Here is a 144,179-nt window from a genome sequence, read left to right on the forward strand (position 1 = left end):
CAGTCTCGGTGTATTGGTAACAATCAGACCAGTTGGAGCACATTTCTCTCTCAAATACTCTGCCATGGTGAGGCCATGGACAGATGTCCGTGAATGTGTTCTTTTTAAATTGAGTAATACCACCCAATCATCTTTTGGTGTACTTGAAATCTCAGGTAATGAGTCAAGTATACTCGGGTTATTCGCCAAAATGTTGTTGAGCTCGTCGTCACCGTATGCCAAACCTGCAGGGTATATGGCGTAGGCACCCCTTAAAGTTTCTAAACCCATCCGCTATCTGCTCTTTAAAGGAGAAAAACAACTGGGTGTCGTCAGCATAAGAAATTGCCTTCACTCCCCAGTTGGCAATCAGAGAAAACAGAGGAGCTAGGTAGATGTTGAAAAGTAGAGGGCTTAATGCTGAGCCCTGGGGTACCCCGCACCAAAGTGGTTTCGCTTGAGATTCATGTGGCATAAGGGCGACTTTCTGAGTGCGTCCACTCAGGTAGGAGGTCAGCCATGTGAAAGCAGTTCCTTCCACTCCGGCTTCTTTTAGGCGAACACCCAGGATAGTGTGATCAACCGCGGCTGACAGATCCAGGAGCACCAGCAGCGCCGGAGCCCCTGAATCCAATGACCATCTAATTATCAATTATCAATTCAGCATGTAATGTAGGGCTTCCAAACTCCTAGCGCTCTTCTCTTATAGTGCCAGTTTTTACAAAGGGTAACGTGCAGGGCCCAAAATGCTATAGCCATTCTCGTTGTTGGATTCTACCTTTAAAATCATTGATAAAGTAGTTTTAGAAAGGCTGCTTCTGTGACTCATGGAAAGGAATATCCTCTTGCAAGTCCAATATGGTTTAAAAAAAGACATGGGAACAATACAACAGGGGCTAAATCTACATCTCCTAATTTACAAGTATATGTTTGCTAAATCCAGCCCCATTTATTAAGCAATCATTGAGCTTTCATGCACATTTGATTGCATAAATAGACTCATGTTGTGGGGTATTTTAAGCACTCTTGGCCTGGAGGAAGATTTGGTCCTTTGTTTGCTGTGCTTATATGTGGATTTGACTGCATATGTAAATTACAGGGATGGTGGGGAGTGCACTGCCCCTTTTTCTGTCAAACGTGGGGTATGGCAGGGTTGTGTGGTGGCACCCATGTTGTTTATTTCATAAAAATGATGTGGAAGCAGCTTTAAAAAAACCAGGGTAGAAAACAGTTGGTCCTAGACTTATTTATCACGCAAATTGTGTCGTAAGGATATTTATGATTTGAAATTCAAATTAGATATGCATATGATTGGCAAAATGTAACAAACACATACAATGTTCTCAACTGTGCACCTTCACATAAAAAACAAATGGCACCCATTGATATCTGTTTTAATTCACAGACACATTATAAAACAGGTAAACACATTACAATACTAAGTAACAGAATAGGATGGGACAGTGATGAAATCTAAACTTGTACTCCGCATCTATGGAACAATATGCTTGTGCATGCATTGGACTTAAAATGTTCTTGTGAACATAGCCGAACCATGAAAACTGCTGTTTTGTCACAGTTTTTGGTTTGTTTTGGATTTATTGGCTTGTCTCAGCTAAGTTTTGGGCCCACAGTTTAACTGAGTCAATGTATATCTTCATTTTTGATTACCTGAGGGTGAAGCTTGATGGCAGCAGTGCCTCAATGTTGGTCCTCCTGTTGTCCTGTATGCCTCTCTTAACCATATTTGACCCCATAAACTATAACATTGTATTTAGGGACCTTTATGCCATCCGGATTGGAGGTTTGTTCTTGCCTAGTTCTATGGATTTTGTGTGTTTGATTGATTTCCTTCTCTTTTAATTTTCATAGCAAAAGTGTAGTTCCCCAGGCTCCTCTTTTTTCCATTAGGACTATTCAATTTTTAAGCCACTTGCCAAGCTTGTTTAGCTTCATTGCTATCCTTTTCATATGTATGTCGATGATAATCGGACCCTCTTCAACTCATAGACACTGAAAGCTAATGACAGGTAAGTTTCATGGTCTTGAAAAAAACAGAACTCTTGGGATTACTCTTTCTGAACGTCCAATTGTGGCAATTGTTCTGTGTCTGGGTCACCAGTGCAGGGATAAGGTTTTAAGATAGGCATGTCTGTCTCTTGTCCCCTGATCAATGAAATGGACTCTTATGCTTTTGCCATCAGGATGTCTAGAGCATCATTCCTCCTTGTTTTATGTGGGAGGGCCGAAAAGCAGCTTTCAAAGTTGGAAATGGCTGATCCATAGCAACATCTCTTATTTGGATCCTAAAAATGTTTTACACAGAAACTTCAAACTCCACTGCTGTTGTCTTTCCACTGGCTTCTGATCTCTGAGTGAATACAATGTAAGGGGCTAAGTATTAATTTGTGCCTTGTAATGGTCTGCCCTTCGTTCTTGAAATATAATCTCAAGCTTTATGTGCTGACTTGCGCTCGTGATTCTCAACAACTACTGCCACTCACCATTTTGGGAAACAGGCCTGGTTTGGTGATGACCTTGTTATCTTTTTTCCCTGACGCGACCCCAGTTCTCCTCAGGTCTATTTGCTGAATCCTATCAGCTTGGCAATAACTGCCATTTCCACTCTTAGTATGGGATAATCTCCTGTTCTGAAATTGAGTAGGATCTCCCATGGATCTATGGTTGTTTCTCAAGAACACAAAACATTCTCATGAGTTTGGCAGCTAACTTGGGCTTGACCTTCGTGTATAATGCAAGCCTGTTTTCAGCCCTGTTCTTGGTTGTGGTGATGTTCACATTGAAACAGCATATCCTATTTGGCCTGATAGTCTCTTTACTTCAGAATGACCTCTTCCCTTCAGAATACTTGAAAACAAGAACATAATTAGTGTCAAGATTGACATAGCAGGGGGAGTTGTGCATATGTGGCATGTATGGAAAAAAACTATTTGCAGGTACTAGTCTGTAACACTAATATGCAACATAATAGTATCTGCCTGCCAAAACGTTCTAGTGAAGACTCTATTCCTTTCTAGAGCAATCTTGTGATTGCAATAATGCAAATCCTCTGTTCCATGGCGACTGGGGTGTGGTAGAGTGTCCTCACCATGTTTTCAAGGAGAAGCCTCCTTCACCTAGAAGAAGAGCTGTGGAGCCATTAGTGACTAGAGTAGTGGCAGATGGTCTAAGTCTTCATCTTGTAGGACACATTTCCTGTATGTGGTTCTTTGTTCAGACCCTCCTGGTGTCCAATATGGCTGTATCATCCCAGAGTTTAGAGTCTGCAATGATGCATAATTATGCATCGCAAATCAACTGTGTGTTGAGGCTGGTATTTCCTCTGCAGTTATAGTAAATTAATGCACATGTATATGATTTTTAGAACCTGGGTAACTTACGTTGTTATGTTATGTTAGACCCACTGCGCTTGTTGTATCTACTGGAGTCTCTTGAAATGGCAAGGCATCCATGTGAGAATTTGAGTGCATCCAGGACTTGCCATGCTGCTCCAGCCAGAACATGGTTGTGATACACTTATAGTTTCTCCCAGATCGAATAATTATAGTGGGCATAAGTGCTTCATGTTGGTTGACAGGATGCCGCATTTTCATGGAAGTGATAATGGATGTGAAGAAGAGTAGCAGCAAGTTGTTGCTGTCCTTGGCCAGTCGGATAGTCTTTAAACATTTGAATTTGCTGACATCCCCAGGCACTGGTCTTACCTCAAACTTGCTTTCTGGAGAGCTCCTCTCCTTCTCCTGATGTCCCTTGTGAACAGCTGTACAAGTTGCATTTTCATGTTGAGGAGGCTAAGCTGTTCTCACAGGTTCTCATCTTTGGTGTCCTCCATAATATTTTCCTAGATTGGTATTCTCTAAATGTTTGTAACCAGCACTACACCTTGTATTATAATTAGAAGACCATTACTCCCTCCAGCATAATTACTATCCCTGTTCAACCATTCACACTACTCTTGACTCATCTGTTTGTTTACCCTAGACTGTTTGTTCTGACCTTATTAAGAGCTTCTGTCTGAAACATATGCTCCCTCCGCACAGTTAGCTCCCTGTGATGCTATTGTCCTAGGTTAATATCTTCAATTTTTTTTAATTTAGCCACGGTTATAAAAAATATGTCTTGCTTCCTAGTTATATCCTCTATATTTCTGGAAAGAAACAATGGAGCACTCTAAATGTGTTGTAGTACATTGGTTTTTATGTGTGGGATAATGTATCCCTAACCATATTCAAAGGCGTGGGAATCAGAGATGACTGGCTTTATCCTTATAATATACCCAGTTGAGGGTATGTTATTCCATACACTCTGGGTCCCACCAACCGCGCCTATTGTTCTTCTGCCAAGGCGACAGGCCAGGATCGCATGGCCTCCATTTAAGCGAAACTGCAATGGGGGATTTGCCAGTGGAAATGTGCATGTCTTCTCTATTCTATAAGGCTGTGGCAAGGGAAATTCCCAGTGCCATCATGTCTGGCATCACAATGCTGCGAGGCGCTAAAGGGAGATTCTCAGCGCTGCTATGGCAAGGGTTTCCCTGGTATTCCCTGCTGATCTATTTCATCAAACAACAGTGGATAAAACAGTCAATCAATTGCTCAAGATCATAATAATGTCCCAGTGGACTCATGATCACATAGACCATATATTATATTTGTTAAAGTTCATTTGACCAAGGATTCTTCTTTTACTTTTACTAGAAAAAAAGAAAAAAGTGGAGATATCAATTAAAACCCTTTAAACTGTCAGGCAAAGTCCAAAAGAGAACAGCAATATGTAAACAAAGTACATATTTTCAAGATCAGCCAGTTGGGTAGATGGACAAATAATTCTTCTCCGTTACTGAATCCATGGAGTTCATAGGCTTCTTAATCTACAATGTAGCGTGATTCTAGCTTCTGTATATCTCCCCTTCTGACACATTCTCTCGGATATTTACAAATTCTATCAATGCCAAAATAGCTAGCTTTTATCAAATCTGATTTGTTATAGATTTCAGAATGCCCTTCTCCTGTGTAATTGAAATCATTTTTAATAATACCTCTGATACGTTACATTACTTGACAACAAAAATACCACTCCCAACATACTTCTTGCTAAAGGGAAAAGGCATAATATAAATTGTATAATCAGTCACACTGCAATATAAACTGTGTTTTCGGCTTGGCAAGTTATGGGTTTCATAATTTTACATTTCCCTCTTGTTGTATGTATTTCCTCTGCACCCATTCATGCCACTGATTGTGAACCGAACTGGTGGAAGCTTACAAGCAGATCGCTGATGGCCAAGTTTCTTTTAAATATAAGGTCTTTTTCAAAACTTTTAGAGGTTTTCAGTACAAACTAGGGTTTACTTTCCTTCTTTTTGATCAAGTGTGCTTGTTCGGAAAATGTAGTGATCATTCCAACAGTGTTGGTAATTGATTATGTGGAATCCACAACCTTCTGTACTGCTGTTTGTGATTTAAAGAGGAGATCATACTAGAAATACTTTTCACTTTTCTACTGCTGTGTTTAATATGTCTCTTCAATAACCGGTCACTTTAAATCGTTTCCTAGTTTTAAGAAAATAGGCCCCTGTGCTGAATTTCTCTTGGAATTGATCAATTCAACATAAATTATATTCTACTTATGTACTTATGTATGACAACTCTGTGCATGAAGCCTGCCGCCGGTTTTTTTTGCACAGTGAAGTATCCAAGCGATCCCGTTGAACTTCCAATGTTACATTCGGAAAATCTATGCTTTGTTAGCTATAATGTATGCAGAATGTTATGGTTAGCGAGTTATTATTCATTTAATTGGCAGAATTCCTGTAGTTCATTAGTAAAACCATTACAGATCAAAACCAGGATGTCAGTATAACTCAACCAAAGGGAAACACTGGGTACCTGCTCCTCCCACCAGCCCATAAGCAAATTTGCAAAGTTGGGGTGGAGCAGGTACCCAGGGCTGTGTTTTTATAAATCGCTTTAAAACAGAAACACACTTTCATTCAGACACATCTTAATCATATCGATTTGACATTCTGATGTGTTTGAAAAAAATCTACCAGTGTTTCTTTTAAATAATGTCCACATGCTCTCACCCCATCACATGATATCTACTGTGTGGTGCATTAACTTCTAGCCATGCCATAAAATCATCAGTTTCAAAATGTGTGTCATATATTGTGATCATAACATCTTTGCTCTCCATGCGGTATTTCGTGATGGTCACATTGAATGACAATATTCTTTGTTTTCAGATACATATGCTCCTCAAGTTCTAACAATCCTGTGTCTATCATTGCTGTTAGTTTCTCATGATAGGTATATATAAACTCTTTATGATACTGATAATCAATTCTGGTTTAATATTCAACATCATACATTTGTTTCATCGCCTCATCTATATATTTTGCTCTTAACCAAAGTACAAAAGAACAACTGATGGACAGAGTGCTGAAAAATGTTAAACATTCACCCCAGTACAGAGACCTTTGCCTAAAACCATTGTTTTTTTGCTCCCCATTCCATTCCAGTTTAACCCCAGCCATATGTAAATCAGTCTTGACCCTGCTCCCCATGGGAACATTCCGGCCCGAATTGCCAGGCTAGGTCCTACCTGGGCCGGAAGCAAGCATCCTGGGTCCGGTTTCATGATATTACCCCTCATCAGTCAGGCTAGCTTAACTCCAGTGGCATGGAGAGCACGGGACCCACATCTGGGCATGCCCATCCCACCCAAGGTGACAAATCCAAAATGAACAGTTTTTAGACAGAATGCTGAACAATGTCCAACATTCACCCCAGTAAATGAGCCAAATGCAAATCAGTCTTGACCCTGCTCCTCCTGAGAACAGTGCAGCCTGAACTACTAAGCCATGTCCTGTCGGTATATTTCACATCCATTATTGTTGCTGTAGGAGATGTACAGAAACACATGATGATTTCCTTACAGATTCCCCAACACCTCCAACCACCTGGCTGCTCGTGTGGTCATATAGTTGAACACCCGACATCTATTGATATATAGCATGCAGCCTATATCTCCTTCTTTGTATTTTATCAGATACATTAATGATGGTTACAGTATTATTCACCAGGGAATCCAGATAATGTTGGGAGCTCTTATATCCGGTCACTTTGGGGGGCTCTACTTATTGTTTTTCCTCTTCCACTAGAGTCTATTCCATGCATTCGCTCTTTTATTATTGGGTCTCTAGCTTTTCCTTGGTCCTTCCCTGTCCAATGTCTCCCTCTTTGTAGTGTTCAATCTTCATCAACAAAGTACCCCTTCAACAGGTTTATTATTCTTACCTGTTTCCACATTCTCAGGATCATAACTAATCTCAGAACCTAAATATGTTCCCACTTGTCCTATATTTGCTTATTCTTGTCTTTTTGTATCAATCTTCAATCCGATCAAATCTTATGGAAAGGCTTGAATTCTTCCAGTCTCATAATCATGTTTATCCGTTATACATGTTCACAGTTTTCTTTATTTTATTTATGTTAAAACTCGTCCAGTCTTGTTTGCTGTGGAACCTTAAACTGTGTAATGTATCCTACCCCTTAAGTTATTTCAATACCTCCTCTAAAGCTTCAATCATATGTTAAGTGTTGTAATCTTTCCATGATATTTGATAGTATTTTGAGAATCCCTTTTGTTCATTCACCTGAGTTATTGGTCCATTCCTCAAGCATCTTAAGGTTAGTGTACTGAACTGTATAAATGACTGTGAATGGATGAAGACCATGTTTAATGGAGGTTAACTGTAAATAGGAGATTAGGTGCAAGGAAGTATTGCATGTGGTATTTGATCACATTAGCCAAGACATTCGTTTAAAACTATCAAGCATTAAGTAAAGTAATGGTTAGCTTTGCAAATAAGACTTCTGCATACGTTTAAAAACAAACCTCAGAAAATCACTGAAAAAAGCACAGTTAAAGTGCAGTTATGGTTATAAACAATAATGCTCCTAAATACTGTAATTCCAAGAGCTGTATGTAGAAGCATTATCACTTTTAAATGTTCTTTCGGGTCCAGTGAGAGACATCCTCTCCTGTGCTTCTCCAGGTTTGTATAGAGATTTTTTTTGTTATTCTCACAGGACTAGCTCAATCAAGTAGTGTGAATAATCCTTAGTGGGCCCGGATGTGAAAATGCACAAAATGTCAAGTAAAGATGAGTGGCAATTATAAATGCAACCCACTGTAAAACATTTCTTTTATCTTCCATGGGTACTGCAGCTCCCTCCGACCCAGATTCTAGTAACTTGAGGGCAGAAAAGGTCCTCTAATCATAGAATGCTGTGATAAACAACAAGCTTGGCTTGCAGGGTCTGAGAAGCAGGGTTTCTTACTCCATGACCAATTTTTGCTTGATTCATCAGACAGTCCGGTCTTTGGCCTGTGGTGTTTCCACTGGCTGGCAGCACTAGCTGCACAGTTTTGAAAATACCAAGGCTTCATCCTTGGTCAGGTGACCCAAATGAGTGAATGTCAGCTTATGCAGTGGCTCCAGTAAACAGGAGAGGAGCTCACACATGCTGATAGTAGGATACGTACTCACGGAGAGTTAACCGACAGTAGAACAAAGCAAGTGTTAGAAACAATGTGAAACAGTTGTAGCTGGAATGAACATCACATGTACGCTGAGCACAGGTATAGAGGTAATATGAAGTAGTCTCTTGGATATGCTTCATGCAGTACGCATTGGTTTTCTACTGTAGAGCCAATGATAAATTTGACTTAAGAACATCTTTGATTGAGCCTGAAAGGGCTCAGATTGCTGCCATACCTAGGTGATTTTTTTAGTGCTTAACATTCTTCTAAGCTGCAGGAAAAAAGTGGCTCTGTGGACTTTAGAGTAAGAATCTATTACTTGTTATAGTAAGGTCTGTACTGTTGGTCAGTTACAAGTCCTTCTTACGTATTACCACCCACCTTCCCCTCTGCTCGAGCCTACCACATGTGGTAGCATGGTACACTAAGTGGAAGGGAAAGCAGACCTTGCATTAGAGAAGGGTGTGGCCTTAGCAGGTAGCTGCACATGCACTCCTAGTTTCTCTTGGTGCTATGGAAAAGGGGATTATGTCGAAGAATTATATTGATGCTAGATGATTATGGTCTAAGAGTATTGGAGTTACTACAGAAAAAAACTTGCTGTGTTTGTTGTCTAATTTTTGCTGGAAATAAACAAGGATATTTTATGTCAACTTTCAAGGACTTAAAAGACGTAATTGTTTAAAATTGGGTCTGTGCATGTAGCGGCAAGGTTTATAGAAGAGCTAACCATTTGCCACGTGGCTTTCTTTGAGTAAGTGAATAAGCAAACTGTGGAAGGTAATACAACGTTTTAGTGGGAAAAAGAATATGAAAGCACTCTCTAAAACAAGACAAATTTGCTTCACGGATTTATTTGAACATGAATAATTATAATAATTTGAATATGTATTAAACACAACAATCACATGCGTTTGGACTACTAAAACATATAACTGATCACAGTCATTCATACTTATAGAAAACAAATTTAACACATTCAAACGTTTATTGCACAAGGTACTTTGAATGGAATGCTGCTTACAAAGTAGCAGCTCTTCTTTTTTTATAAATCCCTAAAATGATATGTATAAAATTACTTCATTCATAAGTGTTAAGGTAGGATAGAAAAGACAAGTGAATATAACAAATATCTGTTGCACTATTTTTCATCACAGTGCTATAGCTTGTAGATTACTTGACAGCTCCAAATGTTTTTATTGTAAGTCACTGAATACTTGAGCATTATTTTATTGTAAATTAGTTCCTAACATACCACTCAGCAGAAACTACAAATCACAGGTCAAAACATTTTCTATTTTGAGCACATTTTAGGGAAACTTTCAGTGTCTACATTCAATCTATTGCTTTCCCAAGTATAGTTGACATATGCAGTGTAGGTAGCCTTTGCTTTATCTTACTTTAGAACTTTGAGAGTCCCTTTCACTGATTTCTTGCACAAGTTCAAAGACAAATTTGTTTATTACAATATAATTTGATAATCAAAAGTTTGATAATGAAATATTTCTTTTTGCTGTTTTTCAAAGCACTACTTGCCTAGGACTACTTGATAATACACCTGAAAATCAGGCTGTAGTTTTACTTTCAATCGTCAACTCTTTTCATTAGGTTTCCTGACCTTAAAAGTGCTTAAAAGGTTTCTATATGTCCCATTTCTAAAATGGCAAAACTGGGTTCAGGAATGCCACACCCCTTTTTCCAAAACAATCTGTAATAGCAGCTGAGTTATCAAAATGAAAAGTGCATTTTTAGAAACATTTCCTAAAGGTTCCCTTCTTCAGACCTAGTTTAAACCATTACAATAAAAATTGTTGACACAACCAAGTCTGGAATAATACAAGGAGATTATGTAATTAACCAACGTTTATGAATATTCATTTTGTTTCAGTTGGAGGTACTCTTATCTCTGTTTGAACGCCGAATGTAGAATAGCTGTAGCGTAAATTGGCACAATTATGAGGTAAGGACCATTTTTGCATAATAAACACTAAGGTACAGAAGTGAGTCCTGCAGAGTTCTCCTTTTGGTATGATCATTAAGAGAGAAATACTCTACTTAGAACAATAATATTCTCTCTTTTAGTGATGTAGACTAAAAAGATGGTATCTGTTGGGACACCTCCCTTTGTTGCAGCTGGAAAGTTTCTTCCTGTAGCTGATGTCTACCACAATCATTGGCTGTTGCATGGAATGACGAAAGAGATCTTCGGGCCAAAGAAAATGTCCCTATAAAAGAAACGAATAGAGGAATTAATGGTAAGTGAAGATGGAAAAAAAGGGCCAGGAGCAGATTTTAACGGCAGGCATTTCTACTGTCCAAACAGATTCTTCAAATAAAACAAATACTTTTTGCGTGTTGTTCTTGTGAAAGCATTACTAAGCCAGTTCACGAGTAGTGAATGTATTGTATTGTTTTGCATTGATACAGGTATTTATACGGTAAGGCTGGAAGCGCTTCTCAAGTGTTAAGTGAATATCTACTCCATCTGATGCATAGGAGCTAAACATCTCAGATACATTTTCCATATACGTTTGGAAACCTCTTTTTAGCATTAGCACTCTTTCCTAACAATATGTATATTTGTAAAACTGTTAGTTTACCCCTGGGTATCCTGGTGCTAAATAACCAATGTTTATTGTTACCCAATTCAATGGTATACATTTTATGAACTTGGGTGTTGAAAGACTGCGTGGGTCAATAGGGATTTAAGACTGTGATCAAAAGTGGATGCTTTAGTCCCTTGAGCCATCACCCCTGGCATCTTGTTGACTTTTAACTCATACAAGGTTACATCTAGTGACCTATGATATGCAATCAAAAATAATCAACAGTTATGTTTCTGAGATGTAACATACAGGTAGAATATTTTTGAATATATTTTAATTAAGAAAGCATCAAATGAGACGCATGCGGCTCTGAGGCCGAATTCCACACTCTTTATGTAGACAGAGATCCCAGTTACAAAGGTTTCAAGCGCTTTTCATAGAAACTGATAGTGTACCTTAACGTTGTGACAAGAAGTAATTTCTCTGAGATCAGTAAAGGGAAACGTTAAGCCATTATGAGCCCGAGAGCTCCATAAAAATATAAAGTAATATTCAGATTCTTCCACAATGAACATTCGTGAAATACAACCATTCTCCTTCTCAAGACCACATTTACTGCACACCAGACAAAAACACATTGACCCATCGAAGTACAATTCATTAGTGAGGGGTAAAATAGCCCAATTTATTAGCATTTAATTAAATTTAACAGCATCTAGCTAGGCACATCAGACCCACATATAGAAAGCCTCCTCATCAAATGATTAATCTATAAAGGATTTTTAATACAGTTCTATATCAAGTGGGCAGCACTGTCCTTTATTTGCACCTGAAACCACTGGAGATCTTATGTACCACATAAAGTTACATTTTTCATAGCTTCTTTGTTGTGCAAGAAGTTACGCAAGGTAATTTAAGGTGCACATTTAATGTACATATGTTTTTTCCAAATGGTCCAATCCTTCTCCAGACTATCAAGTACAATCTTCCTATAAGTTAACTAGGACTTCAGAGGTAAACCACCTCCCCTGCCTTTCTTTTAATGTTGATGCCCATATAATGTATGGAGTTACCTGCACACTTTACACCTCAGTCAGCTACATGACTTCTTAAGATAGAGTGGAAGTTTGAAAATCCTATAGTCTTGTTAAGCTGTTAACATGCCAAATGCCCATTATTGCCCACTAAATTATTACATAACCCAGAGCCTCTACTAGATCTATACATTTAAATAATCAGAAAATAGCATCATCAGCATAATAAAGAATCTTATTGTCTTAATCCCTGTGCCTTATTCGCGTGTAAATAGCATTGCTGGTGATGTAAACTGCCAAAGGATCAAAAGACTATTTTAAATTGCAGAAAGGACAGTGGAAAAATATTGATGAGTACCACTTGCAGTTAGAGGTCTCCAGTAATAAAACCTTTAGTTAGTACTCTCACATATGCATTAGTATATGTTACTGAAATGCAAGATATAGGAAATCCAAATCTAATCAATGTCCTATCAACAAAAAGACAGTGAACCCTAGTGGAAGCTTTCTCTCATCTAAATAAAGGGTCATCAACAAGTGGAATGAATGAGCGTTTACTGGTCCCATCCTTCTTTGAGCCAACAGACTCTTCTATCCAAACAATGATTATAAATCATGAGACGCTGTTGTCACAGATATGTACCCTTCATTTCTTGTACTGGGGTGTATGTTTAGGGAAGGGGCACAATGTAAATCATTTCTTTCTTCCTACGTGTTTATTTCTGGCCAAATGTTTCAAATATTTACACTTTGTGTCTCTTTATTCCTACTTTGTTGCATGGAGCGTAGATATACAAATAGTGGTTTGCTTCACACTAGCGCAAGCGAATGTGGAATCTCAACTAAGTTGGAATAGGATTATTGAGCCAATGCATAAGGCCAGTAGGATATGCTGGAGAACACATCATGCGTGAAGGAGAGATGCATGGGAAGGCAAAGAGAGATGAAGTAATAAGGAAGAAGGGCTGTGTCGATCATTAATGTGCCAATGCAAACTTTTAAATCAGATTTAAGGATATAATTGCATGAACATAATGATATGCTATGGGCACTGCTTCCTTGAAAGGAATATTGCCTTTCAAAAGCTCAACAATTACAAGATTCTTTAACTATAGCTTTGGAGCTTGAAGCTGCTTTAGATTAACATGCTGTGCATTAACCTGCCATCTGGTGGTTGGATCCGGAATCAGTATGTACATTTTTTAAGATGTGCCTTAACCAGAGGTGAAGCTAAAAGGGACCTCCCTATGACGTGAGTGAAAGCCCACAATGCCCCATCCTTCAATTCTTGTTTTTTTCTTACTTCTATAATGTCTTCTTTTGGCAACAACTCTCTCTCATCCTTCACCTAAGAGGTTAGAGGATCACAAATGAATCTATGGGAGGTTCAATCAGCAAATCTATTGTTACTGGTAAGAAATCCACTTCTTTTGAAGTGTAAAACTGCTCTAGACTAACATGCTGTGAATTGATCTTGAAGTGGTATCACCCCATGAAGAAGGATCACTGTGAAATGTGGGCAGATGCAAATAGTTGTTGAAATACATTTTATCTCTGCTGGCATCAATTTTGATGGCGTATCTATAAAATAGTGCTTACAAAATGTGTGTAATGGTCCCTATACACATATCCTGTTAGGAAAATATACCTATGTACACTGTTGAACCCCTTTTTCCCTATGGAATATTCTTTGGGTTTCCCTTGAAAGCTTTTCTATGTTAATGGTTAAGGTGACTGGATATTTTAAAATACTCCCCTTGCTTTTGTTCCTTCTAATACATGGTATTATTGCTTTTATAACATATGCCACAAAGAATTGGTGACTGCTTATTATTGTTTTAGTTTCTTATAGGTAATACATAACTAACAATATGTGCAGAGCTTTTCTGTTGCTTGAATAATGCAGGTAAATTCATAGACTCATGAAGTGAAGCAGTGATACTACTTTGGGTATGCAGTTAAGATTAGTACTCATTATAACACTGTCTTTATGGCTCTACAGCTACGGTTCCTGAATGGTTAAAACGTCAATCTCAGTGGGTGTGGCTTGACACAAGCGAAGATGGCTGCCTGACGTTCAGCTCTGCATTAGACAATGACAGTAGTGAATCTATTTTCTACATACTAAAACTAGCAGATAACAAGGTGTGTGTCATCCGGTTCTTTAATTAAGAAACTGAAACTGGTTTTCAGTGCTGCTGCTATGTGAAAGACTTTTTGCATGAAGCAACCAGGTGTCTCTTCAGGTCACAACTCACATTTTGTGTTAATTATATCACATGCCTAGCTTGCCCAATATATGCCTGACTTTATTCTTTGAAGCATTTCTCTTTTTCACCTACTTTGTGTGCTTTAGCCATCCACATTTAAAACTGCTTATATTAATGTTCTGTCTAATTAAAAGGCAAATACAGCCAGAGACAAACAATGTAATTGTCATAAGCTGTGGACTGAAGGCAATGGGCAGGCCATAAATCTCCTCCAGAAGTGGAAGCCACATTTCTAGCTTCAAATGAAATACAAATTGCAATGATTTGATACTGAAAACCCAACTAGGAAAGAAATGTAATAGTCAGCTCCTGGAGTGTCAAGTTGCCTTTTGAAAGGGGTTGCAATTCACATATTTGTTACAGTTGTTCACATTTTGGCTGGCAAGTGGCAATCTATGATGCTTTTTGGCAGCAGCATGGCATTTTATTTGTGTGTATGCAGGTAAAATGTTCCAACATGAAACATATTTTTTTAAGTATTGAGTTTTTCCTCTTATTTGCCTCTTGTTGCAGCAAGTTTAGAGAATTACAAATGTTCTCTTCTTCTTCTGTTGCCACTTCAGTCATCCTTTGTATGAAGGATTATAGTCTTTCATTTTTGCCTATTGACTAATACCTTTTTTCTTGTGGATGGCGCAGGCCTGTGAGAGTTGTTAATACCAAGTTTCTAGCCATTCATTTCAGATTACTTTAGTTCCAGCTGAGATATCTTTTGCCATTAGCAGCCAGTAGTTCATCAAATTCTGAGATTTTTACAAACATTTTGTCAGCCAGTTTTCTGCATTGGGAAAACGAGAAATGTAAAATTTACAAATCTACTTGTTATTCTTAAAATACTTTGAACTTAGAAGCATCTTCTCCTGAAACTAAGGAAGAACCTCATAATGTCAAGCAAAATGCAAATGGCACTTCATTGTTACCAAAATTGGCACTAGCAGCAAACGCTTCCAGCTCCCTTATACCTAAAGTTCCACTAAACCATAGTGACTCTATATATAAGCGGCCTAAAAAGGATCCTCTTTCACCAGTCCAAACACCTTCCCCAGTATCAATGGAATTACTTCTAGAAGAGATCAAAGCTTTATGACCATATATTGAAGAAACTAATAAGAGATTACAAACACTGGATGACAAATGGACTCACTTGGAAAAACAATTGTGCAAATTGGAGGACTCCAATGCAAAGATCAACAAAATGCACTCACAAATATCTGTTCTTCAAAAACAAGTTGTGGGTTTGGAAAATCGCAACAAGAGAACTTATCTTAGAATTTATGACCTGCCAGAAGGATCAGAAGTGAGTGATCCTTTTCAATATTTTCAAACCGTTATATCTAAGGTGTTAGACCTGCCACCAACAGTTTCTTTAAATATTCATAGAGCACATAGATTGGGGCATAAACTGAATTTTGCTTCTCCATCTAACAGACCAAGAGGTGTTATTATCCTTTTTCTTGAAAGTACTGACATATTCAAGGCCATTATGACTGCAAATGCAAAGAAACAAGGTTCATGGGCTGGTCATTTCTTTTATATCTCTCCAGATAATGTTAAAGCCACTGTCAACAGACAAAAGCAATTCTTAGAAATGTGACCAGAACTCAGAGCTCTTAATGTCAGATTTGGTCTTTTTATCCATACCTTTTCAAAGTTAAATATAAAAACAAGACAACAACATATGAGAATCCTACCAAACTGAGGTCATTTTTTGGATGACAGTGAAGGAGATGATGTGGATACATATAAAGTTTCTCACTGACTGAAATCTATTTACTAATAGTTGTATGAATTCTGTTAACACAAATGTTGATGCAAATGTTTATTTTCACCTTATTCTTGCAGGTTATTTCAGTCTCAGTCTCAAACTTTGTCCCTGTGCCTTTATGTTCTGTCATACATGGTCATATTCTGATACCTCTTGGAGTGCAGGCGTGTCATCTTCATCATGTGGCCTCACCACCCCAACCTTTTGATTGGTTTGTAGATGTGTGCCTTTTCTTCTTGCATTTACTGCTTCGCTTTATCTTTCATTTTCTTTTCTATTCCTCTTTCTCATCTGTTATCTCAACCTCGCCTTTTCACCTGTAATCTAATTCTACTTTGCTTTCTTCATCAATGTCACAAATTCATGATGGATATGTTTTTATGTATATGTTTGCTCTTTATCAAGTCTTTGAAGTGTAGCTTTCTAGGATTTAACTTCTTGTTTCAGTATGGTCAAGGATTAGACTATCTGATTAAAATACAATGAGTTTTAGCTCATCTTGCCAATCTTAAAGCAAACATTGCATTACTGCAGTAGAGCTATCTTGTTAAAAAAAAAGGTTGAAGCTTAAAAAGTGTTTGGTGGGCAATGTTTTCTCCTCTGGTAAAACAATGGAGTGATCATTGTATGTGATAAACATCTTGACATCCAACTTATATCTCAAGAGATTGATCATGTGGGAAGATAAGTTGCTTATTAAGAATGTTGTTTTAAATATGTTCAATGTATATGGACCATCTCAAATTGACAATTCCTTTTGGTTTAACATTTCTCAAAAGCTAATGTAATATTCTGGGTACAATGTAATACTTGGTGGAGACTGTAACCCGATATCTAATCCTTTTCTTGACAGGATTTCTGAATTTACTTTTATCCCAAGTAAAATGCATAAACAATTTGACATTACAATAACTCAGAGGTTACTTATTGATGCATGACAGTTAATGTGGGTGTTGGAGTCTGTAGCTCATATGCCCTTCCATGACATGTGGCATGGGCCTTATCCAATAATTGAGAAAAAGGTGAGGTTACCTACTTAGTTTGACCTTAACACCCCCCAGACACCCTCATACGGTCCCACATGTAAATAGATTGAAACCCCACCATGACAGGGCAGATATAACCATGTTACTGTTCACAGATGAGGGAGTGGAGAAGGAGACTGAGCTAGTGCCCAACATCCTCTCCAACAACGTGCAAGATGGGTCAGTGAAGGGGGTTGCAATCTCTCCCAAATTGGCAAACTAGCAGCACAGGGATTACTAGCAGGTGCCGGAGCAGGTTTCTGGTCTGTTCTCTTTGACCCCAGGTATCACTGAGTGCCTGTCAAAAATAAACTGTACCAGGGGGCGTGGCCAGAAGCCAGCCAAGATGGCCACAACCTGATCACACTCCAGTGGATCCGCTGCCTCAATCCCCATACATCCACACACAGATCTAATTACTGTGCGACCTGTCGGTGTAGGAGAGGCCCGAGAGTGATAAATCGCTCCGACGATTGAGGCGTTCCTTCCTTGAGGGTTAAGAAGGCGCTACATGAAAAAGAATTAAAATAGGCAATGTTATTTCCGGCCAAACTCATGGTGGAAGCGGAGGGGAAAAAATGGTTCTTTGGCTCGCCCGATGACACTTGGGACTGGCTAGATGGAGGGGCGACAGAATTAAAACCGACAATCAAAGACATACAGTCAGAAGAATACTAAACCGAGACAACGACAGGCTATACAACAAACGTCAAACGGCAGGAAATGCTGAGCAAATGTCTTCCGATGTGGTTCCACTGTAGACGCATAATGTCCAGGCCTGGTGAAACACGAAGGACCTTAAAACCTCACACACATTGAGATTAAATGAGCTGAACCTTGTATAGAAACAATGGTCTTGTCCCCAAGAGCGTCTAGTTGGGCCCATGTACTAGATCTACTGCGGGACTCAAAGACCTGATAGAAGACTCACTCTTGTTACTAGACCAGAATTGTAGCGTGGGTCCACTCTTGTCAAGAGGCCCTAGGACCCTGTGGAGACCTGTTTAAGATAGCCGCAACATGGTAACAATTTAACATATTTTCTAATGGGGATGAGGGAGCGAACAATTTGAATTTGTTGGGACACGTCCTACTGTGGTTAGTCATGAGGGATGCGTTACACAGGCACTCTGCAATGTTTGGGAGCGGGCAGTTTTAAGTCAACATTGCAGGGAGGTGGGGGGAGGTGAGAGCTGTATTGCGATGTTCTGTCAGCTAAGTATGTTGATGACAGCGCCAATACTAAGCACAAGTGTGTTGACTGTCTGATTATATGGGCTGGAATGTCTCCCTGGCGAACCTACGATATTACTCGGGCTCCCCGTTGTTCTCCACAACTCCAAATTAAATTGGGTTACTTACCTGGAACAACTACCCCCTGATTGAGATGCTGTGACTGTGCCTAAGCAAGATAAGTTAAGACCCATCCAGGTCTCCTGGGGTATTAAAATACTTTCTTGGAATGTAAACGGGTTGGGGAATAAAATTAAGAGGGGTGGTGCTACAACATCTGAAACACCACTAGCCTGATATAACCTTATTGCAAGAAACCCATCTACAGGGAACCACTTATTGTGAGCTTAATAGATGGGGTTATAAGCTAGTAGCACATGCTGGCTACACTAGGTGCCCAGGGGGGTGGGCATCCTCCTACATAAGTTCTTCCCGTTTACTATATGTGATATTAAGCACAACTCTCACGGACGCTTTGTGGTACTATCAGGACACTGGGAGGGCAGACTGTTCCACATACTCTCTCTATATGTTCATCCAAGGCTTCATGCAGCAACTTTCTAAGACTTGGGCTCACTCATTTTTTCTTTGCCACTGAGATAGCTACTCATAGGGGGTGACTGCAGTGCGGCTTTCTGTTGAGAGCTAAACTGTCTGCCGGTACATCAGGGAGAATATTACGGTAGGATGTTAGAGGAATTTCTGTCAACAATGGGACTTGTAGATGTATGGAGGGTTCGCAATCCTCTGACTCATCAATATACTTTTCATTCTGGTGCAAGCTGCAGTTTGTCACGTATTGACTACATGTTTGGACTGGCGGCACAACTCCTGACATCCAGTGAGATGTACCACCTTCTGAGGGGAATTGTGGATCATTTACTACTGTGTGCAGGTTATGGCAGAAGATCTAGGTCCAAGGGACATACAATGCTACTTAACCCATGGTATCTTAAGGTGCAGATGATCCGAGTTGGTCTGCAAGCGGCCACTGCCCACTATTTTGAAGAGAATGAAGGATAGGTGGAGTCAGCCCAAGTCCTATGGGAAGCCTTTAAGTCAGTAATAAGAGGTCAAGGGGTGTCACTTATTGAGGGTCGTAAAAAAGAGAAAGTGAAGCAATAGACAGTCCTAGAAGGCAAATTCAGGGTATTGGAGTCTGAGCTGCTTTTGTCAGAAAATGATGATATACAGCATGGATTGCAGATTGAACAAAAATAATATAGAGAGGTTGCATAAGAAGAGGCCAAGGCAAGATATCAGGTGACACAACACAGTCTATCCGAAGTTGGAGATAGAGCACGTAAACTTCTGGCATGGTTAGATAAAAGAGAAGCAGCAGCCAAATGGGTATTTGAAGTCACTGAAGTGGATGGAACACCAGTTAGAGTCAGGCAGGGGGTGGCTAAAGCCTTTGTAAAATACTAACACTGGAGGGCCCTGCCCCTGTCATCGTTGGGAAAGGCTTCCTTATATAAAATGATGGTGTTACCCCGCTTTTTCGAAATTTTACAAAATACGCTATACTTAGTTCCACCTACATATTTTCGAGCAGTAGAAGTGCTAGTGAGAACGCTCATATGGGATGGGGGAACAGCACGGATAGCTCTATCAAATTGACACAAAGCTGGTATGATGGGGATATTGATCTCCCAGCGCTCAAACAATGTTACTGGGTGGCACAACTCATAGCGGTAAACCACTGAAGAAGAGCCAGCTTACAGGATGGACAGACACAATATGCGAACCAGGGGTTACCCCAGAGCCCTCTATGGGGGGAAGTACCAAACGCCCATACTCACACTGACCTCAGTGACTGTGAGAATATGACAAATAGCAACGGCTGCACTGGGATGGTGAAATAAAATAACAAGAGCTACTCGAGACTCGAAACAGCTAGCTCTACTAACGAATCAACCAGGCTTTGATAAATGGGACATTATAGGCATTTGGAAGTTGGGCGACTTGAGGATAGATTATTAGATGACTATCTACAGAAAACTCCATATCCCTGACTTACTGTAAGATACTAAATACCTCCTCTGATGTGCTGGAGAAACGATGTAATAAATGGACGGAAGTCCCGGGGCAACACGACGAGTGGCAGGAGGCGCTGGCATCTCCTAGGGAGGTAGCTATAAGGTCCCGTTTTAGTCTAGTCCAGCTGAAGCTGCTACATAGAACATACTATACAAGTGTGGTATTGGTTAAGATGGGCAGACTAGACTCAACACAGTGCCCCAGGAGTTGTGGCCATAAAGGTACCTTTTTACATATATGGTGGGAATGCCCAGTGATTCAAACATACTGGGGAGCAGTCATAACCTGTATGATGTTGCTTTGTGGGAAAGACATTAGAGCCTCCCCTCAGTGGTGCCTACTGAACATTTGGGAAACAACTGACCTAACATCTGGGAAGCAATTATGGGTACTGTTGAAAGTTATGGTGGCTAAGCGAAACGTAGCAAAAAGATGGAGGGCACCTTTGAGACCCCCACTGAGTGAATGGAAAATCAACATGGCCTGGTGTATGCAGGCGGAGAGGGTGGTGAATGAAAGTTGGGGCTGTCCAAATAAGTGGACCAACATTTGGGGGTGCTGGAATGATAGAGGTTTGCTCTGTCTGGAAGTTAATGAGACCCCCCCCCCCCCCGGATGATAGAAGACTAAGGATGTAGGGATCTATGCATGTCATTTTGCCCCAAAGACAGCAAGATACAGTTGTGGAATCAAAATGTAAACTGAATGTCCTGGCACTTGTAATGTCATGTACTTCACAAAGTGTTTTTGATTATGCTGAATACCACTGTCTTGTGTTTTTTATTACAATAAAAAGATTTATTTGAAAAACAAAAAACAATTGTACAGGTTGTCTGAACATGTCTGAGCCAGCATCAAGGCTGAGGTAGATAAGATGCTGGAGTTGAGGGTAATTGAGCCTTCTGGCAGTCCATGGGCTAGCCCAGTGGTGCTGGTGCCCAAACCAAATCCCCAGGGGGAAAAGAAGGAGTTACGGTTCTGTGTCGATTTCAGAGGACTTAAGGTAGTAACTAAGACTGATGCTCACCCTCTACCTAGAGCTGATAAGCTCATCGAATGGTTAGAGGCTACTTAGTATCTGAGTACATTTGATTTGACTTCAGGCTACTGGCCGATTGCCCTCAAAGAAGGAGCAGAGGAGAGGCCAGCATTCTTCAAACCAGAGAGACATTACCAGTTCAAAGTAATGCCCTTTGGCTTAAAGAATGCCCCTGCCACATTCCAAAGGTTGGTGAACAGGGTCCTGCCTGGGTTGGAGTAGTTCAGTCCATCTTACATGGATGATATACCTGTGTACTGTTCCACATGGGAGGATCACTTAAACCACTTGAGGGAAGTGCTTCAGGCCATGTAACAGACAGGCCTGACTATTAAGATCAGTAAGTGTCAACTAGGGCAGATCTCGGTGGTGTATCTCGGCCACCTGGTAGGTGGAGGCCATGTACATCCTCTGCAGGCCACAATTCATCTATTTTGGATTGGACAACTCCTCTTATCCAGACTCAGCTTAGGGCATTCCTTGGACTAACTGGGTACTTTAGAAGGTTTGTCCAGAATTATTGGACCATTGTGGCTCCCCTGACAGAACTAAATTCTAAGAAAAGGCAAGGAAAGTGGGTAAGGCTGCCGAGTCTCAGAAGGCTTTTGACACTCTGAAAACTGCTATCTGTTCAGCACCTGTGTTACTGGCCCCTGATTTCTGGAAGGAATTTGTGGTTCAGACAGATGCTTCAGAACAGGGGATTGGGGCAGTGTTGGCACAGGTAAATGAGGATGGACTTCATCAGGCAGTTGCCTTTATAAGCTGTCGACTTCTCCTCAGAGAGCAGAAATGGAGTGCCATTAGGAGGGATGCCTTGGCTGTGGTTTGGTCCCGGAAAGAGCTGAGCCCACTGAGAGCTTGAGTACACACATTTGTGTGCAAACTGACCTCAGACCTCTCAGGTGAGAGGGGAGATCCCAAGCTGTTAAGGTGGTCCATTTCCCCTACAGGAAATGCACTTTACAATGGAACACAGCCCTGGGAATGCCCAGGCCAATGCTGATGGACTTTTCAGATTTTTCCACTTTGCTATTGAGGACTACCAGGGTGCAGGTTAGTGACCCATGGCCTTTCATTTGAAGGGGGGCTATGTTGCAAAGTCATCTTATGTGCCATGTGCACCCTCATTGTTTGCTGAAGGATACTGGTGGTAACTGTCTTGAGTGTACCCTGGGCTCTGTTGACAGGCCAGGCCAGTGCTATGTTGAAAACACAACTGAACATACACACAGGATTTAGAGTACACTATGTGTTAGGGTACACCTAGAATTGGCATGACCTACCCTATACGTCTCTAGTAAATTAGAGAGTGGGGGATTGAAACTACCTATAAGGCCCTAGCACATAAAAGGGCATAGAAGTGTAGAGGTCAGCAGCCTTTGTAGCACTTGCACGTGTGCACTGCTGGAAGCCTGAGGTCATTTTAAAAGCAGTCCTGTGTTTGAAATTGTGTATCAATGGGGCCTTCTTTTATTATGGGTGAACGTGTCACCATCCACTTAATCTAAATGCGCTTCAAATGATTATTTACACTGTGCCCACTCCAATTGCGGTTTTCCAGGCATTGCCAAAAATGGTAATGGAGGAAAAAAGCCTTCCATGCTACCTAACGATCTTATAGACATAACTTTAAATAGAGTAAATCCGCACTTTTTAGGAATTTAATTTCACAACACCTGAGTGCACAGTGGTAGCCTTATAACTAATATGCGTATTTCAAATGTGTTATTTGATCCCATAATAACATTAAGAGTGTATATTATTTCACTATTCCTCCATTTTCTCACTCCAATATGGTAGAATTATTTTGGTTCTACTGGTGTCCCGACTCCGCCTGACTTCAAAATGCAGCTTAGTTCAAATTCCACTAGTGTCACAATTTCCACATGACTTCAAAATTGTGGCAGGGACACTTTCTGTTGTATATGCACTGCTTTTCTACTAGAAAATGTTTACTGACCTTCATCCTGATCACCGATGATGCGCTGAGACAATCTATTCTTGTGCTCCTGTGGCTCTATATGAGTCTCGAAATGTGCCTGTAAGGCTGAGCGCACATCAAGCAAGCCAGCGGCCCATTGTTTGCTGGTTCACCTGATTCGAGCCATCTTGCATATTGCAGGTATCGCACCGCAGATTGGTGAGCAGAAGTATTTATTTAAGGATACTGCCATCATGAGTATCGGGTGATTGACTGCCAGCCCCTCCACTCATCTCTCGCTCCGTCAACCGCCTTCCATGGAATCTTGATTTCAAAGATTCCATGGAAACTGCTGACACAACAAGGAGTTACCTAATTTTAAAGCAAAACCTCTCAGTCCAGTTTATCATGTGGGCTTTCAGTTGACCCCTAAGGATGTGCAGATGGTTTTGGATTTTCATACTTGGTTTTTATTTATCCTTTCGCTCAAGGTACTTAATCTCTGTTTTCAAGAAGTGTAGCCGTCCTGACCAGGTCCATTTCAATAGATGTGATTGTACCCGTATTGCCTTTTGGACCCTTCCCAGATTGTGTGCAATCACAAATCTGGGAGGGAGTTCAGAGTAAAATATTCCTTGATGCTGTCTTGATGGAGGAACGTTATCCGGGTCTTTTAGGATGTCGAGTTTCATGAGCCACATGTAGCCTCCCATAGGGCGTTGCCGGCTTACCCCCAGGTGAGGTCCATGTGAGCATGGTCTGAAACAGGTTTGTCCACTATAAGTGTGGAGTCTAGATCGAGCAATAGGGAGTGAATGATAAATAAGTAGTCTGTGTGAGTATGTAGAGTAGACATGAGAGAAGAAGGACTAGTGTGGATTTACATAATGCCATGCATCTATAAGTGTCATGCCTGCTTGCAGCACTCCGCGTTTGGATGCGTGGTTGGCAACAGAGAACAGACCGTGGTTGGCAAGGGAAAAGTTCCTGATGATGCGCGCGCATACGCGCATGCGCATTCAGGACAGTAAACATACTTAGGCCCGCCTAGCACTCCAGGAAGTGCTTCGCGTTTAGCCAGATTCCGTGTTCCGTTCCGGGTCACTGGGGTTTTCGTCCGAGCAGTTAGAGGTGGCGTTTGGGTCTCGGCGTTTTCGACGGTGCCGTGAGTACAGGCTCTTGTGAGTCTATCGGTATCCTGTTTATTTGTCCGTGTGACATTGCTGTGTTTTCGTTGTTTCCCTTTTACTTTGGTGCTTTGGTTCCGGTACAGCGGTTGTCTGTAGGATTGCCCTGATATCCCGAGGCGTAGTTCTTTTCCGGTTTGCTGGGTGTAGGGAACTCAGCGCTTTGTAGCACCTTGTTTTGGCCTCTGTTCCATTTCGTATTTCATACAGGGCAAGGTTCTGTCCTGATATTTGTGTTTTAATAGAGCGTTCCTTGTGATCTTAACCGGGAGCGCATGATACATGGAGATTATTCATTTTGGGCATTAGTTTATGGATATAAGGTGTGTTCTATACTCAGACTGATTTATATCTACAATAGGGAAGATTATAAGTACTGATCATCTATTCCTATGTTGAAGAGTGGTTCATATACCACGTTTCCAGTGCATCTTTACATACAAACATAGGGGGAACAGCTAGATACCCAGCACATTCTAGGTACATATCTGTTTTATATCTTGCCCCTTTACATATCCCCGTAGGCCTAGGGAGGGAACTTATTAATGTGTTGCTTTGTATTCTAGTCACCGTTCTGCTGTACAAGAACCTGACAAGAGTGAAGATTGCTGGAGACTGTGTCTTCCCTACCTTTCCTTGTTTTGTTTCCCCCTTTTCCCCCTGGTTATCACTTGTATGCCAGTGTTATTCCTGGCATCGAGGGGTGATAGGGGTGAAGAGGGGTACTATACGGCAGGCTCCGTGGCATTCCTGAGACAACAGAGCATCGGCACGACAATAAGCCAGAGTTCCGTAATTTTCTTTTGAGGTGTGCCGACATTGCTCCCATGCCAGTATATGCATGCTTGCTTCTACCCCTTTCAGGATTCCAAACAAGACTTAAATCAACTCCTACAATAATATACCCTCTGGTGTTGCTTAGCTGTTTGTTAAGCAACTTGTGCAGGAAGGGGTCTTGTGCAGTATTCAGGGCATAGATGTTAACCACTTGGATGCTAATGACAAGGGTAACTCGTCATGAGGTTTCCATTGATTTCAATGGAAATTACATGGGAGAATATCAGGTACCTTAGCATCCAAGTGGTTGGAGTGTTGTAGTGCAGTATCTGAAGTTTATTATAACTCCCTTATTTGTCTCTATTGGTCTTAGTAGTGCCCTTGCCTATGTGGGCTCTGCACAAAATGTATGTCTTCTGAATATGGGGGTTTCTTGTAAAAATACCATTTTGGGTCCCTACTTTAAGAAATAGTTCTATATCTCTTGTCTTTTGTTTGGTTAGTTCGTGCCCCTTACGTTTAGGGAGTTAGTTTAAGAGCATGTACCCTCACCACCCTTAGGAATTGTTGGTGTGTGGATAGGCTCTCGACTCACTTGGACAGCAATTTTGAGAGTTGTTCCTTTGTCTGATCTGTCCTCTGATGAAGAGAAACAGGGCCAAACAAGGTCTCTTATATGGTGTGATTGAGTTTAGGATGCTTCCAACCTCTTTCAAAGACAGTTCCTCAGGGAAAGTGCACATTGTATGGGGGTAGGTAGATGGGAAGTGTCAGCATAAAACAAACACTTATGTCATAGCGTCATGGTTAGCACCATTCTGTTCCACTCCTCACCTTCTCCTGACTGTTCACCCTTTCACGGTGTTAGAACAAAGTGTTATAGTTCGGGCGTTAGTACCTATCCCCCCCCAGTACCCCATTTGTGATTGGAGATAATGTACACTTTTTCCTCTTCATCATTAACCCGCCATCAGGGTCTGGGGTTGTACCATTCAGGCTGAAGCTCATGTCACCCTAATATGTCTTCTTGAGCTGTGTCCACATCAATGGTCTCACTCAGGGTCGGACTGGCTACCGGGCAGTTTGGAATGCTGCTGAGCTGGGGGCTGATTTTGTTCATGGAGACCTGCGTGTGCTAAACGAAATTCGTTTTGCTTTAATTATTTCAAAGCACACGCAGGTCCCCATGAACGAAATCAGCCCCCACCACTGTGACATGAGCCCCCAACTCAGCAGCATTCGAAACTGCATGTAGTCAGTCTGGCCCTGGTCTCACTAGGGAAATCCAGAAGTGATTATGCTTCTGAGAAAGAACGTATACGTCTTTGTGTTTCTTTTTATTGAAAGATGAAGCTGAAAGAATTTATGTGGCAGAATTCTCTGTGCTTCATTAGGGTGACTACGGGGAGGTTCTGATACAGCTGGATATGTCGGTGCTTGTAAGTGAGATCACCTTTCTCTCTGGTGGCCCTCATGATGGCTTCTTTTTCGTTGAAGTAGTGGACTCTTGTAATGGCTATGCATTAACGTTTTACTAATACATATTTTCACTTAAGACCTAACTCCATTCTAAAGCACAGTCTGGCTGCCATGAATTCCATCATTCACCAGAAGCTAGTGAAAACTTGGCAACTGCTAGGCTCGGCCTGAGGATGTACACTGTGTCGCAGTCATACTCTTATTGGCATAAACAGGCAGCATGAAACAAAGATACAACAAGCAGAGTAGTCAAAGATGGTTGGAGCAGAGAATCTCTATGGGTCCTGAGTGAACTCTAATCCATCCTCGGAAGCCCAGTCTGAGTTTAAAGTAAGGGCCTGATTTAGATTTCGACAGATGGGTTACTCCATCACCAAGGTGACGGATATCCTGTTCACCGAAATATAAATCCCACAGGATATTATGGGATTTATATCTCGGCGGATGGGATATGTCTCAATGTTGTGACAGAGTAACCTGTCCGACGAAATTTAAATATTTCAATAAATCTTTACCAAAAATAAATAGATTTTGGCCTCATGTACTAAGAATGCATTTGGTAAAAGTGTTCGCAATTTGCGCAATGACTTCTACAGAATGTATTGTTTTTTTTTAACTGGCCTTCATGGTTAATGGGTTGGCTTACAAATTACTGAATCACAGTGGGTTGCAATTCGTCCTACCCCATAAATATTAATCGGGTAGGTCGCAAATTGCGGACCCCTCGGGACCCCTTCCCATTTACTAATAGGTTACCAGTACCTTTGCATAGTCACTAAAATATGATTATTTTGCAACCGGATTTCGGTCACAAAACATTAATAAATACTGTAAGCAGGGCTATTGGAATTATGCGGCAGGGGTGGACCAAAATTATGTAGGAGGGTTAACTGAATTATGCAGCAAGAAAACACAAACTATGGGGCATAATGTGCAACTTTCTTTATAGTATTATTTCATTATTTTGGAATGTATACACATGTTGGTACTGTCTGGGCACAAAATTCACCTCATTAGTACCAGTTTAACAATCAAATGCATAAGCAACTGAACGATCACCAGATAACCTCTGTGATGGGTCTTTCACTGCGTACGAACACATCACCACATTTTTTGTAACTTTTGATCCGTCTGAGCTGGAAGCAATTTTTTTAAATAAAATTTACAGATTATGTTATGTTATGTTATGTTATTAATGGGTCTTGTATAGCGCAACGGCTACTCCAAAGGAGTGTCCCGGCGCTTTGTGCTCCAGACCCAGAAAAGAGACTAAAAAAGAAACATAACAGTAAACAGAACAACAGAAGAAAGGGGGGAACAACACTCTACCCAGCGAATAACCAAGTCTTGAGACCCTTCCTAAAAGCTAACAGATTGGATGTGGATCGTAAGACCAATGGTAAAGAGTTCCATAACTGAGGGGCCAGAAATCTAAAAGATCGCCCACCCAGACGTGCCCTCTTTATACGAGGAACTACAGCAAGTGCTAAAGACTCCGATCGTAAGGATCGTGTCGGCTGATAAAAATTCAGCCTCTTCTGTAGGTATTTTGCACCCGTGGCATGCAGTGCTTTGTGGGCTAATGTCAAGGCCTTGAACATTATCCTCTTCCGTATAGGAAGCCAATGGAGGGATTGCAGCAGGTTAGAGGCACTGGCTCGACGGTGCAGACCGAAAATCGCTCGTGCTGCAGCATTCTGGGTCACCTGCATGCGCTGTAAAAGGTATTCTGGGAGACCCAGATACAGAATATTAGCATAATCCAATCTGGATCCAATGAGGGCCTGAACTGTTATTCTCCGATGCTCCTCAGACAGCAGAGGGAAAAACTTTCGGAGCATCCTGAGGATCCGGAAACAGGTCCCAGTCAAGGTTGCCACCTGGGATTTGAGCGTGAGCCCGTTGTCAATTTTAATTCCCAGGTTCTTGGCCCATTTAGAAGACTGGGCTGGAGGGAACTTGTCAGCAGGCCACCAATCATGCCAGTCCGGATCCACGGGGCATCCAAAGAAAAGTATCTCGGATTTATCCGAGTTGCACTTGAGGCTGTTCAGATGGAACCAATTGAAAACAGCCCCAAGGCACTCACGGATACTTTCCCCATCGAATTCTTCGCTCTTGCAGCAGGTGAAAAGAAGCTGGGTGTCGTCAGCGTATGAGACTATCCGGGCCCCGTAGGACTCCACCAGATCCGCCAGAGGGGTCATGAGGATGTTAAATAGGGTAGGGCTCAAAACTGAGCCCTGAGGAACTCCGACTCCCAATGGCGGCATTTCGGCAGATCCAGACGAGGCCCAGACCGTTTGACGGCGGTTGGCTAAGAAGGAACGAAACCAGTTGAGCACCGTCCCCCCTAGACCGATGTCATGTAGTCTAATGAGGAGATCCTCATGGGGGACGGTGTCGAACGCCGCCGACAAGTCTAACATGACTAACATCACCCTGCCTCCATCATCCAGCACCTCCTTCACAATCTCTGAGACTTCCAAGAGCGCCGTCTCGGTGCTTAGGTTAGATCGAAAGCCCGATTGCGACGCATGGAGCAGCTCATTCGACTCCAGGAAGTTAGAAAGCACGCTATGGACGTGCTTCTTGAGGATTTTAGTAAGTGCAGGGAGGAGCGAAATTGGTCGATAGTTGGACGGGGCTTCCGGGGCAAGATTGGGCTTTTTAAGGAGAGGGATCACCATGGCCTGTTTCCAGGATTGAGACAGGATCCCCTTACTCAAGGAAAGGTTGAGAATAGGATTAACTAGGGGATTAACAACATCAGCCATTCTAGCTAAAAATTTTGCCGGGCAGGGATCACATGGCGAACCAGATTTAAGATTCCTCATCAAAGCTAAAGATGAGGAGATCGTGAGAGGCGGAAAGTTCAACAAAACCGGACCAGGGATCGGCTGGTGGGCTATCTCATTCGGCAATATACGAGGAGCAGGTGTCGGTCTCGGAAGAAAAGAGTCCTGAATCTGTCTAATTTTAGTCGTAAAAAAATTAGCAATAGTGTCAGCCCAGGTCTCATCCGAAATCTCCTGACCTATGGTCGAACGCGGGGTCGTAAATTCTCGCACAATCGAAAAGATCTCCTTACAGGAGTTGGCTGCTTCCTCAATTTTTTTAGCAAAGTAGTCCTTCTTACTCTGCAGGATTAGACCATGATAAGATTTCATCATGGCTTTGTAGGTCCGTTTTGCCTCATCATCATATTGGGCTCTCCAGGCCCGTTCGGCGACTTTGCATTGTCTCCGGGAGAGGGCCAACTCTGCCGAGAACCAGGGGGCCGTAGAGCGTTTAGTATCAGCTCTAGGCGGCTGTATAGGGGCCAGCTCGTTCAATCTAACTGAGAGCCAGGACTGCAGGGTGTCCAGATCATGCTCCAGATCACCCGTATAAGAGGGAGGGTGATTCACCAGGGCCTGAGCTAACAGGTCAGGAGTCACCCGATGATACGCCCTATAGCTACTACCCAACTGTCTCGAGGCCCTGGCAGATGGTTTCTCAGTACTAGATATTTGGAAATGGGCAAGATGATGATCAGACCACAGTACCGGCAGGAGTGCAGTAACCGCAATTGGGGAGGTAGAGAAAACCTGATCTAATGTGTGGCCTTTGTCATGTGTCGGGCCAGAAAGGTAAGGGAGCAATCCCAAAGCAGACGTGATATCGAACAGCTTATTGGCATCCTGGTCCATCTGATCTTCCATGTGGAAGTTAAAATCTCCCACCAATATGCACTGCTCCGATCTCAGAACTAGTATCGACAGGACCTGCTGGAGATCCTCAAAAAAGGAACCCACAGGGCCCGGAGGTCTATATACTACGAGACCCTTCACCGTTTGTTGAGGTGATAAGGACAGGGTAAAGGCAAGGGATTCAGCACCCGTGATGGTTTCCGTGCACACCACTGCGCACGTGAAAGATTTTTCCACAACAAGGGCGACTCCTCCCCCCCTTCCCTTAATTCTATCTTGTCTATAGATGTTATACTCAGAGGGAATGGCTGCCACTATGTCCGGATGGGAGGACTCATTCAGCCATGTCTCGGTGAGTATAAGACAAGTGGGGTTATTCGTAGAGAGCAAATCAAAAATCTCCTGAGTATGTCTGTGCAGTGACCTGGTATTAAGGAGTAAGCAAAGATGTTTAATGCTACAGCCCTTCGTGTGGGTATTGTGAGGGAGAACGCTGGTAAAATGCCAATTACAAACTGGGCATTTGTGTTTGCCCCTGTAGCGACCAGGAAAAACTGAATGACAGGACCTATTGCCAGAGCGTAGGGAGTGGAGCTCCTTGGATGTATATGACAGCATAATACTGCAAGGGAGTAGGAAGTGTCGAACAAGAGAACCTGCCACGCCAAACGCCTCCGGGACGCTGACGGGCGCAGACGGGCAGGACTCTGGCGCGACTCCGGCGCGTCCGCAATACGCGTCCGCTGCGCGGAGAGAGAGAGGAGCTTTATATAGCGCTACTAGAGCGCGAGGGCGGAGAGTCCTACCCCCAAGATGGCGGCCGAAATCAGATCCCAGCCCTCGGCGTCAATACTCGGCCGAGGGCGGTCTGAAACCCCAAGCAAGGAGGAGGGAGCAGGCGAAGCGCTTACAAGCGCTGGGAAGTCTGAGGCAAGGCAGCAGCACGCTTACAGCACAAGCGCGATCCTAAGCTGCACACAATTTATTTTAAAAGGTGAATAACACGCAAGTCAAACACACTCGATTTTAAAATTGCCAAGAAAAGAAAAGAAAGGAGACCTCCCGGCTTCCGCCTCAGGAGGGAAAAGGTTAGGTAGCAGATGGTAATCACACGCAGGATGTCACAGTTATGCAGCAGATGATGAATTAGGTGGCAAATGCAGCAAATCCATAGTTATGTGAAAAAAGCCATGGTCGCAGAATCGCATAATTACAGTGGCCCTGATCTTAAAAAATAGGTATTTTCAAGAGATGCCCAAAACACGCCCTTTCCAAGTCAATTTTGCATGGTTTCCTAAACCCATTTAACAATTTACAAAATCCTTTCTGAATCGTTAAATGGGCTCAGTACATTTGAAAAAGTGTGTTAGCGTTTGCAAACCCTCTGATTTACTGAAACAGAAGGTTTCCGTAGGCTAAAACCCTTTGCACACAAATCTCTATAATTTTTAGTAAATATTATTCTGTAACAATTTGACACCATATTAGACCCAAGTGTAACAGGATGTTTTTGTTTTCTAAATGGAAATAAATAGGAATTTGCTTTTTAATTGTTTCAGATAATACTTATTCATATGTAGAAAGTACATATTAATTTAGAGATGCATGATAATATAATTAAAATATACATCCTACTTGGAGATTAATCCATAATACAATTCAGGATCACCCAACTGAAGTGGCTGCTGTGCCTAGAATTAAAGCCGTGGGTAGCTGTCTCCTGGAAACTAGCACATGGGACAGAACTGGTTTCCGGCTCAAGGGAGCAGGCTCAAATGAGTGTGGAGGTGCTTCTCTCTGCCTCATTCCTGCCAAAGTGCACTCTATGCCAAGTCATGTGTTTACAAATGGCGGGAAGCTGAGACACTAATTTCCAGTGCACACACTATAAACTATTACCCAAAGCTCTCTATCCACTTAGACACCAGTAGCAAATGGGACAATAGTCAACGGCCACCGTTATGGATGCCTCACCAAAGACCATTGAAAATGTAAAGGAAATCACAATGTATGCCCCATGGCCCATCCTGAAAACCCATTATAATTAATTTCCACTGAGAAGAGTTCTGTAAATCTCTCTTGGTAGCCAGACCCTAAAATGCTCATAGTAAAGGGGAATCTCTTACTTTGGACAGCAAAGCAATTCACTGAAGTTGCAGTAGCACACCATCTCGCAGCCTTTGCCCTCCCAGAAGTGGTCCTGCAGGTTCCCGCTCATGGGTCTCAGGTCGCCCAGTCCCTCTGGGATGTTGTGGCAGTTGCGATCTTTTAGAATCTTCTTGTAGCAGGAGAGGCGGCTAGCGGGGGTGGCGCTGGCCCCAAGCAGTACGCACAGCAGCAGGACAGCGAGTGGGAGTTTCATTTTCACAGGTGAGGAGCTTGCTTTGGGCCCTGTAGTGAAAAAGAGGAGGATCAGTGAGACATGTTTGCATGCAAGTCCCTTGCTGTTAAGGCTGTACATTAACTTATACTTTATAAATATATAATTAGACATAGCTATCTTTTATTTCAGGTGCCAAGATTAGATAATTCCCTATCCATTCTGTTGAAGAGATACAACAATTAGAAACATTCTGGGCAAAACTAAGAACATAATCTGAAGACCACTGAAATCATTCTCTTTATTTCAACCACAACACTCTGCATCCTTATCAATCTATGTCTTTAAACACCAATGCACCATTGGTTTGACGCGGTCGGTACAAGTACGCTCAAGATCATCAGCCAATCAGATGGAAGGCTTAGGACATGGCTTGACACTACACTGTACTCTATCCTGTATTCTGAAAAACGCTTTTCATCTGTTTCACAGAGTTGGTAAACCCAGTCATGCGTCCTGTAGGTAATGGTTTGGGCAAATGGCCTCAATTTGCCAAAGTGTCACGCATGGTGCAAGTGGCATTACATGCCACATGACTTCTTATAACATTGTTCCATAATTGTTCCATCACTCGCTTCTCGGCAGCCTTTTGCTTACTCCTGAGGGTGGTTATAAAGGTCAAGGAGTGGAAACTCCATAATATATAAACATGGATTTTTGAAACCCACATTACTCTCTGTTCCTGCTACTGCCTTCCTGATCCGGAAGACGAGGGTAGCAAGGGTAATGCCAGGGTAGTGCCAGGGCACTAAAGAACGAGCCTGTCGTAGCAGCTGCTACTCGTGACTTCACCCAACACCCTAGGGACTTCCCTGGCAGCAACCTGGGAGAAGGCAGATTTGCAAAAAATGAAGAATGAAGTTAGATTACAAACACTATTTCCCAAAAATATGTACATTTATGCATGGACCAGTTCATGTGACCAAATGTGACATCAAAAATATTAATTAAATGCATGGACTACCCAGTGTGTCGTAATGTATGAAAACAGTTAAGTTGAATTTAGAATTGCATCGAGGGTTTTAACATCTTCCGAACTTTGAATAAACTCTCTACAGCCATAATTCAAATCGGAGCAATTAGAAGCAAAATTGTTGGAAGGAATGTATCGAGTCTGGTGTATGAAACAGAAAAGCTTGCCATACGCTAAGTTAAGTCGAAACATGTTCATATGGAACTATGTTCTGAAAAACTCGAATGGAAAGTTATGCATGGTGTAATCCTGCTGGCTATGTTGTTAAAATTAAATGTACTAGACGCATTCCATTTTCTATGATCTGGTTGTTTCCAAAACTACTTTATTCTGAGAACAACCTTTTCACTTGCCAAGGCTCGCTCACTTCTATTTTATCTTATGTGTAATGGCTGAACTTTGTAGTTGTCTGTTTCTCGCCTACTTTACTTAAGTGAGAGCTTTCTTACGAGGGCCACGCAATCTCACATTTTGGGACACAGTTTCGAGAACTCAGTGTAATGTCTTCAAGTTCCGACCACAGGTGTGACTGGAGTCACGGAATTGACATAACCGTTCTGGAAGATTTTAGTCTTTCAAATAAAACATGAATTGGGAATCTCTTTACGCTGGTACAAGAGGGTAGTCTCTTCAGGGCCTCTTTCTGCCCATGTGATCCTGGCACAATCAACAGGTCTGACTGGAACAGACGCTTTCCTTTTACTCGTGATTAATGACTGACTGTGGGTGAGGCGGCTGGCGAGCTGCCTACTGCTACAATGTTCTGCCGACTGCTAGCAGGGAGGGGCACAAAGCAGGTCTGAGTAGTATGGTGTAGAGAGTCACTTGATGGGCGATATAGGAAAGTACTTTGGGGGCTATCCTTCCTGGAGGACAGGACTGATTTCTTAGTATTCACGATATATCAAGGTTGGGAGCAATGACTGATCCACACCCAGTGCTTAATTTGTGCCAGTGGTTTCCGGTGTTGGCACTGGGACTTTTGACAATCTGCCACATGGTGGTGCTGTATATCCAATTTAGAGATCAGGAGAAGAACAGTTGTTTATTCGTTCAATATAATGTAAAAAAAGAGATAATGGGTGTTGCAAGCTGCAGTTGCCTCCTGGAGAGGGCCCAGGCACTCTTTTTTTAATTTTTTTTATACAAATTAAGCACTGACACCTGTAGCAATTTGACTGTCCGTAAGCCCTGTGCATTCCTGGTGGGGGTACGCACCAAAACAATGAAACTCTGCATAATCAACACATGAATGGTTTTCTGGTAAAGTGAAAAGGGAATTATGTATTCCATCATTTGCATGTCTTTGCACAGGGTATAAGGTAGTGGAACAGTGGGTTCTTTCTCTAGGTAGACATTAAGATATCGAAAAAATATTGTTACAGTAAACAATTCAAATAGTTTCATACAAACCTTATACAAAAAACAACTGGCACAGTCAATTGTCAACAACAGAAAATGAATGTGACATAATTGCATTGTGTAGCAACTACTGACAAGGTACAGAAACAGTGAGTCTGTTATACTATGATTTATCAAGCAAAGGGTTGTTTTTTACATGACTGTGCAAACTCCTTCTCAAACACCTTAAACTCAATCTCTCCTGGATGTCCCAGTCTTGGAATTTGGACCTTCTTCCTATGCCACTCGACTAATTTACTTGCTTTAACCCAAAACGCTTGATTATGAGTTGTAAATGCGAAACCTATGATCACTTTCCACTGACCAATATTGTTGCCATTTCTGGAGGAGATACACAGTGCAAGTGGAAGCAGGTATGAAACCATTCAGTTGCTCACCAATCTAGATGGGCCTATGAACCTCGCAGCCACTGTCTTTCTGTATGTGTGAGGGAATAGTGCTGGAAGGATAGAGTCAATGTTTTTCTGCATGTGTGAGGGAATAGTGCTGGAAGGACAGTCATGTCTTCCGCATGTGTGAGGGAATAGTGCTGGAAGGATAGAGTATCTTTCTGTATGTGTGAGGGAATAGTGCTGGAAGGATAGAGTCAATGTTTTTCTGCATGTGTGAGGGAATAGTGCTGGAAGGACAGTCATGTCTTCCGCATGTGTGAGGGAATAGTGCTGGAAGGATAGAGTATCTTTCTGCATGTGTGAGGGAATAGTGCTGGAAGGATAGAGTCATTGTCTTTTTGCATGTGTGAGAGAATAGTGCTGGAAGGACAGTCATGTCTTTCTGTATGTGTGAGGTAATAGTGCTGGAAGGACAGAGTCATGTCTTTCCGTATGTGTGAGGTAATGGTGCTCGAAGGATAGAGTCATTGTCTTTCCGCATGTGTTAGGGAATACTGCTGGAAGGACAGAATCAATGTCTTTCCACATGTGTGAGGAAATAGTGCTGGTAGGACAGAGTCATGTCTTTCCGTATGTGTGAGGGAATAGTGCTCGAAGGATAGAGTCATTGTCTTTCCGCATGTGTGAGGGAATAGTGCTGGAAGGACAGTCATGTATTTCTGTATGTGTGAGGGAATAGTGCTGGAAGGACATAGTCATGTCTTTCCGTATGTGTGAGGGAATGGTGCTCGAAGGATAGAGTAATTGTCTTTCCGCATGTATTAGGGAATACTGCTGGAAGGACAGAGTCATTGTCTTTCCACATGTGTGCGGAAATAGTGCTGGTAGGACAGAGTCATGTCTTGCGCATGTGTGAGGGAATACTGCTGGAAGGATAGAGTCTGTCTTTCGCATGTGTGAGGGAATAGTGTTGGAAGGATAGAGTCATTGTTTATCCGCATGTGTGAGGGAATAGTGCTGGAAGGACAGAGTCATGTGTTTCCGTATGTGTGAGGGAATAGTGCTGGAAAGATAGTCATTGTCTTTCTGCATGTGTGAGGGAATAGTGCTGGAAGGATAGAGTCATTGTCTTTCCGCATGTGTGAGGGAATAATGCTTGAAGGACAGAGTCATGTCTTTCCGCATGTGTGAGGGAATAGTGCTGGAAGGACAGAGTCATGTCTTTCTGTATGTGTGAGGGAATAGTGCGGGAAGGACAGAATTATGTCTTTCTCCATGTATGTGGGAATAGTGCTGGAAGGACAAAGCCATGTCTTTCCGTATATGTTGCAAAGTCATCCTGTGCCCTAGGCACCACCCAGCTTTTTGCTGAATGGTACTGGTGGTAACTGTCTCTGACTGACCCTGGGCTCTGCCTAACCAGGCCCAGGGCCAGTGCAATTCTGAAAGAGACACATTTAGAAGACAGTGAAAACACCTACATACACCAGGGTACACTATGGTATTGGGTACCCCTGTGATTGGCATGACCTACCTCCTAGGGCCCTTTTGCATATTAGGGTAGGAGGATTGAAACTACCTATCAGAACCTAGTATAAATAGGGCATGGCAGTTTAGAGGACAGCAGCTCTTTTGTACTTGCATGTGTGCCTCTTGCTGCCATCGCACGCCAACACAACCTCAACATCATCTCCTACGCCGACGACACCCAGCTGATCCTCTCCCTCACCAGAGACCCCGACACCGCCAGAACCAGCCTCCACGAAGGGATGAAAGACGTCGCCGAGTGGATGAAGAACAGCCGCCTGAAACTGAACTCAGACAAGACGGAAGTCCTCATCCTGGGACCATCACCCTCCGCCTGGGACGACTCCTGGTGGCCCGCTGCCCTGGGCACCACTCCCAAGCCAACGGACCATGCACGCAACCTGGGCTTCATCCTGGACTCCTCCCTCTCGATGACCAGACAAGTCAACGCCGTCTCCTCTTCATGCTTTCACACCCTCCGCAAGATCTTCCGTTGGATCCCGACCGAAACCAGGAAGACGGTCACCCAGGCCCTCGTCACCAGCCGACTGGACTACTGAAACACCCTCTACGCCGGAACCACAGCCAAGCTGCAGAAAAGACTCCAACGCATCCAGAACGCCTCCGCCCGACTCATCCTGGACATCCCCCGACGCAGCCACATCTTCGGCCACCTGAGGGACCTACACTGGCTCCCCGTCAACAAGAGGATCACGTTCAGGCTCCTCACCCACGCACACAAGTCTCTCCACGACCTGGGCCCTAAGTACCTCAACGACCGGCTGACCTTCCACACACCCACCCGCCAGCTACGGTCTGCTAGCCTCACCCTCGCCGCCGTACCACGCATCCGAAGAGCCACCGCCGGAGGCAGATCCTTCTCCTACCTGGCGGCCAAGACATGGAACTCACTCCCCATCCACCTTCGGCTGACCCAGGACCACCTCGCCTTCAGGAGGCAACTCAAGACCTGGCTGTTCGAGCAGTAGCGAACCCCTTCCCCCTAGCGCCTTGAGACCCTCCCGGGTGAGTAGCGCGCTATACAAGTGCTGTGATTGATTGATTGATTGCACTGCTGAAGCCTGAGGTCAGTTTTAAAAGTAGTCCTGGGGGACAGGACTGCTTAAAAAAAGTAAATTGTGCTCAGACTCGACTTTGGGGTTTGGGGCACTTACAAATGGATAACCTCCAAGGCTGTGGCATATTAGGAACCCCCAGGGTCTCCCCTAGGTGTTCCAGGGGTGGGGGGTCGGGTATTTATAAGGTAGACCCTTATAAAATGAGTTTAATATGCCCTGGGTTAAGTGAAATTTCACATTTCACTCCCCCCATTGTGCTAAAGTGCTGCCCAAATTCGACTTTGATGCTAGGAGCACTGTGGCAGCAATATTTCTACAGATTCAGAACCCCTAAAGGCTCCCCTAGTTGTTCCAGTGGGTGGGGGTCTTGCAGATATAAGCAAAGTACGTACGAAATACGTTTTTGTAAGCCCTGGTGCTGGAAAAATGGCCCAAGTCATTGTTCCCATTGCAAATCCCCTGCCACATAGGTCAACATAGCAGGAAGTTATTAACTAATAACTCTTGATAGGAGAGGGCTAGAAGTACCATTCAAAGACTTCCCCGAATAGTATTAATAAACTCAAGAATATGATATGGTTGAATTTCTCCCAAAGTTTACATATAAGTAGTTATAAGACTTTCTTGTTTGCAAGTCCAGATTCAGCCTTCCAGTGGTCTCTCCTGATTGGTTAGAATTAAGTGGATTAGCCAGGCTCCCTCGAAGAGGTGATAAAGAGCCCCTGGGGTTAAGCAGCTCTGCTGAGAGGGCAGTGAGGTGCAACACAGGAATGCCAGAGCAGGGGGAAGAGTCTCAAACACTGGTCTTCAAAGAGAAGAGGAGGCCTTAGTGGCATTTACAACTCTAAACGTTTCACCTCAGCCAGAGCTAGGCTTATGGAAGGAATGCACAGATGGAAGGGGGAGAGTTTATGAAAATTAGCCATCCTAGGGGTGTGTTTAGCCAGCTCTTACCTCCCAGCTGGAAAATCAGCCATTATGAGTTTGGAGGATTTGGTGCACTCGGGGACAAAATAATTACACACTCTACAGGATGTGGTCGTATTCTTTGGGAGTTGGCCTGCTCCCATTGGTCAGCAGTGACCTCCTGCTGGACCCAGAGAACTGAGAATAAGTGTCTGAGAGGGGCAGAGCCTCTCAGATCTGCTGCTTGAAACTTAAGGAAGCAAGATGTTGCCATGTTGAGAAGTGGGGGTGCAAAGTTCTAAGGGCTGTCCTCTGAAGTCTGCACCATCTGAAACTACAGCCCTGTGGATTACCTTGCTGCTAAATAACTAAAGAGTGGATTCCCTGCAAGCTACAGGTTAACAGAGCTCACCTGGGCCATTGCCACCAAGGATTCTCAACCAGGAGAACACCAGTGGATTTGTAAGGGTTTTGTCCAAGTGGATTGTGGGAACTAAACTCCTCAACTTTCAAGGACCATCTTGGATATTCCAGACCCTTGGAGTGAGTTTGAGACACTTTGGGACCCCTTGAGGAACTTCAGGAAGAAGTTCAAGAAGTTTGGAGAACTTTGGAGCAACTTTGATAAAAAGCTCCATAGGGGGACCGTCTCAACCAGGCCTGCCAAGCCGCCTGCCTTCAACCAAGAGCCAGCAAGCCATCTAGGTTCATCCCGCTAAAAGCTCCATAGGTCCAACTTCCAGAGTTTAACCGGTAGTAGAAGAAATCCAAGCCTGGCGAACCCTCACCTAATCCGGCCTGGTGAAGAGCATCGACGGACCCCGCTAGAAAAAGCTCAGTAAAAGTGTCTCAGTCTGAACTGAGAAAAGGTGACCGGGGGCAAAAGCCAAGCCACCTGCCTTCAACCACGTGTCGGCCTGGATCCTGGGTTTGCCCTGCTGAAACACTCCAGAGGTCGGACTTCTATAAGTTTGACAGCGAGCTCATCGCAAGGCGAACCCTCTCCGAATCCGTACTGGCCAAGAGCTTCGAGGGACCCCCGGAAGAAATGTCCAGAAAAGTTTCTAAGTCCGAAGGTAAAAACTGTGACCGGGACCTACCGTGAGTGGTAGCCTCTCAGGGCTCCATTGCGGTCGGCCTAAAACTTTGATTTTGAGCCGGTCTATCGTGACCAGATATCCCAATAAGGTGCTATATGTTTCTAAGTGCTATATAATGCTAAATCTTTGAAAATTCATATCTCCGGTTCCCTACATTGGGTTTTTGTCGTTTGGGTGTAATTTTAAAGATACAAATATTTACTATTTTTATAAATTGGTGTTGGATTTTTATTATGTGTTGTGTCTTAATTATTTACTGAATTGGTGTTTTTAAATGCTTTACATACCTGTCTTTGAAGTTAAGCCTGCCTGCTCGCAGCCAAGCTACCACGGATTGAGCATAGGAATAATTTTCTAAGACTTATGCTGAGTCCTATCATGTGTTAGTGGCCTTATTGCCAGTGGCAGACCTACATTTGCTCCTACCAATAAACCACTTTTCAGCAGTATGTGTGAGGGAATAGTGCTGGAAGGACAGAGTCATGTCTTTCCGTATGTGTGAGGGAATAGTGCTGGAAGGACAGAGGCATGTCTTTCCGTATTTGTGAGGGAATAGTGCTGGAAGGACAGAGACATATCTTTCGGTGTCTGAGGGAATAGGGCTGGAAGGACAGTCTCAAGTCTTTTCCATATGTGTGAGGGAATAGTGCTGGAAGGACAGTCATGTCTTTCTGTATGTGTGAGGGAATAGTGCTGGAAGGCCAGTCAACTTTGCACTGATGACACCGGCCTGTTGTGCTTGAGGAAACAGCCGTAGTGGGAATGAGCAAATACTCTGAGGAGTGTTTAGGTATAAGCACTGATTACAAATATGCCAGAGGGTCTAGAGAAAGAACTTCAAACAAACGCACGCTCTTCACCCGAACTGTTCATTTATGCATGTGTGTTGACAAACTAAGGTCATGCCTTTAGTGGTCAACCAAGGATGCCCATCAGTCACCATACGGAACCGCCCTTCATCATTTGGGATTCCGAACAAGACCAACTACAGGAGTACCCCTGTACTATCATGATGGAGGGTCCAGATGTATATAAAGGTACCTTTAACCAATCAAGTAGATCATGTTGTGATCTTGTGTATTCAATTTAGAAAATCATAGCACACATGTAATATACGGGGACTGATGTTTGCAGTGCACAAAAATATGTGTGAAAAAAATTATATTAAGAAAATGTGATTAAAAGTGGATGAGAGGATACTAATAACTTTATTCTGGTGCTACCCCAACCTCCACTATTAAAAAGTAGTTACTGTCAGTCACTATAATACGGACTGTCTGAATAGTTTTAAATGGTCAACATGTTTCAGCAGTATACGACATAGTTGTCATTGCTTTCTTCAGGACCGTGTCTAGTAATAGCTACTGCAAATGATAGTGAAAAAAAGAAACCAAAATCTGTGCTCAAAAATCAGAACAGATACGGACATCACCTGAGTTCACTAGGGGTCCATGTTGTTTCTATTCACTCTTCCAAGTCGTATGAAGATTACTACAAGGAAAAACACATGAAACCAGAAAGAAGAGTACTTAGCCTGCAAAGTTTAGTTCGTGACTTAAAAGTATAAATTCTTGTTAACGTGAAGTGACCATGTTACGTATCACTGGCACAATCTCAGTGTATATATCCAAATATTGGCTCTGGTTCTTAAAAAATACCAATCTTGTATCAGAAAAGGCCCCCTTACCGTACTTGTAAGAGGACAACACCTCACCCCACCTGGCCACGGCTCAGGAAAAGGGGAAGCACCGCTCTGTGGCAAAGGGAAAAAACAAACCGAACTCTGTTATCCAAATCCCCTGCACCATGTCTGAATTTATCCAACTGTCTGCATAATCGATCGACAATCCACTGCACACTGTTGGCATTTATTCTCAAATGTTGGAAAACTCAGATCACTTGTTTTCAACACCAACATTACGAGAACAATACCTAACGCTGATCGTTTGCAAAGCCTGAGAGTAGCGTGTCATAAGTAAGCTGGCATCGAGCCAAGACTTAAAGGACGCATGTTTAAAGTAAGCAGATGCGCTTGAAAAAGTAAGCGTCAGGCATTCATACTAAAATGCTGCTTTAACAGGGAAAGAACCATATCCTCGCCTACCTTTCCGTCGGTACTTCACCACTCGGCATCCAAGCCGATCGGGGAGGTGCCGCGGCCGGCTGAAGCAAGGGATTATAACCCCGTGCGTGATTGGTCAGAAGGCCGATCACGTGGTCTGTTGTTTTGATGACGTGCTGAGTTAGTTAAAAAGAGGTTGCTGATAGGATCAGTACCCTTAGTTGTCAGCCAATCACCAATGAAGACGATGTTTAGAAGGCAAGCCCATTAACCCTTTGCTAAACCCTTCGTGACTTATTGAAATAAAAACTTTATTCACCAAGATTGAGTAAACAAACAAGATGTTACATGTTATGTGGGTTAAATCGCGTGTGTATGATGGCAAAAAATATAAGCCAAAGCTGTTTCACTGCATCCAACGCAAGTAAGAGCTTGAACATTGACAGTAGTCAAAGCTGATCTTTATCTATCTTTTTTTGTTCTCTTTTAGTCAGAGTGTGTCAACGAAGAGGAGAGACAATAGTAGGCGAATTTTATTGATATAGATCAACAGATGTTTATATTCTATGCTCAGTACTGCTGTCAATCTCTCATTTTTGCTTATTGGACAAAATATCCCACATATATGAATCAGTAATGTGGATATTCTAAAATATGGATATTCAGATGGGAACAGTTATATAGACCGTAGATCATAAAGTCGACCAGGGTATATCATCATTCAACCCAGTCCGGTTAGTTCCCATTTTGAACACCCATTTTTGTTCCTTGAGCAATAGATATTTAGACACATCTGAAACATGTGATGGAATGTATGGTTTTTCTATGACTGTCCACACAAAGGCTGTTGAAGAGTGACGTGCTTCAAGAAAATGATTTGTCAACTTGGTAGCCTGTCTCTGACACCTAATGGTGCTTTTATGCTCAGAGATCCTGACCTTGATTTTACGGGTCGTCATACCTATGTATCTGAGACCACAAGGGCAGGTGATCAGATACACAAGATTATCGCTATTGCAATTGGTGAATTTGGTTTGGATCCACGGCCTAGACGTTCCTATGTCTATTTCTGTTGTCTTCATTGTTTGAGGGCAAGCTTGACAAGTGCCACAGGGGTGGTGGCCACTTACGGGTGGCAAATCCCAAAGAGCACCCACCGCAAAAACTGTCATTGCGGGAAAATCTGCCTTATGGACAGTTTTTACGGGTCCAGAGGAACTGTTCGAACTCTGTGGCTGTCAAAATACATTCACTGGCCCTCAAGGAACAACTGATTTCCAGGAAATACCCTCCCAGACTAGTACACCGGTCACTGAAGCGGGCCCGGAACAATAATAGGTTGGCAATAGCGATAATCTTGTGTATCTGATCACCTGCCCTTGTGGTCTCAGATACATAGGTATGACGACCCGTAAAATCAAGGTCAGGATCTCTGAGCATAAAAGCACCATTAGGTGTCAGAGACAGGCTACCAAGTTGACAAATCATTTTCTTGAAGCACGTCACTCTTCAACAGCCTTTGTGTGGACAGTCATAGAAAAACCATACATTCCATCACATGTTTCAGATGTGTCTAAATATCTATTGCTCAAGGAACAAAAATGGGTGTTCAAAATGGGAACTAACCGGACTGGGTTGAATGATGATATACCCTGGTCGACTTTATGATCTACAGTCTATATAACTGTTCCCTTCTGAATATCCATATTTTAGAATATCCACATTACTGATTCATATATGTGGGATATTTTGTCCAATAAGCAAAAATGATAGATTGACAGCAGTACTGAGCATAGAATATAAACATCTTTTGATCTATATCAATAAAATTCGCCTACTATTGTCTCTCCACTTCGTTGACACACTCTGACTAAAAGAGAACAAAAAAAGATAGATAAAGATCAGCTTTGACTACTGTCAATGTTCACGCTCTTACTTGCGTTGGATGCAGTGAAACAGCTTTGGCTTATATTTTTTGCCATCATACACACGCGATTTAACCCACATAACATGTAACATCTTGTTTGTTTACTCAATCTTGGTGAATAAAGTTTTTATTTCAATAAGTCACGAAGGGTTTAGCAAAGGGTTAATGGGCTTGCCTTCTAAACATCGTCTTCATTGGTGATTGGCTGACAACTAAGGGTGCTGATCCTATCAGCAACCTCTTTTTAACTAACTCAGCACGTCATCAAAACAACGGACCACGTGATCGGCCTTCTGACCAATCACGCACGGGGTTATAATCCCTTGCTTCAGCCGGCCGCGGCACCTCCCCGATCGGCTTGGATGCCGAGTGGTGAAGTACCGACGGAAAGGTAGGCGAGGATACGGTTCTTTCCCTGTTAAAGCAGCATTTTAGTATGAATGCCTGACGCCTACTTTTTCAAGCGCATCTGCTTACTTTAAACATGCGTCCTTTAAGTCTTGGCTCGATGCCAGCTTACTTATGACACGCTACTCTCAGGCTTTGCAAACGATCAGCGTTAGGTATTGTTCTCGTAATGTTGGTGTCGAAAACAAGTGATCTGAGTTTTCCAACATTTGAGAATAAATGCCAACAGTGTGCAGTGGATTGTCGATCGATTATGCAGACAGTTGGATAAATTCAGACATGGTGCAGGGGATTTGGATAACAGAGTTCTGTTTGTTTTTTCCCTTTGCCACAGAGCGGTGCTTCCCCTTTTCCTGAGCCGTGGCCAGGTGGGGTGAGGTGTTGTCCTCTTACAAGTACGGTAAGGGGGCCTTTTCTGATACAAGATTGGTATTTTTTAAGAACCAGAGCCAATATTTGGATATATGCACTGAGATTGTGCCAGTGATACGTAACATGGTCACTTCACGTTAACAAGAATTTATACTTTTAAGTCACGAACTAAACTTTGCACGCTAAGTACTCTTCTTTCTGGTTTCATGTGTTTTTCCTTGTAGTAATCTTCATACGACTTGGAAGAGTGAATAGAAACAACATGGACCCCTAGTGAACTCAGGTGATGTCCGTATCTGTTCTGATTTTTGAGCACGGATTTTGGTTTCTTTTTTTCACTATCATTTGCAGTAGCTATTACTAGACACGGTCCTGAAGAAAGCAATGACAACTATGTCGTATATTGCTGAAACATGTTGACCATTTAAAACTATTCAGACAGTCCGTATTATAGTGACTGACAGTAACTACTTTTTAATAGTGGAGGTTGGGGTAGCACCAGAATAAAGTTATTAGTATCCTCTCATCCATTTTTAATCACATTTTCTTAATATAATTTTTTTCACACATATTTTTGTGCACTGCAAACATCAGTCCCCGTATATTACATGTGTGCTACGATTTTCTAAATTGAATACACAAGATCACAACATGATCTACTTGATTGGTTAAAGGTACCTTTATATACATCTGGACCCTCCATCATGATAGTACAGGGGTACTCCTGTAGTTGGTCTTGTTCGGAATCCCAAATGATGAAGGGCGGTTCCGTATGGTGACTGATGGGCATCCTTGGTTGACCACTATAGGCATGACCTTAGTTTGTCAACACACATGCATAAATGAACAGTTTGGATGAAGAGCGTGCGTTTGTTTGAAGTTCTTTCTCTAGACCCTCTGGCATATTTGTTGTTTAACATATCTGGGGAATCTGCCAGAGCCTGGTCTTTAAAATCCCCTTGGTCCTTATTAGCGGTATTTTTATTTTATTTTTTATAAGCACTGATTAACCATACCAACCTAGTAGACAGGACCCTAACTATGGTATCTCTGTCCTAGTGAACTTAATTAAGACTGGAATTTTTGTCACGTTTAATGCATGCTTTCAAGTCAACCATGCATGATAGATTGTGCAATTGCTATAATTCACTATTGCACCATATTTTAAATATGTTCAACACACACTGCCTAAACAGGGCACCATACGGGGTCTTAAGGGTGAAAGATTTATGAGCGAAAACCCACGGTTGCAAGAGGAACCTTGAGCTTGCACTCATTGCATGGGGAGCGATCGATTAACATTGATGTTGCTGTGTGCTGCATATCTTTTATCTCTTCACAGGGTATTGTACGCTGGGAACTGCAGGATTGCCCACTAAACCGCGAGTTAGTTCCAACAGCAAATTCAACCCCGAGGTCAGGATACGCCTTAGCGTGTGTATACCGCCCGAGGTCATTTTCTGGTCCTGATGAAAGCTCGGCTGAACTAGCCACTTTGAGCAGAAACATGTCGACCTCCTTTTTTTCACACTAAGGACACTATTGGTTCAATTTTGTGACCTTTTGGCGTCCGCCTCTCTTGTTTTTAATGAAGGCAAGCTGGTCTCTTAATAAAATGCCTTTTTGGGACACAGACGGCTTTCTTTTAAAACCTTCACTTCTCACTATTCACAACACAAAAACCAGCTCCGCTGTAACATCAGGCGTAGTAGCACACCGGGCAGACATTCGGTCTACCCGGTGGGAACCCCATGATGAAGCATGTCACCGACCAGGTCGGTGAGTGAGGGTTCTTCATACTAAACAAGAATAGTCCCCTCACTAACCCTTTCCTAACCCCATTTTTTCTTTTCTCTTTGGTGAGTGTAACCTTTAATTACACCTGGGTTCACACCAATGATCACTCTTTTGTTGTTTAAGTGTAGTGGGAATGAAGACAGGCCTACAAAAATGAACCTTTTGGTGTGGGGTGAGATGGGTGGTTGCTGCTGTGAGGAGTGCAGCAGTGTGCACCTGATGTCATCATTGGGGGATGAGCATTTAGCAGCCAGTGCTTACAGATAAAAGAACCTACACATGTGTATCTGAGGAGTGAATAAGGCTTCCCTCACAAATGTGGCCACATTCTTCTACCAATCTTTCTTGTACAGCCACTGCCAGTTTTCATCATGTAACTTTCAACGTTGCCCATCGATGCAAATTAATTAGAAGGCTAATACCAGTTTCAGAACTGTGAAGGACTTTTCCTGTATTAGTGATTATCAACTTGCGTGGTATTTACATTATACTACTGTATATTCTTGTTTTTTTTTAGTTTATATTTTACTGATTTGTCTTTTTGCTGTTTTATGATTTGTATCCCCATTGGTGAACCAAATGTGGATTTTAAAGTTGCTGAATTATTTTATGTCATGCACTGTTTTTCTTTGTCTTTTATGGCCAGACTGGCCGAATACATATTTCTTGAATTGAATTGAATCTAAAACGTATGTATAATTATCTTTTCTATTGCATGTGCTTCATTCTAACCACTGTCCTTCTGTAGTATATAGTTAAGTGCTGCCTACAGCTTTTGACACAGTCCTGCTTTTCGCTACCCATCTTCATTGTTGGAGTTAAGAGTAAACCGCAAATTGCATCCATTCGCTTTTTAGCTATAGTCGGAAAAAATGAATAGAGATTGCAGTCTTTGAAGAAAATGAGGCAAAAGCAGAAGTCACAATAGGCCCAATAGCAAACATTTACATTTAAGGCCCTAAAGCTTTTTTCAAAATTTGCTAATCCAACACCTTTGTGGATAGCCGAAACCCAGACCCTCCTTAAAAGTAGACTGGATTTAGGTGCAGGGATATTGGGGGCCAGAATCTGATTCTGGCTGGTATCTTCACATCTAAATCAGACCATTGTGAGGTTTTGCCCCTGGATTGTGAATTACCACATGTAACATGAATGAATGTTCTGGGTTCCCCTGATTTCAGGGCGATAACCACTGCAATGTAGCTCCTGCTCTGAGCAGGTGGTTAATGTGATTAGCAGGGCCGCAGGATTATGCAGCGTCAAGCTGTCCATGGGCAGGGCACGTCCTTCAACACCAAGGAGTAAGCTGGGTGGGGGAGGTTAGATGCTACTTCTGTAGTGTTATTGGGTGAAGATTGGGCTCTGCATATGACCACAGAATCTGCTCTGAGGACTCCTGATTTTATGGAGCATGGATCCACACCCAGTAAAACCGGATCCAATGTCCTCAGACCCTGTAATCCGAGGCATGGAAACAGCTGAAAACTTATTTTATGATGGGGATTCCTCTCTACCGTACTTGTAATGAGGCTCGACTATTTAGACCTATCGATTTTACTCGTGTAAACGACCTGTTCTTTGACGCAACAGGTTTCATTAAAATCAAATATGTGAAACATATGGCCCCTCTAGCCACCATATTCCAGCTATATGATGAAAGCTGGAAGTGGCTGTGGAAGAAGAGGTAGAAGAATGTTGGAATAAGGAGCACTTCCCCAACCATTAGAAAACATCTTCGGTAATGGAAACCTGCAAGGATGAAAAAGGGATTCTCTGGAACAATGTACAACTAGCAAATCCCTATTCAGAAACAAATTTTGTATTTCTGCAAGCTTTCACTTCTTTTCTTCAAGCCTGACTTGCAACAATTAACGCAATTTATGCCTCTTTTCATTGATTATTCCTTTAATTAACAATGTGCAGGCTGGGTAGATCTCGAGAGCGGAGCACATTAGATACCAAAACCTCTGGTGTTTCTGCAAAGATGTCTCCTCCTGATTTTTTGACTATCTAAGCAGTGTGCGGCTGACTCGTTTCCCCGCTGCTCTTTTGATAGCTACACCTGTGTAGTGGTCAGATCATCCCCTGGCCCTCTGCATCTAGAAAAAGCAGTCAGCAAACTGGGTTACTATCCTCCCGTTCTGAAACTGGAGAAACATCAAGACCTCAAATTCCAAAAGAAGTAGCCCTGTTAGACCTTAGGGAAACCCTGGCCTACCTGGAAAATAAAGTTGCTGCCCTGTTAGCTGACTCCACTCCTCTCACGGGCTCCTCCCATGAAAACAAGAAATAAAACGGGATGCTCACTAACAATATAGACCTAATGAAGTGAAGTGAAGGGGCTGGGGCCTTTGCCAGACAGTGAGTGAAGCATATCTCAATTGACGCCAGGGCTCCAAAGGCTCACACCGGAATCAATAACACATAGAATTAATCGAAAGCCTCTGTAGATATTACAGTGAGCTTGTTTCTTTTGAACCTTTATACAGGCCTATGTGAAAAACGGATGCATCTTCCGTAACAAAATATTCACCAGAGAAAACACAGCATCAGTCCTAACAATGAAGTCTTGTAAACGTGCTAGGGTCTTACACTGCCACTTCATTCTTTTTAAAAATCAAAAGTATCTTTGAAGACACCTTAACACTTAATAATGACTTTCATCTTATACTCCTTACAATTTCTCCAAAGATCTCACACGTTAAGAGTGCCTCGTTATCCTCCGAGAATATCCCCAAAATCTCACACATTCAATAATCAGACAGTCTTTAAAGAAAACTAACTCTGATCCAGAAAGTCTTCTGAACTGACATTCTACTTTTAGCTTAATGTATTACAGAGGCATTGCAAATAGTGCTGGAATTTGAAAAAAATGACTCAAGGTATCCAGAAAGTGGGGGAGAAGGTATGGCAGAGGAAAGGTCGTGGATCACGATTGGGCAGAGCTTGAAAAGCAGAATCAGTCAACTTATGCATTTATTTATTTTAAAAAAAATCTGCTGCAAAGAAATTTAAAATAAGGACATATGTGACAGTAAATCTATTCTAGCTCACTCAATTGTTCCTAAAGAGTCTGCATTTTAAAATACCCATGAGGGTTAATACACTTGCCACATATATGTTTGTGTTCATAGCAATTTTGGATTATAATAGTGGTTTTTGGAGAGTCGTCACAGTTTTGACTCATAAAGTAGCAAATATGGTTAATGTGCCTGCTGCAAAGCACATCATGCAACATGCAGGTCACAGATTTGTATTTTATGTGGGGCGTGGCTTGGCCAGCTGCAAGATGGCCGCACTCTAAGTGGGATCTGCCGGCTAGGCTCTTAATCCAACATTATCCAGCAGTCATCGCATTCTTTGCTGCACTACTTTACCTGCTACCGGCTGTCTGAGGTGAGACGAACCTTCTGTGACCTTTCTGGGGGTTCTGATCGCTACCTGTGTGGAGATCCGGCCCTCGTGGTATGGCGCTGGACCCTCGCGCAGCGAAACTGCTTGCACCTGTCCTTCGCTACTGGTGACTGAGGGCCGCGGTGCTGGGGAACCTTCTGCCGCGGCTTGCTGGCTGTGGTGCGGTGAGTCGTGCCCTGCGGGGGGGTCCGCCGGGGGGGCTGGGGGCTTCTTGCGGTTCGGCCCGGTCCTGCGGGGTTGCGGCCCGATTGGGGCCTGGTGCTGGCCTCGGCCGCGGAATGGTGCTTGGGCCTGGTCCCGTTGGGGCACGGTGCCGCTGGGATTGGGGCAGCGGGTGGCGGCTACCTCCGGCTTCCCTCGTGTGTGTTTCTCCCTCCGCGGGCGCCGTCTCTCGCGTCCCACAAGCTCCTGCTGCCCTACGTTGTGGGGGCCGGCCCACCTTCGTGCTGACGCTGCCGGCGGAGCCTCCGGTGAAGGGCTGGATGCGGCCGGGCTGTGCTCCCCGGCCTAGACTACCTTGCTGCTGAGCCTGGGGGTTCTTGGCCCCGCTGAGGCGTGTTCCTGATTTGCGGTGCGGCCCCATTCCTGCAGAGGTGTGACGCCCTGGGCCGCACCTGCCATCGCCCTACCTTCTGCCACCCCTGGCCCTGGGGGGCAACCGCTCGACACTTCTGCCTGGCTACTGGCCGGGACCGGGCCTGGCGCTTCTGCAGTTGGCAACCCGCGGTCCGGTGGGCTTCAGTGGTCTCCTGCTGTGACCGATCCTGTTTTGGGGGGCTGGCGCCCTGTGTGCTGCGGCAGCCTATCCCCGGTGGCGCTTTTGGCCTGTCCCCTGTCTCCCGTATTTTCCGTACCAGCACTGTGCTGGTCTTCGCCGCACGCAGCCCCAGCCCGGAGGTCTTTGTGTTGTGGCGATCATTCTCTGCTGGTGGTGGCCGAGTGTGGGCAACTCATCCGGCGCCGTGTGTCACCAACTTACCTGCACAGTAGCCCCACGTGGAGCTGGGGGTGGCATCGCCTGTGGGATCTGCCCCCTGACCTCTCTTCTTCCAGCCGCGGACTCCTGTGTCTCTCCCTCCTTCCAAGGTCTCGTCTATTGCTCATCCCCTTGTGTTCCTGCAGCACTGGGTTTCAGCATGGGGAAGTCTGACCCCAAACAACCCAAGATCGCTTTTGAGCTTCGGAGGTCCGTCTGCCAAGAAAGTGTGAGCTCGGAAGGGGCTGAATTCGCGGGGGCACTGGACACTCCCCCTAGCCGGGACGATGACCTTAAGGCGATCATGCTAGATGTGAAGTCGACCGTCACTGGTATTGCCTCCCAATTGGAACAGCTGTCCGCTCGTCTTGACTCCGTTAAGGCCCGTGCTGACTCCCACGACAATAGACTCCTCCACGTTGAGACTAGAGTTTCTGATGCTGAAGATGCGGCTACCCAGGACAGGCATAAGTTGCTTCAAATGGACAAGATTCTTGCAGTCATCCGTGAGAAAAACGAGGACTTGGAGGCTCGCTCCCGCTGGAGCAACCTCCGCCTTACAGGACTTCCCGAGTCCACCAACATATCCAAGATGGAGGACTTTGTTGAAAACCTCATCCGGGAGCTTTTTGGGGACGTGCTCTCGCCTTTCTTTGTGGTGGAGAGTGCCCACCGGTCCCTTGGCCCGCGACCTCGCCCTGGCATGCCTCTCCGTCCCGTAGTGGCGAAGATCCTGAACTTTCGTGATCGCGACGCCATTCTCCGGGCTGCATGGGACAGGGGTACCATCACGCATCAGGGCAATGCCCTCTCATTTTACCCAGATTATACCATGACTGTACAGGCCGCCAGGAGGGAGTTTTTTCCTGCCAAGCGGATCCTACAGAAACACGAGGTCTCCTACTCCCTGGCCTATCCGGCGAAGCTGAGGGTCCGCCAAGGCTCCAAGACGCTTGTTTTCCCCGATCCGCGGGAGGCGCTCGCTTTTGCCAAACGGCTGGACAAGGAATCCAGATCACATCCCCCCGGCTCCTCACCCGAAGCTGCCAACAACCTGAGTGACAATGACTGACCAGATTGTCTGAGTGCTATGGCATTTCATATGTGATTTGGTACTGTGCATGTGTTTTCTCTCATGCCAGGTGTTTTTCCCTCAGTCCAGCTGAGGGGGACATGATTATTGCTCCATGTTTGAAATGTGATATTGGCCTTTCTTGCTCTTCCCTCTCCCGGCTGGTGCTTATCATAGTAATTCCTCTGATCATTCTGTAGTTATGGCACTCTGCTCTATCTGTTCCTTAAACCTCGATGCTGCAACTCACTTGAGCTTGGCCACCCTGCTTCCCCGCAGGGGTGTCCGCCGAGTCCTGCCATGCCCTGCCTGGGATAATTCCCATTTCTGTTGTTTAGTTGCCCCTTCCAAGTTCTGGGTCCCTTGGGTGGGGTGGGGGGGTCCTCTCAGCCTGATTGGGGGCTTGAAGTGGGTGGGGGGGGTTCGGGTATGTGGGGTTGTCTAATCTGTGTGCTCTGCGTACTGGGGGTGGGAGGGTAGTTCTGTTCCTCTAGCGAGGTGGTGGCTTTGTTTTGCCGCCGTTCTGTTGCTTTTCGTTGACTGGGCATGTTCCATAGTAGACACTGTGCTATGCATGCGGATTTGACTTTCTGATCTTGATGCTAGTTGTTCTATCATATGTCATGTACTAAGCACATTGATATGGCTGTTTATATTTTACAGGCTGTCATCTGTCTCACACTGGCTGTCATGCGGCTACTTTTCTCCCCTTCATCTCCTTAGCGCGCTTGTGACCTCCACTTCCCTGTGCAGCCCCCACGCCTGCATACCCCTATCGGTTATTTGCTCCCCCTAGTGTTCCCAAATGCTGAGTACCATTGGGTCTCCTGCAGTCTGCCCTGCGTAGCCCTACCCCCAATTTCACTTCCAATCACTAGTCTAACCTGCTGGACATGGAACGTCCATGGCTTTAATGATCACCCCAAGGCCTGCCTGACACACGCCCATCTTCAGCGCCACGGTGTGGACATTTGTCTTTTACAGGAGACACATTTGCTCCCCAGCTCGGTCTCCAGACTTCAAGCTCGTTACTGGGGGGAATCCCACTCCTCCACCTATTCATCCTACGCTAGAGGTGTCTCGGTCCTGTTGCGCCGGGGCCTCGCTTGGCAGACCTCCCGTGCCATTGTCGAGCCGGAGGGCAGATATGTTATTTTGCATGGCTTACTTCTGGCTCAGCCTGTTACCATCGCCGCGGTTTACGGCCCGAACTCCGATGACCCGGAGTTCTTCCATCATGTCTGGCATCTGATCTCCTCCTGTGGTCCCGTAGCCATGATATGGGGTGGGGATTTTAATGTTACCCTTTCCGCAACATGGGACAGGTCGGGGTCATACCTGTCTCACCCGTGAGCTGCCACGGCTCTTTCTGCCATTTTGGCTGATAATTCGCTTTATGATGTTTGGCGTCATCTCCGCCCCGATGCCCGGGAGGGCACTTGTATCACGGGTGCGAGAGGCTGTTGGTTGAGAATTGACCTCTGGATAACCTCGCTGGACGTCCTGTCCTGGACTATCGAAGCCACCCATATGGCCCACAGTCTCTCTGTTCACGCGCCTGTCCGACTGCTTATCCGGCCTCCTAATTCTCAGCGACGGGCCTTTACTTGGCGTCTTTCTCCTAATGCCCTTAGGGACTCTGTATTCTGTGATGAAATCCAGACCGCAATACCTAATTACTTCGAGCTCAACGTGGGATCCGTTGATTCTGCCTCTACCCTATGGGAGGGTTTTAAAGCGTTCATTGGAGGAGAATGCATCTCCAAACAGGCGGGTGTTCTCCGCTCTATTCGCTCCGCCCTGGCTAGATTGGAGGGTGAGATCCAGGACTTGGATGCCGCCCTTGCGAACAGCTCTGGCCCGACGTGTTGGCGCTACTGCGTCAAAAACATTCTGAGTTTTCAGAAGAGGCCGTCCGGGAGCTGTCCCTCCTGGGGAGGGAGGGCCGAGCCCGCCGCTTCGGAGAGGGGGACCGCCTGGGGCGCACCCTTGCTAATCATCTGCGCTCACCGCACACTGCTTCCTACATTACTGCCCTCAGGGATGGGGGACCAGATCGCACCACATCCCCGGAAGAAATCAAGTCCCGCTTCCTCGCCTTCTATTCTCAACTCTATTCTGCTGGCACCCCTCCGTCTTTGGAAGAATTTTACCAGTTTTTTGAGTCCATTGCCCTTGTCTGGCTGGCGGATTACCACCGCAAATTCCTCGACGAGCCATTCTCGAAGGAAGAAATACTGGCGGCCATTAGCGGCCTCCCCAGCGACAAAGCACCGGGTCCCGGCGGCCTGCCCACTTCTTTTTATAAAATGTTTGCCTCTATTCTGGTCCCACATCTGGCGGCCATGTTTAACGAGTTCTTTGATACGGGCACTCTCCTGCCGTCTCTCCGCGAGGCTTCACTGACCATCCTCCTCAAACCGGATAAGCCTGCCGACCGATGTGATTCCTATCGTCCCATCTCCCTTATCAATATAGATAATAAAATCTTTGCTAAGCTGATCGCCTCTCGCCTCCTTTTATTAATGCCCTCCATTGCCCTTCCCGACCAATCTGGCTTCATTCCCGGGAGGGCTACCTCCCATAATCTCCGCACCATCTTTTCTGTTTTGCATCAAATTAACCCTGCCCTTCTGGCTGTGGCTGCTCTGCTAGACGCCACAAAGGCGTTTGATACGCTGGAGTGGCCCTTCCTTTTTTATATTCTATCACATATGGGGTTCAGTGCCCACTGTCTGCGTAATATCAAGCTCCTATATACCAACCCCACCGCTCGGCTCCGTATCAATGGCCAGGTGTCTGACCCCATCAGCATTGCTCGGGGTACCCGGCAGGGGTGCCCATTGTCGCCCATGCTTTTTCCCATTGCTATGGAGCCTCTGGCTGCTCGGCTGCGGCAACACCACACTCATAGGGGTATTGGTTTTTCGTCCCGCTCCCTCCCGGTTTCCATGTATGCGGATGACGCTACTCTTTACGTACGCCATCCCCAGGAAAACCTCAGTCCCCTGGTGCGGGAGGTTATTCGGTTTGGCGGGCTCTCGGGTATTCAGGTCAACTGGAGTAAGTCCGTGCTCTTCCCCCCTGACGGACGCCACGCTCCCCTTCGTGCCCGATTTTCCTTTTGAATGGGCGTCTGGCCCTACGCGCTATTTGGGCATCTGGCTGAGCAGGGACCCAGATGAACTCTGGAGGTCCAATTTTGGCCGCGCAGTGGACTGGTTTGAGTCTAAGATCCCTCTGTGGAGACGTTTACAGCTGTCCCTTGCTGGCCGTATCGCCATAGCCAAGATGGTGGTCCTTCCCAAGTTCCTCTACATTTTTTCCAACATACCTATCCCCCTTACCGCTTATTTTTCCGCAGGCTACAGTCTCTAGTCATTTCGCTGGTTTGGGCGGGGCGGCAGCCCAGGATTGCCTATGACATCCTGACCCTGCCTATGTCGGCCGGCAAGTTGGGTGCGCCTGACTTTCGTTTATACGCACTTTGCGCTCAGGCAAGCTTCCTTCACTTCTGGCTGCATCTCACATCCTACCAGCCCCACGTTGCGGTGGAAGTGGACGTTGCTTCCCCCTGGCCTCTATCTACTGCATAGTTCTCCACGACGGGATGGCCCCGGGTGGAGGTGGATATGGTTGAGACGCTGCGCTGGGCATGGTCATCTCTGCGCAGCCTTGCAGGTCTTTCCCTCTTATCTGCCAATGCTATGCCCTTTACTGACCACCCGGATTATCCGCCCCTTCAGTCTTCTAGTATGTCACGACATGCGGCGCTGCGTGGTCTGCGGACTGTGGCAGATCTGTATCCTGAGGGCTCCTTTTACTCTCTTCTGGAGTCCCCTTTGTTGATGGATACACTCCTATAGTATCAGCTGTGGGCCACTTGCCGGAAATTACACCCGATCTTTCCGCAGCCCCAACAACTTTCCCGGCCCTGGATTTTGTATACACCTCCACATCGCCACACAAGCTTGTCACCAGATTATACGCTTTTACCCTATTATCCTCTTCCATCTCCTCGGCTCGAGCGCACGAGGTGTGGAGTGCGGATCTTGCCGTGGATGTCTCGGAAGCAGACTGGCTTTATTGCTGAACCAAACTACAAAACTCTCCCCGAATTACCGGCTCCGTTTGATCCATTTCAAGTTTCTGCACAGGTTCTACCGTACTCCGGGGCATCTTCATCGACTAGGGCTTATCCCCGAGGACTCTTGCATGCGCTGTTCCGCTCCGGCTACGGATTTTGCCCATCTGGCTTGGCTTTGTCCTAAGGTGCAGGAGTACTGGCGGGAGGTCTGCGCCGCTATCTCTGAAATTACCGGTGCTGCTGTTCGTCCTGACCCACTTCTTTGTCTCCTCGGCTTCGTTAAACCTTGCCCTGACGCCTCGCGCCATCTGACTTCGATGCTTTTTGTATTGGCTAGGCGCGGATGTATGACGTTACATCGCGAACTTTTACAACGCACACCGTTACAACGCAATTTTTACAACGCAGATACATTTACAACGAATACTTTTACAACGCATGCCATTACATAGCAGATGCTATTACAACGCATGCCATTACAACGTAAGTATATGTAAGTATATTATTTTTTTTTAAATGTAATTTATTAAAATGTATTTAATTTAATAAATTAAATTATTTTTTAATAACTAATTTGTAAATATATATACTTTAAAAAATAGTTTATTTTAAAAAAACAATTATTATTAAAGAACTAATATTAAAAAATAATAAAAATATTAAAATGTATTATTTAAATTATTTAAAATTATTTATTTAAAAAATGAACCCTAAAAATACCCGTTACCCTGAACCCTTAAAATACCCATGTACCCCATAACCCATACCTATCCTTGAAACCTAAAAATACCCCTGTACCCCAAAACCCATACTTAGCCCTGAAACCTAAAAATACCCCTGTACCCCAAAACCCAAACCTAACCCTGAAACCTAAAAATACCCCTGTACCCCAAAACCCAAACCTAACCCTGAAACCTAAAAATACCCCTGTACCCCAAAACCCAAACCTAGCCCTGAAACCTAAAAATACCCTTGTACCCCAAAACCCAAACCTAGCACTGAAACCTAAAAATACCCCTGTACCCCAAAACCCAAACCTAACCCTGAAACCTAAAAATACCCCTGTACCCCAAAACCCAAACCTAGCCCTGAAACCTAAAAATACCCCTGTACCCCAAAATCCAAACCTAACCCTGAAACCTAAAAATACCCCTGTACCCCAAAACCCAAACCTAGCCCTGAAACCTAAAAATACCCCTGTACCCCAAAACCCAAACCTAGCCCTGAAACCTAAAAATACCCCTGTACCCCAAAACCCAAACCTAACCCTGAAACCTAAAAATACCCCTGTACCCCAAAACCCAAACCTAGCCCTGAAACCTAAAAATACCCCTGTACCCCAAAACCCAAACCTAGCCCTGAAACCTAAAAATACCCCTGTACCCCAAAACCCAAACCTAACCCTGAAACCTAAAAATACCCCTGTACCCCAAAACCCAAACCTAATCCTGAAACCTAAAAATGCCCCTGTACCCCAAAACCCAAACCTAACCCTGAAACCTAAAAATACCCCTGTACCCCAAAACCCAAACCTTACCCTGAAACCTAAAAATACCCCTGTACCCCATAACCCATACCTAGCCCTGAAACTTAAAAATACCCCTGTACCCCATAACCCAAAACTAAATATATACTATTAATTAAATTAATTAATTTAATTTACATTTAAAAAAAATGATTTTAAAAAATAACATACTTACCAATACTTACGTTGTAATGGCATGCGTTGTAATAGCATCTGCTATGTAATGTCATGCGTTGTAAAGGCATGCGTTGTAACGGATCCTGCATTGTAATGGTGTGCGTTGTAACGGTGTGCGTTGTAATAGTTGCGTTGTAAGTGTTGTTTCCCCTAGGCGCAGGGTGGCAATGTGTTGGGGCCTGCCGCCTGCCCCTGGGGCCGCGAACTGGCTGGACGATGCCTCCCGATGTTAGACGCTCCTTTCTGAATTTTGGGACCTGATGCCTGCTAAATCTCGACCGGTCGATATTTGGGGCCCCCTGGTCGCCTATCTCCTCTCCCGTTCTTCCCCTAGCGAGGCTGCCTCACCTTCCCTCTCCTCCCCAGTGCTGTTGCTGTCCATGGGTCCATCAACTGGGTGCCTCCCAATGACTGTCTCGCGGGGAGAGGCGCTCCTGACCAGCGGCGCGGGGCTGATTCTCTCCCTTCCCTCTGTATGATTGTCCTCATGGGATCCAGCCCCCTCCTCCTGCATCCCCTGCTCTCGGCATTGCCTCTCCCGCGCTCCCCACTGGCCTTTGGCCCGCGGCGGCCGCCGGTGCTGGACTGTGCCGGGCTTCTAATTGCTTTCTTTCTGGTTGACCCTGCGCTCTTTAGTCCTTGGTGGCTTCCCTTCCTTATGTTTGCTCACTTGGGAGGATCTGTTCCGGGGGTGCGCTGAAAGGCCCTAATATTGCTCCATGATCCCTTTGTTGTCGCTATGCCGCCCACTGTAATTGACATGCGTAAGTCGGATTGTAGCTAGCTATTTTGTACTGTGTTTCGGAATGGAACTTTTGTCTTGTGTTTTACTGCTGTATCGCAACTACCTTAACAGATTTGTATTTTATGTAGCTAGAGAAGTAGACTACTTTTTGTGACCCTGAGATCATTTTCTTACTTCCAGGTCATAAGTTGCAATCCTTCTAACATAGCACAGTAATCTATTTATCGGCATCAAGGAGCTGCATGCATACTATAAGTCATGAGGTTAGATACTTAATGCTTTCTTTCTCAATCCATTGTTACTCTAAGATTGCAAGGAATAGTTAATTTGGAAAGTAATGCAGTCTTTATAGTGCAGACAACCTCAATCACTGCGCTCTGCTGTATATCCTGACTGTGTTTCTCCCGATCATTCACTCTTAACATATAGTCAAGTAAGTATGGGCGATATGTAATTCCTACACCTCATAACTCTCATTGTATTATGTTACATTTCCTGGGCAGTTATTTATACACTTGTATGATTTATTGTGCCTTTGTATGTGATGTAAAGCGCCCTGACACTCTACACTGGGATGAGTAGCACCATAAATTAACAAAGTAAAAAAAAGTGCCTTTTAAATCATGATTTGTGTAATTAACCATACTCGCGGTTAAATCTTGCATTCTTACAGTGTACGCACAGCTCTACATAGGGGATTGAACAATGTCAAAAACCTACTTCCAAGTCATAGTTTCTCTAAAGTACTTGTGATGTGATAAGCTGCGTGCCTTTGTTTTCTTGACATCTAGGCGTTAGGCTACAGGGGGCTTTCACCCAAGATGATAGCTGGACAAATGAAATGCTGATCACCCTATAAATAAGGCCTTTGTTTTATGCCCAGTTGGAAGTAAAAATAAGAAAGGCAATGTGCAGGTGCTGCTGAATTATGTCCCGGTGTCTAAAAATTACACCAGGACAAATTCAGCATCTTTCCCTGGGGATCTGGCCCAGAAATAGCTGATGGAACCCGGTTTCTACAGATTCTCCCGACTTTCCAACACTGATTGCAACCAGTTAGGTTGACATTTGACAAAACGTTCCTTTCGTCTGAAGACCAACAACTCACTAAGCAACTACCAATTAGGCTTCCATCTTCACCCTTTGACAAAAAACACCTCACTTAACACAAAAGAAGTGCCTCTTACTGCCTGTGACTATCCTGTGAACTAATCCTATTGGACCTCTAGCCAGCTTCCACACCATCCAGTAGCAATTCTTGTTAAATCCCTTGTCCAGGCATGCAACAATCAGTGGAACCACTCTCAACTAATTTTCTTGGGTGCTCACACTCAGCAAGTTAAGTTAGGCCCATATAAAACTGAACTGAACTCAACTGAACTGAAGATGGCCGCCAGGAGGGAGTAACTGGGTTGAGCTCCGGTCTTTGGCTCACTTTTGGTGCCAACACCGACCGGAGCGACACCACCGAACTCCCCGCGCAAGTTAGGACTGCCAAGCAACACTGACGACGATCCATCCCGGATCCGGTGGCTACCCTGCTGCCCCTGAGAGGGTCTGCGGGACTGTGCCAGAGCGAGACGGACACGAGAAGAGGTACTCGCCTTTACCACCCGACCTCCCCGGGCCAACACCGGTGCTCTCGCCTGCCCCCCGCCCCCGCTGACTAGTCGCTCTGCACTTACCGGTGCAGGGGACTCGATGTGGCGCCCGGTGCGGCACGGTCAGGCTCACGGCCACGAGGATACGGCGTGAGACACCTGAAGGTGCAGACTCCAGGATCCGACGCCGAGTGCCACAGCCCCGAGCCTCGAGAGAGGCCCATAGCGGAAGGGCCGCTGCCCACGCTCCGCACTCCGGTCTCAGAAGCAATGTTCTCCCGGGGCTGCCTGCCTCCAAGATGGCGGCCCGCCTCTATTAATAAAGACGAGGAAACGGGGCCCTGACCTGTAGCGCTCCATTTGGACCCCCGCCAAGATTTGAAGTCTGCAGGTTCCAATATTCAGGGGCACCTTGCTCTGTCCCCCCCGCCCCGGGTCAAGCTCTTTCCACCGATGTATAGGGCTGCCTGGCCCCAACATGGCCGACACCCAGGACATCCTCTAAGCCTAAAGAAGGCGAATAAGGAGATCACCCACCTTAACGACTCCAGCTGGGACCCCGCGGCACTTGCCTAACGCCATAATCCAAAGGAGAAAATCACTGTTCTACAGGTGCCACTCTCTGCCTTACAAGCAAACCCCACTTCTCTCCCCCCTTGCTATGGCTGCCTGACCCCAACATGGCCGCCAACTCGGACATTTCTTTAACGTGTTAGGAGAACATGGAGTCTCCTATCTTTAACTCTTTAATTCTAACTACTCCATTTGGGCCCCTGCTGCGCTAGCCCGACGCCACAACTAGAAGAGTCTAACACCGATCCTAAGGGGCACCATCCCCTGCACCCCAGGCAAGCTCCAGTTATTTCTGCCCCTGCCTAGGGCTGCCTGGCCCCATGGTGACCACCATGACGACGACCACAGGCTGAACTCCGCGCCTCTGTTCTTCAACTAAGCCCTCCCACCGCTGTCTAGGCCGGTCACCTCTGTCACCGAATCGGCCCCACTCGCCCCTAGTTCTCTTACGATGCCGCCATCCATGCATCTAAACACGCTTCCCTGCCCGTCACCTAACCACTTGTCTCTGCTTGGCCGGAACACCTACACCATTACTTTCCCTCGCAATCTCTCCTTCAAAGCAAAAAAACGCTTTAAACAAAATCTAATTAGGCAACACCCCGAAACACTAATTGTGGACACCTACCACTGCTCAGCGAAAGGGCCGAGAAAAACGGACTTCATTTACCACACCACCAGGCCAGACGTATGGGTCTCTACCTTTAACTCTCTCCTCCCAGTCTCCAAAACCACCTTCACAGATCACAGCCGGAAACTAACCATCTCACCCCTGAACCATCAGTCACTAACCGGAGACATCTCCATCACCATCTTTGTGAATGGCTCCATTCTAAGTCAGGCGAAAGACGAAAACCTAGAGTTCTTCGACTCCCTCTTCTCCGCTCTTAAAACGTCTACGGCTCTCCACCCCCAACAGACGCGCTCCACTCACCCTAATGACTCCCGGCATACGCCTAACCCGAAGAGCGTACCTCCACCACCTCAACTTCCCCTTACCCCGCGCTTAATCATGTCTCCAGTCATTCACCCCCCCCCAGCCCCACCCCCCTCTACCCCCCACCCCCTGCGCCCCCTTTCACCCAAACTCCTAGAACTCGACCACCCCCACCTACCCATCCGACTCCCTTCCCTCTAGCCCACGTCTCCCAGAGCACTCCAGGCTCTCAGTATCCCACCGACAGAGTTCCCAGACCACCCATCATCACTGAGCCACAGCCCCCAACGCAAACCCACACTCCTCTAGCTTTCACCGCCCCCCTTAGTGAAGACAACCTCCACCCCCTAGAGGAACTCATCCCTCTTCCCTCCTTATCTCCCGCCCTCCCGATCCCTAAAGTTGTCTCAGATCCTCCCACCCCGACTTCCCTCCTGTATAATTACTTGCCCCATAGCCTCTCTCCCTCTCTAGTCATCCCACAATCTAACTCTAACACGGAACCGGTCCTCCCAACCCCCACTATCCCCCTCAGCAAAGTCTTGCCCCACTGCCCCTCTCTCTCGAGGTCCAGCTTCACCCACCCTCCCCCCCCAACCCCCCAGCACCCAAACTAACGCAACGCCTAGACCTTCTAGAAGCCCAGATCGCTACCCTGATTTTTGCCCTGAAGGAAACCCTATCCTCCCTAGAGAAACTCCTGCCACCCGCCCATTCCGTCGCACCACCCCTCCTCCAACCACCTCCCATTAGGATTGACTCTCGTCCTCCAGTTGGGTCCAGGCCCCCCCTATGCTCCCAACCTCCTCCCACCAAACCCAGGACTGAGCCACGAGTTGACAGTCCTAGAAGAATTCCCTCCCTTTCGCCACAAGAAGTGAGCTCCCTCGCCGCCCCCTACAAATCCCCTCCTTCCCAGCCAGCTCAAGCCCAACCCCAATCCCATTCACCCTTCGTCCCGATTCAAGTCATCACGGGAGTAGGAAGAGACCCGCCCCCCCCCGAAAAGCTCACAGACCACCATCCTATCTCTCCTCTTTACCCAGAGCTACTTCTGGCAATCCAAAATCGAATGCGGACCGTCCGATTAACTGTATGCTCATCAACTGCCGCTCCGCCGTCAAACATGCTACAGAAATTGCCGAAACCATTCTCTCCCATGACCTGGATGTCGCCTTCATCACTGAAACATGGCTTAACACACTATCCCCTCCCATCATGGACACGCTAGTGCCGCACGGATTCGCTATTATCCACAAAGACAGGCCCGTACACAAAGGGGGCGGAATAGCTATTATCCACAAAAATGACCTCTCCATCACTGAATCTCCCTCCGTCATCTACAACTCCTTTGAATGCCTTTCGGTCAGCCTCAATTCGCCGAACCACTGTCCACTTCAATGCCTTCTCCTCTACCATCCTCCGGGCAACTCCTCCGAATTTGGCGCTCAGCTAACGGACCTGATCACACAAACCGCTCTGGATAGCGACTTCAGAATAATTCTTGGCGACCTCAACATAAGATGGAATGTAACTAAAAACCCACTCATCCAATCTCTCAACTCCCTTCTACATGACTACGATTTAACCCAGCACTGCTCAGAGGAAACCCACCATAGAGGAGCAATCCTTGATGCAATCATCGCGGATAAAAAGACAATCTTGATCGACCACATCATCCCGGTGGACTGGTCGGATCATCACGCCATTCTCTTCCATATCAATCATCCGGTTCTGTCCCTCCCACCTACTCTAACCTCCCCCAAGTGGGTCAGAAACTTTTCGAGAATTCCTCCCGATAAGCTAGAAGAGGGACTTAGCTCACTCCTCTCAAACTCGACGGAACTCCTCTCCACCACGGAACTCACCTCGCGGTACCACGCCAACCTGGAGCTCGTCCTAGACCAGCTGGCACCGCGGAAACTAAAAAAAACAAGAAGCATCCCCTCCAGATCCTGGTTCTCCACAGACATCAACGATGAAAGAAGACACCTACGATCCATGGAAAGATCCTGGAGGACCAACCCCACCTCCCTCAACAGGGACCAACTCAAGGCAACTCGTAAAATCTACTACAACCATATCAAGAAAAAAAAGTCGTCCTTCTTCTGCTCCGCTCTGGACAATGCTAAAAACCGCCCTAAAGAACTCTTCAACATCATCAGGAACCAAACATCCATTCCTGTGATAGACAACAGGGTAGCTTCCAAATCTCTATGTGACGAATTTGCCATCTTTTTCAACGAATAAATGGCCAAAATTGATCGCTCACTGTGTGCTATGCCCTCAGCCTTTCCCTCCGCAACTACCCTCATCAGGCCAGCAACCTCAGCCATTCGCTGGTCCTCCTTCCGGCTTATCCAGGCTGAAGTGATAAGCAATCTCATAGCCACCACCAATCCCTCATCCCACTCCCTTGATCAGCTTCCCCCGAGAATAACAAAAGACCTGAAGCTCACTCTAGCCCCAACTTGGGCCAAGATCATCAACAGCTCTTTGAGCGAGGGCTTCATCACTGACTGCCTTAAAATAGGTCAAGTCACTCCACTCCTAAAAAAAACCCGGCCTGGACAACAAGGACATGAATAACTTCAGACCAGTTTCGAACCTTCCACTCTTATCGAAAATTCTGGAAAAATGCGTGCTGTCTCAGCTTTCCCAGCACCTAGAAAGCACGAATCTTCTCGACCCACACCAATCAGGGTTTAGAAAAGGCTGCAGCACAGAAACCGCAATCCTAAATGTCTTGGACGATCTTCACATGTCGCTCGACTCCAACCAATGTAGCCTTCTCATCCTCTTAGACCTTTCGGCAGCATTTGACAAAGTGGATCATGCCCTGTTACTCAATGTCCTCCAGGAGAGAGCAGGCATGGAAAAGACGGTCATGAAATGGTTCTCCTCCTTTCTCTTCAACCGCACTCAAAGAATCAAAATCAAAAGCTGCGAATCGGACCCTCTCCCCATCACTAGAGGTGTACCTCAAGGGTCCGTACTCTCACCTCAACTCTTCAACATATACATGGAGCCCCTCACGTCAATTCTAAGGAAGTCCAACATCCCCTTCCACCTCTACGCGGATGACACACAACTTTACCTGGAAACCACTTCGATCGCAGACATCCACAGACTGAACTGCACACTCATTGAAGGCCAACATTGGCTCTCATCCAACAACCTAAAACTCAATGAAGGAAAAACCGAAGTGCTCCTCATCTCGAACTCAGATGAAAACCCCCAAATCCTAGAATGGCTCAAAGCCTTAAACGCCCTGAATGTTCCACTTGTCCCTACTAACTCCGTAAAATCCCTAGGGATCACCCTTGACCCTAAACTGGACATGAAAGAACACATCTCAAAAACTGCCAAAAGTGCTTTCCTGAACCTGAAACTCCTCTACAAACTGAAACACTTCCTCCCCTCGAAAGACCTGAAACAGGCCACTCAGGCTCTGGTACTCTCCAGAATTGACTATGGCATCGCTACGCTGACTGGATCAGCCAAATCTCACCTGGGTCCTCGAACCTCTACCCTCAACGCCGCAGCAAGAATGGTCACAGGAACCAGGAAATACGAACACATCTCCCCGGCTCTTAAGGATCTGAAGTGGCTCCCTATTGTCCAACGAGCCAGTTTCCGCACAGCTTGCCTCACTCACAAAGCCCTGCATACAGGCAAACCTGAATATCTGGCCAACAAGCTCAAAAAGGCCGGTCAATCTAGGAACCTCAGAAGCTCCAACACGCTCCTACTCATTCCTCTGAAATCCCAGAAACACAAAACATCCAGCAAATCCTTTGCGGGCAATGCTCCCAAGATCTGGAACGCCATCCCCCCACATATCAGAACGACCGCCTCCTCCCCGAAATTCAAGATGTTACTCAAAGCCCTCTTCCTTGAGCGCTCTGGATTGTAGTATGATCTCCACGTCTGACTTTTAAAGTCCATTTTCTCTGCAGTCCAAGAGCCGGATGACTCGCTTTTGACTCTATCCTGTTTTTGCGCTCCTGTTAATATTGTAAAGTCTTTCTCTTCACCCATGTGCTCCCTGCTCTGTTCTCCTTCCTCACTGCCTCTCTAATGCCTTTTTGTACGTGTTGTGAAGCGCTCTGATACCTTCGGGTCCAGCTAGCGCTATACAAAACTTTAATAAATAAATAAATAAAAATAAAATAAATAAAATAAAAACAATATTAATTAGAGTCCCTAAAACTCTACCCTGTGACTGTACAGTTTTACCATACACATGTCCCCCTCTAATACGTATATTGAAATCCCACCACATCTGATGCATCCAGACTAACTCTGAATTACTACATGTTGGAGGAATAATCTGTGTAGCAGACAGGGAAATTTCCTAAAAGTTCAGCTGTCGCTACGTCAATGAGCAGAAGACTGCAATTCAGCTCTTGCAACCAGTGGACACTTAACAATTATATTTCAGCAGGCCAGTCAATTACAAACCAGCACTGTGTTAGCCACTCTCAGCCATCCCTCATGTCTGCACCTCCATAGCTTCTCTCTTAGACTCTGACATTTCAAAGACCTTCATGGCTTTCGAACCTCATTACTGAGCTATAGGACTGCTAATCCAGAGTGGCCAAGTTAGATCACCGAGTCTGCACTAATATTCCAAACCTAAACATACATCTCTGGGTTGTCCCATGCAAGCTCATGCATGTTGTCGTCCCCTTACCTGCTTAAGAAGCTTACAGTTGACCCAGAGAGTTTGTCTAATGCAAGTCCTTTTTTAGAAGTTGATGTACAGCAACAGCCCTCTATCCGTCTCCCTGAAAGCTAATGTGCTACTCTTGAAGCCTGCATCTTGTCCCCACTTAAGGAATATACAGAGACCAACATCCTCCTAGACTAGTTCATGCTGGACAATGGATAATAGGACCCAAAAAGTCCACTGAAACAGCCTTAATAGCAATCCTGGTTAACCTTAGGATGGTGTTGGATGGCAGTGTGGTCAGTGCTCTTATTTAATAGATCAACATCCTGGTGTGTTGCCTGAAAGATCTGGGACTTAGGCATCCATTTTCAAATGTTGTAGAATCTTTCTCAAAAATCCATTGCAGGTTATGTTTCTGCCCCATATGCACCTGAATATATGCCACTGAGCAGTGGAGTCACGGAATCTCACATACATGGTTGGAGGATGAGTGAATTATGAATGAAGTCACTTAGCAGCTATGATGAGTCTCTTACTTGTAAAATACACACAGAAGTACGTCTGGTACATACAAGGGAAAGAAAAACTCTAGGGATTGTTGTCCATTGGAGAATAGTTTTCTGAGACTGAGAATCCTGACTCACCCAAAGGTGACATGCTTCATCATAGGGTTCCCTCTTCACATCTGCACTGCAAGGTGCCTGGTGTGGGCTACAATTCTCCAATGGATTTGATGAGCTAAAAATGTTTGATTAAAGGTGCAGAGTGCTATCTCATTTTAACAAAACTGAGGGTGGTTTGTGTAAGTAAAACTTTCTCCTGGTGGGCTAAAATCAATTTTATTCTGGTGCCCCAAGTGGACAGGATTTAAAAGAGAAGATTGACAGTGAGTTTGGAAAGATTACTCTCCTATGAGGTCAACATGACTGTGCCCTATTAGGAATCCAAAATGGATCCAGGGCATTCGCTAGGACCAGAATACCACAGTTACTCTGCAATAACAGCTATAAAAACCTTGATACCGGCCTCACAGAAGTAAGCCAGATGATACAGAAAATGGCCCACAGTGTCTCAATCACGGGGTCCATCTTTGTACTAAATGAAACCAACCAGAACAAAAGGTTATAAATTCAATGCATTAAAAGACATGACAACAGATTGGGAGTCTACTACCATAATGCAGTGTGTAGACCTGGGTGAGACGATTCCCCCTCACTCCTCTAACATTAGTCAGGACATTGGTGGTGGTTACTGGATTCACTTCTCATCCAGGTCTACACACTGTATTATGGTAGTGGACTATGAAAGTAGACCTTCTGTTTCAAATTAGTACTGAAGCTGTTCTTACTCTGAGAGAAGCACGTCAAATAGCTACAAATAGGACTATGTGGTTGCTTTCAAGATACTTTAATTATTGGCAGTCTTTAGTATTCTTTATCATTGGTTTCAACATTGCAGCTCAAAGCACTTGCTGCATGTTGACACTACATATTCAGGGGGCTCTCAATCTTTTTTAACTCAATGTACAGCTGAAAGTTGACTATTCATATAGCCAACATTAGCAATCCCTTGTGGGATGCCACAGGACTTGTTTTATCTTTTGCCCGGTTTAGTGGCAAAGCAGCAGATTACTTTCTCTGATTCTAAGCCACTGTGAAAGTAGGTTCTAGAAGAATTCCAGTTATACCAAGGAACATCTCAATGAAGATGGCTGTTTGTCTTGAATGAATCCAGTGGAGAATGGATACCATTTGATCCTGTCTGAACACTTCAAAGATGGAGGTCATTTTTTCTGATACCAGTGAACCTAAGACACTTAACATTTAATTGCTCTAACTCGAAAAGCATGGCCATGGTCCCCAATCAATACATTCACAAATTCAGTGCAACCTCAAATGCTTATCGGTCCTTCATGCTGGAAATAAATTTGGCTATAATAGCTGATTTATATTACTTTTAAATTCCTGTGCAGGATCCTCCTCTTCCTACTGACATTGGCTAGCACCAGTCATTGTGTCTACTCCAAGTTTATCTATAACATTCCACTAAAGCCAGAAAACATTATCTTTGTTTTGAAAAGAATTGGACTACATCTGCAGGGTTATGAAAACCTGACAACAGATGCCGACAAAACAATATATTAACTTCTAGTTTGTGTATCTGGACCACAAAATTCTGTAAGACCAGGAGCCCCTATTACACTTTCAAAGTGTTACCTCAGTACCAGCTGATCAGAACTCCTAAACTTTCAGGCATGCCCTGCCAAAATTAGAACCACTTTCTGTGCAGTGCCTACATTTTCAATTCTTTGGAAGTCTCTTTTTGGTCCCTCTTCTCCGCGTATGTTGTCTCTGTCTCCCTAGTCTCACTAATCCCTGACAGGAATTTGTGATGTGTAATGTCGCTGCATGTATTTTATTTGACTGCAGCAGCTCACATTCCAACTCCACCTAGGACCTTTCCCTTTTAGCATTTAGGAGCAGATTGTCTAAAGTGTCACCCAATGCACCGCAGCTGCCAAAAATGCTGAGCTGTGTTGAGCGACAGGAAGGGAGCAGGAGAGCGCCACATCTACAGTGGTATGGCACTCTCCTCCCTTCTACCTAGTACTTGGGCAGCATTTTGCTGCCGTGCGCCAGGCACACACCTTTGTGCCATAGTTTAAGGGTGTGTGCGTGAGTCTAACATAGGTTTTGTACAGGAACCGTTCCCTTGCAGGGCAAAATACTATGCTAAGAAAACTTCAAAAACGTTTCCTACTTTGTATGTGTGCTATACAGTGCAGCACACATGCAAAGTCGAAATAGAACGAAGAAATTAAAACATTACTCCTTTTAACACCTGGTTTCCAAAGGCATTATCTATTGACGCAAAACCCTGTCTCACACTTTTAATAGATAGGGTTTTGCGTCTAAAACGGTGGGTTTTTGAATGGGAACACCAATGTAACACCTTCTTGATGCTAAATAAAGCGAAATAGCACTTTGAGCTACTTTGTTACTTTTAATCAATTTCCACCTTTGCCCTGGAAAGGAAATGATAAAAAATATTGTGCTGGGTTGCGTCACCTTTGTGATGCAAACCCAGTGCAGAAAGTTAGTAAATGACCTCCTTAGTTTTAGTGATTTGAGTGTAAAACATAAAAGGTGCTTTGAATACTTTGGCGCGTATAAATAACAATAATATAAGTTCATGTAACTTGTGTCTCCATCTGTAGCAATAACCCTACACAATAATGTATACAGGTTAGAAATACTCATATAGGCAATCGTTCAAAAGTGTTATTAAATCTAAACGGTGTAAATATATACTGTTAAACAATAATACAGCAGATGAAACTAACAGGCTTAGTTTAGCTAAACATAAACCCTTTAATAAACTTATATGTAAATCTTCCGTTCTCTGCCTGTGCTTAATAAATATATTCAGTTCATATATCTAGGAATAAGCTGTTCAGTAGTAATCCTGAGTTCTCTTAGAGAAATAATTATGTATGCACTTCTTTCAGGCTTTCCTCTGGCCTGTATGCCACGTGGCTCAGCTAAACTATAGACAGACCTGATATTGCCTTAATTTACTGAAACATCCTTTGTTTTTAGTTGGCTTTGAAATACTATTTTGTAGCTTGGTGGCCAATAACAACGTATTTTCAACTTTCTTTTTTTATTAAGTAATTAAAGCACAACTTTATTGTCATTTTGAAGACTTGTAGGGCTTGAAATAGCCTGTTTCTTTCAATCATTGTGGATATTTCTATTACAACATTTCGAGAAATATAACCTTCTCAACCTTATGCTCCTGGTGGCAGTGTTCCAGCTTTCACTTTCAGAGACAATTAATTAAGGCTTCCTGGCCTTCCCTAGATGGATATGACAGCTTACATAGTTGGATAGGACAGCGTATATTAATCACAACAGTTATTTTCACTGAGCACTTCTGTAGCTCAGTGTACTGTAGCTTAGTGCCACCTAGTGGCAGAACTTGGATAATGTCCTTATCTATCTCAGAACTGAAAACCTTTTCTCTTATTTAAAAAGTTAACAGGTAGATTCATCAAAGACCCGTTTTGCGAGTCTTTAATAGCGATTCATAAGGAATCGCTATTAAGGACTTGCAAAACGGGATTCATGTAGGAATCGCTAAATAAATTGCGATTCCTACACATTCCTTATTTGCGATTAGCAAATTGCTAATCGCAAATAAGGAATAACTTCCCATTCATTCCTATGGGCCTACAGGCCCATAGGAATGAATGGGGAGTTATTCCTTATTTGCGATTAGCAATTTGCTAATCGCAAATAAGGATGCGATTTAAAGGATGCCAGGGGTGTCCAAAGGACACCCTGTAGCACCCCTGAAATGCAAATTTACACAGGTGTTGCGCACACACATGTCCAAAGGACATGTGTGTGTGTGTGTGTGTAACATGCAACTGAAAAAAATGCACTAAAGTGCTTTTTTCTATTTTTTTCGCTTTTTACCACGAAGTCTGACTTCGTGGTAAATAGCGACCAAATATTGCGAATTCGCAATTTAAAATTGGTTAATGAATTTCATTTAAGGAATCTCAAATAGAGATTCCTTAAATGTAATTCCTCACATATATGCGATTTCGCTATTACCGATTTTTGCATTTGGGATGATGAATCCCAAATGCTAAAATTGCGCTCGCAAAGGGCCAGATTCTGAGAATCTGGCCCTTTGCGAGCGCAATTTCCTTTCATGAATCTACCTGTAAGTCTCCTCTGGCCTCATGTTTTCCCCAGTGTTGCCATGTCCCTCTCGTGAAGGTTTGAACTTCAGCTCTTCCTAGTTAATACTGTTTCTCCAGTCAGGCATTGCCTTGAAAACCATTCAACACAACTACGGGTTCACTTAGTGAAGATTCTGTCTATTTCTTTTTTTTTTTGTGTAAATTTTTATTGGTATTTTCACAATACAGATTAGGACACATATGACATATAACAATACACAGTGCTGCGCCGTTTGTTCCCGCCTGGGCCTTGATTTGACTGCTCCAAGCCTGTCCTGGGAGTTTGCGCTAAAGTAATTTAACTGCTAATGCATTGTAGTAAATTAAATAAGCCTGTGGTCTTTAAATATGATAGCCAATCAAACACTTCATATATAAGTTATTGAGCAATGAGTGAATGAGTCATGCTAAGACCAATATTTTCATGTTCAGCATATATATTGCAGATTCTAAAAAGAAATGTTAAAGCATTTCTAGAATGTAATTGCAAAACATATCTGACATATGTGCACATTTCCGTACCACAGACTATGTATTCTGCAACACTTCTGCAGATATAAGTATTTAATTTACATCATATATATTAGTATAGTTTCTTGAGTGCTACACTTCACCCTTCTTTAAACACTTCCTGCGATCCAGACTGTATAAGGTACAAGTTGTTCTGCTCTTTTCCACCTTTCCAGAAAAACTCACTCACCGATGCATGTGCTGAAGTTTCACTGGTTGATAAAGCACTTTGAATTCTGTAACTAGGCCGAGATCCTTCCCTGATCATCTTGGTAATTCAAGAAGTTCCCATTCAGATTTACTGACACTTGCCTTAGGCTCAACAGAAAATTTGTTAACACGGATTGCAGTGGTGCCTGCACTGCTAGCGCCTCATATGGTCATTCAGGGACTGGTGTTGTAACTATATGGTCCTAGTTTTGATTGACAATAACCATAGATCTGTTCAAAATTTCTTACCAAACCTTTTAAAGTCATCAGGGTCTCTTGAACCCTCATTCTCTGTCAGATCTTGTTTTTCTTCCTAAACACGTAACATTTCTCAGTTTGTTCCTTATTTAGTTTGTCAGTGGCAACAGGTTCCTCTGTAGTCTCTGAAATGTTTGGTAATCTATGCAGGATTCTATACTGCCTTCCCTTACTGCAGCACTTTGCATACACGGAAATTACTTTCCACCATATATGGTCCTGAATGTGCTTAATTTGTAAAAAATGAAGTGCCGGGGCTGAAAATGCTGCCAAGGACGCTACAGCCCACTTCTACCTCCAGTGTGCCCAACTTTCAACACCCACACTGCCCCAGTCTCTATCCTGTAACCATGTTGTGCTGTCTGTCCCGTAAGATATGCGTTTTACTTCTTTACCTACACCGACAGATGAGTGCGAAAACAAAATGTACACCAAATGAAAATGCTTTTTTTTAACCTATTAATCAGTGCGGTCAGACTGGGTATGTTGCAGGTCAGGAGGCTGCTTGAGCACAGCAGGTCCTATCACTGCTAGTGCTGCCTGTAATTAGTTTGATCCAGTTATGACGATGTCTTAGGCATCCACTGCTCAGCTTGCTGTGACCCTGCCTGCTGCAGCACAAGCACTGTCTCCAACCGTAATGCTGCAATGCCTATGAGACGTGAGTATGGCTGTTGCACCTACTGGGCTCAAGCACACTCAGCAGTTATCATGCTTGGAGGCAGCGCACGGAAACTGCAGGTGACTCCATAGCCCACAAAAGTTGCGGTGAGCCACAGCCACATCAAGCACGTTGAGGATAGCAGCAATGCAGGGCTGCAGGCCCCCACTACAACTATCGAATGGGAGGCTTAAGGGCCAGGCAGTGGGAGGGTGCAGCAGACTCAGGGAATAGAATGCAAGCGATTCGTTAGTGATGACTTTTTGGATTCATGACAGGCGTGACAACATCATCACTAAAGTGATGATACACAATCATGCCTGCCTGAACAGATAGATGCCTCCCTATGAAAACATACCAGCCCGTCACCATGCAAGGTATGTGGTTCTTTTTATTTTAAATTGGGCAATAAATATTGAGACCACCACCTGCAGGACCAGAAATCATAGCCCCGGCCCTGTGAAAGAAATGCCGGTGCTGAGCACCTGAAAGCACCTGCTCAAATTAAGCACTGGTCCTGATAGCCATTTATTCCATAAATTATTTTCTGCTCCATGGCCCAGCTGTCAAATAACCACTCTATCTCCAATTTGTAAGTTTTGTTGCTTCACTTTCGTACCGATCACAATTTGCTTTAAACCTTCTGGTCTTCTTGTCTGCTATAGCATTTTGCAAATAAATCAGCTAGATATAGTACACTTTTTGTGCATACTTCTCATATGACCCTGCATAAGCTTCTTCGAAGCGTACTCCAAAACATAAATGAACTGGTAAATGAGTATCTCTTTCAACATGAGATAATAAGGTGAGTAACCTTATTCTTTGTACAGTTGTAGCAAGGGCCAGTGTTTCCACATATTGGCACCATTTCTGCTTATGTTCTTGTAGAGTTCTGAGGATATCAAGTAACGTGTGTTTGAAATGTTCTTCTTGAACATGTGTTTATGGATAATATGGTATCGTTCTTGGTGCCCACTAATTTCAACACTTGTTTTTTGTTCTATTGTAATGAAAATTCTGCTCCTTTATTGGAATGTATCCCGCAGGCCCTCCATAGTGGACCAAGTACTTTCCGACAGCACTTTAGCAATCGTTGAAGCCTTCTGCTGTTTGGCGGGAATGCTCCTGCATCCATAGTGAAGCCATGTTTTGCTACCAGAACACCTCATCTCATGGAAACTCTATGCACACTACTCATGTGTCCTGAACTCTCTCAAGTGTTCTATCGGTGCATCTGACATGGATAAAGCTTTCCTTGCAATACAACAACAACAACACTTTCACTGTATGCTCGCACACATCTTGACAGTTGTGGCCAGTGAAATATTCACAGTAATTCTAGAGTCTTATCTATTCCTAGATGTCCATTCTGATCATGACGTTGGTACGGTGCTTGCCTTCTCTATTTCATGGGAAGATATCTGTTCACTTCAAAGGCATCTTTGAAGTCGACCCCACTCCAAAGGCACCACTGGATATAAGTACTGTACCTCAGACACCACCACTTCTGGACCTGTGGATACTCTGTCAGGAAGGACTGCTGTGCTGCTTACTCTGCTTGACTCCTGCTTTGCTGTGCAGACCTGCTGTATGCTGCCTTCTTGCCTGGGTGAGGACTGAACCTGCATCTCTTGAACCCAGTAGGCAGAGTGATTCCATGGGCTAGTTGGCTGGCCTTCTGACCTGAAGCCTCAGGGACATAACAGGCTTCCAACCACCTTGCAACTGCACCTGGACTCTGCCATCTGTGAGTCTACCCTGCCAAGTGGCGCCTTCCTAATCCTGGACCCTTGGTAGTGGGGTGGGTCTAAGGTGCTTACCAATGGAACCCACGCATCTTCTCTGCTGAGCGGCACATCCTCAAGCCGAACCGATACATCTCCATGGCATAGTGGTACATCCTCGAGCTGAAATGATGCATCGCCGCTGCTGTGTGGCATGGGCCACATCAACCTTGCATCTTTTCAACTCACGCATCGTCGGCTGCTCAGGCTCCGCCGACCCAGTTCCTTTCATATCTCATTGATGGAAGTTCAAACGACGATGCTGGCCTCTGCATCTCAGCCTCGCAGCTCCTCAGAAACAACACATAGCCTCCGCTGCGTGCCTCATCCTCTGTACTTTGCATCACAAGTCCCGTTGATGGGATCCTCGATGATGACGTACAGGACCTAGCACCACAGCCTTGCTGTATCTCAGAACATATGCATCTCTTCGGCTGTGCAGCACGTTTTGCCTGGAATCCTTGCAACGCTTCGCAACCAGGATGTAAGGTACTTTGTTCATCTGGCCTAACCTAGTCCCTGTAGCCGACTCGTGCCTCATCATGTTCTGCCTGAATTTGTGACATTCTCCCGGTCCTGAGGGACCAGATATCCAATGTTGTTACTTAGTGCTTATTGCAGCTAATTTACCCTAAAACTTTGGAATTCAATATCTCTAATTTCCGTAATTACATTTTTGTTGTTTTGGTCGTTTTATTTATTAAAAGATACACTATTTTGCTAAAGCTGGCGTGTCATCCTTTTGTGTGGTGTTTTCCCTGTTTGAAGAGTTGCACAAATACTTTACACGTTGCCTTCAAGTTAAACCTGACTGCTGTGTGTCAAGCTATCAGAGGGAGAGCACTGGTTAATTTGAGGTTCGCTTCTGCCTTACCCAGACTAGGATTGTGGTTACTGCTTGATCAGGGTTCACACCCGGTCAAACAGAAACCCAATTTCTAAAACTCTGCATCTCTGAACTGAAGAAAGATAATATGGAGTGGATAGTATAGTATGGTATAGAAATACCACTCATACATCTACAAGAACTAATCTGCATTAATCACCTGTTGCCACCTGAATGGCTCTATCCCTCATTATTCCTCCTGGAAGTCCACCATGAATACCAATGAGTCAATTCAGGAACAATGATGAGTTATCAACGACAGAGTAAGCTGAAGGGCAAACACAATAAAGAAGTGAAATATCACCTGGAGACTGTTCATCTACGTGATCATCTCACAGGAGTAAATTCAAATCCATGTTCGAATCTTGTCAGTGGACAGCCTCTCAAAAAAATAACAGATGAGGGAAGTGATATTCATCGGGATGCCACAGATGAATTGCCAACCACTGTCAACATGGCCGAACATAATATGCCTCGGGATGAGAGTCCCGCTGAACATTCATGGTTGAACCCTGACCACTAATGAACGTTTCTGATATATATACCACAAGGTACCTTTCAGTGCTTAATTTGGGATAGAATCCGTGCTTGTGCCCAAAGATCTGCTCTGAAACCCGGGGCTGGTACTTATAAATGTCGGCACACTGAATGGCAACGATGCGTAGTGTTGATTCAAACTCATGGCTTTTGCATCAACTATTAGACACTCCAAGACCCTTTTTCTCACTTGTGGTTGTTCCTGCGTTATCCCTTTGCAATGCTTTTTCTGTCTTTCTCTTCTTACTTCTTTCCCCTTTCCCTCTTTCCCTCTTTTGCTTTCAAGCAATGTCTGATGAGTAAAAATAAGTGCCAGTCCCCAAAAAACTGTTCTGGGAGCGCACTCCGGCAACCACCGGCTGAAATTAAGCACTGAAGCCTTATTGCTTACGATAAAATCCCATCACCATCTCGGCAGTAAAATGTGTAGTTCCCTGACCTAGACTTGCAAGTGGGAAACAGGATAGCAAGCTGTTTTAAATGCTAAGTAACCGGCCTACCAGAACCACCTTCCCTGATCATTCTGATGAAATACCATCAGAGCCATGATCACGCCTTAGTGCAGATTTTGCCAGTTTGCTGAATGGAAGACATCTGCTCGTAGATGTTGACAAGTACCATAAATACCCTGAAGTAGACGTAGTTAGATTAGCATCAGCCAATGAAGTAATTCCTATGATAGGAGAATTTCTTGCAGTGTATGGAATCACGCATGTGATTCACACTGACAGCAGGTTGCCATTTCAAAGCTGTGAATTTGCCATTTTTCTCTTCTCTCTCAAAATCAATAACCTGAAGATAATGCCCAAATGGCACCCGGCTATCAGAAGGTAAAGAGATTCATGTGAACTCTAAGCAAAGTTTTCTGCAACTCTGGCTTAGAGGGGTAATGTGGAGTGGGAGGTATCCTTAATGTATACAATAGTATGGAAATACCCCTCAAACGTCTACCACGAACTCACCTTCACTTGTTGGAAACTTTAAAAAGATTCAAAAGATCTCCAAGAAGACAATGTACAATGAATTGCGGAGTTTTTCTAAGTAGCCTTGGTGGACATATTTGCTTGAAATCTTGATACATGGTTGAATATTGTTTGACGTTTTCTCTGTAGTGCATGTGTAATTGATTTTTATCAAAAATCCTCCTTTCCACACATCCTTCGATGCACCTGGTGAGCTACCTTATTTCTTTAGGTCCATGACTTCTCTCATTTCCTTCTGTGAAAATATATTTAGAATTTCATGGTCGTTGGTCAACCGATGTGCGATGTCAGGTCAAAGGTAGCTAACAGAGCTGCAGGAAAGTGGACTGATTTAGATTCTAGAAACTTGATTTAAGCTTTTTTTATGGTTTACACACATGGATTCGAAACATTAGATGGCGGGAACATCTGGAAAAGGTGGTAAACAACTACAAATGGTCACAGATGTATTCATGGCAGTGTGGGACTAAAACAATGATGAGAGTTGGAAAGAGAGAGGTTTAACTCCAAAGTCGGTTGGGGTAAAGGAAAAGAGGTTTACCTGTCAGCAAAACAATATTTTCACCATGGGCAAACAAGAAACGTTATTCAATGTAAAGCACCTGAGCCAAGGGCGTAGCTTCAGGGGGGTGTTTAGGGTGGTACACCCCCTCCCCCCCTAATAGATGTATTTTCTGATAAATAGTTTGGTACCGGTGCTTTCAGTTGGGTCTGGTGAGATGTCTGTCGGATTCCACCAGTAATGTTTGCACACACACAGACAAAAAGACACACACTATAGCCCTCTATGTTTTGAAACTCTTCACATTGTTGGTGATTTCGCGCATTATTGTGTTTTCTGTCACTTAGTATCCCTACCCATACGAATTAGTCTTTCTTTTCACTGCCCCTTTAGTCCCTCTTATGCACGTTGGTTGTTGTATAATGTATTTTAGCATTACATGCCAGCGTGCTCGGTGCTTGTTGGAAAATCTGAACCTCCCCCCAATCTTGCTCACCAAGAAACGCAACCGACTGAAGCATTATAGTTACTCGTGGAAATGTTCACCTGCTACATTTGTGACTGTGAAAACCTTTTATGCATGTGACTATTCGTCGAAAAGCGTGACCAAGGAAAGTTGCTTCAACGCAACAGTCAGAAGAGCATCCATTTTTCCTGTGCCACTCCATCGGGGAACATCCTTTACAACGCACTACCATTACGATGCAACTTTTACAACGCAAGTTATTACAACGCATTGCGCTGGGGGGGCGCTCTAGGATAGGGAATAGTTTAATTACTATCCAACACCTTCCCTACTATCCACGGGGACTGGAGTTGGAATAGTAAATTAAACTATTCACTATCCAGCACCCCCCAACGCAAGTCGTTGTAACGACTTTCGTTGTAAAACCTGCGTCGTAATGGCATGCGTTGTAAAAGCATGCATTGAAACGTCATACATCCCACTCCATCCCCTGAGCAAAAGGACCACGTTTCCAGCTTCCACGTGCAATAGGTCACTCTTGGCTGCCCCTTGGTGATGGCATATTACGTCATCTAATGGGCGTGCTGGTTTTGGCTTGGACAATCACTTCCAAGAAGTATTCCTGTATTCCTGGAATTCTTTGCAGAGGCGAAATGTGTTCCAAACTTAGTTATAACCATATGGGAGCTAATTTAAGATTTTCTTAATCGAGCTGTGTATGCATGTACATACATCCAAGGGAAGTGAGGCTTTCACTCACAGTTTGCTAAATCATTGCATCCCCTTATGTTGGTTTGTTTCCGACTGATGGACTTCTGCTGTACAATGAATAGTGTCTATGGAACATGATGAAAATCTGAAATCAAATAGAGAAAAACATCTATCTCAACCTGACAACCCTTTACATTGTGGCCGCAGGAGCTGCGATGAAGCAAGACTGTCATTTTGAGCCAGAACTCACTGCCTGGCTTTTATGAACTGTTTCCAGTTCCTTGGCATCTGCCAGGATATTCGGCGCCACGCGGATTTGGGAATGATTGATTCCAGGGGGATTTAAAACAAGAAAAGTACATCTGACTGCAATTGCAGGATAAACGAGGTTATGTTTGTGAAATGACTCAAGTAATTCAGAGGGTGTGAGACTGGTAAAAGCATTCATCGAAGGAGGTAGACGGGGGGAATTTAGATGAGCAACTAGGTAAACTTGAGAAGAGGTATATGCAGATGTATATTCATTGGAAACAACTTCACTTAACATAAGGTTATGGTCAGCGGCGGTCAATACTAGACACAACAGAAAATCTAACAAGATGGTAAAATCACAAGTTAAGGTACCATCTTAACTTTAACACCCAAACTTACAGTTATGTCTTAAAGGCGCAAACCGTATGTTCATAAGAGATTGATTGAATATATCAGTGAATATGTAAGAGGTTGAATGATGCATTCACTAATCTCTAGGAATGAAACCTGAGTAGCAATATATATTATATTTTTTGGACTGTTAGTCGGTTTTGTTTGTTCATATAGGTGTAAGACATTGAGTATCCATAAGTTTGTTAGTATGGTCAAAGCATCTTGTTCTGTGTACTGTAACAGACCATATTTCGTTGTATGGTGGTAGTGTGTGTGTTGTTTTTGTATATTTGCCATGGAAAGGTGAGATTACACCCATATGTTACAACCAACAACGTAACACTCTGTGATATCACATGCGATAGATGTTGTAATGTGGTATTGTATGTCCGATATAATCTGTGATGTAAGAAAGACTGGATAGTGGGGTAAGAGTTTATGTTAAGTTAGTCCCTTGATTTGTGAGTTTACCATTTTTTAGGCTTTGTGTTGTAGCTAGTAGTGACTTAACGCCAATCTTAACTAAACTTTCACTAGTTTTATTCACTTATTTTCGTCATTCTATTTTATTGAGTTTCAAAACACATTTCCTTGCTGTGATTAATCAAGGTTTTAATAAGGATTAATGACCCAGAGACTAAATTAGCCTTATTGTATTCCGCATTAATGTGTTTTTCACTATAATATTGTTTTGTGTACTGCATAAATACTTTATACATTGCCTGTAAATTAAGCCTGACTGCTTTTGTGCCAAGCTACCAGAGGGATGAGCACAGGTTAATGTAGGGTTGCTTATATTTCACTATGACAGGAATTGTGGTTGATGCTTCAGTAGAGTTTCAGCCCCCTCAACCAGCAACTCAATTTCCTACACTTACTCATATTCATATACAAAAACACATAATATAAGTGAATTACACGACCATGCACAAGTATTCATACATACATACTCTATTCCTACTTATCAATCCACTCAAGAGATCAACCGAGAAGTTCCAGTATAAACATTAGGTTAAGTATGCACATATATATCGGACCACACAAAAGTGATGGGTGGAAATGCATGAAGAACAACAGGTAATTATCCTGTGTGCAGTGCATTCAATCATTTTAGCTCATCTGTGCATTTTAGAGGAGGCCTACTGTCTGTAAATCTGCCTAGGCCCGGACCAAAAGGGTATAATCTAGACTGAACTGCTAGGCATATCCCTTCTGAACTGGAACAAAAGCAACTCGAAACTTGGTTTGGCTATTGTTGGGCCTCATGATTTGGCATTTATGGGCCTTATCAGGACGTGCAATTTGAGTTTCAATGGCACAGTGAGGTTTAGACCCATATCTGGGCAAAAGATATGCCCTCTTACCAAACCATGCCCCAGCCCCTATTCCTGCAGAATCCACTGTGCCTAGCCTTTGGCCGTGTGCCGTGACTGATTCCAGCACATCCCTTTAAGCCATGCTCTGCTTTCAACCCCATTGCCGTAGATCTCACCATGTGATCTGTGAGCACCTCATGGCCTTTTCCCATGCCTTGCACCCAGTATCTGTGTCCCCAAACCTCACAGAGTGCTGTTACTTTTTTATGTTTTTCCATTTTATATATTTGTTTGCAGTTATAGAATAATGTTGTACCAGTTCAATGACCATTTTTCATTCTTGCACCTTGAGTATGGATTTAAACGCAAATAAAGGATGATTTCCGCCCTCGTGAAATGCCTGCTGATTCCTCCTGTGCTTGATGAGTATGTATATCTATACAGTATGTAAGTAGTTATATGTTTTTAATATAGTGCCTGCTGATTCCTCCTGTGCTTGATGAGTAGCTATATCTATGTAGTATGTAAGTAGTTATATATTTCTGTAATATAGTGCCTGCTGATTCCTCCTGTGTTTGATGAGTATGTAAGTAGTTATATATTTCAATATAGTGATGGATAAGTATTCCTGATGAACTAGACATACATACAGGGCCTACATCAGCTTTTGAATCCTCCCTAGTGCATAGTAGAACTGCCTCAAGAAGTGGCGGTGAAAATTGCAGGGAATAACCTTGTAATCCAGCATTGCTTGGTGGTAGGCTAGAATTCACCTTAATGAAAAAATGAGCATAGGGGGAATGCAGAATTAGCTTTCAGAGGAAAAACCCTCTGACTATGTCTTGTTTGCAATTCTTTTTTACGCTCTTAGTCATCTCTGTCTACCCGAGAGATGCCAGAGTGCTGGGAGTGTGTGATGTGCATTGATTGCCAGTGTTGTGTGGTCCACTGCTGTCAGTTGAGAGACAGCTCATTACAGTCTCTTTGATGTTTTTTGCAGTAAAAACCGTATTTGTGAGAGGTGTTGCCAGATATGGACTATGTACTCACTGTGCCACAGGACTCAAGCTCCACCTGTCTGAGGCCCAAATAGGCTGGGGTTCCTTGCGTTCTCATCTGGAAGTGACCTGACCAGGACTGTTCCAATATGAGCAGGACCAAGACTGATTTGCGTATTGATGTTCCTTGTCTAGAGTGGCACAGTAGGCAAAAAAACATGGATGAGAATGTAGCCCAAGTGAGTGCCAGTGGCTGTGACTATTGAAACATTCCTTCCATCTCTTTGTTGTTTGTTGCTGTAGCCTACCTAAGTGTGATAGGAATGCCCAGATGTGGGTCTCGTGCTCACTGTGCTACAGAACTCAAGCTGCACCTCACTGATGAGGCCTAAGTACGCTGAAACCTGTCAGAGGTTGTTTGTGTTTTAATCTGGAGTGGACCTGGCCTCGCTGTTCGGGCTGGGATGTTTCTATAGGCGCAAGATCAGGCTGAATGCATACATCTGATCTTTGTCTAGAGTGACGAAAAAAATGGGTGATGTCAGTAAGCTGAGATTAATTCCAGCTTTCCTTCCATCCCTTTGTTATTTGTTACACTAACAGTCTCCGTTTGTTGCTTGTGTTCTGGCATTAGAATTGCCACCAAAAAAAATCATTGAGCTCCGTTCCTAGTTTGCATCTGGCACTGCTGCTGGGTAGACCCAGTGAGGGGTGCAGGAAGAGAGGTTGGAGTGCTGCGGCTGACTGAAAGATACTTCTAAAAGATATGACCAGTAGGGGGCATCTGTACCTTGTGCATTACAGGTCAACATCATTGTAACCTTTTTGCAAATATTTTAATTTAGTATGTTAACACACAGTCAAATGTGGCTGTTGAACAACTTTTTTGCTTTCAGAAAAGGCTCTGTGAACCTCATCGAGGCTTTTGTGGGATATTTCCACTGATATGCAGGGACAGTGACAACACATTACTTCTGTTAAATGAATTTCCCAATATCTTGTTTCTTCACTTTTCAATACAAATACAATTAATTATCAATAATAAACTCAGTTTGGTCAAGTGTTTAGAGCATGATGAGAACTCTACCAGATAACCTCTGATGTAGTAGGATCTTTTCCTGGCATTTCTCTTATTTGCTTAACAGGAGATTCCATAGCAAAGGCAGTGTGTTTCAGTCCCCTTGACCATCTTTTTGGGCACCAAGGGGCAGATTTATGATAACTGGCGCATCCCCAGGGATGCGCCAGTTATTTTGCGCCGCTGCTCCGCCACGCATGGTGCGCCGCAATGCGGCGTACCATGGGGCAAAAACGGCACAGATGCGTGACGCATCTGTGCCGTAAAGGTGGCACATTGCTGGAGTTGCGTCGCAAGCGCAACGCAGCTCCAGCAAGGCTCGGGGGTGCCCCATCTTTACAATGCTGCGTCAAGACCTACGCCTGCTTCAAGCAGGCGCAGGGTTTTGACGCAGCATTGGCCTGAAAGTGACTGAGCGAAATCTTATAGATTTTTCTCAGCCACTTTTGCGAGGCGCACCTGCCCCGGAACGCCCACCTTGCGCCGGAATGCCCACAAGTGGCGCAGGGCTTTACAACGTGACGCATCTGCCTAGATGCGTCACGTTGTAAATGGGTCGTAGGGATGCGCCACGTTTACGCCGCAGTTGCGTGACGCAAACGTGGCGCATTCCCAACATAAATCTGCCCCCTAGTGTGTGGACTCCACATGATCAGAGACAGATAGGTAGGCGGATCACCTTAGACTGATGTCATGGACTATTAGATTGACCACAGGAAGTTTGATGACGCAATACACGAGTCAATCAAAGGAAAACCTTCAGGCTAGAAAAAAGCTGAACAAGCAGTAGTATGACTGGAAGGTGTTCTTGCTGGAGCCCATTCATCCTAGACCTGTAGAGGGTACGTTGTGTGGACCATACAAGGTGGTGTAGAGTTGCCAGTACTTGTTGGACACAAATGCCACAAGAAAACACAGGAGAGCATTCCATATAAACCTTATCTCTGGAGAGATTACACAGTGAACATCATGGCTATGGCCGACGAAGTTGAGGGAACAGTGAGCCACATCCTGACTTACTGCATGCTGACATGAAGGATGGATCTGTTGATGGGATACCACTTGCCCCTGAGTTGATGCCTGAGCAGTAGAAAGGATGTAGGGAGGTTCTGGGCCAATTTTACAATGTCATGTCTGTGACTCCAGGCTTGGTAGTTGTCTGTGTTCATGATCTTGACACAGGAGATAGTCTGCCTATTAAATGCAAGATTTATGGCATGTCTTATCAAGCCTGGCAGTGTATCAAGGCAGAAGTGGATAAGATGTTGGACCTAAAATTGACTTGGAGATCTTACAGTCCTTGGACCAGTCCAGTGCCATTGGTGCCCAAGTAGTTTTCACTGAATTTCTCTTTTGTGTGGCCTACCTGGCTCTCAACGAAGTCACTAAGACAGATACACATCTGATTCTGAAAGCTGCTGATCTTGTGGACAGCCTGGGTGTTGCAAAGTACTAAAGCACCTTGTATCTGATCAAGGCTTCTGGTAGATAGCTTTAGTACTTAGTCTCAAAGAAAAAATAGAATTTTCTTCACCAGGGTGGTTATTCCAGTTTCAAGTAATGCTCTTTTGGTTGGAAATGCTCCTGATACTTTCAAGCACCTTGTTTATTATGTTATACCAGGGCTAGTAGAGTTCTCTGTGTCCTACATATACGACATTCAGATGTTTAGCATTTCTTTGGAGGAGGATCGCCTAAAGCACCTAGAATGTGTGTTAAATCAGGATGCAGGTTGTGAAGCTGACCATCAAAGCAACCATCTCTCAGGTGGAGATGTCAACTGTAGTCTACCATGGATAGAAGATGGGTAACAGGAAGATTAACCCATTGGATGTCAAGATTCAATCAGTTTTAGACTGGGAAGGTCCACTATCCAGACACAAGTGAAAGCCTTTTCAGGTATCACTGGGTATTACAGGAACATAATAGCCACTTTTGGGACCATGGAGGCCCTTTTAACATCTGTATGGTCCAAGAAGCAGCACAAGATGGTGAAATATTCCGAGGAGTGTCAAACTTTTGAGGATGTGACGAGAGCACTGTGCCATGTACCTGTACTAAAAGCCTCTGACTATTTATTTATGTGTTTTTATATAATGCAAACTTTACCCAAATGTGTCAGAGTGCTTTTCAATAGAACCAGTTGCATTACATAAGAACTTCAGAGTACATAAATTACATAAAAGAACCCTAAACTTACATAAGAATGGTAATGAATACATAAGTCTACTAGAGATACTAGTGGTAAGAGTTACATATATACAAGTTGCAAATTCCCTCAAGATTACATTTTAAGAGAAGTTGAAGCGACAAGGGTTGGACAACTATATCCTACATATTTACACAGCATGATCTTCTTGCCATTGCTAAGGTTCTTGCTTTCTGCCCGCCTTCAGGGTGCTGTTGCACTCACAGGCGATGAACTTCAACCTGGAGGTATTGTACTGGCCAGTTGTACTCTTGAGGGAGGAGGCACATCAATGGTATGCCCCGAGGATTGAAAGTAAGAGGCAGTTGAAGGCTCAACTCCTGTTTTCATATATTTTTTTTGCATTCTCCAAAGTGCGACTTCACCCCGCCCGGCGCCTTACTTTCCTTGAATACTCATCCGGCACCGTGCTCTAGCAGCCCACGGCACAGGGGAGCAGACAGAAGATATTCTTTGCATTAAGGGCAATAGAATGGTTGCATGCCCCCGGCCCGGGGTGAGCATGGTGGCGACCAGGCAGGCACTAGTCCAGTTTTTTTTGTGTTTATGGCCCCCTTTCCTCGCTACGGTGAGCCTTTTATTCTATAGATGGATGCCTCCTCCTATGTAGTTGGAGTGGTAATGACTCAACTTAAATAGAAAGGTAGAAAGTATCCAGTGTCCTTTATTAGTCATGTGTTACTATCCAAAAAGAACAAATGGGTGGCCATTTAGAAGGAATACTTTGCCACAGTGTGGCCTTTGAGACGGTTCTGGCTACATCTCTTTAGTCCAACATTTGTGGTGCAGCTAGATCACAAACCATTCAAGAGGCTAATGGATGAAAATCCCAGGTTGTTGAGATGGTCTATCCCACGTCAGTATACATATGTTATGGTGAGGTACAACACTAGAATGAACCACAATAAAGTATTTGGTCTTTTCTACTAGTTATGCCAGTTCAACAAATGGACCTGCTCAATTATGGAGAAAGACTTCATGTAGTATGATCTACTGCCCACATCGCCTGTCAGCTTTGATTGCAGAAAAGTGGGACCTGCTGACCCACTTTTACCAGTACCAAGTTCTCTATGACCATGGAAGTGAGTGCTTCATAGAGTACTTAGAGGTCTGCTGTGCATCCAAGGCTGGTGTCTGACTGACTCCCAGTTTCCCAGGGGTGAGGTTACATCTACTGAAGGTCTCCCTTGCTGAAAGAAGGTGCTTACCTGACTTGAGGAGCCTAGAACGTGTGATGCGTATGAATTGTCAGTGTTGACAGTTTTGCTGCTGCCATTCGAGAGGGCTCATTACAGGATGGCCCAGCTTCTGCCATCATCCTATTCAGAGATAACCCCCGTTGAAGTGTGGACCTGCCACATGGGGTTCTCTGTAGCCTATAACCTGAATTGAATTTTGTTCTGAACCAAGTCATTGTTGTTTTGTTTAAAGAACAGGGGTCATAGTACTCTTTGGTAGTAAAAAACATGCAGTTTGCACTTCCTGTAAAGTTTTACAAAATAAAGGGGATCCTCCTTTACCTTGGGCAAGGTTGAAGGAGGAGTTCCTCACTTACATGAAGGCTATTTATGGTGATAGGATGGGTACGGAGAGGAAAAAGAACATACGTCTCCATTGTTTGGGGTCAGAAAACCTGTTCCTTTTTAGAACATTACTGACAGTTCCTCCTCAAGGAGAAGAGGAGCGTAATGCATCTGAAGAGGCTCTTCTATGGATGGAACTTAGGTTTAAGCTTGCCTCTAGTTTGGCGTTGAACAGATTCAAATTTTACACTAGTGCTCAACTGGAAGGGGAGTAATTTGATGATTTTCTGACCACGTTTCAAAGTCCCATTTTACACTGTAACTTTGGAGCCTTAACAGAGGAAACAATAAGAGATCAGATTATAATAAATGTTAGGAATAAAAAAGTGCAAGAACGACTATGGGTAATGGGGGACCCAAACTTACAGAAAGCGGTTGCTTCTGCTAAAGCCATAGAACAGTCTGAGATTTGGATGAAATCTGGGCAGGATAGTGCCACAAAGAATGTGAAGTCTATGGATGAAGTGTGTGCTGTGGTAGATAATTTGGGCTGCAAGAATGTGCCAGTTGGAAAGAGTTATGACAAAGCATATGCTTGTTATAGGTGTGGTAGTCCCAACCAAATGGCTTTGTCAACTCACTTCCCTGCTGCGGGCAGAGAGTGTAGCAATTGTGGACGTAAGGGATCCTTTTCACATGTGTGTAAGGGAGAAATGTGTTGCATTGTCCATTAGTAAAGCATTGACTGCGAAGGAAGCTAAGTTTGTTATGTGTGTGTGTGTGTGTGTGTGTGTGTGTGTAGAGCAGATACTGACATGGATAAGGGAATAGTTTTGTCTTTAAATGATCAGGAACGGAAGTGAGAAGTCATCAGGCTTCCGAAATGCAAAGTTCAAGTGCTTAATAGAGAGTTGGAGCTTATGGCGAACTATGAGTCTCCTTGGACTATAATTACTAAGGAGTATTTTCCAGAGAAGTTTGGCGGTGTCAGGATTTTAGTGAACTGAAAGAACTTGGGGCTCCTTGGACTATAAATACTAAGTAGTATTTTCTCGAGAAGTTTGGCAGTGTCAGGATTATAGTGAACTGAAGGAATCTGATGTAATAGCACAGAGCTTTAATAGGTCAACTATTGAAATGGAAGGGTATGTAGTGGTGGATGTTATGTTCAAGGGTAGAACGGCACATATTAAATTATATATGTGGCTAGGAAAGGAGAGAACATGTTGGGGTGGAAGGGTCAGTGGAAGCTGGGCATCATTTTAAATCCTTGCAGCAGGGAACCTGTACTATTGGTCAGTGACCCAGTGGATTGTGCCTGGTTCATTTCTCAATATCCTAATGTGTTTTCAGGGAAGTTGGGCAAGCTGCAAGGATATTCTCATTGTATTAAGCTCAAAGGTGGGGCAAGTCAGATGAAACAAAAACTTAGAAGAGTGCCCATTAATGTTTGAGAGAAGCTTAGTAGTATCCTCAAGTACATGTTGGACAGAGGGATTATTGAAAAAGTAGAGTCTTCCATATGGGTATCTCCACTAGGTTTGACCTCAAGGTGGATAAAACATTGAGATTATGTATCAACCTCAGAGCATTAAATGCAAACATTGTAGTACATGGCCATCCTCTACCAAATATTAATGAGGTGGTCAGTATGTTGGCGGGGCAAGCGGTCTTTTCTATACTGGACTTGCGTTCAGCAAGTCATCAAATTGAAGTGAGTGAAGAATCTAGGTCTTTGACCACTTTCATTACTCCTCAAGTATTATTCCAATTCAAGAGGATGCTGTTTGGCCAAGCATCGGCTGCAACCATTTACCAGAGATTGACGTTTCATATATTTAAGAGAATTGAATAGTTTGTCATGTGCTTTCAAGATGACATTTTGATTATTTCATAGAATAATCAAGAGCATTTGAAGCACTTGAAGAGTGTATGTGCAGAGTTGGGTAAGTAGGGATTCACACTGAAGGAGAGCAAATGCAAGTTAATTAAAGAATCTGTGGAATAATTAGGACATACATTTTCCAAGCAAGGTGTGGTGTCAAAGCAGTCATTGGTGGATGCCATTGTCAACGCCCCTGCACCTGATAACAAAGAAAAGTTGCTCTCATTTGCTGGTCTCTGAGAGTACTACAGCAAGTTTATTAAGGACTTTGTGAGAAAGATGGAGCCTCCAAGAGAACTAACTCTGAGAAATCTGGAATTGTGGTCTGAAAGACAACTGCTGTTGATTTGGTGAAATCTGAAATTGTGGGAGCACCTACTCTAAAGCTTTTCGGTGTGAACAAAGGATTAATAATTACTGTAAATGCCAGTCTTTATGGAGTGGGAAGTGTGTTGTCCCAGAAATGTGGGGGAGAAGAAAGAAATGTGGCGTATGCATTGCGCCCTGTTAGTGAGGCAGAAAGGAAGTATGCAGTGATAGAATAAGGGTTTGGTGAGTAGCTGGGCAGTGGAGCACTTCCAGATTTTTGTTTGGGGTTCTCGTTTTATCCTGATGACTGTTCACAAACCATTGGTTGGGGTTTTGTCTCCTGGTGTGGGAAGTTGTGCCACTGCTCGCATTGTAAGACTTATGTCTAGGCTTCAAGAGTACAATTACCAGGTTGAACAGGTACCTGGAAAAAAATATTACTGCAGATTGTTTATCGAGGCTTCCATGGGACGGCAACGAGGAAAGTAAGAAAGAAGGAGATACAGAAGTGGTTGCCAGTATTGCTGATACCATGTTTAGGGATTTTTAGGGCATGGACGAAGGGGTGTGGAAGGTTGCTGTGGAAGGGGATCAGTTGCTAAAGAATGTGTGCAAGATGGCTGTCCTAGAAGGTGGGAGATTGCTGTTGATTTGTATCCTTATTGGAGGGCATCTGAGTAGTAGGAAATGTTATTCAAGGGTGGCCTGCCGCCCACAGATTTATGTGATCTCATTATGATGATAGCCCATGAAAGACATCTAGGAATGTTGTCTCTGAAGAGGATGACCAGGACTACCTTTTGATGAACAGGTTTAGACTGATTAGGGGTATAATATGGCATGTGAGTGTGAAGTGTGTGCTAACAGTGAGAAAATGCTCAACATTTTCCTGGTTCCTTTGTGTCCTGTTGAGTGGCCTGAGTTCCCATGGCAGAAGGAAGGCTTTGATATCTCTGGCCCGTTTAACTTTTTACCACATGAGTGCAGGTTTGCCATGGTTCTAGTGTATTACCACTCAAAGTGGCCAGAGCTTAAGTTTGTGGCTCAGGTTACCACTGTGACCGTTATTGAATTCTATAAGGAACTCTTTGCAAGGAAAGGCTATCCTGACGATCTCATCACGGATTATGGGGTGCAGCAAATGTCACAGGAGATGTGTGTATTTCTTAAATATTGCAACATTCAACATATTACTACCGCGCTGTATGAACCTAGGGACAATGGTCAAGTGAAAAGATAAAACCGTGTGTTGAAGGAGAGTATTTTGTGGGCATGTCATTTTGGTAGTGAGTGGAAAGACAGACTGAGGGAGAAGTTGTGGTTAAATCGCATCACACTGCATACCACCACAGAGGTTAGCCTGTTCAAACTGCTTTAAGCTGCTTCTATTCATCCTGCTACTGATGTGCACAGTAGTTTATAAACATTGTGGATTCACAAGAATTAAAAACTGCTGTGCACATCAGTGGCAGGATGAATAGAAACAGCTTACGGTGAACAGATTCCAAGGTAAACCAGAATGTTGTGTGTATTGTTGTGACAAAGACGTTAGTGCAAAACCTGCAACGAAAGGCAAATCAGCTTTAACAGGACATGAACCCAGCTGTGCGCATCGGCGCTGTACAGCCAGGCACAAGGGTAACAGTGCATCGTTGCTAGGTTGTTTCCAAAATGGTGTTGAGACGTGACGAGGGTCCTGGCCTTGAACCCTCGTTGAGGCAATACTGACGTGATGAGCTGCGTCCATGTCCTGACAAAGCATCATGCAGTTCCACATAGGGTCATGTGAAGAAGTCGCCTCGGAATACTGGAAAGAAATCTCATGAAGAAATCCCCACAGAATACAAGGGGGAAACTTCAGGAGCAAGACGGGCAGCTTTCAAAACACATATAGTAAAGACCCAGGTGTACCTAAATTCTCTTCAAATCACCAAAGAATCCATAGGTGTTCTCTGCTGGCAGCGCTATGAAGCGAGAAATGTAAAAAGCAGGGGCCTTATTTATGAAGGCCTTGCGCTACCGGTGCGTCACTTTTTCCCATTTTAAAAGTGACGCACCGGCGGCGCAAGGCCTTCATAAATAAGGCCTCAGGTCCTTAATCCCAGACACAGTACTCTCCACCACTGCTCGCATAGGTCTTGGGATATCCTACACAAATGGGGCCACTCCATTGTAGAAGGTACCACTTCAGATTGTCGCCAAATTTGTAGCAAATCCAATATTCCATGACGGGTTTTGAAAATATTTATTGGAGAGATAGCACAGTACCTGCCTTATGTCAAGTCAGTCAACTCCCCTGTCCCCCACAATTCTACATCAAGAATACAGGCAATAAATCTGGCAGAACAATGACACTGGAAAAATAACAGGACTCTTAAAGTGATACCATCTACAACTACCACAAAAGCACAAACACATATAACACATTTACTTATAAGAAGCCTTCCCTATATTTATGTGGACATTGGCGCAAGACAACTTGGGGATTTACGGTATCCAGTTCACATATTCGTCTTTTATTAAAAAAAGAAAAAATACATAACGGATAGTTTGTCTAACACTCATTTTAAAGGAAGGAAATATGAACAAGGAAGTTGCAATTGTTCATTGCGTGTTTTTTCTGTTGGGAAGATGTTGCAAGTGCCTCATTCGGTGTTATAAGTAATAAACATATACATAACAACATATATTTCTCTTAAAACTAAACTCCCCAAAATGACTGCAGAGCCACTGCCTTCTCTGTGGAGACCAGCTGCGCCATCCTAGTAAAGGTGCATGTGCTGATGCTTCACAAAGAAACTCGCAAGCATACTTTAAAGTTTCAAGGAAAACACTTCCAAAGAAGCCAGAAACTATACTGCTTTTGTTAGAATACAAGGGAAACTTTTCTACGCCATAAACGTCAGTCATGCTGATAGCTGTAAACATATCCAAGAAAGGATCAGTGTAAAAACAATATTTATATATATTTAATTGGTATACGTTTCATCATATATATGTATGTATATATATATATATATATATAATAAATTGGTATACGTTTCGTCCTCACTCTGCATTTACTTTGGAAATCGCACGATAGTATGTCGCATATCATAATTTTATCCAAGAAAATCATTTACATTGCTACACAAACATCGACTGCGCTCGTTACTTACCATTTTTAGGTCTCGACCTACAGCATTGCTTTAGCAATGCTTGTTTGTCGAGATTCTAGTAAGGGCTTTCAAAAGTCTACCCAAACTGCTGCGGATCGGACACAGTTCATGTGAGCCAGGTGCGTGCACAACGCCAGCCACATCGCACATCGCACACCATTACCATTTGTCTGAGCCTCGGCAACAGACTTCAAAGGAAGCCACTCCCCCGCCGCCCCCCCCCCCCCCCCATCAGACTTCAAAGGAATGCGCTCCCCTGCCCCAGCCACAGCAATGCCTAGTGCTTGTTTCTTTAGTGCAATGCACTCCATTAGTGTTTGTGAGCCATCTCAATTAAGTATATCCACCCCATAACTCCATGTTACTCTCTGTTGTTGCCTGATAGCTTCTCCCTGCTCCTCTATTTTGCACTTGCCTATGTTCCTTTTGCTAATGCTGTTCCCCACGCTGCCTTCGTGTCCCCTCACCAGCCCTCCCGCTGTTGCTTTCGTGTCCCACCCTTGTTGTTTCAATGTTCTACCCCCATCCTCCCCTGTGGTGCTTTGTTGTTTGCCCCCTCTCTCTGGGATGTTGCTTCACAGTATCTAGTGTTGCTTCTGATACCATCGGGACCCCACCCCTCCCATCTGCCCACTTCAGGAAAAAAACTTTTTTGGGGCCTTTTCTTTTCTTTTCTTATCAGGTTACCGATCCAACTCCGATTGGCAACTAAAAAGTAAAAATGCTGTCTGTGTAATTTCTTTGGTGGGTGCATGCATATTGCGCACTTCTATAAAAGAATGTGCGGCTGTGTCGAAGGATTTTAATTTGCTTGTTTTATTATTTTTTTTTACTGTTTGATTGTGGCGCACATGGACATTTTATTGATCATGAGTGGACTTGAAAAAACAATATTCACAGAAGGACTAAGACAAAAAAAGTTCGAACTGTTGATGGTGAACCATTAACTTCAGATCTGGTAAGAAACGCTTCTTTAAGATAACATGTCTCTTTTGAAGATTGTATTAACAGTACTTCTTCTGGATAAAATAGCCTCTTCTAATTATGCTATGGCTTTTAGCATTCCTTGGCTAAGGAGATATAGTCCACATGTCAATTTCGCTACTGTGAACATATCTGTCATGATCATTCTGGAGTCTAACTGAGGAGACTAAAGAGATTTCCTGTCAACTTCTAATTTAATTGTGGCTAATCTCTCTTCTGTGCTACCTCAGTTCAAAGCATAGTCTATAGTCTTTGCTAAACCTTAGAACTGCTCCATTCGCCTACACTGCACTCAATGCAACATACACTCAAAATACCACTCAGTGCCATATAATTACACGCCACATAGTTACACTGCACTCAATGCAACATACACTCCAAATACCACTCAGTGCCACATAATTACACGCCACATAATTACACTGCACTCAATGCAACATACACTCCAAATACCACTCAGTGCCACATAATTACACGCCACATAATTACACTGCACTCAATGCAACATACACTTCAAATCCCACTCAGTGCCACATAATTACACGCCACATAATTACACAGCACTCAATGCAACATACACCAAATACCACTCAGTGCCACATAACTACACGCCACATAATTACACAGCACTCAATGCAACATACACTCCAAATACCACTCAGTGCCACATAATTACACGCTACACAATTACACTCTCCTGAATACAACATACACTCCAAATCCCCCTCAGTGCCACATAATTACACGCCACACAATTACACTCTACTGAATACAACATACACTCCAAATCTCACTCAGTGCCACATAATTACACAGCACTCAATGCAACATACACTGCAAATACCACTCAGTGCCACATAATTACATGCCACATAATTACACTGCACTCAATGGAACATACACTCCAAATACCACTTAGTGCCACATAATTACACGCCACATAATTACACAGCACTCAATGCAACATACACTCCAAATACCACTCAGTGCCACATAATTACACTCCACATAATTACACAGCACTCAATGCAACATACACTCCAAAACCCACTCAGTGCCACATAATTACACACCACATAATTACACAGCACTCAACGCAATATACACTCCAAATACCACTCAGCGCCACATAATTACACGCCATATAATTACACAGCACTCAATGCAACGTACACTCCAAATAACACTCAGTGCCACATAAGTACATGCCATATAATTGCACTGCACTCAATGCAACATACACTCCAAATTCCACTCAGTGCCACATAATTACACACCACATAATTACACTGCACTCAATGTAACATACACTCCAAATGCCACTTGGTGCCACATAATTACACAACACATAATTACACTCAGCTGAATGCAACACACACACCACACAATACCACTCTATCTATCGCCCTCACTCTATATATCTATCTATCTATCGACCTCACTCTATCTATAGGCCTCACCTTATCTATCTATCGGCCTCACTCTATCTATCGGCCTCACTCTATCTATCGGCCTCACTCTATCGGCCTCACTTTATCTATCGGCCTCACTCTATCTATCTATCGGCCTCACTCTATCTATCTATCGGCCTCACTCTATCTATCTGCCGGCCTCTATCTATCTATCTATTTGAAGACAACCAGCTGCTGAGTAACTCTCAAACGGGTTTCCGTCCGGGGCAAGGTACGGACACAGCCCTGATAGTGGTGGCGGAGGAGGCAAGGTGTATCTTAGATTCAGGAGGATCCGCTGTTGTGATCCTCTTGGATCTGAGTGCAGCATTTGATACGGTGGATCATGAAATCTTAATCCACCGTCTTGCCAGGCTGGGCGTAACAGGAATGGCCTTGAAATGGTTTACATCTTTTCTGAATAATCGCTCTTTCAGAATTTGGGAAGCTGGTGTACTGTCCAAGTCCACCCCCCTCCAGTGTGGTGTCCCTCAGGGCTCTTCTTTGAGCCCTACTTTATTTAACATTTATATGGCCCCACTGGAGGAGATAGTGGCCCCCTTTGGGATTAAAACAGTCACTTACGCGGACGACACCCAACTAGTCGTCTCGCTAACCCAACAAGAGGGATGCCTGGACAATCTTTCTGTTTGCCTTGCCGGAATATTTTCCTGGATGTCGGGTTCACGGCTCAAACTCAACGGAGCAAAAACGGAGATCATGCTCTTGGGTCATCACTTTACTTCTCTCCCTAAAACCGCATGGCCCCCATGTCTGGGTGAGCTGCCCATACCAAAGGAGAAGATTAAAAGTCTAGGGGTATGGTTTGAGCCTGACCTAACTTTTAAGACACAGGCACAGAAAGTCGCAGGCATTTGCTTTGGCCTGCTCCGCTCAGTGCGGAAAGTCCTCCCTCTCCTGCCCCCCCAGTCCAGGACACTTCTGATCCAGGGGTTAATACTATCCAGATTGGATTATAGCAACGCCCTGTTCTTGGCAGCCCCTGAAGCTACCATCAATATCCTTCAACGGGTGCAGAATGCTGCAGCCAGGTTGCTTGCGGGTGCCTCAAGAAGATCATCGGCCAGACCATTCTTGAGAGCACTTCACTGGCTGCCAATACGCGAAAGAGTCATCTTTAAATCGCTATGCATCACCCACAAGGCCCTTCAGGACAAAGGACCTCCGGTCCTCAGGAGCCTGATATGCCCTTATAAATCAGCGCGGGCTCTCCGATCGGACCATGGAAATTTTGCCAAGGTTCCTAGAGTTAGGAAGGCACGAACAGGGGGGCGCCGCTTTTCCGTAAATGCCGCAAAAAATTGGAACTCTCTCCCCAGTCAGATTCGTACTGAACCTTGTCATTTTAAGTTTCGAAAAGCCCTTAAAACATTCCTCTTTCCCAAGGTCTCCTAACTACTGGTATTTTCTACAGTTTGTTCTCTGTTTCTTTTGTTAGCGCTGGGACGCTCTCGGGCAGCCATGCGCTTTATAAATTAAATTTCATTTCATTTCATTTCATTTCATTTCATTTCATCGGCCTCACTCTGTCTATCTATCGGCCTCACTCTATCTATCTATCGGCCTCACTCTATCTATCTATCGGCCTCACTTTATCTATCTATCGTCCTCACTCAATCTATCGACCTCACTCTATCTATCGCTCTCTATCTATCTATCGCCCTCACTCTATCTATGTATCGCCCTCACTCTATCTATCTATGTATCGCCCTCACTCTATCTATCACCCTCCCTCTATCTATCTATCGCATCACCACAGCATCACTCAGGGGCACCACAGCATCACTCAGGGGCACCACAACATCACTCAGGTGCACCACAACATCACTCAGGTGCACCACAACATCACTATGCACTGCCACAGCATCACTCGTCGCCACCACAACATCACTCAGCGCCACCACAGCATCATCTGTACAACCATTCAACAACAACTGGTTCAAATATGTTCTTTCAATGTTTCAAGCTTTATTACAAATGTCACAAAAAGATGTTAATATTTCACTTCTGTTCTTGGATTTTTGTCATAATAAAATACAATGAACATAATCTTCACAAAAGTTATTTTCAAAAGTTTAAGCTATTGCCATTATAAATTACAATAACTTTTTTTAAGTATTAATTAGTAAAAAAATTACAAGCCATTGTTATTTGTAATATCAATACATCTAAGTCATGTAAATACAACACATTGCGTTACAAATGCTATAGGTGTCACATTTGCGAAAGTTAAAACTATTGACATTGTAAATGACAAAGCTATTAATTTCGCTATTTTCAAAACCAACACATCAATAAAATGTGTAATTTACAATATCAATAGCTCAAACTTTCCCAATGCGAGACCTATTGCAATGTAAATGCTTGTTTCCACGGGCGCCGAAGAGCAAGTAACTCCTCTGTTGGCCTTCTTGGTGCGGAGGCCACATTCTTCCCCCATCTCTCCATCCCTTGGCAGACAGTGCCTGCCCTCTGCCCCCCATCCTGAAGGGGTCCCAGCAGGTGAGGGGTGGAGCAGGACAGTCTGCCTGAGAGGGGAGGGGGCGGAGGTGTCAGAGTAATATATCCCACGCCTTCCCCCTGAGCACATTGAAAGAGTGTCCCGCTGTAGTGTGCGCATTCTAGTTTATGCACGTCACGCAGACGTGATGTGCGGCGGCCATGTTGGCGCGCTGCGCGCGCATTCCCCATTGCGCGCCGAGGAACCACAATGATCGGCAGCGCCGGCCGGCGCTCCTCATATAAGCTTGTTACTTGATAAATAAATACATACATAGAACCTTACCCAGCAGTCTGCATGTTACTTCCATCACTAACATTACAGTGGCGACGAGGATGGGATGGCTCCAGTCGGCAAATCCGAAGAAAAAAAAAACGGACCCCCCCACGTGGGCAGCAGCAGGGTAGGCAACCATCCAACCACCTCAGCACAACGCAGAGCTGCTCCACACAGCCCATACAGCAGAGGGCATAAGGGGGCACGGCTGAGGCACCAAGGCACGACAAGTTGAGGAGCGTGGCAGAGCCACAGCCACCCGAGAGGCGGCGAAGGGGCCGGAGAGGCAGCAGCACGCCCCACAGTAGATAAGCCCACTGCGCAACCCTTCCTACTACACCGCGCCAGGGACGAACCGCGCTGGCTACCAAAGAGGAGGAGGCGGGGACTAGCATTAAGAGTCCCCAGGAAGACACCAACACAGAGGTAAAGGACAGCACCCCAGGGAGTCCCACCAGCAAGGACGTCAAAGCGACAGCGATCAGGGAGGTGAGAATGAGCACGCCAGCAGGCTATGCGATTGCACCAGTGCAATTTCTACCGAAACCTGGGGACCCCCTGATGAAGTGGGAGGATTGGAAAGAATATATTGACAATTTCATAGGGGTCCTGGAGGACGAAAATGAAGAGTCATTCACCCCCCAAAGAAAGAAACGGATCCTGTTACTGAACCTGGGACCGGAGGGTCTCAGGATTTACAAGAGTCTGGTGCCCAAAAAGAGGGAAGACGCTGATAAGGACGTATATGCCCATGCATTGGAACACTTGGACGAACGTTATCGCCCCACTATCTGCGTATCAGTGGACAGGTTTAACTTCCAGCAGAGAAGACAACGGGCTGGAGAAAACATAGAAGAATATGTAGCGGCCTTGAGGAAGCTAGCTGCCCCGTGTAAATACGCACTGTGGGAAGACGAATTCATAAAGGATTAGATCGTGATGCATACTACGAGCACAAACGTCCAAGACAAGTTATGGGCAAGCGGCGACACCACACTCAAAGATGTAATGGTCATCGTAAAAAGGGCGGAACTCGCAAGGAGGTGCGCTGATGCGACCAAGAAAGACGTAGCCCCCCCCAATGATGGTGAACAGGATACAAGAGGGAGACCACCGCAAAGACCAGAGAGGCAAAGACCCAGCGGCCAAAGGAACAAACAGATGGCAAGGAAAGCAAACAGGCAATGATGGCAAGAAATCATGCTACAGATGCGGCAGTTGGTCCCACGACGCACGTGATAGAAGATGTCCTGCGTTCCGAGCCAAGTGCCTACACTGCGGCATCTTAGGCCACTATGAGAAGGTGTGTAGGAAGAAACATCCCAAGGAAATGGTGAAATGCATCGATCAAGGCGAAGAAGATCTGGAGGAGGTCGCAGAGGAAGAGGTGGTCACCGTCTTATGCATATACGACCAGGTACTGAGCGTAGAAGGGAAGAAATCCACAAAACCAATCCTGGACATGTCTATGGGTGGGATCACCATCACTGTGGTGGCAGACACCGGATCCCCATTCACCATCGTCCAACGGGCAGTGTGGGAAGAAACGTTCAGACCCAAGTTGGGCCCGGAGTTGGAGAAACTAGACATTCGGCCGGTCACCTACAATGGCGACCGCATTCCAATGGTGGGGTTCCGACGCCTGTTGTTCGAATTTAGGGGCCGATCAGCATGGTGCAAGCGGTACATTGCAGAGAAAGGACCCTCTGTCCTAGGATGGCTAGACCAGGGCGACCTAGGAATAAAGCTGGATCCAGGAGGAAAGGAGCAAATATTACTCACAGAGCAAGAGGAATGGCCGGACCTGAACAAATGGAAGGAGAACTACCCAAAGGTGTTTGGAGGCACGGTGGGACGGATGGAAAAATTCCAACACAAGATCGTGCTCAAGGAAGGGGCCATCCCGGTGGCTCACAAAGTGAGGAACGTACCGATTGCGGTAAGAGAGGCAGTCCAGAAAGAACTCCAGGAGTTGGAAAAGAAGGGAATAATAGAACCGATAACCTGTGCAGAATGGTTGGCGCCCTTAGTGGTCGTGATGAAGCCCAATGGGAAGGTCCGGCTCTGCGTGGACCTGAGAGAACTGAATAAAAATATCGTGGTGGAGAAATTTCCCCTCCCCAGAATTGAAGAAATGTTGGCCAAGACCAGAGGAGTGAGGTGGTACTCCACTATCGACTTGACATCGGCCTATCACCAAATAGCACTTCACCCGGACAGCAAAAGTCTTACATCCTTCATCACTCCGTTTGGTTGTTACCAGTTCTGTCGTATGCCGTTTGGGCTGGCCTCGGCGGCTGCAGTCTTCCAGAAAATGATGCACCAACTATTCAGAGACTGCAAGGACGTCCAGTATTTCCAGGACGACATCCTGGTGATGGGGCGAGACAAACAGGATCACGATCAGAAGCTGGGAAACGTGTTACAAACGCTAGAAAACAAAGGTCTTACAGCGGAGTGGGCGAAGTGCCGGTTGGGCCTACAATCGGTGACGTACCTAGGACACGAGATCGGACAACAGGGCGTTACACCCAAGTCGGAAAACGTAAAAGCCATCGCTGAAGCACCGCCACCCAGGAACAAGGAAGAGGTCAGGTCGTTCTTGGGGATGGCGGAGTACTACAGCAAGTTTGTGGTACACTTCGCCTCAAAGACCCACAACATGAGGCTGCTGACCAGGGAAAGCACTGTGTTCCAGTGGACACCGGAAGCCCAAGAAGAGTTCGAAACTATCAAGAAGGATGTCACAGGAGCTGTTCCTCTCAAGGGTTACGACCCACAAGGCACCACCGTACTGACGACTGATGCTAGCGACAAGGGCCTGGGCGCTGTACTCATGCAAGACAGAGGAAGAGGGGAAATGGAGACCATCAGTTTTGCATCCAGAGCATTGACGGATACAGAGAGCAAATACAGCGTGATTGAGAAGGAGATGCTGGCAGTTGTATGGGCCATGGCGAGATTCCGGCAATTTCTGTGGGGAACACGTTTTCTACTCAAAACAGATCACAAGCCATTGGTGAAGGTGCTAACATCAAGCGGACACGCCAGTGCCCCTCCCAGAATATCCAAAATGTCCCTAAAGTTACTCGAGTTCAGGTATGACGTGGAGTACATTCCTGGGAACCGGAATCGAGTAGCGGATTACCTGAGTAGGGCAGCCGCCATGGAGCCTGGAGAGGAAGACCCTGCCGGCAGTGGGGAGTTGGTAGCTCTCATAGAAGACCAAGAGAAATTAATTGGCCAACAAGAATGGACAGAGTCATACGAGGAGGACACCGACATGAAGGAAGTAAAGGTGCACATCGTACAAGGATGGCCAGATAAAAGAAACGTGAGGGCGAGCCTCAGGCCGTACTATGAAGTGCGGGAAGAACTGTCGGTAGGAGACAAGGGGGTATTCATTTACAGAGGAGATAAGGTGATCCCCCCAAGGAACCTCACCTCAAAACTGTTGGACCTACTACATGAGGGACACCTGGGCATAGGAAAACTCAAGGCAAGAGCAAAACAAAACTACTGGTGGCCAGGCATGGACATAAGGGCTGAAAGGCATGTCAGGGAATGTCCACAATGTCAACGGGCAGACAAGACCTTAAAACCTTTGAGGCCAGCGATAGGGAAGTTTGACCTTCCTTCAAATCCGTGGGAAGAACTATCTGTAGACATTTTGGGACCTGTCCTAGATGACCAAGGCACACAGAAATATGTGTGTGTACTCATGGATCGATATTCAAAGTGGCCGGAGTTGAGAGTAGACGAGTCTATGGACACAGAGAACATCATAAAGTTTCTGTCAGAGACCTTCACTAGGGAAGGAATACCCAAATCGATCTTGAGTGACAATGGGCCCCAGTTCACGTCGGAAAGGTGGAACAAGTTCATGCAAAGAAATGGCATCACTGTTAAACACACGGCAATCTACCATCCGGCTGGTAACGGCCTAGTGGAGAGATTTAACAGGGTAGTGATGGGAGCCATACAAGCCGCCATATCAAGTGCACAGAACTGGGAGAAGGCGCTAGAGAACATGGTGTGGGCCTACAGAATAACCCCCACTGGTACGGGGTACAGCCCATTCCAAATATTGAGGGGACGTGAACCGTTCACGCATGACAACAGGATTTGGAAGGAAAAGGTCGTCACCAGCGAATGGTCCCCTGCCGTGGTGCGGGCCAACCTGGAAAGAGCACAGACAATTTACAGCAATCACTACAACAAACGAAGGAATGTTAAAGGCACAGGCCTGGAGAAAGGAGAGTGGGTGAGAGTAAAGTTGGCCACTCTACAGAAGAAAGGAGACAGCAAGTATAGCAAGCCGATGCAAGTCGTGGAAGTGTATGATCGAGCTGCCTTGCTGAGTGATGGAAACGTGTGGTCCCAGGACCGCATGGCCAGGTGCAACAAGGTTTTGGGCTGGGAGCAACATGGAACTGAATGGGAAGACACAGAAGGTTCGAACGTGGAGAGGAGACAAGATGCCAGTGAGCAGCAAGGCGGAGTAAGAGCCGAGACGGAGAGTGAAGAGGAAGAAGAGAACGGAAGTCAAGGAACAGAAATGGACAGGTTGGAGAGAAGCATGAATGAAGATGGAGCTGTGAGTGAAGGAGCAGAAGGCCATGAGATGCAGAGCCAAGAGACTATGGAGAACCCTGTCAGGGTTACAAGAAGTGGAAGGCAGGTGGTAAGGCCCTCCAGATTTCGAGATTTCGAATTGGACACTGAACTGTAAGTGACTCAGCAAAGTTTGGTAAAAAGGGGAGATATGTAGTGTGCGCATTCTAGTTTATGCACGTCACGCAGACGTGACGTGCGTCGGCCATGTTGGCGCGCTGCGCGCGCATTCCCCATTGCGCGCCGAGGAACCACAACGATCGGCAGCGCCGGACGGCGCTACTCATATAAGCTTGTTACTTGATAAATAAATACATACATAGAACCTTACCCAGCAGTCTGCATGTTACTTCCATCACTAACATTACACCCGCCACTTCGCCTCTTTGTTCATGTCAGCGGGGTGGTGAGAAGATAGGGGGGGGAGTGGTGTCTGCCTCCAAGTTATTGGCACTCCTCACCCTCTTCACATGCACAACAACTATGTGTAGACCGGACCGGGAGGTGGGGGCTAGGCTGAGCATGCGTCAGGAGGCGTCGTGGGTGCTGTCTACATAATGTGCCCTGTGCGCCCCGAGATTGCGGAATATTAACAACACCTTCATCAGTAACCCGCAGGCCGCAGCCCGCCTGGGCATCAGTGTGAGGGATCCGATGGCGTCATACAAGCATCATTATAGCACTGTGAAGTGCTCCAGATTACACGATCGCATGTCAAAACTGACACCTCACCCAAAAAGATGTACCCTCTCGTGCCCAAACTCATTATCTACCGAGGTTAGGAGCGCTCAGAAACCGCCCCTCGCTCCAAATGAGTCACATGCGCATGGAATTAACATTGTTATTTTTTCTTATTTGTGTACATGTGGGCGAGAGGGCATTGTGCAAATCAGAAAATAAACCACTCTGGGTCCACTTGAAACGTGTAAAATAAAAGGTAATTCCCATGACCACTCATTGTTGAAAAACTTAAAATCCGTCATATTGCAAATGACAACAGTACAGATAGATTGGGATGATGTCATGATGATATTGTCATCCACCATGTCCACATTGCTGCAAAAGTCGTGACTTGAAATGCGTCCCACTGTGATTGTTACTCTCACATTGCATTAGTCCGCCCTTTATTTTGCTTGCACAGTTACCACACTTTACTCAGCAGAGCAGCAAAGCGTCCACGGAGGACCGAGTCGATGAATTGCCTCTTTATACATGAGCACCGCTTCCTTTTGCCAGGATCCTCGTTTCATTCAGAATATTAATTCTCTACAAAACTGGGTGCCAAAAGAAGACTCGAATGTGAAAACCATCTGAACTGTTTATTGACACTTTTGAGAGCTAAAGAGGGACGGTTGTAGGAATAAACTTGGCAGGTGCTTAAAGAGCCACCAATAATGAGACGCCCATTCGCCCAGACAGCATTTGAGGTACAAAGTTTGCATTTTCAGGATAGTGAAATACTTGGGCTATTTTCTGATCCCTAGGCCAGTCTTAAAGGGGCCACACAGTGTAGAGAAATAAAGTGCTCTCTTTACCCTAGCATCCCTAGCTTTGTTTCAAAGTGTCATCATTGGTTTGAGACCTATGGAGACATCATTCACCGGGTGGTCTCTTTAACAAGTTGCTCCCATTTAAACTGTCACAGCCAGTGTAGTACATCTGAATCACACGTCCACGTGCTCACATCAGACTCCAGCCGGCTGGAGAATCGGTCAGTCACGTCCAGTCTCCTAAAATGCAACAGCTTGATATAGGTGCCATTCTTGCAAATAGCCACTTTTTTATGTAAACTATTTTGCATAGCTAGTATCATTATCCTCTCGGCTATTTTAAGAGAATTCAGAGGTTTGTCCTCGTGGGCAGCGCCTGCGCTCGGTAAATAATGCATTTATCCTGCAAGGGCGCGCTTCTTTTGTGAAACTGTATTGTGCCGCCGGCGCTGCATCTGCCATCCTTTGTCCTTCTAACAGCATCCCTGCCCCCGTGCACAGCAGTGACGTAAACGAGTGAAAGCAGAGAGTACCTACCTGTCTCCGTGCTGCTCTGCTCTCCCTCAGCCCTCGAGATAGATGTGTCTCTCCGGCAGGCTCACGCCGAGAATATGAGCGAAAGAGAAAAAAAGAAAAGAGGCGCGGGGGGCAGAGGGGGCTGGTTTGGCAGGAGGGAGGTACAAACGCGCCTTTGTCTCCAGACTTGGACCAACAGCATCTTCATCGCAGCCAAAACGTTGGCCAGGAGCGCCCAGGAATAACTACCTCTCTTCAGCCGCGTCCAGCCCCTAGAAATCAATGAACAGCTCCTTTCCAGCAGCAGCAACAACCAGTCCATACAGACGCCGGGAGAGGCCGGGAGGGGGGCTCGCCCGGGGGGGAACAGTATATGCCTTCTCAGCCACAAGGAACAAGGCATGAAGCGGGCAGTGGCTTCTTCCCTGTCCTGCCCGGGGAGCGTGGCGGGGAGGCAGGGGCTGCGAGCCAGAGCTCGCCTTTGGGGGATGGCTTCTACAATAGAGTACAGTGAGCAGAAATACATCCTGCAAACTGGAGGCATTTATTCCGCCTCTGGGGTTTTACACAACGCGCGTTTTTCCTGTCCAGCTTTGCACATTTCTGCCCAGAGGCTTATTAAAGAACTACTGTAGCGTTCTAAGCCCCCTCCGCGCCTCACGCATTCACGGGCCCTGCCTGAGAGATGTCTATATCTGCGACGTGTCCGCTGATCTGATAACTTGTTTGGTAATCCCGCTCCAGTGTCACAGGAAATTGTAATGGATATTTAATTATCTGGGTTAGTGGCGGGAAAGGAGGGGCGCTGGGTATACACGGGCCAGGCACATGTTCTACAGATTTGCAGCAGTGACTGAAGTATGCTAGTGGGGGAGGGGTGGAGGTGTATGTACATAGTGTACATCATAAAACAATATCCTCTGCCCTAAGTCAGCCTGTCAGCCTGGGTGTATTTTGCAGAGATTGTCACTGTCACTTTCCAAATGGGCTGGGCAGATCGAACCAAACACAAAATAAGAAAGAAAGGAGGGTAGGCCTTCTATATTCAGCAAAAGGTAATATTTTAAAACCTTAAAATGCAAAAAAATAAATAACTGTGACGACCCTTTATTTACAAATACCACTGGTGCTCTTTATTGTAGTGGTATTTTCGAAAACCTTCAATATCGTAATTACCTCACATGTTTTCCTCTTCCGAATATCTCTTGCATCTGCATCTGCAACCACTGAAGCGAGGCTTGCGACCAGATCCAACCTCTTGAGGTTGTCGTTTGAACACTCTTCCAGCCCTCTAAGTTACATTTGAGGAGTGCCGCCCATTGCATTCACTTTAGTGCAAATGGAGGCCTCAACCCCTCCAACTTAAATTGTTTGTACTTTGGTTTCGTTTACATAAGCCTCTGCTGAAAATGTATAGAGCGCTCACAACGCGTAAGTCGCTGCACACCCTGCTGAACCCGCCCTCCCAGATCCCCAAGGAATGAGACAACGTAAAGCTACCAAGACGTCGCCATTTTAATTCACACAATCCAGGAGGGATGAAAACCATCATAAAGTAGACATTGGCTACGAGCATACAGGATGCCAGATAGGCACAGTGCGTAGATTGACGTACACATTGCAGTGCAACCTTTCCTGAATGCTTTGTGCCAGGAGGTCTCTTCGCATACATCACCCATCCACACCCCCTCCCCCCCCAGGCATCAGAGAGATTATTGGCAACACACATTTTAATCACAACTTCCCCTCTATCTCACAGAGGAATGGGCAATACCCGCAACCACACAACAACATCTAACACCAGGGCACCGCATAGCATTCCATCCCTGCTGGAGTAGCTGTCACCAGAAGAAGCCCCCTTAAATCGTCACCTCCATGCATCTCAGGGTAGGGTAGAAAGGTCCACGACCACCAGCAGGTTTGTCCCCCCACCTGTCAGCCCTGTACCCCCACAAATCAACACCTCGCTAAAGAGTCAGTCCAGGAAATCAATCCCAATTTTGGGTAGCTCCATTTTCTCTGATGGTAGAAATTGTGCCACTGGACAATGAGGTCATTGATGAACTCGCCCATCCGCGGCTGAATTGCCTCCATTGTGTGAATGAAGAGCTTGCGGCCCCTGGGTGACAGATGCGCCCGATCGCTGTGAAACAGCTCATCCCTAGAGAGCTTGAGTAGGTTATGCCGGATCGTGTGCATGGAGGAGCCCTCCGGAATCTTCTGCACCGAATGGTTGAGCTTCTTCACGGAGTCATTAACTGCTCTAGTGTGTTCTCCCCCAGGCATACCAACCTAGGTATAACCTCTGACCACAGTATTGTGGCTCATAGGAGGTTCTTTCTAATTTTAGACAGGACCAAGAATAGTGCCTTCCCAAAGCCACGCCCATCCAACGGGAACCATGTAGTTCCCCCCGCGTGGATGACTAGAATATCATGCGATGGGATGCCGCCAGCGTCGATAGCTGTCAAAAAAGTGAAAAAAGATTCTACAGTTTGAGATCCCAGATACCCACCCAGTGATGCTTGACTCTTGCCACCAGTTGAGCACTTTCCAGCCAGAATCCACAAAACAGCTCATCTGCTCTGTGGATAAAAGAGTAACCACACCATCAAACATTCACCATCCTTCAATTGGAGGGTGCAAGAGAAGAAAGGAGGCAATTGTTACTGGAACTAGCCCCATACGTGGCCAAGTATGCACAGGCAAGACAGGTGGGGGTGTGGCGGGGAGAATGCAAGATGTGGAGAAGGCCCTCCTTTATACCAAGTGAGGTCTGACGTAATGCTCAAAACATGCAGACCTTTTTTTCCCCACTCCTTTAATGGCTTCGGGTGACAAAGCCAGCATTGCTGCTGTAGTGGCCGCCCCTATCTGTAATGAATGAGAGCTAAAGTGATCTGTATGTTCCACCACAAAGGCCAACGCCTCTTGCACACCCATGTAAATTGAAAGTGCATGAGTGGGACATCCTCCGCATGTACCAACAGGTTGGAAGGACTGCTCTGGGGCTGGCAGCAGAGATATTTCTTCATTAGGGCCACATGGCAATAGGACATGCCCGGGGCTGCAGAGAAATGCACCCATAACCCTTTCCCCATGGATCTGTTTTAGACTTTTTTATCCTGAGTCAGAGGGAGCCGTCAGACAGCAATGTGCCTGAGATACCAACCCCAGCAACTAGATCCTCCCTTGATCTGCAACCAGCTCTGATATCCTGAGGGCCCCAAAGAAAGCAAGAGAGTAGGCCATGTCAAACAGCCAGGTTTCATAATGTGATGAGCACACATCAGTCAGTACACCAATGATATGTGACAGCCTAGTTATGTCAATAGGCCTCCTGCCATGCTGAAAGCAAAAGACACACAGATGACGGACGGAATGCAGAGCAAATCAAACATTCAACCCCCAGTCAAGAGATCATTCTTTAGCTCACTTTGCCACTCCAGTTTAGACCAATCCATATGCAAATCAGTCTTTATCCTCCTCATCCTGGGACCAGTCCAGACCGATCTGCCAAGCCAGGTCCTCCCTGGACTGGAAACAAGCATCCTGCGGCCAGTTTCGGGGCATCACTCTTTATCAGCAAGGCTAGCTTGAATCCAGTGACGCAATTAGCCCAGGACCCACATCTGGGCATACCTGGTGCACTTAGGGTGAGAAAGCAAACAACACAGAGATGACTAATGGAATGCAGAACAAACCATATATTCACCTCAGTCAAGAGATCTGGTGTGCAGTCTAAATATCGAGTTTTTTATTTCGAATGGACATAATATCGACTCCAGAATATCGACATGGCATTAATATCGAGGTAAGTAATATCGAAATAATTTTTATCGATTTTGATGTATGTTAAAAAATATCGATAGCTAAAATATCGAGTAAGTAATATCATTAGTAAAAAATATCGATTTTTTGAGTAGTTAAAAAATATCGAAAGTTGTGTTATCGACAGTCATGATATCGATTGTCATGATATCGACTAATAATATGGATATAAATAATATCTATTAGTTAAATGTACACTGTTTTTATGTTTTATAAATACATTTATTGTTAAAATATATGTTATTTATTTATTTATTTATATAGAAATAATTTAAAAATAATTAATAAATTTAAAAAATAATTCAAATACTATAATAATTTCTAGGAGCGGGTAGTGGGTTTTTAGGGGAATAGGGTGGGAAGTGTTTTAAATATAATTAATTAAATATGTAAATTTATTAATTGGTATTAATATTTAATTAATTGTTTATTAAATTTATTTTAAATATAATTATTTAAATATGTAAATTTATTAATTGGTATTAATATTTAAAAAATTGTGAATTACATTTATTGTAAATATATAATAGTTAATTGGCAATTAATTAAATGTAATACCTTAATTGTTAATTATCCTCATTTAAATAATTTATGTTATGTAGCGGGTTGTGGGTTTATAGGGGAATAGGGTGGGAAGTAATTTAATTATAAATAATTAAATATGTAAATTAATTAATTGGTATTATAATAAAATTAATTGTTAATTAATTAAAATATTTAAATTATATAACATTTATTTGGTAATTTATTTAATTTAATTGAATAATTGCTAATAATGTAAAAGTAAATATTTTATGTCATGTAGCGGGTTGTGGGTTTATAGGGGAATAGGGTGGGAAGTAATTTAATTTTAAATAATTAAATATGTAAATTTCTTAATTGGTAGTAAAATTTAAATTATTGTTACTTAAATCATATCTTTAAATCAATTAAAATTTAATTGGTAATTAATTAAATGTATTAATCATTAAATATGTATATTCATTAATTGGTTTTAATATTACATTAATTGTTAATTATTTACAATATGTTCATTATATATAAATTAATTGGTAATTATTTTTAATTTAATTGAATTATTGCTAATAATGTTAAAGTAAATATTTTATGTCATTTAGCGGGTTGTGGGTTTATAGGGGAATAGGGTGGGAAGTAATTTAATTTTAATCAATTAAATATGTAAAATTATTTATTGGTAGTAATATTTAATTAAATGTTAATTAAATAATTAATGTTCATTAATTAAAATATAATTGGTTAATTCTTTAATCTAATTGATTAATAGCTAATTATGTTAAATTAATTTTTTTACTTTTCTGTAGTGGGTTGTCTGTTTATATGGGAATAGAGTGGGAAGTAATATGATAATAAATAAGGAATTTTTTTTATTTACTTAAGGTATACAACGTTTAGCACACAACGTTTTAAATGCAATACCTTTACAATGAAACTTTTACTACGCTAAAACCATAGCAACGCATGTATTTTGATCTAATGTTTTTAGTATGCAGGTATTTTTACAACGCATACCATTAAAACTTAAGTGTTGGTAAGTATATAATTATATTTTAAATCTTATAGCTTTGGATAGTTGGGTAATGGGGTATTTTTAGGGTTCAGGGTCAGTTTTAAGTTTGTGGGTAAAGGGGTATTTTTAGGGGTGAGGGTCAGTTTTCTGTTTCTTGCTAAAGGGGTATTTGTAGGGTTTAGGGTCAGTTTTCTGTTTGTGGGCAAAGGGGTATTTTTAGGTGTCAGGGTCAGTTTTCAGTTTGTCGTTAAAGGGGTATTTTTAGGGTTCAGGGTCAGTTTTCAGTTTGTGGGTAAAGGGGTATTTTTAGGGTTCAGGGTCAGTTTTCAGTTTGTGGGTAAGGGGGTATTTTTAGGGTTCAGGGTCAGTTTTCAGTATTTGGGTAAAGGGGTATTTTTAGGGTTCAGGGTCAGTTTTCAGTTTGTGGGTAAAGGGGTATTTTTAGGGGTGAGGGTCAGTTTTCTGTTTCTTGCTAAAGGGGTATTTTTAGGGTTCAGGGTCAGTTTTCAGTTTTTGGGCAAAGGGGTATTTTTAGGTGTCAGGGTCAGTTTTCAGTTTGTCGTTAAAGGGGTATTTTTAGGGTTCAGGGTCAGTTTTCAGTTTGTGGGTAAAGGTGTATTTTTAGGGTTCAGGGTCAGTTTTCAGTTTGTGGGTAAAGGGGTATTTTTAGGGGTGAGGGTCAGTTTTCTGTTTCTTGCTAAAGGGGTATTTTTAGGGTTCAGGGTCAGTTTTCAGTTTTTGGGTAAAGGGGTATTTTTAGGGTTCAGGGTCAGTTTTCAGTTTGTGGGTAAAGGGGTCTTTTAAGGGGTGAGGGTCTGTTTTTAGTTTTTAGCTAAAGGGGTATTTTTAGGGTTCAGGGTCAGTTTTCAGTTTGTGCGTAAAGGGGTATTTATAGGGTTCAGGGTCAGTTTTCAGTTTGTGGGTAAAGGGGTATTTTTTGGGTTCAGGGTCAGTTTTCAGTTTGTGGGTAAAGGGGTGTTTTAAGGGTTCAGGGTCCGTTTGGGGTTTTAGGGTAGAGGGGTACAGGGTAAAAATAAGGTCAATTTAAATTTTCATTAAATTATTTAAATTTTAATATATTTTATTAAATTATTTTGTTTTAATTTACATTAAATAATATATTATATAATTATAAATACTTATGTTGTAATGCTATGCGTTGTAAAGGTATTTGCTTTGTAAAAACATTCGTTGTAAATAAATGCGCTGTAATGGTATTTGCGTTGTTAAAGTTTTGTTGTAAAGGTATGCGTTGTAAAAGTATGTGTTCAAACGTCATACATCTTTTATTTTATTGTATTTTATTGAAAAAAATTAACATTTTAATTTATAATTATCAAAATAATTATTGGTCATTAGTTGTAATTTAGTATTAATAGGTAAGTAATAGAAATAATGATAGTTATTAAGTAATTTTGATATATTAATTATTATGTTAAATTAAATAGTTAATCAGTTGTTAACAAAATTATATTGATAATATTTTGTTATTTATTTATTAATATATGAAGTATTTACTTTCCCTACTGTTGCACTCATTGGAGTGGGAATAGTAATTAGTATGGGTTCAGTGTCCAGCATCTTCCATGACTTTACAATTGGTGAAATGGGAATTGTAATTTGTATAGTTTTAATGTGTATTATGGTTTTGTAAGTTTATAATTGGTGCAGCGGAAATAAGAAAATATTTTTTATATAAAAAATTATTATTGGTAGGATACTATAATAAAGTTTTTACATTACATAGAACAATTTTGTTTTAATTATAATTATTGTTATTGTAGTACTGAAAAGATTAATACATTTTTACAAATATTAAAATTTAAAATGCATTTTTATATAGAATATTTCATATGCAATTTATATTTATATACAATAATAAAGAAGGAAACATACACAGGGTTAAATGCAATAAATGAAAAACAGTTTATTAACATTTACATAATAAATTGTAAGTAGAGATTTATTTTTTATTTCAATTGAAATTTTAAATAAACAGTTTTTATTATCAAAAAATATATATGAAGTGCATATATATGTTTTTAACACATAAATGATATTAACATAATTTTATGTTTATTAACATATATTGTAATTTAAATAGTTAAAGAAACAAATTGGTAATATGTACTTTTCATTTAATAACAATTATTTTATTCACATACACATTGAATATATTGTCATAGATAAATATGTACATTTCTTTTGTAACAGTTACATTTTTGTTTTTTACAAAGAAATATTTTTTTTAAATTAATATTATGAATATTGAAAATATTTATAATATTAATTTTTACATAGATAAACACAAAAATACATTTTTATATACATACATAATGTTTCAACTAATATTTGCTATTTTTATAAACAACTTATTTGTAACAAAATTAGAGATGCAATTTTTTAACATATACATTATTTTCAAAATGTATATATAAATCATCAAATATTATTTAAAGTATCAGATAACAGTTGAATAATTATTTGAAAGGAATGAATATTTAAGAAAATTTTTTCTACTATTTAAATAATTATTTATACTTAATATAAAACTCACTGTATTTTTTTAAGTGTTGCAATATAGAAATTAAAGAGGATTTTGCTGTATACAGGGACTACTTTTTAACCGCGTAATGTTACTTAGGCTTATTTGGTGCTTCAACAGATCGCGGTTGGATGCTGCTTCGCGTTAGAGAGGGTAAGTTTGTTTTAATTGTATTTTACAAGTCAATGAAGTTATTGTTAGTGTATGTGTGGTGTGTTTAGGTTTATGTAGATAGGGTTATTAAGAGAAGATTGTGTGTTCGGTGTTAGGTAGAGTGTACGATATTTGATTTTTACCGCGTTTTAGTTGTAGGTGTGTGAGGTGAGGTAATATGTTTAAATGTTACTAAGATAATATGTTTGGTGTACAAATATGTGTATTTATATATGTATGGGTGTTTTTGTGTGGGTGGGTATGTATTTTATTTTTTCCAGGTTATCGTCGCGTTTTACTGTTTTTCAGGAGGTCCTTCATTTTCGATCAGAGTTGTGTGACGAGTATTATATACTGTTATTTTTGCACACAATTTTTTTGGATTTCAAGTTTTCCTGGAGCGTTTTTTTTTCAACATTACTTTTTTCGGGTTTTCTATCGTATCTCGTGTCTATTACATTGGAAAGGAGTCGCTATGGATTTGCTTGTATTTTTGCATTTTTTTTGGGCTTCCATGGATTGTATGGGTTTTTGCAATGGTGTCGTATGGATTCTTTGGAATTGGATTACGTTTGAAGCTGCAACAGAAATGTAAGTATTTTCTAATAATTTTATGGGTGGCGAAACTGTTTTAAATTTTGCTTTAGTTACGTTGTATGTAACATTTTGTAAATACATTATCTAAATACATTTTATATATGTTAATATTATGTATTTGATAATTTAATTGCAAATTGTTACATGTTAAAATCAAGGATTTTAGAAAAAAAATGCTTCTTTTAATGTGTATAGTTATGTAGTTTTTTAAAGAATAGTTTTGGCAATCATTGATAGATATTCTAGTCCTTTGTTAGTTGGATAGAGGGTAACTTGACTTTGGAGTGTGTTATACTTTTTTTAGTTTCTTTGGTGAGTTTAGGTCCGATCAAAGTTACTGATTGCTCCATTCGGAGCTCCTGGTAACTCTGTTCTTTTTGTAAGGATTGTATTAATTTGTGAAGGGTAGGCGTTCCTCGGCCTGTAGTTGCTTGGAAGGCATTGTGCCATCCTTCAACTGCATTGTTTGTTTTAGCTTCCTTATTTAGTGTGCTAAGGTAGACATTCCACCAAGCTATTTGGTATTTGGGTTGTCTTCTATGGCCTGATCTGTGTAGCCTTCCTACCCATGTGTCTTCGAAGTAGTCAAGCATAGGGCTTAGTCTTTCTTTGTTTCTTTTATAGTAGGGGCTGTCTATTAATAAGTTATAGTGCTCAGTTACATCTGTTAGTGGAACATAGGCTAGGGCGATGAGTTTTTTTATTTGATAAGCAAAAGTGCTATCAGTGGCGTATTGGATACTCAAGGTTGATTTTTGTAGATGTCGCCAGATACATTGATTAAAATGGTAATAACAACCTTGTATTGCTGTGTGTGGGTATGTTTTAAGAATGCTGTTTATCATTGCTTTTTCAAAGTCAATGATAATTTTTTGTGGAAAATAGTTGTTAGTATGTTGAATGACTTCAGTTAGTATTTCTTGATAGGTAGCTTGCTGTTTGTTTGGTAGAAGGGCATAAAGGAATGGAATATTAGCATTTTGGAAATGACCATGGATGGTGTATAATTGATAAAAAGGTTTGGGGCATACAGAAAAAGTACCGTCCATCATCCAAGTTTGGCATTGGGTAAGTTTAGTCATGTTGTTTGCTGTGGCAAACACTATAATTCTTTTATCTTTAGATTTGTTGTCATAGAGTATAAAATTATCTTTATTGTGAGTTCCAGAGAGTTCAGGGGGAATTTGCACTTCTTCAAAAGTTTTTGGTGTGGGAGGAGTAGTGCATGTTGCTCTTTTTTGTCTAGCTACAGTTCTTTTAAGGGATTCGATAGATGGTAATTGGCTAGAAGCATGTTGGGGAAGTACACTTAAATGGTGTTTCAGAATAGCAGTTGTTGGTTGATCAGTTCTAGTACTAGCTTCTTTAAGGGAATCTAGCATTTGTCTAATCTCTATTTCTGTTACATTGGGTGGGTGATTATGTTCTTTAGTATAAGTAACAGTAGTTTCCTGAGTTATTGCTCTACCATAACATTTGTTGGCATAATATTTCGTACACTTCCAAAACACTTTCAAATCTTTTTGTTTCTCTTGAGTGTAGACATATCCCATGTAACAAAGAAGCATTTTCCCTTTTTGTGAATAAATGAATTTAGCTCCTTCAGTCATGATAGTATTGTACTTCTAGGAGGTAATTAAAAGAGAATGTCATTACAATTTTAGAAAAAATAATGTTGTATTCTAATAATACAGTTTAATACATTTTTAATTTACCTGTAATTCTTTTGATGAATTCAAGTACTTCTTTTCAGGTGTTGATGTTCTTCAAACTGTTATTTTCTGTGTATATCTTTTTGTATCTGTGGAAGTTGAGAAAATGTGTACAAATATTTTATTACTATTTATGATATTTTGATAGAGGTGTTTTAGCTAGTTTCTATTTAGTTACCTATCTACTAAATGTCGAATTTACATTTCAATTATATACTTACTTATTTATAATTAACTTTTGATGTCCAGGTGTTGTGTAGGTCTTCTGTATTTTCTTTTTGTCTGTAGGATAAGTAGTAAAAAAACAAACATATTTTAGGTATTTGGCTTTTAAACATAGGTGTGAGGTTTGAGAGTTACATTTTCGATGGCTAATAATGTAGTAGTACTTACTTTACATAGGTGTAGCTGTCTTTATGTTGAAGTCAATCAGTTTTCTTTCAGAAATCCTGCAGAGTTTCGTCTTCCTTTAGTTAGGAGATGTAGCCTGCATTTTTAGTTTGCTGTAATCTTGTTTATATAGTATTCGTCCAATTGTTTCAAAAATAGGATTGGTTGTTTAAATTGATAGTCTGTTGTTATTTGTGGATTTGAATTTTTTTATCTGTTATGCTAATTGCTTTCCTTATATGGGTGACGCCAATTAACGTTTTTTTAATGTGTAAGGCCTTATTTAGTATAGGTAATGTTATTTTTATATTTGTAAAGTGGAGAAATATATATAATTTCCAGTAAGAAATGTTTAGTCGTTTGAAACTGTGTTTATGTATTATAAAATGTATGTTTGTATTTATTGTGTGTTATAAATGTTAGGAAAATATATAATATATTTTATACATTTATATGAACAATATTTGAATAATTATGATTAGTATGACTCAATTTTAAATAATAAAGTGATTTATTCAAGGATGTAGTAATGTCGATATTTAAAAAATTCGATCAATTTGCTATCTATATTTTTGTATTCGATATTTTGACTGTTTTTCATTTAAATATGTGATTATCGATGTTTTAGAAATCGATATTGTTGTTAGTCGATATTGTTGTAGTCGTTGTTTTTTGTAGTCGATATTGTGGTTTCGATATTTTTGTGGTTTGTTGTTTAAGTATAGGCAATCGATAATTTTGTTATCGATAATTTGTCATCGATATTTTGTGCAGTCGATATTCGGCCTGTCGAGGTTATGTCAGTGATCCAAGAGATCTGCGTTAAATCCATAGTTCATTTGCTCACCATGCCACTCCAGTTTAGACCATTTACCTGGAGTCAAGCTAGCCTGGCTGATGAGGGTGAAACCCCGAAACCGATCCTAGGATGCTTGTTTCTGGTCCAGGGAGAACCTGGTGTGGCAGTTCAGGCTGGACTGTTCCCACAGGGAGCAGGGTCAAGACTGATTTGCTATGGCTGGTTTTAAACTGGAATAGTATGGGGAGCAAAAACAACTATGGTTTTAAGCCCAGATCTCTGTACTGGGGTGAATTTTTGACATTGCTCAACATTCTGTCCATCAATTGCTCTTTTTGCATTTGGCACCCCGAGTGGGATGGGTATGCCGAGACGTGGATCCTGTGCTCTCCATGCCACTGGAGTCAAGCTAGCCTGGCTGAGGAGAGGAGAAATCCTGAAACTGGTCCTAGGATGCTTGTTTCTGGTCCAGGGAGAACCTAACTTGGCAGTTCAGGCTGGACTGTTTCCATAGAGAGCATGGTCAAGGCATATTTTCATATGGCTGAGTTTAAACTGGAATGGCATGGGGATAAAAAAAGATGGATTTAGGACCAGATCTCTGTACTAGGGTGAATGTTTGACATTGTCAACATTCTGTCCATCAATTGTTCTTTTTGCTCCTGCCATCCTGAGCCACTCATCCCCTGGTCACCCTCCTAACCCTAAAGTCTTTTGTAGGGTCCTCACTGGACCTCAGACCCATGAAGAAGGCGATTGCTGAAAGTTGACTACTGACCAGGGCTAAGGACTTGCCCTGATCCCTCTGCTTTGCCATGAACTGCAAGACACCATTGGGGCTACACCGTCCAGATCTGTCACCTGAATCAAAAGTTGTATCATACGCTTGACATGCTGCCTCATACGCGGGCATCGTCCTAGGGGCCAGAGGTGCTGCAATCAGGTCCGGACAATGGGGCCAATACAACAATGACCCTGCACCTTGGGCAAACACACATGTAAATCTAATTGTCTTTGTATATATACTACTTTTTCAGCATGAAATATTTACTATCTATTTTCTCTGCTGCACCAAGACCCTTTGTCTTATTTCATCCTACATGTGAATATTTACTATTTTTTGCCCCTTCTAAAATAAAACAACTTTTTCAATCGACAGACAGAACAGAGCAGAATACAAGTCTGAAAAACAGTTATTCAGTACATCAATAATGGTGAAGAAATGTGTAAGGGACGAAAGGACCCCTCACGGGCGCACCACCATCGGGGTAACTGGTAGGTACTCACCAGATGAAGACCCTTTTCTCATCATAGGTGGTCCTTTATTGTCCCAGAGAAAAAAAAGAAAGGGTCCAAAATAAAAAAGACAGAATGGTGTGAAGTGCAGTAGAGAGATAAACAATCCCCCTCTACTCATGACAAGAAGTGGTTAAAATCAACAGGCACACCTCTCTCAAACTTTTATTCTTAATTACTAGATGTGTTCTGTTGAAATAAAAAAGGGAATGGTAACTACCATTGTATACCACAACCCACTGCCAACATGTTTCTCTGCCACAGTTTTTTAGGCAAAATTTTCAGGGCTAGACACTCTGCCACAGCACCAATGTTGGACACTTTTGTTCTGGTTGACTGTCAATTGAAAAAGAAAACACACTCTGTCAGGGGCACCGCCTCCCATTATACTTCCAAGCCAAACATATCATTATAAAAAATATTGCTATTACCCTTCAACAGCTCTTGGTTCTCATACCAGCTGAGAAAGGCAGTCTGTTCTCGGTAAAGGTCTCTTCTTTGTAGCTATTGGGTTGTTCTATCAATCTGCAACAGCCATGTGTTGAAATCATAAGGAGAAATCTTAAAAGTGTTCATTATCAAAGCTCTGATTAGACCATCATAATTACCCTCAATCAGCTCATGTCAGTCGTACCCGCTGAAGAGGAGAATATTGTGGTCGTTAACTCCTTATGTAAGTCTTCTCATTCATGGACTTTGTAATTGTATTTATCAATCTATAATGTGCACCAAGAAACAAAAAAACATTCCAACTAATTAAAACCCAGGGAAAACCTATGTCAACTTATCTTTTCATGTCGATCATAATCCCTTTATCTATCTGGTTTTCAGAGGATCATAGCACACATTCACCACTTAGTGCGGCAACCGTCTCAATATTTAGTTAGCAAGATAGAGATCGCGATATGCATTAAATGAGCCCCATTTTGAACTCGGTATCCATTGCACCATATGGGTATCCAGCATCAAATTTGGACTCAATATCCATTGCACCATATGGGTCAACACGGTTAGCTTGACTGCCCCTCAAATCTACCACTAGCGTCTATCCTGATTCAGTAACCTAAGTCGCTGACAAAAAGAGGGGGCCCCCTCCCATTTACTTATCTCCTGCTCCCCCGGTTCTCACTTTCCTCACCGTCCGCTTCCTGTTCTGAAACTGCGTGTATACTCAGCGCGGTGCGCACGTGACAAGCGTGCACTGTGTGACCATAAGCCATCTTTGATTGGGAATCGTTTGAATGTGTACTCTTGTTTCTTACAATTCTACACGGAACGATTATTGGAAAGCCCACACAATTACGAAGACTTTGGAAATGCACTCGTTTTTATTTATAATTGCAACACGCAATTCAATGTGCGTAATGCCATGTTTCTTTTTATTATTCTAAAAAAACGAGGGACAATATAAGCCTTTTTGTTTTAGTCTCCATTTTGATGTGAATTCTATGGTGAATTTTTGTGGTGACTTTTAAATCATATCACAGCCTTCATGCCTGATAAAAATGCAACAGCACTTCCCAAGACGAGGGACAATGTAAGCTTTTTTGTTTTCGTCACCATATTGATGTAAATTCTGTGGTGCATTATAAATCATAGCCATCATGCCTGATAGAGATGCTACAACACTGCCTCCATGCCTCCTCCCCAGAAAGAGTCATAGGGATCACACATAGCATAGAACAGGTGTTATTATCCAAGGAGGTGCGGTGGATTTATCAGGAGAGAAGTGACCAAGATGGACTTAATGAAGTTATAGAATGGAACAGGATCAGTTAGATCTTCTGCTCTTTGGTGTCCGTCAGAAACTCTTGTCTTGATAAATATGCCCTTTCTGTTTGTGAAGAACCCCACGCTAGAATGTTTTACACCGATATGGATAGGCGTGATGGTTCCCTTGGACAGGCTGGGTTACAGGCTCTTGGTTAAGCTTTGCCCTGTTTCAGGCGGGTCTGTGTATGGACCACAGTGAGGTCGAAACATGCACATGCACAAAGTATGGAGGCAGTGTTGTAGCATCTCTATCAGGCATGATGGCTATGATTTATAATGCACCACAGAATTTACATCAATATGGTGACGAAAACAAAAAAAGATTACATTGTCCCTCATCTTAGGAAGTGCTGTTGCATTTTTATCAGGCATGAAGGCTGTGATATGATTTAAAAGTCACCACAAAAATTCACCATAGAATTCACATCAAAATGGAGACTAAAACAAAAAGGCTTATATTGTCCCTCGTTTTTTTAGAATAATAAAAAGAAACATGGCATTACGCACATTGAATTGCGTGTTGCAATTATAAATAAAAACAAGTGCATTTCCAAAGTCTTCGTAATTGTGTGGGCTTTCCAATAATCGTTCCGTGTAGAATTGTAAGAAACAAGAGTACACATTCAAACGATTCCCAATCAAAAATGGCGTATGGTCACGCAGTGCACGCTTGTCACGTGCGCACCGGGCTGAGTATACACGCAGTTTCAGAACAGGAAGCGTCATGAGGAGATGAGGAGCTCCATGCAGCTCCGGACGATGAGGAAAGTGAGAACCGGGGGAGCAGAAGATAAGTAAATGGGAGGGGTCCCCCTCTTTTTGTCAGCGACTTAGGTTACTGAATCAGGATAGACGCTAGTGGTAGATTTGAGGGGCAGTCAAGCTAACCGTGTTGACCCATTTGGTGCAATGGATATCGAGCCCGAATTCGATGCTGGATACCCATATGGTGCAATGGATACCGAGTTCGAAATGGGGCTCATTTAATGCATATTGCGATCTCTATCTTGCTAACTAAATATTGAGACGGTTGCCGCACTAAGTGGTGAATGCGTGCTATGATCCTCTGAAAACCAGATAGATAAAGGGATTATGATCGACATGAAAAGATAAGTTGACATAGGTTTTCCCTGGGTTTTAATTAGTTGGAATGTTTTTTTGTTTCTTGGGGCGTATTATAGATTGATAAATACAATTACATGGTCCATGAATGAGAAGACTAACATAAGGAGTTCAGACCACAATACTCTCCTCTTCAGCGGGTACGACTGACATGAGCTGATTGAGGGTAATTATGATGATCTAATCAGAGCTTTGATAATGAACACTTTTAAGATTTGTCCTTATGATTTCAACATATGGCTGTTGCAGATTGATAGAACAACCCAAAAGCTACAAAGAAGAGACCTTTACTGAGAACAGACTGCCTTTCTCAGCTGGTATGAGAACCAAGAGCTGGTGAAGGGTAATAGCAACATTTGTTATAATGATATGTTTGGCTTGGAAGTATAATGGGAGGCGGTGCCCCTGACTGAGTGTGTTTTCGTTTTGCTTTTTCAATTGACAGTCACCCAGAGCAAAAGTGTCCAACATTGGTCCTGTGGCAGAGTGTCTAACCCTGAAGAATTTGCCGAAAGAACTGTGGCAGAGAAACATGTTGGCAGTGGGTTGTGGTATACAATGGTAGTTACTATTCCCTTTTTTATTTCTGCAGAACACATCTAGTAATTAAGAATAAAAGTTTGAGAGAGGTGTGCCTGTTGACTTCAACCACTTCTTGTCACGAGTAGAGGGGGATTGTTTATCTCTCTAGTGCACTTTACACCATTCTGTCATTTTTATTTTGGACACTTTCTTTTTCTTCTCTGGGACAATAAAGGACTGCCTATTATGAGAAAAGGGGCTTCATCTGGTGAGTACCTACCAGTTAACCCAATGGTGGTGCGCCCGTGAGGGGGTCCTTCCGTCCCTTACACATTTTTTCACCATTATTGATGTACTGAATAACTGTTTTTCAGACTTGTATTCTGCTCTGTTCTGTCTGGCGATTGAAAAAGTTGTTTTATTTTAGAAGGGGCAAAAAATAGTAAATATTCACATGTAGGATGAAATAAGGCAAAGGGTCTTGGTGCAGCAGAGAAAATAGATAGTAAATGTTTCATGCTGAAAAAGTAGTTTATATACAAAGACAATTATATTTACATGTGTGTTTGCCCAAGGTGCAGGGTCATTGTGTATTGGTAGTTTCTGAGTGGAGGGCAACCCTGGTTCCTTTTTTTTTCCCCTCTAGGCTCCTTTTTGTTATTGATGATTTAGACGGCGGCTCAGCCGTGAGAGCTTCCTAGAAGTTTGTATGAAAACACACTTATTTTTTTTGTAAAATTTTTATTTTTGGAATTTGCTCAAGAGTGAAAGATAAAGCAAGAAAAGTAAGAAGGAGAAAAGAAGGAGAAGAACAATAGAACTGGCGACATACCGCCACAATTCCCCACACAGGGGGTGCTAATAACCCCGCTATAGAGCCTCCATACAGATATGACACAACGCCGCCCATATCAATGTTCGTGTTCGCCAATCAGCACCGAATCAGTAAGTGCGGCAAGTCTGTTGTGATTGTCCACTGGCCATGAGGAGGCGTCCCCAAATCAAAGCTTATGCTAGTCAGGAGCGCCACTTAGGGCACTCCCACATGTAAGGTACGTCGCAACAAGAGGAACTATAACCCCCCCAACATCCCTCAAGCCCCCCCCCCTCCCCACACCCTTCCCCTGGTGGCGGCGACCATCATCCACACAGCGCAACTTCTCATACGGGAATGGTTAAACTTGAAATAGGTGTAATGCACGAAGTGCCGGGGGACAAACTGCAGAGGGTAGACCTCGGGATAGGAATCTCACCAAGGGTCCCCAGGTAAACATAAAGTTCTTGAAGTTCCCCAGAAATATATCAGACAGTCTCTCCATACTTAAGAGTCGCCACAGCCGTGCGTGCCACAATGAAATGGCCGGTGCAGATGGGTTCTTCCAGGCAGCTGCTAGAGTTAATTTGGGAAAACACACTTATTTAGTTCACTGACACCGCACTCAGTTTTTTATTAGTTTTCCAAGCTTCATTGTAATAGTTAGATCAGTGTATATACATACACACACCTTGGTAGCCTTTCTTTGTCTCCTTGATATGGCTCGATACAGGTGAAGAGTGACTTTTGTGCACTGCTTTTCTGGAACGTAGCTGGGCTGAGGCAAAAAATCATTAACCCAGTCTGGGAGTCTGTAATAAGTGGCCAGGATATAGTGGCCCTGCAAGAGACATGGATTCAGGACCCAATCCACGTAAATGGTTATAGAACCTTCTTCACCCCAGCAGTTGGAGGCCATTTTGGAAGGGCAAAGGGTGGTTTGACTACGTTTGTTTCAAATCAACTCAAAATTAAACAGGTCCAATGCCATTTATATTCTAATTATTTTCAGCTGATAATTCTAAGAGATTTCAAAGGAGCAAAGGTGATCATTATTAATTTCTATAATAATGTCCCGAGGGAAGAAATTGTGGTTGCGATGAAGCAGCTCAAGGAGGAAGTTCAGTTAGAGGTAGACAAAAATGACAGAGAACTTGTAATTTTATGGGGAGGGGATTTTAATTGTTCACTCTGTACCAAAGGGAGTCAGGGCCTATGTGGCCTAATGACAGAGAGAGATATGTATCTGACTCACTTTGATCACACTTTGATGGGGGATTTGTTGAACGAATTACTATTCATGTTTGACCTGGGGTTTGCTAATGAAACAGCGCTAAAACCCACACCCTTTATCCCGACTTTTGTTGGTAGAGGTTTGGTGTCAACCATTGACTTTATTATCTCCTCCAGTAATCTTGATCATAGAGTTGTGGGGGTTACAATTATCCCACTGCCTATAAGTGATCATCTTCCCCAATGCCTTAAGGTAGCAGATTTATTCCCAGACCCATCTTCGGCCGCCCCTCTCGTTGAGGCAGCGGTTGATGTGGTTCTCGGGAGACAAAATGGGTACACACTTAATTGGAGTAAAGTAATCCCCGCAACATTTTTCAAGGAACTCTGGGAGGTGTGCTCTACTAGCTTTATGACCTGTTTGGGAGATAATTCTAGTAGTGATCAAATAATTGAGCACTTTGGTATTATAGCTACAAACATAAAAAGTAGCTTAAGGGTGGAGTCAAAACGTAGAGGTAAGGGATCCAAGAGTTGGTTCGACAACGCATGCACCAGGGCGCTGAAAAATCTGAAACATGCAGTGCACAGAAGCCCCAGGGACACAGGTGAAATAAGAGCATGTAGGTCTGCATACAACCAGGCCCTTAAAGTAAGGAAAATAGTGCTAAACAAGGAGGCAATAGATTCACTCTGCGAGGCTTCAAAAACTAAAAATCCCGCCAAATTCTGGAAAGTAATTAACACCCCTTTCCCTTATGAAACTCACATGGCGCGAATTGAGATCGCAATAAACGAGGATAATTGGGTGGATCATTTCTCGAATCTTTTTAAGGCTCAGGATGATATCCGTAGGGGAGGTCCTCAAATCAGCTTGGACTTACAACCAGGCCCTAATCTGGTTGTAACACTTGATGAGGTACTGCTTGCCTTAGGAGCTACTAAGGGAGGAAAAGCAGCTGGGCCTGACGGGATCCCTGCGGACCTATTCAAAGTAAACACTGAAATCTGGGGCCCAATGTTGGTACAACTTTTTAATGCGGCTTTATCGAGGGGCTTAAAAGATTCCTGGTTCACCTCTGTCATCGTCCCTATTTACAAGAAGGGGGACAGAAACAGCTGTGCCTGTTACAGGCCAATCTCCCTTCTCGATTCTTCAATAAAAATTTTGGGACGAATAGTGTTGGCAAGACTACAAAGCTGGGCGGAGGAAAACGAAGTCATGAGCGATCTGCAATTTGGTTTCCAAAAAGGGATTGGCACAATCGAGCAAGGCCTAAATTTAATGTTATTGCAACATAAATATATAAAGATTAAGTCGGAACGCTTGTATTTTACCTTTGTGGACCTTTCGTCAGCGTTCGATTGTGTGTCACACACCAAATTGTGGGCAATAATGAAAAGTTTGGGAGTAGACAACACCATCATCTGTTTCCTGAGGGAACTTTATAGTGGAGCCACAGCTTCTGTTCGCTACGGTAGGGGGGGCGAATGCTCCAGACAATTCAGTGTGGGTCGTGGAGTGCGCCAAGGTTGCGTATTAGTACCTTTTCTTTTCCTCCTTTACATTAATGGGCTTGAGCATCATCTGCTGCAGGAGTGCAGAGATATCCCCAGGGTGGGGAGGAGGGCAATCCCTGCGCTCATGTATGCGGATGATGCCGTGCTTATGGCACGTACTCCTCTGGCTCTGCAAAAACTAGTAGTAAGTTTTGAGAACTTCATGCTGAATCTAGACCTGCTAGTAAATTGTAGTAAAACTTTCACTATGAACTGTGGTCCAAAATCAGGTAAACCGATGAAACGGATGTTTTTAAATAAAGTTCCATTAGATAACACCCCAACCTTTTCTTATTTGGGCATTTTATTCCATGAGTCAGGTTCTTGGACAAGCGCAATTAAGGCCAGAACTCTTTTATTTATGAAAACGATCATGGCCCTAAAGAATTTTGTTAGAAAACTGGGCAGGAAGCCGATAAAAGAAATGCTAACTATATATAAAGCAACATGCTTATCCGTGGCTACGTATGGCTCAGGCTTGTGGGGGTACGCAAATGTTGATTCAATCCAGGTGGTGGAAAACAAATTCATGAGGGAAGTCCTTGCAGTTCCACAGTGTGTTGTCACATTTAACTGTCACGCTGAACTTGCTCAACCCTACATAACAGACATTATTAAAATTCAACCTATCCTGTTGTGGCATAGGGTATGGACCACAAATGAATGCGTTATGAATCGGGCTCTATTACAGGATACCCTCAGCCTGGATCACGTGGAGAGATCAAAATGGTTGGGATACGTTAAGTGCTTCCTGACTGAGATTGGGTGCTATTCTTATTACTCGGATCCATCTACAATGGATAGCATCTCAAGGAGTACACTGAAAACCCTCTGCCTGGACCATCTTGAGGATAAGAGGAGGACAGTTGAAACTCTGAAACATTCAGTACATTCCCACCTCCTTACTCTATGTGACACTAAGTCTGTACAGCCATACCTATCCCTGCCCATGACAAACTATGATCGCTTTCTTTTAACTCGTTTTAGATTTTGCTTATTTTTTAGATTGGTGTCCTTTCCCAGTATGAATTCATGGATACATATATTGCCCACTTGCCCGTGTGATGACATCTCACATCAATCGGATATCCATATCCTTTTCTTCTGCAGACTTTATAGTGCCTCTCGCAGAAAAATTATCGTCCCTTTTTTAAAAGAAATGAATTTAACCAGATGCCGCCCAGCTTTTTTAGAAGTCCAGAGAATGGATACAGTTTTAACTGTAACTGTGGTTTTAAATTTCTTAAAAAGTGTTTCTAAATTACGGAAACAAATGGTAACGGAAATGGTTTAAACCTTTTTCATACTGAATAACTGTCTATTGATCCCCCTCACTGAACTCACATTAAGAGCTGTAATCATTGTAATTTGTTTTTATGTCTGTTACTTTTATGGTTACTTGTTTTTAACCGAATAAAGTTCTTTGAATCTGAATCTGATAAGGCAGTGTATAAAGTAAATAAATGGATAGAAACTGTTTGGCCTTTACTGATGAGCAGATAGCGGCCATTTTAGCGGGCCCTTCATTGTTTCCTGAAGCCTCCTTGCTTAGTAGCTCTGTAGCCAGGGAAGAATGGGTGATATTGAGCACCTTAAAGAAGAAACAAGTGAGAATTGCCTCACATGGGGCTCTCATGACAGAATAATATAGAGCAGGAGCAGCCCCTGCTAGTTTACTTGTAAGGATTGAGCCACGCATATTCCTGGATGATAGTAAATACAGGTCAGATTGGAGTTTCATCGCTAACAAATGCACACGAGACTGGCTTATATTGATAATAAGCACTGCCAAGAGGTTAAGTGAGGAACTCTTAAAAGAAATTTTAGAACTAGAGGAAAGCCTAAAGCGAGACACCACTCTGACGGACACTAAAGAGCACCTCCAAAGAATCGAAGAAGACCTGAACGATTACAAAAACTATATGGTCAACCAAAAGATAAAGGGTTTGACACTTAATCTGGAAAGATATACCCACGAGTGGGCATTCCCATATGTAAGAGATGACTATTATCAACCAGGGTCTGAACAGTTAACTTCAGGAAGCCGTCAACGAGGGAGAGGGGCAAGACAATACACTAGACGTACCCCAAATAACTGGACATTCGACAACACTTCCAGTGAAGAAGAAGAGGAGGGCCCCCAAGGAAGTAGGGTCAGGTTTAACCAGCAAGACCGGAAAAACGAGGATCTGGGGGTACTCCTTAGGTCTTTTTTAGGACGAGGTCAGAGGAACAACAGAGGGGGAGTTCTGATAGGAAGAGGCAGAGGGAGAGGCAATCAGCCTCCACAATGGCAATCCTTCTCCCCCAGGGTGACTCGCAGCAGGGGTCGGAATCAGACTTGAAGACCAGTATTGTGGTGAATCTCTCTGATTATGCTCTCACTAGTAGTGAAGAGAGAGTTTTAAATAAAGGCCTTGGCTTTATTCCTACTCCTACGCATGACCCTTTCAAATGTAGGGTCGAATTTCAAGAGACCATGCCTAAAATGAAACTGAAAAATCTTTTTTTTTTTGCAAATAAGGAACAAGAGAGTGTAAGATTTTTTGGTACCAATTTGAAGAGGTCATCATCTTTCTGCCCCTTGCTGCTGCTGTAGGCCCGGAAGTGGAAGTTTTTGAAAGTAAAGTATTACAAGACATTACCAGGCTTGAGACAGAAATAGTGTCCTCCAAATATAGAAACATGACAAAGGAAGACTGGTATGCTGTTAAGAGCCTGCAGAAAAATCATTCCCTGACCATCAAGTCGGCTGACAAGGGTGGGGCGGTGGTTATTCTCAACTCCAAAGACTATGACATCGAAGTCATGAGACTCTTGGGAGTACGCACTAATTACCGCCCCCTCAGTCGTGACTCTGCTCAAGAACTTTTGAAGATCATACGGGAAATGGTGGGAAGGGCCAAGGAGACTTAGCTGAGGTCACCTGTCCTGCTCTGCACCTGTCTTGTCCCGTGGGCACCTGGTTAGTCGGGAGCCAGGCCCTGGTCTTTTTTGCCCCAGCCTGTGACCAGGATTGGTCATTGCACTATTCTAGGTAAATATAATCCATGTGGTATGCTCTTGTGCTATTTCCCTTTCTCACCCTTCCCTGGTACCAATGTCTAAAGGTGTCACTGTGATTTCTTACAAACTTTATGTCCAACTGGTTATATTTTTGCTTGTAAATTCATAGTCACGAGATTGTGGCTTTATCAATTTGACTCCGAAAATCTCTCATAGATAAAGGTTTTTAAAACTTTTCCCGAATCTGTGGTTTATTACAGGAAAAGCAAATGTGTTTTAAATACTGCCTATTTAAACTCAACTCCCTTTTCGATCCCTAGGACTTATAGCAAAGGTGACAAGGATTGGTAAGTCATGGTTTACAGGTATAAGTCCTAAATGGACTCAAAGCACTGATAGGGTCATTAAATTAGTAATTAGTTAGGCAGGACTACTAGTTCATTAGTGTGAATGTGTTTATGGGCCCAGGTGTGTATCGTGAAACTGAACTAGTTGGTCCCTGCGTGCTCTATCAGTATATTTTTCTGGTAGCAGAGCTATGGTTAGGGATTAGTTAAAATTAGTTAGTTAAGTTGTGTATAGAAAATTGATTATTGATTTTATTTACTAACTCAAAACCTGCTTGTGTTAAATGTTGTCTGGAATATCCCGGGATAAGGACAGCCGATGGTAAATAGAAGCCACGCTGCTGAGAGGTTACTTGCCTTGAGGAATAGGTGCGTAAAGTTAGGTAAAACTTGAAGTACTAGTTAGGGTTTATTTTTTCCTAGCATAAAAGTGAGAGTGATTGGTAGCAAAGGAGTTTACTGGTGAAACTTTGGTCTTATATCACTTAGAAAGGGTAATTCTGAAGGAGTAGCAGTTTCTTTTTGCTTAAGTGAAGAGTAAACGGAAGGTTGTTTTACTCGCAGTGTTTGAAGAGTAGACGGAATTATGTTTACTCGTTGTGAAAGGAAAATTGCTTTTTCTTTTGAATTTAGTCAATCAGGCACAGTAGCGAATGTTTTCATGTTGTCAATTAATGAAATGCATAATTGAATATTGAAAGAAATTGAATTGTCGTATTACCTTGCAAAGGAGGGAGTCAGTCACGGGTGCTGCATTGACGTCATAGAGAGCCGTGCTGGGATTGGTAGATACAGCGGGTGTGCAGCCGCAAGAAAATTGTAAAGGAGGGGTGAGTGCAGAGAATGAGATTCACGTCACTGAAAAACTGCGCAATCATTGGTTAACGCTGCTTGTAAGTTTAAACCACATTGGTCATTAAAAATAAGAAACGCGCTGGTATTGGAGAAAGATTTCTGCAAAGTAAACAAACTGAATTAATTGAATTTATTGACATTTCTGACAAAATTAAATAGCGGTATATGTGGCATTTAGATCCAGCAATTATAGGAAACCGTCCTGATAGAAAATATTTAGGATTTGCGAGAGAACAACAAATTAGAGGAAGACCTTATATCAGGTGCGGAGAAAAGAGAAAGATGCCGCTTTTCAAAAGAATAAAGAATTATTTAAAAAAAGACAAAGTTATTAAAACTAGAGAAGGGATTATTATTCCACCACCTAATATGCCCGCATCATACAGGATGGTAGAAAGGGGCTATCACACATGTGTGTGGTTAGAGAACTGGATAGAGTACACTAAGGAAGATGGTATTTTAGCATTTCCAGAACATGGTACCTTTAATGGTAGAATGTTGTACAACTTGAGAAATCGTATGAATAAGTTAGATCCCAGACCAAGATTAACGCAATATGAAGCTCTAGAAGAGTGGGAGACAGAGGCGTTTGAGCTAGACACATCCAGAAGTGACAGAAATTGGAGTAAGTTTTATCCCAGATTTCCGAAAGAGACAAGAGATAAGCAAATGAAAAAGTGGAGACAGTCCATGCTAGTGGAAGGATTATATCCTGTTTTTGCCACAGAAGAACCATCAGGAAGTAAAAGTACAGGGAAAATGAGAAATGTAATGACTAGTGGTGATTCGGATGATGATTACTTAGATGACTTGTTAATGAAAAATCTGCCACCATACCAAGAAGAAACGCAGAAGGTTACTCCTAGTGCTCGTTCTTACAACCACCTTTAGTTCCGCAGGTTATACATGAAACCTCATTAGAAAAGGTACTCCAAGAAAGAGAAAAGGAAGCTTTGAATAAACAGCGTAGTGAATTATTTCAGAAAATTTCCCAATTAAATACAAGTCCTGAAGCCCTGACAATACCTTTAACAATAGGTCCCGTAGCTCCTTCATATGGAGATAAGCAAGCTAGTCCTAAAGCCCCGTTCTAGCCACACCCATAGTACAGCCCAGGAAAGAACCTCTAATAGTTGATGATCAAGCAAGTGAATGCAAGTCAGTAATTTTTCTAATGGATTTACCTATACGAGAACCCGGAAATGACTCAATCAGAAAAATTACTCCCCGATGTTCAAAAGAAGTACAGATTGAGACATCCTCAGGAATGAGGCATGCAACTGCAGTAAGTGCAGAGAATTAGATAGATCGACCCGAAACATAGAGAAGCCGAAAGCACAGTCAAAGGTATTGGACATATTCAAACTGAGGGTGGAATTAGAAGAAATGGTAGCAGGAAATGTGGAACTGGACAGACTGAACTCCTTTGATGAAGATGAATTATTGTTTATATGCAGAAGTATTACTCGAAATACTAAAATATATCATGAAAAGTTAATGAATTTGGCTTTGGAAATGGGACTTGACATTGGCAAATCAAAGGTATTGCAGAAACCATATAGAACAGAATTTTCTGACTAAGATTTAGAAAACATGAATGTGTCAGGTCGTAAATTGTAGATAAAAGAATTGTTGTCGTTGTTGCAAAAATGGGGAGATTTGGAAAAGTGGAAAGTAAGATGGACAAAGAAAAAGGAAGAGGCACAGGCAAATAAAACGTCTTCTGAGTATTTACTAAAAGAAGCAGAGAAGGTCGAAAGGTTTTATTCCGATGAGAGAAGTGCTAGGAGGAGGTTATGTACATGTCCCATGGTCCCGACAGGATATTTTATCATTTACTAATGATTTCCCAAAGCTTAGAGAAAACCCTGTAGAATGGAACCGACAATTTGAAAGGTTTGTGAAGGTGTTGAAAGTACTGTTAAAGGGTTTAGATGGATTATTTGACATTGTTTTTCCAGCTGATTTGTGGTCCGAGTGTAAAATCACAGTAGATTGGCCTAATTATGAATACCCTAGAGACCCAAAGACAGAAGCCCCTTCAGGGGGAGTGATGAAGAAATACAATCAGGTGATAACTTACTTAAAGGGAAAGATTCCTCCGAAAGAAACTGATTGGACTAAAATAGACAGAACCACCCAAAATAAAGATTAATCTGTACATGCATATTATGAACGTCTCTTGCAGGTATTTAAACAGTACAGTAGTTTAGGAAACATTGATAATAAGGATATGACACATTTTATTTATCATTTTGTGTCCGGATTAAAACCTGAAATCTCCCAGACAATTAAAGAGCATAAACTGTGTTGGCAAGCAAAGCCTGTCGACGAAATTCCCAAGGATACAAAATACTGTGAGGATGAAATTGATAACAAACAAAAGAAATTAGAAGAAAAGGTAATGTGGACTCAAGTTAAAATGGCAGAACAACAGGAACTTCAGTTGAGGCAGCAGGCAAATAATCAGAAAAGAAGGGAAGGCCAAAGTGAAGGAAGTGGGGGCAAACCAAGAGGGAAAATGAGTAAAGAAGAAGCAGAGAATACGTTTCCTTGTCATGGGTGCGGAAAATTGGGACATTGGAGAAACTAGTGTAAATTAATACAGAATAATGATGTCCAAAATCAAAACTTAAATCCACAGACACAGAATGAGGTGTCAATAAGACAGCCCCAACAGGTAATACAGAATCAGTTACCTCAAGCCCCTATGCCAGATTTTGTGAGTCAACCAAAATACAGTGTTGACAACGGATTTCAGGAGGGAAGTGGTAAGAAAAATATGGTAACACCTTAGTTTCTTTTACAGGACACATTTTTTGTAGAGGAGACGTACTGACGGTGCCTGAGAGGGGTGGAAGAGGATTGCGTACTTGGCGCATCCCTACCGGTAGATTGAAGGGAAAGTGGAGGGAAATGATGTAACCTTTTTGTTGGACACTAGTGCTACCCGTTCTACTGTGAGAACAGTAGACATTCCAAACCTACCCCTCTCGTGAGAAGCGATCCAAGTATTGGGTGTTTCTAATAAACAAATTCGGACCCCTGTTACAGAACTGATGGAAGTCTATATTGGTAGCTTTCGAGAAATGCACAAATTTGTAGTGTGCGATTCTAGCCCTGTAAACTTGCTAGAACGAGAACTATTGTGCAAAATGAACTGCACAATCTTTTGCACACCCAATGGTGTTGAAATTCAGACTCTAGATGAAGACGGAGTGTATAAAATTATGCTAGCCAGACAAGAAGCAGAAGTTAAAAAGATGTCTCTAGAAGATTTACCAGGAGAGCTAAAAACTTTTGTAAACCCTGATGTGTGGGATTTTACTGGGAAAGAAGTAGGCCTAATGGCAGATGTCGATCCCATAAAAGTGACAGTGAAAGAAGGTGTAGTTTACCCAAATATTCGACAGTACAAAATGAGTCCCGAAATAAAAACAGGAGTTGCACAAGAAATAGGGCATTTTGTTGAACAAGGCATTCTGGAAGAAATAATGAGCAGTCCTTGTAATTCACCTATAATTGGCATAAAGAAACCAAACAGAAAGTACAGGGTGGTCCAAGACCTCCTTAAAAGTAATAAAATTGTCGCCCATGTTGCATAGTAGTACCAAATCCAGCTGTGATTCTGTATCAAATTCCATGGGGAGCAGGATGGTTCACTGTAATTGATTTATGCCATGCTTTCTTTTCCATCCCGCTGCATCCAGATAGCAAATTTGTATTTTCGTTCAAATTTGACGACCATGTTTACGTTTGGAATCCTGTCCCTCAGGTGTACACAGAAAGTCCTTCCATCTTTAATCAGATTCTGAAAAAGTGCCTTGAATCACTGGTGCTGCCCGGAAATTCTGTCCTGGTGCAGTATATCGATGACCTATTGTTGGCATCGAGAACAAGAAATGACTGTGTGATCGATTCTATTGCATTGCTGAACCATTTAGCAAAAGGTGGACATAAAGTGTGCCCAGAGAAATTGCAATACTGTACAACCTCAGTAAAGTATCTGGGACACCAGATAGAAAGAGGGGTCAGGAGAGTGACATCTGAAAGAATCAGGATAATCCAAAACATGAAATTACCCCAAACTCAGAAAGAAATCAGAATGTTTCTTGGAGTTGTAGGTTACTGCAGGCAGTGGATTGTGGGATTTGCAGTACTTGCAAAGCCATTGATTAAAATGACAAAGAAACAAGCAAGAGAGCCACTTGAGTGGGATGATGAATGCATGACTGCTTTCTTGAAACTGCGTAACAGTCTGTGTGATGTTTTAGGGATGCTAGATTATTCAAAAGAGTTTGCACTATTTTGTGACACAAGAGACAATTGTGCTCTTACAGTTCTAATCTAGACCCATGGGTTAATGCAACGACCTGTAGCATATTTTTCTGCCCCATTGGACCCAGTGGCATCAGCACTGCCAGGTTGTTTGAAAGCGGTAGCCGCAACGTGCATGAGTCTTGAGCAAAGTGAATCTATTGTCATGGGATATCCTGTAATAGTGTATGTTCCACATTCAGTTGTGATGCTGCTAACCAGAACACGTACTCAGCACTTAAGCTAGTCGGATGACAAAATATGAAAGAATTATCCTTGGTTTAGAAAATGTGACAATAGTGAGATGCCCTATTTTAAATCCAGCGACCTTATTGCTAAATTCTCACTTTGAAGAAGTGAGAGAGGAAGTCGAACATGACTGTATCGACATAACTGAATTCAGTACTAAACTTCGTGCAGACATACAGGAAGAACCTTTAAAGGACCCAGAGCATGAGTTATTTGTAGATGGCTCTTGTATGCGCCATGAGGAAGGAGGACTAAGCGCTTCTTTTGCTGTATGCACACTATCGAATATAGTCGAAGCATCCTATTTACCAGGAGTCAAGTCTGCACAAGTAGCTGAATTGATTGCTTTAATAAAAGGGTGCAAAATTAGGAAAAATGGGAGAGTAACCATTTACACTGATAGCCAGTATGGTTACGGGGTTGTGCATGACTATGGCCAATTATTGATGCAAAGGGAGTTCATGACTTCTTCAGGAACCCCAATAAAAAAGTGGACAGTTTGTAAAAGAATTACTTGAAGCAATTCAGTTGCCTAAAGAATTGGCCGTGGTCAAGTGTGCTGCTCACCAATCTGGACATGACAAAGTGACAGCCGGTAATCATTATGCTGACCAAGTGGCCCAACATAGTGCCAAATAAAAAATGGCAATAAACAAGAAAATTGAAGCATGTGGAAACAGCTGCCAACTTATGCCATTGAGTGGTGTGAATACATGGGAGGAAGTGAGAGATTTGCAAGGTGAGGCAGAGCCCAAAGAAAAGGAAGACTGGCAGAAAATTGGGTGTCGGATGAGACCTGAAGATGGCATAATAGTCTACCTAGATGGGAGACCAGTGTTACCTGACTGTATGCTTGCACCAATGACTAGAATGTACCATGGACACACACACACATAGGGAGAGATGCAATGGTGAGGTTGTTTAGAAGGGACTGGTTCAATGCGAAGTTCAGGAACGTAGCAGAGAGTCTTTGCCAGAAATGCCTAACATGTCAGCGATTAAACCCTGGTAAGAAAACGGTAGTGTGCCCTGGGAAAATTGGGAAAGCAGAAGGCCCTTTTATTAGATTACAAATTGATTTCATTCAGTTACCTGCTTGTCGAGGATTGAAGTATATTTTGGTCATTGTCTGCCGATTTTCAAAATGGGTGGAAGCATACCCTACCCGCAGAAATGATAACTTAACTGTAGCCAAACTCTTTTTAAGAGAACTCATACCTAGGTTCGGTTTTCCAGTAACGATTGAGTCAGACCGAGGAAGACATTTTAATAATGAAATAATTAGTCTGATCTGTGAAGCATTCAAAATTGAGCAAAAATTGCACTGTGCATACCGCCCAGAGGCTTCTGGAGTGGTAGAACAATTTAATGGCACAATTAAAGCAAGATTGGGAAAGATGTGTGAATCTACCCAATTAGAATGGCCTGATGCTTTACTTCAGGTTCTGATGGGACTCAGAAGCATTCCAGACAAGAAAACAGGCTTGAGACCCCATGAGATACTCATTGGAAATGCAACGAGGCAAGCATGTGTGCCAGGACATCAGCTGTTAACTATATCTGATTATTTAGTGTTGGCTAACCAAGTGCGTTCTATCTCTCACCAGGTTCAGAAAGACATTCAAGTCCAGCACATGATTGGAACCCAGGAGATTGGGTAGTGATAAAGAATCACACCCGGGAATCTTGCCTAGCACCAAGGTGGGGAAAGCCAGAGCAAGTAATATTGGTCACCACTACAGCTGTAAAGTGCAAGGGAATTCCCAACCGGATCCACGCCAGCCACACAAAACAGATACCAGAACCTGACGAAGTTGAAGCTGAAGGTTGTGAAGCTGAAGGGTCTCAAGAAGTTGATCCTGAAGTAGTTGACGAAGAGCAACCGAGCACCAGTCAGGATGAATGGATCCCAGTGGTTGGCATACCTGAAATCAGAGTAAGAACAAGAAGTCAAACATATTTAGATAGTCAGACTGATAGTGGGGACGAGATAGGTATAGAAGAACGTACTCAGATTACAGAAATACAAGCTAAGGGTAATCGTGAGGAGGACCAGTTGAGGAAAGAGCAATATACTCAGACCAACGAAACCCCTACCCGAACTCCATTGTCTGAGAAGGGACAGATAGGTACTAGTCAAAATGCACAGGCGGAAGACAACCAAGAATCTGCAAGACCTGTGCAGGACCAGACAGGATTAGTAAAACAGGTTCAGGACGAAGAAAAAACTCCAGGCCTAACAAAGTCCTATCCTGAATCAGGTCAGATTAGTCTAGAAGAATCCATCCAGGCGGAACAGTCAACAGAAATAAACCTTGACAAGGTGAGCTGGAGAGGAAACCTGAAGTTGATGAAAATCAAGTTGTGCCACAACTTAAAGAAAACAAAAGAACATTTGAAGAATCAGAAAGCACAGTGCCAGCTAAAAGACTCAGAAAAGGTGATAATTGGCCTGGTTTTGTTAAAAGATTGAAATATCGCCTAGTCACAATAGATGAAGAGCCAGGACAAGTAGATGAAGTGACAAGTCAAATTGATCTGTCTACAAGCAATCCAAGAAGGAGAAGTCCACGCCTGAAAAAGCTAAACAATAAATTCAAAGGCCCTGAATGGACATACATCATCCTTGTCGATTTCGAAAATCTGGACATCAGTAATGACAGTGATGAAGAATTGATTGCTGATCAAGATATTGAAGAAGTGAGGCCAATTTGAAATAAAAAACAGGTGTATTCTGTTTAAAGTTCTCAAAGAGGGATTAAGCCTCCTTGGTCAAAATAGTTGATAAAAGAGTTACTGGAAATTCGAAAATAAGTTGCATAAAGACATGCTGTAGGATATGTATCTGTAGTGTATTTATAGTACTAGTAGTATGGTTAGGACTGACAATAGCAATACCGTACTTGATGGCTACTAAACAGAATGACACAAGTATACACGGAAAGATAGCGCACTACAAACATGATAGAATAGACTTAGAAGCACAAGATGAGATAGAATTACATCACTTTAGAAATAGAAACGAAACTGAAATGAATGTTTTTGCTAGTCTATTAGTACATTATGTAGAGACTATGCAGATTAGTGATTGTTATGTCTGTATGAAACTACCCACTTCTGTAGCTGAAGGTGTTACCTACCATCATGTACCCCTGACCTATGGCATTTCCTATAGCATATTAACTAGCCAATTCTATAAAACTGGAAAGTTACAGTATTATTATTCTAACATAGATGTCATTTTCTCTGAAATTCCAATCCGTAGAAGAATGAATCCTGTCCTTAGTAGTAAAGACTCACAATTCATGGGTGAGTATTTTCTAACAATGGAAACAATAGATATAGCTGATGCACACAAAGACAATTTAACATGTAGATTACACGAAGAAGAGAACATTTTCCTGAATTTAGTAGAGAAAAGGAAACAAGATTATCATAGAAAGGCCACTGAACCAAAACCTCAGATACCCAAGTGGGCTGAAAGGGAGGAGTTTATGGCAACTGGCAAACCCCTTGCTGCTATGTCTTTGGACTTTGAAAAGAAAGGGAAAATCTGACTCCATAGAAAGAAAACTGAGTATAACAATGTATTCATTGGTTCCAGTGAATGTGAACACAATTTCCTCAAAATTGGGGGTTGTGGACTAAAAGGGGGAACTGATCCAGTATTTCCTGGAGTCTATTACATTTGTGGGAACAAAGCTTACTTTAAACTGCCTGATCATTGGTATGGGAGTTGCTATTTCGGAATAGTATTCCCAAAAGTATACCATGTAAAAAGAATCACTGGAAGGAATGAACACAAAAATGAACTAACACAATACAAAAGAGCTTGTTTTGCAGAGATTGTAGGTGATATATTTAGTTCATTGATACCATCAGTGAGAGTAATTCTGAATACTCAAAGAATTTGTAAATTGTCAACAGTGGTGGATCGCTTATCGGCTGACACTGCTGGAGGATTCTTATTGATCAATACTGAATTGGTTGCAATCAGATTAATAGTTTTACAAAAATCGACTTGCTCTTGACATATTATTTGCAAAAGGGGGCAGAATCTGTAGACTGTTGAAAGCGCAACATTTTTGCACTTACATACCTGATAAAAGTGTAGAAATTGGAAGGTATGTGAGGAACATTACTCATTTCGAAGAAGAACTGAAACCACTGGAAGTTGATAGTGCATGGAAGAGACTTACTGATGGTCTCTCTGCTATTGGTACTTGGATCTCTAATGTAGGTAAAAGTATTATAGGTAAAGTACTGATGCCAATAATGGGAATATCACAAATAATATTGGTGATAATGATTTGGTGCAAATGCTACAGAAATAGAAAAAGGTACACTTTGAATGAGAAAACGAAGAAAAGGAAAATTGACGAGATTCAAATGGAAGAGTCAAAGGGGGATATATACAAAAGAATGAAAGTTTATCAGAATAATGGTAAAAAGAAAACTCCCCAAGTAATTGAAGTAATTGAATTGGGAGAGTGCTAAGTTGGCATCTGGTTCCTTAATTTGTGATGATATAAGATATCATCAAAGAGGGGATTGATGGAGCAAGGTTTCATACGTACAGAAACTTGCTTGTACTCAACTCTCTCTAAATAACCTGTAATATATTAACCAACATGTTTTGTTTACTAATATTTACATTTCACGACATTTCTGGTATCTAGGGGAAGCTTGCCTATCTGCGTTTACTAACATTAACTTGAATGTCCTAAAATGGCCGCCGCAACGCGGGAATTTCACTGCGCATGCGTCTGCCACACTCACGTGGTATGACGTCTTTTCTGCTTTGGGGGGAAATCTTTGCTTCTGCGCACTAGTGCCCGAAATGGCTGCTTCAAACCTCACATGCTAATGCTTATGCTGCAGCTTGTAATAAGCTTGTTCGTCTTGCTTGCCCATTAATGCAAAAGTTAAATTAATCTAATGGGGTTAGAGTAGAGATAAATGGTATACAGTGCATTGATTTATTTTTGTAATCTAATGTGTCTTTCTTTGACTTTATTAGCTCATATTATGGGCCTTAAATGAGACGAAAACTCCATATTGAATAAGCCGTGCCTGCACAACAAATCCTTGAAAGTCATGCAGTCATTGGCATTGAATGGCTGCCAACACCCTTCTTACCCACGATGTTCCTGGGATTCTGCTTATATGACCTCTCAAGAGGAAGCAAGAAGACTCAAACAAATACAATGCATATAATGTGTATGCCAATATTGGTGGGTGGAATAAAAATGTGAGAAAGGAAATTGTGGGAGGGAACTTGATCAATATAATTCAATGAGAAATTACATCATCTTTGTATGGTCTGATGCCCTCTCCTCGTCTTTCTAACCAATCACTGAAGCGGAACACATGGATTTGCAACATTTAGGGGTGGTACATTGCCCTCGAAATGGAATAATTAAGGTAGGTTTCGATAGAGAAATTGTCCGACTTCTCCGAATAGCTGACTTGTCACTGGCCCAATGCACTCAATAGGCTATCGAGAACAGAGGTGCTGGTGGAGCACTCTGTCAGAAGAATCGATTCCCAATCGGGGTACTAATTGGCTTTCCTAGAGAGAGGGGTGTGAAGCTGGCGTTGCACTTAGCTGAGGTCACCTGTCCTGATCTGCACCTGTCTTGTCCCATGGGCACCTGGTTAGTCAGGAGCCAGGCCCTGGTCTTTTTTGTCCCAGCCCGTGACCAGGATGGGTCATTGCACCATTCTAGGTAAATATAATCCATGTGGTATGCCCTTGTGCTATTTCCCTTTCTCACCCTTCCTAGGTACCAATTTCTATAGGTGTTACTGTGATTTCTTACAAACTTTATGTCCTACTGGTTATATTCTTGCTTGTAAATTCATAGTCACAAGATTGTGGCTTTATCAATTTGACTCAGAAAATCTCTCATAGATAAAGGTTTTTAAAACTTTTCCCAAATCTGTGGTTTATTACAGGAAAAGTAAATGTGTTTTAAATACTGCCTATTTAAACTCAACTCCCTTTTCGATTCCTAGGACTTATAGCAAAGGTGACAAGGATTGGTAAGTCATGGTTTACAGGTATAAGTCCTAAAATGACTCAAAGCACTGATAGGGTTATTAAATTAGTAATTAGTTAGGCAGGACTACTAGTTCATCAGTGTGAATGTGTTTATGGGCCCTGGTGTGTATGGTGAAACTCAACTAGTTGGTCCCTGCACGCTCTATCAGCCCCATGCATGATAACATCTCAAAGTCCACCTCACTATTGGCCAGCAGTCTCCCTTCTAGGGAAATCTGTAGCGACAGGCCTGTGTCTGGTCTTGGAGAACAGAGACCATTGTCTCAGGTACACTGTAAAGTTGCACTGAGACCATCACTGGGTTTTGAGGGAGGAGGAGCAAGGCTTCCTGCTATAGTCAGGCAGTTCATACAGGCCGCCTCGCACAGTGACCAGTCTCAGCAGCTGAAGGGCCAATTCAGGTAACTCACCAAACTAAGGGGAGGGGTCAGCAACCTGTAGCGACCATCTCCTCACCCACCCCCTCCTTCTAGTGCATACACTGATCTTCAACCCCATTTGGGTTGTATATCTTGGGGAGTGGATGAACCCTCTGCCCATGGTTGTTACACAGCAAGCATCATTCTCATGAAGAGGTTTTGCCCTATTCTTACAAAACACACTTGTACTTTTGTGTTCACCCATTCCACCACAGAATATATGTGGAAAAACGTACACTAATAATACCTACCTTCCGTCTGTGTGTCATTTTATGTGCGCCTAGGCCTGAAGCAGGGTGCATGCGAGTAATGTCATGGAATGTGTTGTAGAGTTTAGATCATGTTCCATTCATACATTAATGCATTCACCACAACCCACACATCCATCTTGAGGCGTGCTCATGCAATCTTAACAAAGTCACAACAAATCCTAGAACTTAAAAATATAGTTTTATATATATATTTTTTAAATAAAAATAAAGACCATGTGACCTGAGTTCTTGGAATGGGGTTAGTGAGGGTAGAATCAAAACAAATAGCATATCAGTGCAGAAAAGAGACACAATTTGCAGGGGGGCTGGCAACAGACAAAACATTCTAGAATCCTCAGGTGAAAGAAGGAAACAAGGAAAAGTCGCAACAATTGTCCAAAAAGAATATCACAAATTCAAAGTAAAGCTCAAACTAAATCAAAAGTCATCCCCCACATCAGGATCTGTTTTGGAACAGCTTTCATGGGTAGAGGGCAGAACGTTCTAGCCATCCTCTCTCTTGGATATTAGGACAGCACTGAGCTCCTTCTCAGGCAAGATCTGACACCTTATATGTTGGAGCAGACAAGCAGCGGACCTCCTGATGCCTGGCCTCATGATGGGTCTCCTCTGCCAACCCCACTCCCCCTACCCCCCGCTTCAAGGCCCTTCAAAACCACCCATGGATCAGTAACCAACTGCCTTATGGCCACTGGGAAATCTGCCGGGATGAGGATCTGAGAGAAGCAGAGGTGGGAGGTCCCACAAGAGTGCTCAGGTGTGTCTGGGCCGAATGTCACTTTCTGCCAATGATCATCTGGGTAGGCACTCTGTGGAGGATAAAAGAGGACACAAAGTGAAGCTGCAGGACAGTGTTGTGGGGACATATCTACTGCGGGAGGGGGTAGCTTGATGCCTTGATGCCAGTGGGGCACAGCTAAAACATTCTCTTCCAAGCCAGGAAAAGCCACATCAAAAAACTCCTCTTGACGTGTTTTTTCCAAATTACTAACCCCTCTATGCTAGCTTCAGTGCTCTCTCCCTACTGCCCTCCTCTTTCTCATTCTTAATGCTGATGGTCTCTTCCTGTGCCTGCAAGTAGCTCAAGCCATTGATTGTGTTTGCCTCTAGTCTTGCTGTTCTTCACTTCTTTCTTGGGTGTTACTGAAAAGCAATGTTTAGTGTTGAACCTGGCCCATTTTGCAGGGTTGTTTTCAAACTTTTTGCCTTCCTCCTGTATTTTGTGTCTGTTTTTGTTGGCTTTAGGACTCTGGGCACTTTGCAACTGCTGACCAGTGCTAAAGTGCATGTGCTCTCTTCTCTAAACTTGGTATGATTGGTCTACACCCGTTTGGCATATTTAATTTACCTATAAGTCACTTGTACAGTGGTATCGTATATATCCAGAGCCTGTGAATTAAATGTTACTAGTGGGCCTGCAGCGCTACTTGCGCCACCCACAGAAGTAGCCTTTCAAACCTGTCACAGGCCTCTGCCACTGCAGGACCTACACGTGTAGTTTACTGCCACAGTGACTTGGCATTTAAAGTTACTTGTCAAGTCTGGAACCCCCTTTTTACTTCATATAGTTCACCCCTAAGGTAGGCCCTAGGCAGCCCCATGTGCAAGATGCTGTGTAGGTGAAAGGTAGGATGACATGTGTCTTTGTTGTGTGGCATGTCCTTGTAGTGGTAAACAGTCTATTTGGTTTCCCACTGCTGTGAGGCCTGCTCCACTCATAGATTTGCATTGGCAATTCCCTGATAGGTGTTCAGTGGTCATTTCTGATCTGAGAGGAGTAGCACTGCCATGTTTGGTATGTTTGGAATAATGGATTCAAATCCTTCTTAATTGCGGAAGTGGATTTTTCATTACTTTTTATAGAAATGTCACTTTTAACAAGTGGGCATTTCTATGTGCTTATGACTCTTAGTGCTTTGCAGCCTAACTCCAATAAACATCTGATTTAGACTGACATGGGCTGTTTGTGCATTCACTCTAGAAAGTCACATAAATGGAGCTGAGGTGTGCCCTGCATATCCTGATGACCCATCACCAGGCTGATGGATCTTTCTGAGCTAGAGTGGTTAGAGGAGTTGTCACTGACACCTGAATAGGGCTGTGCCTGTCTTCTCACAATGCTGTTTTCACCCCCCCCCCCCTGTAGTGTGTCTGGGGTCAGGGCTGGGGATTGAATGGAGGTGTTGTGAACTTCTAAAGTGTGTTTAGAGTTACCTCCCATCAAAGCAAAGAATTTTTGATTATAAGGACAGGGGCTCTGACCCCATGATTCTAGACGCTGCATGGATGTGTAACCAGAAGCTTCTGGGTCTACAGACTGCACATTGCCAGAAGGAACTGTTATGCTGCCAGGAAGTACTGGCATTTGACTGACTTGCTTGTTGCGCTAACCCCGGCCTGCTGAGCTGCAAGAAGGATTACCACTTGCTACAAGTACCCTAATTTGCTGGCCTGTGGCCTGTTTCCTTGCTGCTTTCATGCCCCCACTGCTCTCCAGGGGCTGTTGACCTTGCCTACCCCGCCCTTCATGCAAGCAGTTTTCAGGAATTCAGCAGGATCTCATTCAAGCTACTTAGAACTTAGGGGCCGATTATGATTGCGGTTTTTCCGCATCCTCCGGGCCGGCGGAAGCCACCGCCGGCCCGGAGGATGCGGAAAAACCGCTGCGTAGCCTCCAAAGACCCACCGCCATATTAGGATGGCTGGAATTCCGTCCGCAGCTTTTCCCGCTGCAATGTTAAAGATAGAGATTGTGACCGCCACCCGGGCTGTCACATCCTAATCTGCTCGGAGGGAACGCCGCAGCCCTTGCGGACGTTCCCTCCTCCTCAGGGGTCGCGGACGGACTCAAGTCCGTCCGCGATCATAATCGGCCCCATAGTTGTGGGACTCGCAAGTCTGGCCACTGTCAGCTATCTGACTCTCCCCTCCCTGTTTCCGATTCATAGGTTAAGAGGTGATGACTGATGGGAGTGGCATGCATGGCTGCTAACTGGTCACTTTGGTGGATATTTCCATGATATATTGTTTGTAGGTGTCTTAAAAACTTGTTATGTGTGTTACAATGTTGAATGGGTGAGATGTCTGGTTTATAGTGTCTATGATTTGTGACATCGGAGAAAAAAGGTGAGAATAGGTCCCATGTAGATTTAGCTATGCAAAGTGCCAGAGACATAAAATTAGACCATATGACCAATTAAACTATTGAATAGCGACCCCCAGTATATCGTCATATAAGAATGTCAAGGACATAATATAAAGGCGCAAATATCAAAAGGTAAATGCAAATAGGGAAGTATAGATTTAGTATTCCTAACTCCACATCTAGGTACCTTAAAGATATATGTACAGCATAGGTATATTTGTGGAGCTAGGAAAGGAAAATCTAGACTTACTTACCTGTTGATATTATTTTCAGTAGTCTGTCCTTAATATTCTGTTCCCTCAATATTCAGGTTCAATATTCAGGACACACACCCATATGACCATGGTGAAATGGACAGCCCTTTGAAGAAAACACATGATCTATTATGATGAAGTGCCTTTATGCCAACATGCGAAACCGCTACATTTAATACGTGCAATAAAGTATTTTTGACAAATCAAGGAAATAATTACATTGACCACTCACTTTCAGTTACACTTCATGGATGACATCATGGCATGGCTTAGAGACAAGATTAACAGAACTAGATCCATTAAACATTTAACATGACAAATTAACACTGCAATATTCAGATAAAGGAATGTACTTCCTATATGATGACCTGCCACCATGCTGCTGCTCTTAAGCCGTTAGCTTTTCTGAAGACCCTCCTATGCAGTGGGTTATACTGGGGATCGTTATATTGGGCTGGGTGGATACTATTAACAGATCCAGTGGTACATCGTGGCTGAGGTCCTCCCGGCATATATTGCACTCGCGGGTCCTCATGACAGCTCCCCTGCTACAGTCTGCTCCTGCCGCCTCACTCCTGACTACCCCATGGTTGCCTTTATTCTGCCATTCTGTCATTATTACTGCTTGCTTTTTGCCTTATTCTGCCTTTACTCCTTCCTGTTTGGCCTTATTTTGCCTTATTTCTTCTTGTTTTGACTTTATTCTTTTAGACATATTCTGCCTTTATTCCCTTGTATTTGCCCTTATTCTACCTTCATTTCTACATGTTTTGCCTTTATCCTTTCTGGGCCTTCCTTTTCCTGTCCTGCACCGCTCCCCTTTCTGCCACTTTTTCCCACTATTTTCTTTCCACCCGATACTCCCTCCTGCTTCCATCTTCCAAGCATGCCTTCCTCCATCCCAGAACCTACGTCATGGAGTCCGCAGCGAGGCCACACTAAAGGCAAACGCATCTCCACCTATCCGTGCCTGGACTGTGCCCAACACTAGGAACCCTGGATCTGCCAACAACCATAGCTACACCACCGCAGACCTCCGAGCTCTGGATCCCGAACGCATCGACAACAACAACTGCACTTCACATAGCCATGCAAAAAACAGAGGGTCATTCTCCTGCCTTTACTGCTGCTTCACCTGCAACACTGAAGCAACCAACAATGCCAGAGACACCACAAACACAACTACATCCACCATGCCGAAAGAGACTGCTGCGGCACAACTCCAGTGCATCGTACTCAACTCACGATCGCTCGGCAGACACACAACAGAGATCTCCTCCCTCATCTTCCTCTCAGAGACTTGACTGAACCTTGCATCCATGCCAGACTTTGTCATAGCCAACCCCGAAGGCTACAAGATAATACACTGGGACCAAAACAAGCACGGAGGTGGAATCGCCATCATCTACAAAGACACCTTCCGCTGCACGACCTGCTCTGATGACTCGCCCCGATAATGGAGCAACTCAACTTCCAACCACACACAGATGGAAAAAGTACCATCAGAGGCACCCTAG

At 43.2% G+C, this 144,179-nt stretch overlaps 1 protein-coding gene across 1 annotated transcript; it reads right to left on the reverse strand.

Annotated features, from left to right (window-relative positions):
• Positions 1-9,385: 9,385 nt before the first annotated feature.
• Positions 9,386-104,009, reverse strand: SCRG1 (stimulator of chondrogenesis 1). The gene is made up of 3 exons (XM_078677679.1): positions 103,881-104,009; positions 32,685-32,949; positions 9,386-10,772 (listed from the first exon to the last, which is right to left on the reverse strand). The coding sequence occupies exons 2-3, from the start codon at positions 32,918-32,920 to the stop codon at positions 10,718-10,720; spliced, it is 291 nt and encodes a 96-aa protein (XP_078533805.1). The 5' UTR covers positions 32,921-32,949; positions 103,881-104,009; the 3' UTR covers positions 9,386-10,717.
• Between the last annotated feature and the right edge of the window lie 40,170 nt (positions 104,010-144,179).

The sequence above is a fragment of the Lissotriton helveticus genome, chromosome 2_1, assembly GCF_964261635.1.
Source record: "Lissotriton helveticus chromosome 2_1, aLisHel1.1, whole genome shotgun sequence".
NCBI lineage: Eukaryota > Metazoa > Chordata > Amphibia > Caudata > Salamandridae > Lissotriton > Lissotriton helveticus.

Coding starts and splice junctions, on each gene's coding strand:
- SCRG1 (XM_078677679.1), bottom strand. CDS start 32,920: ATGAAACTCCCACTCGCTGTCCTGCTGCTGTGCGTACTGCTTGGGGCC. Junction 10,773..32,684: donor GAATTGCTTTGCTGTCCAAA/GTAAGAGATTCC, acceptor TTTCTTTTATAG/GGACATTTTCTTTGGCCCGA.